This window comes from Aedes albopictus, chromosome 1, assembly GCF_035046485.1.
Source record: "Aedes albopictus strain Foshan chromosome 1, AalbF5, whole genome shotgun sequence".
In the NCBI taxonomy this organism is placed as follows: Eukaryota; Metazoa; Arthropoda; class Insecta; order Diptera; family Culicidae; genus Aedes; species Aedes albopictus.
This window is the reverse complement of record NC_085136.1, coordinates 103,195,582-103,339,760: the sequence shown is the minus strand read 5'-3', so window position 1 is coordinate 103,339,760 and position 144,179 is coordinate 103,195,582. Positions and strand designations below refer to the sequence as shown.

Below are 144,179 nucleotides of genomic sequence, written 5' to 3'. Positions count from 1 at the left end.
TGTGCTCGATGAACAAATTGAGATTTGAAATTATGAAAAGAAATCCACGTACTCCGGTGAGACTCGAACTCACGACTCCCAATTCGCTAGACGGGCGCTTCTATTCCTTCAAGCTACGGAGTCACTCGACTATCTCCGTCGCCAGCAGGCCTAGAACTGAACTCGATTCCACAATCGCACATGGTTATCTTCTTTTCACAATCCAAACCCCCTTCGGATGGGATTAGATGAACATCTAACACATTGTCTGTTGTGCACATGTATGTCAAAGCGGGAGAGGAAGTTATTTTTAATTGTCGAGAGCTTCGGGCACTGCCTTCCAATCACTTATTGGAATGGCAATTAGTGTGCAGTCGGACTCTCGACGGGTCGGTCCTCGGCCGACCGAATACGGTAAGGGTGACCGTAGCACCTTACAAATGTCAATTTCTTGATTTTGCTTTGGCTGACCAAGCCATGTGGGAAATTACACTGTTGAAAATGCTTTGACATCCATGTGCACAACAGAACATGTGCTCGATGAACAAATTGAGATTTGAAATTATGAAAAGAAATCCACGTACTCCGGTGAGACTCGAACTCACGACTCCCAATTCGCTAGACGGGCGCTTCTATTCCTTCAAGCTACGGAGTCACTCGACTATCTCCGTCGCCAGCAGGCCTAGAACTGAACTCGATTCCACAATCGCACATGGTTATCTTCTTTTCACAATCCAAACCCCCTTCGGATGGGATTAGATGAACATCTAACACATTGTCTGTTGTGCACATGTATGTCAAAGCGGGAGAGGAAGTTATTTTCAATTGTCGAGAGCTTCGGGCACTGCCTTCCAATCACTTATTGGAATGGCAATTAGTGTGCAGTCGGACTCTCGACGGGTCGGTCCTCGGCCGACCGAATACGGTAAGGGTGACCGTAGCACCTTACAAATGTCAATTTCTTGATTTTGCTTTGGCTGACCAAGCCATGTGGGAAATTACACTGTTGAAAATGCTTTGACATCCATGTGCACAACAGAACATGTGCTCGATGAACAAATTGAGATTTGAAATTATGAAAAGAAATCCACGTACTCCGGTGAGACTCGAACTCACGACTCCCAATTCGCTAGACGGGCGCTTCTATTCCTTCAAGCTACGGAGTCACTCGACTATCTCCGTCGCCAGCAGGCCTAGAACTGAACTCGATTCCACAATCGCACATGGTTATCTTCTTTTCACAATCCAAACCCCCTTCGGATGGGATTAGATGAACATCTAACACATTGTCTGTTGTGCACATGTATGTCAAAGCGGGAGAGGAAGTTATTTTTAATTGTCGAGAGCTTCGGGCACTGCCTTCCAATCACTTATTGGAATGGCAATTAGTGTGCAGTCGGACTCTCGACGGGTCGGTCCTCGGCCGACCGAATACGGTAAGGGTGACCGTAGCACCTTACAAATGTCAATTTCTTGATTTTGCTTTGGCTGACCAAGCCATGTGGGAAATTACACTGTTGAAAATGCTTTGACATCCATGTGCACAACAGAACATGTGCTCGATGAACAAATTGAGATTTGAAATTATGAAAAGAAATCCACGTACTCCGGTGAGACTCGAACTCACGACTCCCAATTCGCTAGACGGGCGCTTCTATTCCTTCAAGCTACGGAGTCACTCGACTATCTCCGTCGCCAGCAGGCCTAGAACTGAACTCGATTCCACAATCGCACATGGTTATCTTCTTGATGAACATCTACATCTAATCCCATCCGAAGGGGGTTTGGATTGTGAAAAGAAGATAACCATGTGCGATTGTGGAATCGAGTTCAGTTCTAGGCCTGCTGGCGACGGAGATAGTCGAGTGACTCCGTAGCTTGAAGGAATAGAAGCGCCCGTCTAGCGAATTGGGAGTCGTGAGTTCGAGTCTCACCGGAGTACGTGGATTTCTTTTCATAATTTCAAATCTCAATTTGTTCATCGAGCACATGTTCTGTTGTGCACATGGATGTCAAAGCATTTTCAACAGTGTAATTTCCCACATGGCTTGGTCAGCCAAAGCAAAATCAAGAAATTGACAGTTAAAATATATGATTTGTTCCGCATTCATATACGCTCCATATCCATACTGAGTAAACAAGAGCTACTAGTAAAGATTTTATAGATTTATTTGGAATATAAAAAACTTTACGATTTGAGTGGTCCTAAGGCGACTTGAAAATCGATGTTTTCACTAAAAAATTATCATAATTTTATGTTATAATTTTGAGTGTTCATTCCGCTTGATTGAAGTCATTTATGAGATAGTCTTGTAATAAAAAATAAATAACTTTTGAATGCTCCAAAAATACGCTCAAAATTGAAGGTGACCCATCTTGCCCCGCGACCGTTTATATGGAGATTATATGGAATGTATCGCATAAGAAAAATGGCTTAAAACCATTTTATTTTTTATTTCCAATGAACGTGAATAATTTTTCAATCAATGTCCCAAACTTTTGTATATTCATGGTGGTCATCTAACAAAATTATTAATATAAACAAAACATGAGTAATGCGCCCAAAATTGGCACTGACCCATCTTGCCCCGCGACCCATCTTGCCCCGTCCCACCCTACTAATCGAACGGATCGCCATCTGTTGAGAGTTTTAACAGTTTTATTGCGGTAATAATGATTGCCAGAAGGTTTACATATCGGAAAGTTTTGTTTACTCTTAAAATCTGTCTTTATGGATATCTTCAAGTATACTATAAAACATTTTATTAATGGTTTTCATAAAAGCAGTAATAAAACTGTGAGTTTTAATTATTGCTGTAATAAAACATTATTAAAAATCAAACAAAACCAATCAGCGATGGAATTGTTACTTGGGAAACGACGTTTTCGAAACGTAGAAACCAAAGCTTGACGCCAGAAGTAGAAAGCCAGATACCATAACATTTGAAATCCGGAAGCAGAAAACAAACCAATAGCAAGTAGAACATTTTCAACCAGGAGCTGGATACCAGAAGCTAGAAGCCAACATCTAGAAGCAATACGTTAGAAGTTCAAACCCGGAATCTAATAGTTAGTAGCTTGACACCTGAAACCAGAAAATTGAGAGCAAGAAGTTTTGGTTAGAAGCTTGAAGACAGCATCTGAAAGACAAAAACTAGAAGCTTTAAACCAGAAGTTAGCGGCATAAAGTGGAAGCTAGGAGCCAGAAATGGTTTCGAATGGATTACGGGGAGTTTAAAGAGGTTTAGGGATATTTTTGTCAAGGTATCGGGATCCTTTTTAGGTCGTCCCAGTCCAGGTACCATCTTAAAACGTCCCTGATACCCCCTAAAATGAACCTGAGCCCCATTTGAACCTTGAGCCGTCCCTGAGACTCTCCTTAACCCTTCTAGTACCCGCTGAGATTCTCTAAAATGTGTCTTAGGCCTCCAGATACGCCCCTGGGACCCTTTGGAACTTATCTGAGACCCCCTGAAGCGTTCATGATGCCCCTTGGAACCCAATTTAAAATCTCTGGAAGTCCCTGAGATCCCCTATAATGGCCTTGAGACCCCCTGAAACGTTCCTGAAACCCCCTGGGACCCCATGAAACGTCTCTGAGACCTCCAGGTACCCTCTAAGACCCCCTCCCCCTGAAACGCTCCTGATACCTTTTGGTAGTATTGGCCGCCGAATGGGTTTCGCGAAATAAACGGCAGGTCGTGTTCGCCGCTGCCAAAGTCGCACTGAAGACCGAGATAAGGGCAAGCAAAAAGACTTGCTTCGAGGGTCTCTGTCAGAGTGCCAATGTGAATTCGTGGGGTGTTGTTGACAGGATCGTGATGTTCAAGACGAAAGGTGCAATGGCTCCTACGGAGCACTCTCCAGAGATGCTGGAGGGGATCATCGGGAGACTTTTTTCGCGTCATGATCCTAGTCCTTGGCCTCCTTTCGTAGGACAACCGGGGACTGGGGCTGGCGATGAGGAGAGGGTCACCGATGTGGAACTAAGTCCCTTAGCGTAGGAAAGGCCCCAGGTCCGGACGGAGTTCCGAACCTGGCTTTAAAAGTAGCTATTGCAGAGGCTCCCGAGATGTTCAGGTCTGCTATGCAGAAATGCCTGGAAGAGGGAGCTTTCCCAGATGCAAGGAAGTGGCAGAGCCTGGTTCGATTGCCAAAGGCGGGGAAACCACCCGGAGACCCGTCGGCATATAGACCAATATGCTTGATCGACACGGCGGGGAAGGTGCTCGAAAAGATCATCCTCAATAGAATGTTGAGGTACAGGGGATACTCAAAATAACTGGGATAGGTAAAATTTTCACTTTTCAAAATATGTTCAAATCGCTGTAACTTTTTGAAAAATGCATCAAATATTCTCAAATTTTTACTGTAAGCTCATCAACTAGTTTTGTATCAGTTTTCAAAATTTGGAAAAGATCGAGCCATTCTACACGAAGCTATAAAGGTTCTAGAAAAAGGTATAGTTATCCGATAGCCAACTTTGAGCTGTTATATCTCCGGATTCAATGAACCGAATGCAATGAAATTTTGATCATCTATGACTTATATAATGAGCTATTGAAAACTTTTGACTTAACTTAAAATTCTTTACACGAAAGAAAATTATTATGATTGGATTATTTTTCTAATATACCACCAATTTATCCAAAACTTCATCATCGTTTCAAAATTCCAGATAGTAAATACAGTTCATTTAAATTTCCTCTTATTGACTTTAATGTGAAAATGTTTTGAAAGGAAGTAACAATATATCCGGCATTACATTGAAAAAGTAATGGGATGCATATGAAAAATAGATGAATTTACTTAAAAAAACATAGAATAAATGAAACCGTCATAACTTTTTTCTTATTAATAATTTCAAATTAAGTAAACTGTTTTTCAAAGTTCATTATATAAGTCATAAATGATCAAAATTTCATTGCATTCGGTTCATTGAATCCGGAGATATAACAGCTCAAAGTTGGCTATCGGATAATTATACCTTTTTCTAGAACCTTTATAACTTCGTGTAGAATGGCCCGATCTTTTCCAAATTTGAACCACTGATGCACAACTAGTCGATGAACTTACAGTAAAAATTTGAGAATATTTGATGCCTTTTCGAAAAGTTACAGCGAGTTGATCATTTTTTGAAAAGTGAAAATTTTACCTATCCCAGTTATTTTGAGTATCCCCTGTCCATCGAGGGTAAAAATGGTCTTGCGAGTAGTCAGTACGGCTTCCGGAAGAGGAGGTCGACCGTAGACGCTATCCTGTCGATTACAAAAACTGCCAGGAAAGCACTCTAGCGTAAGAGAATGGGGATTCGCCAGTTGGCCAGCTATTGTCGATGCGCTCTTGCGTCTGGAGATACCCGAGTACCCGTACAAGTTTCTCGGAAGCAACTTCCAGAATCGAGTATTATTTTACGACACAGAGACGGGTCGGAAGTGCTTTCACATAACCTCAGGAGCCCCGCAAGGTTCCATCCGGTGGGTCCGGTGTTATGGAATGTCATTGAATGGAATCAATCAATGGAATGTGTTGAGATTAGAGTTCCTGGTGGGAGTAGAGATTGCCGGCTTTGCTGACGACATTACGCTCGAAGTCTACGGTAAGTCGATCGAAGAAGTGGAGCTGACTACCACACACTCGATCTAGGTTGTGGAGGCGTGGATGAGGTCTAGGAAACTGGAGTTGGCTCACCGCAAAACTGATGTGATGGTTGTGAACAACCGGAAGTGGGAGCAGCAAGCAATGATCAGAGCACCGAAGCGCTCCGTCAAACACTTGGGTGTGATGTTCGACGATAAGCTCACCTTCGGTAGCTACGTTGATTATGCCTGTAAATGAGCCTCCACAGCTATTGCGGCACTGTCCCGGATGATGTCCAATAGCTCTGCGGTGTACGCCAGTAAGCGCAAGCTTCTGGCTAGTGTTGCTACGTCCATACTTAGGTATGGCGGCCCGGCGTGAAGCACGTTGCTAAGTACCGAAAGCTACCGTGGTAAGCTAGGAAGTACTTATAGGCAGATGTACCTAAGGGTTGCGAGCGCGTACCGTACCGTGTCACACGACGCTCTCTGCGTCATTACTGGTATGGTGCCTATCAGCATTCTTATCAGTGAGGACATGGAGTGCTTCGAAATGCGCGGCACAAGAGGCATACGCAGGACTGCCAGGATGGCCTCTATGGTCAAATGGCAGCGCGCGTGGGACAGTTCCACCAAAGGAAGGTGGACCCATAGGTTGATACCGAGGGTAGATAGTTTGATTAATAGGCGCCATGGGGAAGTTACTTTCCACCTGACACAGGTCCTTACAGGTCATGGTTGCTTCCGACAGTATCTACACCGTTTCGGGCATGCGGATTCTCCCGAACGCCCAGTGTGCAATGGTTTAGAGGAAACGGCGGAACACATGCGTGATCGCATGCTTGACACATGCGGGGAGGACACAAACCCGGACAACTTGGTCCAGAGGATGTGTAGGGATGAGTTTGGCTGGAACTCCGTTTCAACGGCTATCACTCATATCGTCTGGGAGCTACAGTGGAGGTGGCGCATGGACTCGGAGAATGGCTAGTTCGGATGTGGTACAAGAGGTGGTCCAGGGGTTCGGAGTAGGCTTCGTAGGTCATACCGATGCCCTGCGGTCGAAATCGACCCTTACAGCGATTAAGTGGCCGCGGAGAGGAAGTCCTGGTAGCGTTGCTGTCGTGGCTTCAGTCTACTGGGTTGGATCCGAGCCCGCGGTTGGAAAGGGGTCCCCGGTGAGGGCTGGGTTTGACTCTGCCTGCCTTCCGGAGACAAAGGGAGTGGGGAGGACCACTTGGGGAACTGGGTAAGTGCCAGCATGCTGCCGTAATGGACTCTCCAAAGCAGGTCATCGATGTTCGTTGCTGCAGGCTACGCAGCTAACCTTGAGGGTGCGATGTGCACTAGCCCCTCTTTGAAGCAATGCCTTCTTGGTGGTTTCGGGGAGACGAAGGGTTTGGCGACCATAGGAATGTTGTTTAGTGGTTTGAGGAGAGAGAGTAGTCCTGGCTTTTACTTTTGTTGTAGAAGACGGCCTTAACCTCACACTGACCGGACCTTCCTGTTCGGGTGTCTGTTGAGCAGATTTTCCCCCTATGGTTTAGAGAAGAAACAAAAACGGCTCCTGCAGCGCTACGATGCCGATGGTCTTCCAGTAGATCGGCAAGTATGCGGGTACTCCAGATGAAGTTAGTTGAGAGATGTTGATCAGCAGCCCGTAACATGGGTAACAGACGCTGTTGTGAGTCGCTCCTAACTTGGAGAACAGACTCTCAGACCGGCAGAAACAACAAGCCCCCCCCCTCTGGTTTCCCTGTCTGCCTGCGTCCAAAGGTCCCACCTGGGTTGGCTACACGATCTTCCGTAAGGTTTCTAGCAGCTCGGTCAGTGCCACGAGTAGGCAGGTATTGGAGTAGCTGGGAAGAGGCTAATGACCTCCTAAATGGGGTCTGTATTACGTGTTACCCAGTCTCCATCAACTGCTTCTGTTGATGCTCTTGAATCCCCACATTACCTGTGGCGCATTTTAGCACATTCAGCACATGACGGCGCAACGTGACGAATCCATCATTTGCTTTTCGATTAGCTTAAATATCGGCACAAGCAATTTTATGGATGATTGACTTTGGGGCGTTAGTCATTGTCAACGCCGGTCGATGGCAATCAAAACAGAGCGAGCAAAAAACTAAATCGATTAACCATGTTCCTCCAATGCCGCCGTCGTCACCAACGTATATTTGAGAATCAATTTTCCGTTCGGCGCGCATTGCTTGGGGTTCAATTCCAAGGGTGTTTGTTGGGTTCCGAGAAGGGGGGTTGGTCTTGATGATAATTTCATGCTAACCATCAGCTGACGCGCTGCGGGGGCAAGGTTAATCTGCGAGAAGATTAGTTAACGCTTGACTTGCTACTACTGCATCGGAACGAAAGTGAATCTACCCGTGGAACCAGCCGTGGAACAGTGGTAGCACCTGTCCGTCCGGCAATTAACCGGATTTCCACTCGTTCATGCTTTTTTTTTTTTCGTAAACTCGAGTAGACTCCTTCCAGCAATGCTGCAGTGCAGAGTCTCTAGAGGGGTAGACATACACATTACCGGTTTCCATATTTAGAGTCAATGTTGCTCAAGAGGAGACCGAAGTCCGAAGAGGAGGAAAAAATGCATGCTTTCTGCTGCTGCATCAACCAACAACCTACATTCGAGCCAATTTAACCACTCTCCGATCGATCTGGCCCCGCGTGCAATATGCGTGTTACCCAGTTGATTACGGCGCGCGGCGCGGCGGTGGCTTCAAAACCGGAACCGGCCTAAGATTGCATCTGATGCGAGATGCGTCCGTCCGTCCGTACCAGATATGGGTAGATGACCATGATTAAACGAAATGTGTGTGTGGAAAGTGCGAGACAAATTCGAACCACATATAATGGAGGAGAATACGAGCGAGACTTCATCATGGTACAAAGATATGTGGGTACGGTCGCCGGTCGATGGCCGTTGAATTATTTGTGCGGTTTTTTGGCCAGGTTTTTTTATTATGGAGTGTATAGAAAAGTATTAAAGGAAATAGATTGTATAAAAACACTACGTTGTATATACAGGGGATAGACAAAATGATCGGGACAGGCAAAATTTTTGTTTTTCATAAAATGTTTAACTAGCTGTAACTTTTCAAAAAGTGCATCGAATATTCTCAAATTTTTACCGTAAGTTCATCAACTAGTTATGTATCAGTGGTCCAAATTTGAGAAATATCGGGCCATTTTCCACGAAGTTATAAGGATTCTTGTAAAAGGTAAAATTATCCGATAGCCAACTTTGAGCTGTTATATATCCGGATTTAATGAACCAATTGCAATGAAATTTTGACCATTCATGACTTATATTATGAACTCTAGAAAACATTTGACTTCACTTGAACTTTTCAACATGAGAAAAAGTTATAGCGATTTATTTTTTTTTTTCACGATTTTTTAGCAAATTGGTCTATTTTTAATATGTATTCCATTACTTTTTCAATTTGTTGGCGGCTATGGTGTTACTTTCCTTCAAAACATATTTATATATTGGTCATTTAGAGGGAAATTAAATGAACTATAATTTGCATCTTGAATTTTGAATCGATGTTGAAGTTTTGAATAATTTGGAGTCTTATTAGAAAACTAATCTAATCGTTATATTTTTTTTCCGTGTTAAGAATTTAAAGTTAAGTCAACGGTTTTTCATAACTCAAGAATATTTATAACTTCGTGGAGAATGGCCCGATCTTTTCCAAATTTAGACCACTGATACACAACTAGTTGATGAACTTACAGTAAAAATTTGAGAATATTTGATGCACTTATCGAAAAGTTACAGCTAGTTGAACATTTTTTGAAAAGTGAAAATTTTGCCTGTCCCGATCATTTTGTCTATCCCCTGTACTTTGTAAACGAAAGCAAAAGTGTGAGACCTGTCCTTCGGGTGAACGTAGCGGAGAAGCTGTGGCATTCTAAAGATATACGGGAGTTCTACCAGAAACTCCGTGTTGGAACGTTTCGGAATAATTTTCGGAGTTCTCTGTAGCACGCTGTGTTTGTGGTATTTAATGCGAGCTCAAAGCTGGTTTATTAAAATTTCAACATTAGCTTTTAGTAAATAAAGAAAAAGTGTACAGACTTACATTTGGTCTCCTCGTTTTAATTCAGTGTTAACACTACAGGATGGTTTACCTAGCTATAATTCTGATTTATCTGATAATTCACTTTATATTTCAGACTCTACCTTCTTGTGTTGCTTACAAGGAATGGTTTGAGGAAAAATGATCGGAAATAGTCCATCTTACGAGCCGATTTTATGAATGAAATTTTAACAGGAGGTAGCGTCCTAACCCGTGAAAATCAATATCATCATCAACATTGATGTCACTTCGTAAAATGGCTCATTGCGTCAGCTGCTGTCAGATCAGTGTTTGACAGCTGACCTGTTTGTCTGTGTCGGTGCTGATGATATAACCCTTTGAAGCCGAATTTTTTTCTACGTTTTTCTGTAGTTTCGGTGGTCATTGACCACCACTGGTCAATAGTATGAAAACGGTAGAATATTTTGCAGAATATTTTTTCTGGATATCCTAGGTCATCCAAACTGCAAAACTGTGAGTCGATAAGGAGAGCGTCCAATATAGCTCTGGTCCTCACAAGTTCCTACCTCATGCTTCCACGGGTCAAGCGATGACAAAGACCGCCAGCTAAGAGTTGTGTGCTTAGCTGGTAGTGCAGCCTGGGCACTGTTGTCCTTCTGACTTCAGCTAGATTGAGGAGGTACGATCCGAGTGTCTGTTCACCAAGGAGGTGCGGCTCAAACAGCGTCTGTTCTGGCATCCAGCGGCTGAATAAGAAACGCTGCACCACGCCCAGCTAGATCCAAGGTGGTAGCCCCATCAGCGTGGTCGTCCCAGTGTTGGTTGGGACGTTAAACAGAACTGGCACGATGGCCCTCCGGCGAGACAGGAGTGTTGGCGTAGGCCCAATAAGCCACCCGTAAAAATCCCCATTGCGAATAACATACACACTAAGAATAAATCGCAGAATTCTGTGAAAGAATTCACCGAATCAAAACTGTAAAATATGTTTTCACAGATCTTTCTGTGAAATTTGATGTTTTCCAATCCAACTGTCACAACTTCACATAAAATTCGGTAAATGCAAACAAATTACCAAATTCTGTGAAATTTTTACATTACGGTTCGGTGAACATTAACATTTTCACCGTACGCTGCGATTTTTACCGAACTTCTGTGAAACCAGTAGTCGGTCATATTACCAAGTGCGAGCTGTCAAAAATTAATAGGTTTTTAATTTTTTTGCGTGAGAGTAATAAAGTCATCGGTAAACTAAAGATAGAACAGCAGAACAACAAAAATGAAGATTTTACGATTTTCAACAGAAGTGCGAGATGCTGGTAGCTGGTATTCCCAGTAAGTACTAATTTCTCAACAATAATATATTTTTGTAGTCATTCTGTTGAATTGCAGTTCCCGGATCCGTCATCGCGTTGGGAAGAGCAACATCCCATGAACGATCATACAAGACAACAGGCACTTTCGTCCCGTTAATTTGCGTGTTGCCCTCTCACTGACCAGCGTAATGAATAAATAATAGTATTTCAAATTTAAAAAAAAAACTTGTTTTATTATGGTTTTGATTTGAGGAAGCAGTAAAATTTACCGAACAGTTCCGTGAATCACAAATATTCCAATTGGAACATCGCCGAAAATTTGTAAAAAAAATCACCGAAAGTGCTGTGAAACCTACGTAAATAAAGTACAAATTCACAGAAAAACTGTAAAACAAATCACCGAAATGTTCGGTGAATTTGACAAATGAGCATTTTTATTCTTTACAATATGTTCGGTGAATCAAAAAATCACCGAACAGTTCACCGAAAATTCTGCTGTTGAGATTTCGGTGAAATTTCACCGAATTCGGTGATTTATTCTTAGTGTGTAGGAGAAAATACGACTCGATACAATCGGCAAAGACCTACGCGACGAAATAAGGACTACGATTGGAAACTTGGAACATGGAATTGCAAGTCACTAGGTCTCGCAGGATGTGACAGGATAATCTACGACGAACTACATCCCCGCAACTTCGACATCGTGGCGTTGCAGGAACTTTGTTGGACTGGACAGAAAGTGTGGAAAAGCGGGCATCGAGCGGCTACCTTCTACCAAAGCTGTGGCACCACCAATGAACTGGGAACAGGATTTATAGTGTTGGGCAAGATGCGACAACATGTGATCGGGTGGCAACCGATCAACGCAAGGATGTGCATGTTGAGAGCAGGGATTGGCGGCATGCACCGTGCGGTGCGAAAAAAGCGTGTGCTTCACACAATCGCAAGTGCTCGTCTCCCGTTTTGCCGAGAGACAAGAGACGTATGAGTGAGAGCTTTCGTAATTGTGCGAGAGACAATCGCAGCACTAGCTCTACGGCGCAGGGAGTAATGCACGGTGCTTGGGACTGCGCTTGTCTCCAAACAGAAAAAAATCAATTAATAAATTAATTGAAGAGTTTGTGTTTTCGGCAAAGTTGTTAAGCTTGTCAAGGGTTTACAAGTGATGGGTCGTTTGATTTGAAATTTTTCCAATCGCGCGTAGTATCAAGCCAAGTGCCAAGCACGAAGACAAGCACCGAGAGAGTGCATACGACAGAGCGTGAGAGACAGGAGAGCTCCAGCGCGCGGCAAAGTAAGCGAGCAACACACAACCGATTGCGCGTACTCGTCTCCTTCTAGTTTGTTGTGCTGTCTCGTAGCAGAGTGTGCGGCACGCAAAGAGTTTTGAGTCGCACCCTATCCCTGGACTTGAGAGTCAAGGGCCGTTTCTTCAACTACAGCATCATCAACGTCCACTGCCCACACGAAGGGAGACCCGATGACGAGAAAGAAGCGTTCTACGCGCAGTTAGAGCAAACATGCGATGGTTGCTCACCGCGTAACGTGAAAATCGTTGTCGGCGACATGAACGCGCAGGTAGGAAGGGAGGAAATGTACAGACCGGTAATCGGGCGAAACAGCCTGCACGCCGTATCGAATGATAACGGCCAGCGATGCGTAAACTTTGCAGCCTCCCGTGGTATGGTAGTCCGAAGCACCTTCTTCCCCCGCAAAGATATCCACAAAGCCATCTGGAGATCACCCGACCATCAAACAGAAAACCAAATCGACCACGTTCTAATCGACGGTAAATTCTTCTCAGATATATTATAAGAAACAAAATAAAATCTACTTTGGCGACTACTTTTGGTCGCAGTCAAAGATACTCGCGAGATGGTCGCCTAAGGCAACAGACCTGGTTTTCAAATTTTCCATCATAGTGATCTTTGATATTTCATGAAAAAAGTTCACCACGTGGCCGGGTGATGTGGTGACTGCTGCGACTGCACGTGGTATTTGCACTGCGATTGAATTTCTTCCATCTTTCAAGACCCGGAAAAGTAGTCGCCATAAATGTGTTTTTCATGCAACGCACAATAACTAACGTCCGCACATACCGCAGTGCGAATATAGATTCGGATTACTACTTAGTCGCTGTATGCATGCGCTCAAAGCTTTCGACAGTTATCACCACGCGTCGAAGTCGAACGCCGCGACTCAACATCGAGCAGCTGCGTAACGTAGAAGTGGCTCAAGACTACGCGCAGCAGTTAGCAGTGGCCCTACCAACGGAAGAGCAGCTTGGCGCAGCTACACTTTTTTTTTCCTTCTAAACCATAGGGGGATAAATCTGCTCATCAGACACCCTAACAGGAAGGTTAGGGTAGTGTGGGGTTAAGGCCGTCTTCTACAACGCCAGTAGAAGCCAGGACTACTCTCTCCTCGACCCACTAAAACACATTCGTATGGTCGCCAAACCCTACGTCTCTCCGGAACCACCAAGAAGGTATTGCTTCAGAGAGGGGCTAGTGCATATCGCACCCTCAAGGTTAGCTGCCGTAGCCTAGCAGCAACGAACATCGATGACTCGCTCTGGAGAGTCCATCACGATAGCATGCTGGCGCTTAGCCAGTTTCCCGAGTGGTCCTCGCCACTCCCTTTGTCCTCGGAAGGCGGGCAGGGTCAACCCCGCCCGCTCCCTACTGCTGAGCGGACATCAAGAACAGATGCCCACATGCAACCCGATCTGACCTGCCCGCAAAGGAAGGGTATCACTACAGTTGTCCGGAGTTGTGTCCTCCTCGCATGTGGCAAGCATGCGGTCACGCATTGTGCGAAAACGCGGACACACGAACAAAACGTGTTCCGCCGTTTCCTCTAAACCATTGCACACTGGGCATTCGGGAGAATCCGCATGCCCGAAACGGTGTAGATACTGTCGGAAGCAACCATGACCTGTAAGGACCTGTGTCAGGTGGAATGTAACTTCCCCATGGCGCCTATTAATCCAACTATCTACCCTCGGTATCAACCTATGGGTCCTCCTTCCTTTGGTGGAACTGTCCCACGCGCGCTGCCATTTGACCAAAGAGGCCATCCTGACAGTCTTGCATATGCCTCTTGTGCCGCGCATTTCTAAGCACTCCATGTCCTCACTGATAAGAATGCTGATAGGCACCATACCAGTAATGACGCAGAGAGCGTCGTGTGACACGGTACGGTACGCGCTTGCAACCCTCAGACACATAAGCCTGTAAGTACTTTCCAGCTTCCGTCGGTAGCATTCAGTACTTAGCGCGGTACCCCACGCCGGGCCGCCATACCTAAGTATGGACGTAGCAACACTAGCCAGAAGCTTGCGCTTACTGGCGTACACCGCTGAGCTATTGGACATCATCCGGGACAGTGCCGCAATAGCTGTGGAGGCTCTTTTACAGGCATATTATTATTATTATTATCTTTATTTAAGAGATTTGCAGCCCTAGGCTGGCTCATCTCTGAAATTGACGCGTTTTACAGGCATAATCGACGTGGCTACCGAAGGTAAGCTTATCGTCGATCATCACGCCCAAGTGCTTGACAGAGCGCTTCGACAGGATAGTGCACTCTCCTACACTGATCTCCGTCTGCTGCGCCGACTGCATGTTGTTAACAACCGTCACCTCTGTCTTGTGGTGAGCCAGCTCCAGTTTCCTGGACCGCATCCACGCCTCCACAACCTTGATCGAGTGGTCGGTAGTCAACTTCACCTCCTCAATCGTTTCACCGTAGACTTCGAGCGTAATATCGTCGGCAAATCCGACAATCACCACTCCCACTGGGTACTCTAACCTCAACACCTCGTCGTACATGACATTCCTTAACACCGGACCCAGGATGGAACCTTGCGGGACTCCTGAGGTTATGTGAAAGCACTTCCGACCCACCTCCGTGTCGTAAACTAGTACGCGATTCTGGAAGTAGCTTCCGAGTATCTTGTACAAGTACTCCGGTATCCCCAGACGCAAGAGCGCATCGGCAATAGCAGCCCAACTGGCGCTATTAAATGCATTCCTTACATCCAGAGTCACTACCCCGCAGAAGCGAATTCCCCTCCTCTTAGGCTCGAGTGCTTTCTCGGCGGTTTTTGTAACCGACAAGATAGCGTCTACGGTGGACCTCCCCTTCTGGAAGCCATACTGGTTGCTCGAGAGACCATTTACGCCCTCAGTGAACCTCAACATTCTATTGAGGATGATCTTTTCGACACCTTCCCCGCCGTGTCAATCAAGCATATTGGTCTATATGCCGACGGGTCTCCGGGTGGTTTCCCCGCCTTTGACAATAGTACCAGGCTCTGCCTCTTCCGCAGCTACACTTGAAGATGGCTGAAGGGACATCCGATCCGCCATAGGTAGTACCTCGGCTACAGCACTAGGCTTCGCGTCTCCGAATCACAGAAACGACTGGTACGACGACGAATGTGAACAGTTGAAAAACGAGAAGAATGCAGCATGGGCGAGAATGCTGCAACACCGTACGAGAGCGAATGAGGCACGTTACAAACAGGCGCGAAACAGGCAGAACTCAGTCTTCCGGATGAAGAAGCGCCAGCAGGAAGAACGAGATCGCGAAGCGATGGTAGAGCTGTACCGCGCTAAGGACACACGAAAGTTCTACGAGAAGCTGAACCGCTCGTGCAGACGCTTTGTGCCACAAGCCGACATGTGCCGAGATAATCACGGAAATATTCTCACGAGCGAGCGTGAGGTGGTCGAGAGGTGGCGGCAGCATTACGATGAGCACCTCAATGGCGACGTTACAAGTACCGAAGGTGGCGTGGTAACAGATCTAGGAGTATGTGCACAGGACGAAAGACTTCCGGCCCCTGACCTTCAAGAGATTGAGGAGGAGGTTGACCGGTTGAAAAACAACAAAGCCGCTGGAGCAGATCAACTACCAAGCGAGCTTCTAAAATACGGTGGAGAAGCACTGGTGAGAGCACTACACTGGGTCATTACCAAGATTTGGGAGGAGGAAGTATTACCGGAGGAGTGGATGGAAGGTATCGTGTGTCCCATCTACAAAAAGGGCGACAAGTTGGATTGCGGGAACTATCGCGCGATCACACTACTGAGCGCTGCCTACAAAATACTCTCTCAAATTTTATGCCGCCGTCTATCACCGATTGCAAGAGAGTGCGTGGGGCAATATCAGGCTGGATTCATGGGTGCTACAACGGACCAGGTGTTCGCCATCCGCCAGGTGTTGCAGAAATGCCGCGAATACAACGTGTCCACACATCACTTGTTCATCGATTTCAAATCGGCGTATGATACAATCGATCGAGAACAGCTATGGCAGATTATGCAGGAATACGGATTCCCGGATAAACTGATGCGTTTGATCAAGGCGATGATGGATCGAGTGATGTGCGTAGTTCGAGTATCAGGGACACTCTCGAGTCCCTTCGAATCTCGCAGATGGTTACGGAAAGGTGATGGTCTTTCGTGCTTGCTGTTCAACATTGCTTTAGAAGAGGGAGTAATAAGGAAAGCGCGGATAAAAACGAGTGGAACGATTTTCACGAAGTCCGTTCAGCTGCTTGGTTTCGCTGATAATATTGATATTATTGCTCGTAAATTTGAGACGATGGCGGAAACGTACATCCGACTAAAGAGTGAAGCCAGACGAATCGGATTAGTCATTAATATGTCGAAGACAAAGTGCATGATGGCAAAGGGCTCCAGGGAGGAATCACCGCGCCCGCCACCCCGAACTTATATCGACGGTGATGAAATCGAGGCGGTTGAAGAATTCGTGCACTTGGGCTCACTGGTGACCGCCGACAACGACACCAGCAGAGAAATTCAGAGGCGCATTGTGGCAGGAAATCGTGCTTACTTTGGACTCCGCAGAACTCTACGATCGAATAAAGTTCGCCGTAACACGAAGTTAACTACAGGGTGCGGCAGGAAAAAATGCGTAAATTTCAAGGCACTATTACACCCCAAATATGGGCTATATATGACTTTTTTTTCATGACAGTGTATCAGTCTATGCCTATATTTTAGCACTACAAAATAAAAATGAACATATTTGATTTTTAACATGTGATAATGTACGCCTAGAAAGTGGGTATCAATAAACTGCGCGCCCAATGGTCATAAAACAAAATGGCTAAAACAGTGAACAAAATAGTTTTAATTTGATAAAGAACCAGACCATACTGATCCAAAGCCATGTAGTTTCACATACTAGATAAAATAAGTACATATGTATGATGATATTGTAGAGAAAATTAAAATTTTTGTTTTATCAGATGTGAAATTTAGCGACCCGTGTACTTTTGTGGCGTTTGAAAATTTTGATTGTCTTCAGCTTCAGGTGCCGTACTGCAAAGGTTGGTGACAAAACTGGGAAAATTTTCTATACACTTTTCAGAAAACTAGCCTGTTAGAGATCATGGAATGTTGAAAAATAAATTGATTAACGTCAAGTGAACGAAAATGAGGTTTGAAGTTGAAAAACACTTTCGCATTTTTTCCTGCCGCATACTGTATTTACAAAACGCTGATTAGACCGATAGTTCTCTATGGGCACGAAGCATGGACCCTACTTTCAGAGGACTAACGCGCCCTTGGAGTTTTCGAACGGAACGGAACGGTGCTCCCGGATAAAAACTAACCATAGGGTGTTTGGTGAAAACCATTCCTGCACCATACAGTGTACCAGCTACAATAATGTATATTGTAATGAAATGGTTCACTAAAAGCTTCGCACATTGTAGCTACTATACATTTACATTCGATTTTTATGTAACACTATATTATACTGTTTTTCTTACGTTTGAACCATTCACTTTTCCGAAACATTATTTTTCCGTGCATTTTTAATTATTTATTCAGTTTTAGATTTTTTCCGTGCTTTGTTTTGTTGATCTTTGTGACTTTTATGATGCAAAGGAAAGGAAAGAAAAAAGTGAATAAGTTGAAACATCAATTTAAAGTCAATAAAATGTTTAAATAAGTAGTAAACCAGATGTCTTTGTTGGAGAAATGTAGTGTCAGCCCCCTGGTTTAAGATGTTTGTATGTGTTGTAAAACAGCTGACGAAGCATAACTGCTAATGTGTGTTTTCTTGACAATGTATATTATGTTTGTAAAAATAATCAGTCCGTACTAATCTGTTGCCCCGAATAGATGTAAGTTGAAGAAGCTATACGTGTTGATCTTTCTTCGTCATATCACGAATCTCGCGACGGTCCGGAACCGTGTCTACTGCGCTGAGTATTCCATCAGGTCATGGGCTCAGATTTCGCGAAGAAAGTGCGTTGAAAAGTGTCTGATCGAAGAGACACTTTATGTGTATGTAATGCGTTTGTAAAACGATCCGAATTAAATGCATTGAATTCCGGGCGGGCGCAACAGTTCATTGTTCGTTGTTGGAAGAAAGTGCCGGGATGAGTATCGACTGCGGGAAAGAAGTACGGACAATTGAGACTCAAATGTGTGGCATGCAGAGACAACAGTGACGGCTATAGCGTGCAGTTAATAGTAGAGTGGAAGACTTTTTTTGTTGGTGACGTGATTGTGTGGGACTGTATGGACTGATAGTGCACGTCGAAGCGATAGCCATTGAATTGAACTGAAAATAGCACAGTGGTTCAAAAAGGTGTTTTTGTGCAACGGATTGAAAGCGATTGGAAAAATGAGTGAACCAAAAATTTATTTTGATCGGTTGAACGACTTCAACTGGGCAACGTGGCGATTTAGGATGGAGCTGATGTTGATGAAAGAAGACTTGTGGTCGATAGTGAAGGAGTCCAAACCGGTGTCGGCGGATATCACATCAGCATGGACAAGAAAAGATGAAAAGGCTCGGGCAATGATAGGATTGGCACTTGAGGATGGACAGTTGAGTCACATTATGGATGCTGAGAGCGCTAAAGAGATGTGGGACAGGCTCAAAGCGTACCATGAGCGTGGATCTTTATCGAATAAAATCCATGTTTTGCGGAAACTTTGTTCCTTGCGGCTCGACGAAAGTGGGAGTATGTCCGGACATCTGGTGGAAGCTTCAGAGTTAGTTCATCGTATGGCAAGAATGGGAGAGCCGTTGAAAGAGCATTTGGTTGTAGCGATTTTATTGTCGAGTTTGCCAGAATCCTACAATCCGCTCGTTACCGCTCTGGAAGGCCGCCCGGAAGAGGACCTGAAGTTAGAGTACGTAAAGGGGAAGCTGTTAGATGACTGGCGGAGAAAATGTGAAACTCGGAGTCGGGAAAATGTTTCTGAGAAAGTGTTGAAGTCCACCGTGCAGTTCAGGAACCAGAGTAGTAATGTTTGGACGTGCCATCACTGCGGATTGGAAGGCCATTTGTGGAGGAACTGTCCTGCTTCGCTGGAAGAAAAACATGCCGATGTGAAGAAGCGGAAAGACGATATGAAAGCAAAAGCTGTGCCATTTTTGGATACCAGAAGTAGCGGTAGTAGTAGAGGAGTATGCTTTACGACAACTGCCGGAAGTGACGAGGTGAATAAAGGAAAATGGATCATCGACACCGGATGTACTCAACATATGACTGGTTCATTACGAAACTTTACCGATAGAACACCATGGAGAGAAAAGATTTCGTTGACGGACGGCAGAACAGTAACGGCCAAAAGTACTGGGCAAGGAAGAATTGTTGGACGTGGATCAGAAGGCGAAACGGTGGAAATTAATGTCAAAGGGTTGCTGTATGTGCCAAGTTTGGTCGGAAGTGTCCTCTCTGTTAGCCGAATTACGGACCAAGGATACTCTGTCGTGTTTGGCCCGAGAGATTGTCAGATCCTAAAGAGTGGTGCTGTTGTTGCTGTTGGAACGAAATCGGATGGTTTGTACTATCTGTCACAGTAGGAAAAGTGCATCCGTCCAGGAGGAGTTTTTGTTCCAGGAGGAGTTTTGTTCCAGGAGGAGTTCGGTAAGGTTATGTGGGCTGCACTAAGGAGGAGTGTTGGAGAAATGTAGTGTCAGCCCCCTGGTTTAAGATGTTTGTATGTGTTGTAAAACAGCTGACGAAGCATAACTGCTAATGTGTGTTTTCTTGACAATGTATATTATGTTTGTAAAAATAATCAGTCCGTACTAATCTGTTGCCCCGAATAGATGTAAGTTGAAGAAGCTATACGTGTTGATCTTTCTTCGTCATATCACGAATCTCGCGACGGTCCGGAACCGTGTCTACTGCGCTGAGTATTCCATCAGTCTTAAGAATCGCAGATCCAAAAGATATGGCGGGCTAGGTATGTAGAGTGCGATGAGAGGAATACGATTGACGAACTTTATCTTTGACGTAGAGCCATCTTTAACATAAACTTTAGTCAAACTGGAGCCTCAATATTGCAATAACGGTTAAGCACGCTGTAATGATACTTATGTACCTCGTCACCCACTTCATGCAACTACATTAGTGGTCTAATAATGCTTAGCGCGCTCGGCATAGTTCCATCATGCCGCTCAAAGTGTTGCCACAAATAATGCTTAGTTTGCGAAACCCGGTTATCTGGCTGGTGGGGCATGGGAGCCTAAGCTTCAACTGTTAATGCAATCAGAGACTACTCAGACCTCGACTCAGACTTAGACGTGGGCGATCCAATATATGAAGGGTTATCCAAAACGTTCTGGAAAACGTTGCTGCGTACCATCTACGGCGAAGTGCAGATGGAAGACGGTACTTGGAGAAGGCGAATAAACCACGAGCTGCATCAGCTGCTGAGAGAACCAACCATCGTCCACACCGCGAAAATCGGGCTACGGTGCACGGGTCACGTCATCAGGATGTCGGATAGCAACCCGACTAAAATGGTTCTCGAGAGTCATCCGATCGGTACAAGAAGACGTGGTGCGCAGCGAGCTAGGTGGGTCGATCAGGTGAAGGACGATTTGCGGAATGGAGACGGCTACTATGTACAGCAGAGGCCACCCAGGCAGTAGCCTGATCGGTAAGGTAAGTCAATTATCGCAATCTTTTAATTAAGGTAACGCGAAAAAATTTAACTCGAAAACTTAAAAATAACGACCAGTGATTTAGCAAAGTGCTTCCATTTTCATCCTACCTGAAACAATGCAGTAAGCGCTATTTGTTTTTATTTATTTGTATTTTTTTAGGAGTGAGCACGCATGATAACAAAAAGAACGGAATAAATCGATGCCAATGATGTATTACAAATATGTCAGATTTTTATCTTGAAGTATCATTGGAGGGATTCCCAAAGCCCTGGATCTCCTAACAAGGGTTTCTGATATATATGGAATTGGGAATGTCAAGAGGGTCTCATGGATAAGGTGCATTGAGATGAGAGCATGTCTCTGAAATACCCTTAAATCTGCTTGTGAAATCTCTGTAACTCCCTGAGGCCAGAGACCCTAGAACATTCCTAGAACGCACCTGAAAGCTTTCGGGACCCTTTGGAACACCCCTGGAACTCTTCTGAGGGCGCTTGAAACCCTTTGTATCCTCCTTGACACTTTGAAACTCCCAGAGGTCCCCTGGAGCATTCATAGAACGTCTTGGAACCCCCTGTAACAATCCTGAAATCCATTGCGTACCCCTGAAACCCTCTGGGACACCCCTGACGTCACTGAAATCACCTGGAATGCTCCTGAAGTCCTTGTAACACCACCGAATGCTTCTAGAACACTCCTGAAACCCCTATAAAAAAACCTAAAATCTTCTGCAATGCCCCTAAAATTCCTTTGATGATCCCTGGTACATCCCTGAACCAGTCTGGAACACCCTTGAAATCCATGGAACGCTATTTTGCTACTCACATGTAATGCCCCTGAAAAACCCATGAACAATGAACATCCCTGAAGCCTCAAAAACGCCGCTGAAATCCCTTGGAACGACACTGAAACTTTTTTAAAAACCACTGGAACGCCACTAAAACCCCATGTTATGCCCTTGAAATACGCTGGAACATTCCTGAAACTCTTCGAAAATCTGTGGAACCCTTAGAACACCCCTAAAACACATTGGGAACCTCTGGAATACCTTCGAAAACCCTTTGAACGCTCCGGAATAATCTCAAAACACCTTGAAACTCCCCAGAACGCCCAAGAACAGCACTGAAGCACCCGGAACACCGCTGAAATCCCCAGGAACGTCCCTCAACTCAGGAGCGTTTCATCTTGAAACTCAATTAAACCCCTAAAATGCCCCTAAAATCTCCTGGAATACCCTTCAAACCCAAAAAACCGATGAAATCACTCAGTTTCCAACAGCTTTGCATGGTTCAAGGACATTTTGGTAATTGATTTTGTGAAAAATTGCGACAGGAATTATTGAAAGGTTTTCTGTAGAGCTTCTTTGGGAAACTTCTCGAGCGAATTTCTGTATCAAACAATGTAGAAATTTATAAACTATTCTTCAGAAGTGTTTGTCGAGGAATTGTTTATCCACCACAGCAAGCTACGGCAGCACGAAGAGAGTGTAAGTGCGCTTTAGCGCATAAAAACTTGAATCGGAACGACATGCGGAAGTTTTATGCAACTGTGGATGGTTGGTATTGTGCAGTCTTGTAATATGGCAAATATGTGGAAAAAGAAAATGCTGATTGCACCCTGGGGATCACTCCTGGGGAAATTCGTAGAAGAACTTCCGAAGGGATGCCCGTTGGAAACTGCTAGAGGGATTTCCGAAAGAGCTCTTGAAAGGATTCCCGGAGGAGCTCCTTAAAAGATTTCCGGAAGTACTCCTCATGAAGTTCTCGGAGGAATTTCTGAAATACTTCCCAGAAGAACTCCTGCGAGTTTTCGCGGAGGAACTCCTGAAGGGATTCCAGAGAAACTACTGAAGGCATTCCCGGGAGAACTCAATGACCAACTCACGGAGGAACTCCTGAAGGGATTTCCAGAGGAACTCCTGAAAAAATTCCCCTGAAGTACTCCGGAACGAATTCTCTGAGAAATTCCTCAAGGAATTTCCGGAGGAACTACTGAAGGGATTCCCAGAAAAACTCCTGAGAGGTTTCCCGAAGGAACTTCTTAAGGGATCCCAGAGAAACTCCTGAAGGCATTCCCGGGGGAACTCCATGAGTAACTCACGGAGGAACTCCTGAAGCAACTCACGGAGGAACTCCTAAAGAAATTCCCGGAGAAACTCACGACAACTCACGGAGGATTGCTGGAGCAAATTTCTGTAGAACCCCTGATGTAATTTCCTTGTGAACTCCAGGAGCAATTCCAGGAAGAACTAGTGGAGCAATACCCGGAGGAACTCCTGGAGGAATTTCCAAAGGAACTCTTAGAGAAATTCGCGGAAGAACTCCTGAAGTATTCTGCGAAGGATTTTTCTTAAAGAATTGTCCGAAAGATTTATCAATGGAAATCAAAAAAAGAATTCTTGATAACTAGTAGATAAAAATCTGGAGGAATTCCCAGAGGCGCTTCCGGAGAACTCCTAGAGATATTCACTGTGGAATTCCCGGAGGAACTCTTGGAACAACTCACGGAGGAAGTTTTGCAACAATTCCCGGAAGCACACCTGAAGCAATTTGTGGAGGAATTTCATAGGAATTAATCTCCATAGAAATCCCTGTAGCATTTCCTGGAGAAACTCCTGGAGCAATTCCGAGAAGAACTCCTGAAGAAATTTCCGGACCATCTTCTGAAGCAAATCCAACAGGATTTCCTGGAGCAATTTCCGGAGAAAATCTTGAAGCAATTGCTGGAGAAACTCTTAGATCAATTCCCCAAGGACACTTGGAGTGATTCCCGGAGGAACTATTGAAACAAATCCCGGAGGAACTCCTGAAGCGATTTCCGGAAGAACGGCTGGAGAAATTCCTCGAGGAGCTCCTGGAGCAATTATCAAAGGAACTGTTGGAGAAATTCCCAGAAGAAATTTTGGAGCCATTCCTGGAAGAACTCTTGGAGCAATTCTCGGAGAAACTCCTGAAGCAATTTCCGGAGGAGCTCCTGAAGCAATTCCCAGGGGAACTCCTGGAACAACTCACGGAGGGTTTCCTGGAGCAAATTTTAGTGGAACCCCTGATGTAATTTCCGTGTGAACTCCAGGAGAAATTCCAGGAAGAACCCCTGGAGGAATTTCCACAGGAACTCCTAGACAAATTCGCGGAGAAACTCCTGGAGTATTAAGCGAAGGAACTTCTCGAGGAATTCCCCGAACTTCAAGAATAATTCTCGAAAACTAGTAGATTTAAACCTGGAGGAATTCCCAGAGGAGCTTCCAGAAGCACTCCTAGAGATTATTATTCTTAATCACTTAACCTAATTTACAGCTCTTTTGTCCACTTGGGCACTACGTGAGCAATTCCAATTGGACGCTGCACTTACACTTTTTGTACAGCGCCTACATGTATTCTATTCTAATTCAACTGTATCGAACTGGTGCCTTGTGCTGCTTCAACTTTTCTACCCTGTCCACGGTAGAATGATGAGCACGATGATGCTGCTGGTTGGCTGCTGTTCCTTTTCCAGTCCAATTGGGGGTCGTCCATTATGAGTTGCGGTTCGTCGATATCCAAATTCCGGGTCCGTTAGAGCTATATGCTCCGAAGAGGGTCAGGTGCCAGCTGCTCTCGGGGGGAAGAGCAACTGACGAAAAATTGCAAGTGCCGGGGCTGGGTTCGAACCCATGACCATCCGCTTATGAAGCGAACGTGTGGACCACTGCGCCACGGGCCCCAACTACTCCTAGAGATATTCACTGTGGAATTCCCGGAGGGACTCTTGGAACAACTCACGGAGGACCACCTGGAATAACTCACAGAGGAACTCCTGGATCGATTCCCGGAGGAACTCCTGCAGAAAACCACGGAAGACCTCCTGAAGCAATTTCCCGAAGAACTTCTGGAACAACGTAGGAAGTAACTCCTGGAGCAATTTCCGGATAAACTCCTGGAGCATTACTCGGAGGATCCTCTGAAGCAATTTCCGGAGGAGCTCCTGGAACAATTCCCGAAGGAACCCCTGGAGCAATTATCAGATAAACTTCTATAGCACTTCCCGGTAGTACTCTTGGAGCAACTCATGGAGGACTTTTGCAACAGTTCTCGGAAGATCTGCTGAATCAATTTCCGGAGGAATCAAGGGAGGAACTCTTAGAGCAATTTCCGGATGAACACCTGAAGCAATTTGTGGAGGAATTCCGGGAAAAATCCCGGAACTATTCCTTCGACAATTTCCAGAGGAACTCCCGAAGCATTTCCCAGAGGAACTCGTGGAGAGATTCCTAGAGGAACTCCTATAGCAATTCCAAGAGGATTTCCTGGATTTGATTGAATTATTTCTATTATAGAGACTTTCAGCACTTGGCTGGTTCGTCTCTTACTTTCTCTTATTAGATTTGCTGGAGCAATCCCCGGAGGAACTCCTAGCATTAGCATTAAGCGAGTCACACAAATTCGTAGGTTGTACATTCCTAGACCGCTGCTGTAAGGGTTGCCTCCTTCCTGGAGGAATTCCTGGACCAATTATCGGAGGAACTCGAACTCCTGGGACAATCCTCGGAGGAACTTCTGGAGCAATTCCCGGAGAAACTCCTGGAGGAATTGCTGAAGAAACTTTCAAAGTTACTTCTCGAGGGATTGCCCAAAGAAACTCCAAAGGAACTCCGGGAAGATCTGGAAGGAGTTCTTGGAGGACCTTCCTAGAAAAGTTTTTAGTAAAATTCCTAGAGAAATTCCCGTCGGAGATTTTGGAGGCATTTGCTACGAAGCTTCTGGATGAATTCTCAGTGAAACATCTGGAAGAATATTCAGCGGAATTCCTGGAGCACGCAAACCGAAAGCTTTCGTTGTGTTTAGAGGAATTTTGCGAAAACTTTTCGTAAAGCTTACTGACCTACATACTATATAACTGTAATGTAGTCGGATTCAAAAAGACACAAAACAAAGCATTTCAGTGAAACAGTGAAAAGAGGTACAACTACGAAACGATGAATGAAGAAAGTAAGGCGTATAAAAATATTTCACAGTAAAAAAAAAACAATAAAATGTGAAACAAACAGAAACCGAAAAACAACAAACTTAGACGGAAAGAAGCCGCTGAAAACAAAATCAACAGATTAGTTGCAAAAGAGAACATAATGGCTAAAAAAGTATAACAGTAGAGATAAAAGAAACATATACTGAAAAAAAGGAGGAAAGAGAAACGGAAGAAAAAAACAGTAAAAAGAATGAAAAGAAGATTATTAGAAAGGAAGATGATAACACAGAAAGAAAAAAAAAACGAAGGTTGTTGATAATTGATTGATCGTCACGCCTATTTGTCTGCTGCTTCTGCGCATCCACTATACATGAACGCGACGCATCAAAGTCGCGCATCAATTTGAATTTTCCACCGTCCGCCCCTCTCGTGTAGGACGACTTTCCTTGTACGGGTTCGTCGCTTTTATTACTTGGCTAATTTGAATGAACGGACGTGTGTTCTATTGCTCTTTCGCTATTTATCGTATGGTCGTCGTCGTCGTCGTTGCCGTCGTCGTTTTGTTCACCAACCAAAGTGATGGTTAACAACTTTTATGGGCGTTTGGCAGAAAGTTGCTACTGGAACTAAATGCCGGCTTAGCCACACAACCACGAGCGAGCGCGCACGGTAATCAAGTGCGGTTTGGCTCATTTTCTATCTCAATCAATCGCTATAGCCAGCAACCGTGCTTGTTGCTTGATGATTTATCGCCGCGATAGTGAACATTGTATAAAGCATTGTCCAGTTAGAATCCGGACGCAAAGAATAATTTATTGTGACGCTCTCAATGATCATAATCATATTTTTTTTACAGCAGTCTGATCATAAACAAGTCCTCTATTGATGGTGAAAATTTCATCGATTTTCTTGCTACGAGTGAAAAGTTATTTCAGATTGAAGACAAGTGAAGGAAAAAAATCTTGCACAAACACGCTGAAAATTAAGCGTGGTCAGGTACGACAGTCGCGAAAAATGTTAATGTCTCCATAACCATTATGTGTGATGTGCACAGATGTTGTTAACCATGCCATGAGGAAGTGCCCAAGGAAGATTGAAGTTTATGTTCATGGATAAATCTGCTTGGAATTCCAAGATTTGCCAGGAAGTTCGAGCTCTGGACATCGTTTTCTCACATCACGATTTTGACACCAAATGTGTACAAAGATGATAACCTCAAGAATCGCGTGCTGCTTTTCAAAAAAGCACACAAGGGATCTGTAGAGGTTTGAGCTAATTTGGTGAGCTATCACGACAGCCTGAGATGTGTAGTGGTGTCATCACTGTTGGATAGTGTTTATTAACGAAAAAAACACTCAAATTTCGCTTCTTTGGAATTCACTGAATAGCCCTTAATTTCGCAAGAAGAGAAATATTTGGCAAAGTTTCTTTGGAATCCTAATCAGATTGGTAGAGGGTCTCAGGACACTACAGAGATGACCTGATTGTTAAACAAATCCGCTGAAGGGGTTGATGTTTAAATTTACTACCATTGTGCAGATTTTTAAGGAAGTAATCAAGGAAAAAATGAGAAAATGTATTAAAAATTAAATTAAATAATTTTAATGATATTTTTCCATGAAACTACAGTAAATTATCTTTGTTTTGAGGGCTTCACCTTTTCTGTTTGTTATTCCACCTCTGAGATATAAGTGATTATCTGCGTCCGGATTCTAACTGGACAATGCTTTAATCGACACTTTTATGGACAATTAGGAGGTTTATTTGTGCTGGGCAGCAAAAAAAAACCTACTCAACCGCGAATACTAAGGAGAGCTTCTTTGTGAAATCTCAAGTACTATTTTGCATCGATCTGTTGAGCTTAAGGACCGTCAGAACTTCAGAAGCTCGCCGATCTAATCAACACGTTACACTAGATGTATTGCTGAGCTCATCAGCATCTTATTTCACACATATTACGACTCGGATGATCTTGAACCTGGATATTATGCAACAGAATGATTTCATCGCAAAGTTATTTGCCAAAATTGCTGAGCAATCGAGCAATTAGCGTTTTGCAAAGTCACCGGTTCCGAATGAATTCCCATTAGTATCAGTTTACAACTAATACGTAAGTACCAAAACAAAAGTTTGGAGATTGAATTTGAAATTCAATTATTCATGGGGTTACTCGACAAATTTGTCAGGGTTTCCTACTGGAATTTTTTAGGTATCTAGGAAATTGTCAAAAGATAGCTTCTGGAATTCCAAGGATTTCTTCATAATCTACGGAGATCTTGGACGTTCCTGTGCAGTTGGGGCTATTTACTGAGTGATTCAACACGAAATTATTTGCAAAAAAATGATGAGCAATCAGCAATTAGCGTTTTGCAAAATCGCCAGTTCCGAATGAATTCCCATTAGTATCAGTTTACATCCAATACGTATGGACGACAAACAAAAGCACCGAATAATGAATTTTAAATTGTGAATTTTCAGTCGAGAATAATATCTGTCGCATCCTGAATCGAAGGCCAGGCCAAAGGCATGTAGTCTTAAGTGTAGATTAAAACTTCGTCGAGTCAGGATGGTTCTTTAGTCCATGGTTTTCCTAAAAGTTTGATCAATGTTTGGTCTTGGAATTTTGTATGAGTCCTCTTACAATCTATCTACAGAATGCCTTATGGGCTCATGGTCCAATTCAATGAGTCATCCTAGAGTTTTGTCTGTGTTATCTCAACCAACGTACCCCAGCGACGAAACAGGACTTGCGATTGGAAACTCCCCAACAAAAATTATTGCTGTACAATAGAGGAATAAACCGTTCTTAAGCTCGATTTTGAAAATTTTAGCTGAATAAGCTGCTATACAGCTATCATTGCTACTTGGGTCGCCATCCCTTTTTTATAGAATGAGAAAATCTGCAACAGATACCCAATAGGTCGTTCCTCGGGTGATGTGGGGATCGACCCACTAAAACTCATTCTCTCTCTTCCTTACCTTCGCGGTACGCCCGTTAGGGATGACTTCGAGAAGAATCCTTTTAACAATGTTGTCAGGCGTGATATCACTACCGCATACCTCCTGCATACTCCTGCATACCTTTGCTCCACGAAAAGTGGACATTCAAAGAGCACGCATGCTCCGCGGTCTCGTCGCAGTCTGCACACTCCGGTCATGCGGGGGAGCCTGCGTGTCCGAATCTGTGCAGATAACACCTGAAGCACCCAGAGCCTGACAGAAATTGTGTCAAGTGAAAGTTCACCTCTCCATGGAGCCTGCGCGTCCACTTGGACACGCTCGGTATGAGTCTGTGTGTCCATCTATTCTTGTTGGAGGAATCCCAATCTATCTGGCATTTCAACATCGACGATGTTCTGGCGATCCATCTCGTGTCTCTTCTACCGCGTCTCTCGAAGCACTCCTCGCCCTCTGCGCCACCACTAAAGCTATGGGCATCATGCCCTCTGGCGCACATACCGCGTCCGTTGAGACCGTGTGGTATGCGCTCGTGGGTACTCTCAAGTCGCTTCACGTTTCGTTTAACCACTAGTGCCTTCAACCATGCAGCGGCGCCATACCGTAGTATGGAGGCCGCTACTGCCGCGAGCAGCTTACGCTTACTCGAGACTATTGCCGAGCTATTTGACATTATCTTTGACAATGCCATTATCGCCATGCTTGTCCTTTTGCAGGCATATTCTACGTGGCTTCCGAAGAGCAAAGTGCTGCGGATGCGAGCAGGGAAGAGCGGTCCACCCAAACGGACAGCTTCCTCCTTGCTGAGCCTGCTGAACCTGCTGAGGAGACGCGGCCAAAGAAGCGTCCGGCAGAGTCGGGTGCAAAGCCGAAGAAAGAGAAGGTGAAGACCAGCGTAGGTAACCAGGCTGCCAAGCCGGTTGCGAAGTGCACAAGGAGCAGGGAAACCAAGCCCCAGCAATCCAACCAGAGGAACAACGGAGGCCAACCGGACCAAGGGAAGGAAAACCCTTGGATTACGGTAGGAAAAAAGAAGAAGATGAGAACTACGAAACCAGCCCGAAAACGAGCGAGAAGTGACGCGCTGGTCTTCAAAACCGAGGCAGACACATACGCCGAGGTGCTGAAGGCCATGCGAGGCGAGAATCGTCTCTCACCGTTGGGCGCGGATGTAAAAACCATCCGGCGCACCAGGACTGAAGAGATGATGCTAGTGCTGAAGAAGGAAGCAGCTAATAAAGGTACTTCCTACAAAGCACTAGCCCAAGAGGTACTTGGCAGGTAAGAGCCCTAACGGCGGAGGCAACTCTCCAGTGTAAAAACCTGGACGAGATTACCGACGCAGAGAAGCTCGCAGCCGCACTCAAACAGCAGTGTGAGATAGATGTACCAAGTGCATCGATCCGCCTGCGTGAGGGTCCGGCTGGCACGCAGATTGCCGCGTTCAAACTCCCCGTTGGGGAGGCGAACAAGGCGATTGCAGTCGGCAAGATCAAGGTAGCTTGGTCAGTGTGCCCGCTCAGCATATACGAGCCGCCAGTGACGTGCTTCAAGTGCTTTGAGTAAGGGCATAAGTCCTGGGCATGCAAAGGCCCAGATCGGAGTAAGCTCTGCAGGAAGTGCGGAGCAGAAGGCCATATCGCCAGGGAGTGCAACTCTGCACCAAAATGCCTGATTTGCACGGCGAACAAGGGCCACACGACGGGCGGGCCTAAATGTCCAGGTACGCGAGGAGGTCGTAGTTCCAAACGATAATGCAGGTTACACAACTAAATCTGAACCACTGTGAAGCCGCACAACAGTTGCTGTGGCAGTCAGTCTTGGAGTCAAGTACAGACATCGCACTACTATGGGACCCATACCACATTCCTCCCGATAACGGAAACTGGGTAGCGGATAAGGCCAAGCTAGCGGCGATCTGTACAACCGGTCGTTTTCCGGTCCAGGAAATAATTTCCACGTCGCACGAGGGCTTCGCAATAGCGAAGATCAACGGGGTGTACTACTGCAGTTGTTATGCCCCTCCCAGGTGGACGATAGACCAGTTCTCGTCTATGCTGGAATCGTTAACAAGCGCAATAGTGGGATTGAGTCCCGTGGTCATCGGTGGAGACTTCAACGCCTGGGCGATTGAGTGGGGTAGCCGCTTGATTAACGCCAGAGGTTGGGCCTTACTCGAAGCTATGGTGAGACTGAACGTGGATGTCGCGAACGTAGGCGACAAAAAAACCTACAGTAGGAATGGTGCAGAGTCCATCATTGATGTGACCTTCTGGAGCCCGGGTCTAAACCCTAGCTCGGACTGGAGGGTCGACGATGGATACACGCATAGTGACCATCTGGCGATTCGATACAGAGTGGAACACGGAGGAAGACGGCCACAGCCGAAGGTCATCGACCGTCATCGGGGATGGCTGACTTCGCGATTCGATAAGCCGGCATTTGTGGAGCGATTGTTCATGGAGAGTAACACCGACGATCTATCCAGCGATGATCTAGTCGGAACCCTAAGCCGTGCATGTGACGCCGCTATGCCAAGGCGATCCCTACCCAGAAATGGACGCAAACCGGTGTACTGGTGGTGTCCAGAAATCGCAGAACTCCGCGCATCCTGTTTAAGAGCTAGAAGGAGGATGCAAAGGGCTCGTACTGATGAGGATAGAATTGAACGAAGCGAGGCCTACAGGGCGGCTAAACTGGCACTGAACAAAGAGATTAAGGCACGTAAGCGGGCGTGCTTCGAAAATCTCTGCCAGGCAGCCAACACGACCCCATGGGGTGATGCCTACAGAGTAGTCATGGCCAAAACGAAGGGCGCGTCAGCACCCCCACAACGCTCCCCAGAGATGCTGCAAAAGATCGTGGAAACGCTGTTCCCGCGCCACGATACAAGGCCATGGGCCCCCGTTCCCTATAGCCAAACCGGCCATAGCGAGGTAGCCCCGGTGACGAACGACGAACTCATTACAATAGCGAAGTCGCTTAAGTTGAACAAGGCTCCGGGTCCGGATGGTATCCCGACATTAGCCATCAAGACGGCCATCGAGGCTAAGCCTGACATGTTCAGAATGGCTATGCAGATGTGCCTAGACAGAGGCGAATTTCCGGAGAGGTGGAAAAGGCAAAGATTGGTTCTACTGCCCAAACCCGGGAAGCCACCTGGCGACCCGTCGGCATACAGACCTATCTGCCTGCTGGACACCGCCGGAAAACTGTTGGAACGGATCATTCTGTCGAGGCTGATGGTCTATACCGAGAAACCCGATGACTCTGGTCTCTCGGATAACCAGTTCGGCTTCCGGAAGGGTCGATCGACGGTGGACGCTATTAGGGCTGTAACCAAAACGGCCGAGATAGCGCTCCAAAAGAAGCGAACAGGAATCCGCTATTGCGCGGTCGTCACGCTGGACGTTAAGAATGCGTTCAACAGCGTCAGCTGGGCCGCAATTGAGTGCGCTATACACCACCTAGGAGTCCCGGTTAGCCTATGCCGGATACTGGAGAGCTACTTCCAGAATAGGGTGCTAATCTATGACACCTAGGAAGGCGAGAGGGCTACAACATCACCGCAGGGATACCGCAGGGGTCCATCCTGGGCCCGGTACTATGGAACGTGGCATACGATGGCGTATTGAGGCTCAAACTTCCACCGGGCGTAAAGCTGGTCGGCTTCGCCGATGATATTACCCTTGTGGTATACGGCGAGTCGATAGAGGAAGTGGAACTGACAGCAGCTCATGCAATTGACATAGTGGAGGAGTGGATGAGGTCGAGACATTTGGCACTCGCGCACCACAAAACGGAGGTGGTGGTGGTAAACAACCGCAAGTCTGAACAGCAGGCAGTGGTCACCACAGGTGGATGCACGATCAACTCTAAGCGCTCACTGAAGCAATTGGGGGTCATGATCGACGATAAGCTGAAATTCGGAAGTTTGAACATCTAACTTTGTGGCAAGTGTTGGAAGCTGTTGTAAACAAAACAAACAGCGTTGCCGAATCGACATATGTAACTTCCGCTCATCTCTATGTAGAGGATTTCTAAGCATAACCAGCCATTTCTCAATAGGGCACTGCACTGTTTTGGTTTTGTATGGCATTTTGACGTTTCTTGGCCTTGTTGTTTACGAAATTTCTGTAGGAGTGAACGAGAAGGAGAGAATTTTATGTAGTGCCCTATACCGCCGACCATATTCAAAACAACGCGGAGTAAAGAAAATGCGTGACAGTTTTGAAAACGCAGTCGTTCGCGCGCACAGCCTGCTCCGATCCAGGAAAGCAATCGAAAAATAGTATAATAGTAGGTGACAGTATCTTCTAGTAAACTTATCTGTGTACATAATTCAATTATTTCATTCACAACACCTCATGTCTGTAATGTGGCGGGATCCGAGATGAAAATCAAATGTGTATGTTGTTGCTGGTTCTCATATGCATTGGCGGTGGCGAAGGGGGGCAAGGGGGCACTTAACCCAAAGATACATACTTGCTTAACCCCCCTAACTCTAAATTTCCGTTTAAATACGCCAAAAAATGTTTCAGAAAAATTAATTAAATATAAAGAATCAATTTAGCGCCAGCAAATTTCACTAGATACGCCAAAAAATGTTTCAGAAAAACTATTAAAATAAATAGAATCAATTTGGCGCCAGCAAATTTCACTAGATACGCCAAAAAATGTTTCAGAAAAATTTATAAAATAAATAGAATCAATTTGGCGCCAGCAAATTTCACTAGATACGCCAAAAAATGTTTCAGAAAAATTAATAAGATAGATAGAATCACTTGGGCGTCTACAAGTTAAACTAGATTTGCCAAAGTAGTTTTTCCAACTTAAAGAAAATAGTTGCTTTTTGGTCGGCTCACGCCTTTTCAATTCGTTCAAACTGCACAAGTAATGACTTATGCCAATAACTTTCCATGGCGATCAATGGCATAATCCATAGGTTAATAAATATAGTGTCGCCAATCAATATAACGTCGTTTCGCAAATCGGACTGGTTCTCTCTCCTGTTTGTCTGCAGCCTCACGTTTTCGAAACACTTTGCAGTGATCGACGTCGTCGTAGTAGGTAGATCGTCGTCATAGATCGCTTTTTATCTTGTCAAACAACTCCGGTATAGGTTCCCAGGTTGGTACGTATTGGTATGGTAGTAGGCTGAGGAGGCGCGATCGTGATCGACCACGATCATCATCCAGCGCTGCTAATGGGACAAAATCAGTGAAAGTATATTGCTTGTTTTCTTTCTTCTGGTGCTGATTGATCGCGTCCGCCGCGATCTGTGCTTGAGGGGAGAAGCTGAGCCGGACAAGATGCGCTGCGCACCAGTTAACACCGGCGGCAGCGTGGTGTGGATCTCTCGACGATCTCTGATGGGGAAACTGTCGATCGGTGGGGTCTATGTATAAATAGCGGTTCCCAGCACTCAGTAGACCCCATGCCAAACGTGAACCAATTCTTCGAATGTTTTGATTATTATAACGCGGTGAAAAGATACCTATCTACTCGCAATATCTAAATCTGGAGCACGCGGTCTCTCGGATGATCTCTGGAGGCCTGTGTGTAGTGTATAGAACTGTTGTAACACTTCTCTCCAGTTGAAGCCTAGCGCACGGATATTTCTGTAGAAAGTGAAATCTTCAAAATAGCTAAAAACAGTTCGACTCCATCGGTTCTGACGATCGATCGCAGAGGCTTCACAACAGTAGCACTAAGTAGTGTTCATTTCAAGTCACCTCAGTCTGCGCTGGTAGACGACACCTAATTAATTCCTCTCACGATTTTTACATTCAGCATTCTCTTGAAGCAAGTACCTATTGCGAAAAAAATGAGCATCGATCACATCTTTGCGCCTTCGTCGCCAATCACTCACCAACTATGGATGGATGGATGGATAGATAGGGTGTGTGCTCGGTGCTTCTATTGGACTGATGACGCCCAATCAACTCCACGTTTGGATCATTCATCCGTTTCCAACTGAGTCGGACTTGGCTATCGTCATAGCTGAGCAGAGTGAGTTTGCTTCCATAATTACCAATAGCTACTAGTTAGGTATCCATCCACCAACACGCTCGTTTGTCATTTTTGAAAACGGGAGGAAATTAACAATGATGCAAATTATCACCTCACTAGTGCTCATCACAACTCATCAACTGTATATTTATCGCGTGCGATTGAGCTGTGCACTGATCAGCGATGACCAGCAGCAAAGAGGTGGCAAAACGAACATGATGTAAATCACAAACGATTTTGCACACATCTGACTGTGCCGCCACTCGCTCGCCCGAACAGCCAAACCATACCGAATAGGTTGGTTTGCGATGCTACGGCACGAACGCTCGACACGCACACAGAAGCAACATTCGCATGTACCGATACCATACTAATAAAGCTTCCAGCCAACGATGCTTCGCGATAAGCTGTCGAAAAGCATCGAAAGCGATGAAAAGAGATGCTTGGCTAGAACGCAACGGCTCAACGGCGAAAAGAAAGAGTCAACTATGCTGATCAGTGTTGAGTCCGTTCGTGTGCTACTCGTATGGGAGGTTGATTGAATAAAGCGAGGATGGGTGAAAACGTATTCGTTGTCGAAAGCAAATCGCATCATTTCGCGAATGTTTTCATCAAATAGCAAGCTTGGAAATTAATGGTCGTTCGGATGGGGCGACCAAGCCCTATCTTCCCAATCCATCAATGGGTTGTAATGAAGCAACGAATCAATAATGCTGCTTTAATATTAGCAACGAACGGGAAGCGCTATGTCCAACGACTAACTAGTGACCATTGTGATTTATTCAGACACGATCGATTGATTACATTGTTAAACTGTACCTGCATTACCTCTGAGCATTAAAATTATAGCTCCGGAGAGGTTTTCAACGGTAAAATGTCAGACAGAAGTTTGCAGTTTAACCCCTTTGATCCCACGGGGTATTGTTCCTATTTTCCTTCTTCTTCTTCTTATTCTGTATAACTCTACGTTTCCACTGGAACTTCATTCTACATAATGTTCTTCGATTGAACACTTTAACATTTATTAATCGAAGGACTTTCTTTGCCTGCCATGGCTCATCGTTCATGTATCCTGCCTGAGCACCCCTCATAGTACATGGGGTCAACGTAACAGATCTGCTCGGCTGCTCGCTTGCTATGGATTTTATTTTTTGCAATTTCTCATCGTAATAGGCTGTTCTACCTCACGCAAATCTGACAGGAAAAGGGCTACTTTCCCACACCAAATTATCAGTGCTGTAATGGTTCATTACAGCACTGATTTGCGTTGCGTAATGAACCATTACAGCACTGTTTTCAGTTTTGATCAACTTCTTGATGCTTTCTGGACGCAGGTTTGAAAAATTGTGACAACTGCATAGTATAACCTGCTATGATCAGACTTTCTTAAGCATGGCTATGAACATCGGTGTGCAGTTTGATGTAAAAGTTTTGTTAAAAACTATCCTCAAGTGGTAATTTATGAAATTGCAAAAAACGTTGTACGCATCTCGGTGCAGAACTCGATTTTTACAGCACTCGTCGTACTTATCCAACTCGGCAAGCCTCGTTGGATAAGTGTACAACTCGTGCTGTAAAAATCTTCATTCTGCACCTTGTTGCGTAAACTACTATTAATTATTTGAGGTTATGTTATAAAGAAGAGAAATGTACGAAAATATCTGGTTATACATGTTCTAGTAGATGCATCCCTGTTCGTCATTTATAGTGCTCCGGAATAAAATAAGCTCGATAAATGTAGACACAATTTGATTGCCTAATTTCAGGCCAATGAGCAATGTTCAACTAAAAGTGAAGCAAACCGTTCCCTAACAGGGACATCTCAGTGTATACGGCTTATATGAGATCTCGATTCGGGGGCTCAATAAGGATTAGTATTCTTAAACAAAAACAAACTATGAAAGCAGTAACAGATGCAGCGAACTAATAGGCGAACTGTCAAACAAAACACAATCTCAGGTTGACTGTTGAACCAAGAACAGCTTGAAACCTCGTCATCCTATGAGCGGAATTTGTTACCCATTGGCGTAGCAGGGGAAATGTATCTTCAGTGTTGTATTGTATCATATTTATGTTAGGCGTTGTATGTGGTTAATTTGTGATGTTGTCATATTGTGCATTTGTAGTGTTCTGTTTTATTTTTCGCGGCATTTGTTGGCTTCCATATTATCAACGTAATGCGCTTTAGCCTTGACCTGGGTCCAGGTCAGATTCTTATCGACTTCCTTAACCCGGAGACACCTCGGTCTCAAAATTTTAATCTACTTAAAAATTTCCAATAAAATAACACGAAAAAAAATAGAAGTCTATGGTGTAGTTAAAACAAATCTTCAATGTGAGCCCGGTGAGTCCTTAACATCTGATTATTTTTTCAAGCTCTACTTTAGCACAACTTTTATACCATCGTTGTATTCCGATCCGTATTGATAATACAATGCATCTATTGTAGCATGGCCACTTTGTTGTAAATATTATTTTAAGATTTATTCGATAAATTATATAAAATGTATATGAATTGTAGCATAAATTAAATATATTTATATAAAAATTAAAACGATTTTTTGTTTGTTTGTTTATGGAACTGGCATAGAAAGGCTACACAACTACTATCGTGCTTGATAATTGTTTGGAATAAGAATCAAATAAGAAGAGCAAAATTTGAGATGACACGCTAAGGGGCCTTAAACTCGCATACAACTTGCATGCAAGTCGCCATCACTCAAGTCCAATACATGTAAATAAAATTCCTGCCGTTCTATCCACTACACCACGAAACCTGAACAATCTCGAGGTTCAATGTTCAAGCCTGAACTCTCTCGTCAAAAATATGTAGATCGAGCATTTAAAAATAGATAGAGCGACACAGATCACTCATGATGGTATGGAAACGAAAGAGATAGCGATCCTATCGGCTTTCATTCGTGGTTTATTCGTGGTTTAGTTTAGAATTATCGTTTGAAAAGATCGTAAAATTACTTCGGTAATTTTACACGAAGTCTTGGGATCCGACCTTATCTGAGGACTTAGAGAACTTTTACTCATCCATTTTGACCTGGACCGTGGAAGAGGCGGGAGTGCGTGTTCTAAGTTTAGTGTCGCGGTGTGTTTAATTTGGTAATAGTTGAAATGTGAGAAGTCTTTTAGATTGAATTAATGTTACTTTTCGTTCCTTTCCGTTAGTTAGCCAGTTCAATAACCTAAGCCAAAAGGTTACGTGCGGTCAAGTAGATTGTGTGTACGTGTTTGTGAATAGATAAAGGTAATTGACATGTTTTGTTGTGTGGAGTAAACTTTTTGTTAGAAGTGTCGAACAGCCGGTCGACGGCTTTTTATTTAGAATTTAATCTAGCTATCCACGGCCGACAGCTCGGCACACCGCACCTTTTTCGCCAAACGCGCTCTCGACCCCAAGCTTCAGCGTTCAAAAGTCCCGGTTTGAGGGGAAAGCCGGAAGGGAACAACCGTTCCGACAGAGCGGCCGAAAACCACGATTTTTCTTCGGCGTTTATGTGGTAGCCACCATACCGATCAAGCCATCGACGACCCCCATCGTCAGAACCGCCACCAACCAACTTTTTCGGTGATCGGAACATTCACCACCGTAGGCAGCCGGAATCCCACGTTTCTACGTCGGACATATGGTAGTCGCTATACCCACCGAGCCATCGAAGAACCTTATCGACATCAACGCCAACGAACAACTGCGCCGGTGTTTCGGTTCGTTTAGCAACCGGCAGCGAAAAAGACGCACTTTCCGAACCACCGCGCGCATTTGGCGCAATCCTCGCAATACCACCATCGAGGATGCGCTAGAAATAGCGTGCTGCTTTGCCAAGCCGTCCGTCGACCGCCACATCGTCGCTTCTGTTTTGCCGGCGGCATTCATCAGCAGCTAAAAGGGTACCGTGAGTAGAAACCAATCCTATTAACCATGCGCATGTGTTGAAACCTCCACACAACTAACTTGCTCGGAGAAGAAGTGATGGTTCTTGTTCGATTAATGTCGACAGAACTAGAATTAGATTAGGAAGCAATTTAAACCGCACACATAGGGAAAGCTAGGAAGAAAGAGAAGTGAATAGCATGGAAAGGAACAAGGTAGGGTAAAAGCTAGGGTAAAAGGGTATAATGCGCCCCACCGGGGCAAAACGCCCCCCTTCATTTTCTAGCGATTCAAGCGCTTTTCCCATGCGTGATCGATTAGAAATCTTGAATATTGAAGATTAATTGCCATCAAGCTGATCCGTTAGTTAATTGGTGCAGAAAAGCAACACAAATATCAAAAAGTCTGAAATCGAGGCTTTTGGCGTAATATTTTACCTCTTGTAAACTGACATCATTGTAAACGATACTACTATGATACAGTTAAACACTTGTTAAAAGGCCCTCCTAGGATAAACATGTAGTGGAATTATTCCCTGGAACAGTTTTATCACGGGGCTGGAGGTTTTTCTTTTGATGGGGCGTATTGCCCCGTTTGTTTTGATAAGGCAAATTTTGGAACGTTTTCGAAAAACGTTTCAAAGCTTCCATAGCTGCTCCTCCAAAGGCAAAGTTTGCATGCAACACTTCACTAACTTTAGGAACAACGATTTGCAGTGGACAATAGATGGAATAAGGCGCAAGTTTTAGATATATTGCCATTTCTGCTTAGGGGGGGCATATTATACCTGTTTACCCTAAGTACGTTGAAATATTACCTATTTACATATTCTAAGGTAGTCTTAGATGTCAAAACTGACTGAGCGGCCATTATTTTTTCACCGTGAGAAATTCTGAAAACAAAAACCCCCCTTCAGCAAATTCCTTTGAAATTTGGCTTCCTCTGCTTTTCTCCACAAACTAAACGTCCTGCTTAACCTTCCATTATATAAAAACCTTGGAAAGGAACATGCATGAATAAAAACCTAGGTTATCAAATTGAATAAATGTTTCGTTGATTTTCGTAGTTACCTCAAAATGCTGTATTTTTGTGAAATGTTAGTGCTCTCCCTGTAACAGCTTTTTTGGTCTTCGAGATTTCTCACGTTCGCGTCGTTCTACCTGTTTTAGTTATTTTTGTACGCCAGGGTAGACTGCCTGGGAAATCAGTTTCTCTACTCACGTGTCCGAAGCGAACGGGAAAATTTGAATTAGTGAGTTCTTCCAGTGATGATACTCGTGAGTGGTGTCTTTGTGAGTTGGTAGAACGACGCGACGGTTAGCATCAACCATATTTTGAGAATCGCTTAAGGCGACCTCTATAAGTGAGATATCTCGATCCACCGTACTTTTGAGTTTTCTGTATCGTCCCTAAATCACTATTTGGTTTCTTATAAAACAAACCCGCCCTGAGGTTGGGTTTCTTGCCGGGCAAACATAACTCGACAGACGGTCCTCTTCGAAGGTGGGGCTTAAGCCGTCTGTTTTCGGAGCCAGGGAACAAAGCAGAAGACGGGAAAACTCTTAGCCGAAATTTGCGTGCTACAACAGGGAAAGGGGGGGGGGTGGTTTGCTTCGCCAAACCTAAGCGTCTGTTCTCCAAGAGGAGTGGCTCACAACAGCGTCTGATCCCAGGGGAATGACGAAGGGCCAGAATCAGCAACCCAGTATCCGATTCAACATGGCGTTAATATTTTTGTTTTGATTGCTTCATAGACTGCCCCAATTACAAAAATGTCGAAAAATTCCACGGGGCACCCTCTAGAATCGTGCTTTTCGATGAGAAGAACACTCTGTGAGAATTTCAGCTCAATCGATTACAAAATGAGCTGGCGCAAATGAGTTGAAGGTTTGTATGGGATTCTAAGCCCAAATATATGGGAAATTGGATGACCTCCAGTCTCTCATTCAGTACGCCGGTTTGGCGTTTTCGATTTGGCTCAAAATTGAAAAAGTAGTAGTTGATACCCTAAGGAACATCTTTGTAGAAGACCATATCATGATAAAACCTGTTGCCATGATAGATTTAGTTGCTGTTTTAGCTAACGAAAGCTGGATGAGGACTTCTGTTTCCGTTTACTCTCGGCTGTAACATGGAGCACGTGTTTGCCGTTCGAAACTAGCGTGCTACATCCTAGGTGGCTATGTAGGCCTTGATTTCGATTGTTCACGCACGTAGACGCACGGTGCTCCATTTACCGTTATTATAAAATAAAATATACCATCAAAACCTGAAACGCCATTCTCTTTATTTATCTATCCCACACCTCTGGGAAATTTTTTAAAATCATCGTTGGGCGAAATTTTGAGTTACGCCCTTTTAAAGGGCCTAACCTCTAAAAAATCGTGTTTTCTATAGAATAACACCACTTTTCATAACAGAATCATGAATTAAGGGCATCAATAACATAAATTATCATGAATAATATTGAAATTTGGTAGTATGCATTCATATAAATATTAGTGGAGTGTATTTTCGATCAAAATTGGTCATTACGTCAATATACGGTAGGTTTACTTAGGGCCTATAGAAAACAAACATTTCATCGGTGTAACAATTCAATTAAAAGTAGGTATATTGTATTGTGATTCCATATGTCTATAGATATTCATATTACTCTCAGTCAAGGCGATAGTATTCACATGCATCTAGCTCCAACATTTCAAAAGAACGTAACAGATCTTCAACACAATATCTTCCCCCATAGCTTTAGATCGTATCTCATCTTTCCCAGGACACCGACAACCACTATCGGAACGAATTGCATTTTCCCCGTCCAGTAGTAGTTGTACATTGCGTCGGAGAGGTAAAGGTTTGGTTTCGGCAAGCAGTTTCGCCTTTTTGAAATGTTATCACCGATTGAGTTTAAATAAGAGCGAAAGTAACATGATTGATTTCTCTTCATCGACTCTCTCTTCTGCAAATTAAAGTGACAAGATGCAAATTCAATCGATTTTTATCACACTTCGACGCTAGATTGCATCGCAATCTAGCGATCTATGACCAAAAAGTGCAACCATACTTGCATCTTGTCACTTTAATTTTAAGAAGAGAGAGTCAATCTAGATTATACTAAAATTTGAAAAGTGCGTAACAACCATTGCAAATTTCTGCTTCTTCAGATCCTCCTGAGCGTATTTCCCATTATTCACGTAAACTCTAACCAGTAACAGGAGGAGCAGTCTCCCCTCTATCTGATAACAGGATAAATTTGCATGAATGAATTGAAACACGCCTAGGAGCGACGGAAGAAGTTGAGGCGTTCAACGGTTGTTCCGCTTTTTTCACATGTTGGTCTAGAGAGCGTACACTCTCTGCATGCTGCAGCAAATCTGCTTTAAAAACAATAGTCAAATATGGGCAACCATAAATTAAACAAAAGGAAATATGTCTGTGTGCCAAATAACTTAAAAATATAAAACCAAAAGCATTACAAGGCTTAAAGACAAAAATTCGAAACAGGCTTCAAATAATCGAACACCTTACCTACATATTAATAATATTGTATGAAAATTGCATGAAAATTCTCTTTTTTTAATATGTAGGTAAGACCTTTTGTTCCTACTAATTTTACTTTTATCGACCTATTATACATTGCAAGAAAAAAATCGCGCAAAGTTTTGCAAAAATGTAAGTAGATATGCGCGGTTGCATTTAACTGTTTTGGTGTCTTCTGCGCGGTCAATCCTTACACGAAAAGAAAAGTAATTATTTTAATTATAAGAATAAGGTCATGCATTTCATTCCATACTTGGTAATAAATTTCATTTCGCCACTTTATTCACTTCAAAACAAAACATCATGAACTGTGTAACACGTCCTAATGAAGAGTATAAGTTTTACCTAATGGCAAAATTATATTAGGCAAAACACATACTTTCAATAATGTTTTGGATTGAAAAATTCTAACATGGCAGACGACTCAAGGAGGCAACTCGCGCACACGACGCCGAAGAATTTAAGAAACAAAGTTCGTTTCATTTCTAGTTTTATCCTGTTTCATCTAGTTTTTGAAAGCTTAGGGGTAATTTTAGGTAAGATACAATGAAATTCTTCATTTGCAGCACTTGTTAATCTATGTGTGATTCCAGGTAAATGTGTTTTTCGTCAAATTTTGCATTCATGCGTGCGACAAATCTGGCTACAGTCCCGATTCGTTCGTTGGCGGCTCGTTAGATGGGCTGTCTCGATGGTTGGATGTTCGCTGGTTGGGGCAAAACCCAACTAAAAAGCACTGTCAATGTCAAAATCGATGTCAAAACGAGTTTGACGTCTGACCGTCGTCACATCGCAGCTCCTGTATACATACCGTTTGCGCAAGTATGTGAGTGTTTCGTGACGTATTTCTCATCACTTGCGTGTGTCTAGGGCATTTTGATCAGTTGTCAGTTGCCCCAACGAACGAACACGATTCGCTAATCGGGGCGCAGTCGTGACCCAACGAGCGAATCCCCACTGTACTGCATATTCTCGCTGGTCGGCTGCGCATAATGGTGGCGGTTCACCGATGTTCCGTGGAGGCTTGCACGTACAAGCGCACCATCGAGGAAATGACCATCATTAACGCATCACAAATTCCTACCAACTCCCTACGCAACAGGTTTCGTGACACCGCTCAAAGGTCCAACGTTCCTTTAGCTGCAAGAGGAGGAGGAGGAAGAAGAAAGTGAGCCGGATGTGTCAATTCTGAGCAGGATGTTGTCGAGGTCGATCCGTAGACAAAAAAGAACAGCTGGACTCCAACAACTTCGCCATCCTGGTAGTCAACCCGTCGGTACTGAGCTAAACTCGCTGCAACTAAGCCCGGCAATTGAACGATGAACGGTCCTGGGTGCGCTTTGGGATGCCATTTTAAGCGATGAAATCTCGAATGACACACGAAAATCTTTTGGAAATAAACGTTTAAGTCTCATTATGCTTTATTTCTCAATTAAATTTAACTTTAAATTGATATTTTAGTGAAAAGTATGGATTGTTATTCAAAACAAATCATAGTATATTGTATAAGTTTTCTCGCATATCTTATATAAGGTGTGTAATAATCTTTATTAGAAAAACAATATGAAATGTATAAGGCAAAATTATACTGTTCATTACGTTTTTTCTAATATTATTCAAAATCATTCTGCATACTTTCCATTGGGTAAACAAAATGGCAAAAATGTATAACATTTTCTTATGAATTTATTAGGGATATTTTTTTACGTGTAGTTATTTTCCGCACTTATCGTAGAGGACACGAACACGATATGATGTACTGGCGACGATCTATGAGCGATTTTGAACATTTTTACGCGATAATCTACGGTTAAACGCGCAATATTGCCTTTCGATTAAAAACGAAACGAATGCTCCTCTTTTGATGGCTTACATTAGAGGGGTGACATGCAATCTACATCCATATAAGAAGGTGCCGTATCGAAAAGCAGTTACGCCCTTCTGAAATGCTGAAGCTGATGAAGACAAAAAGTACAAATGAAAAAAAAAATGAAAGACAAAAGGTCAAATAAAAGTAAAATTAGTAGGGATAAAAGGTCTTACCTACATACTTTGAAAGAAGAAAAAAAAATCACCCTGTAAATTATGCTTGATTATTTGTTGCTTATTCCGACTTTTTGTCTTTTGGCCTTTCTATATTTTGGTTTTCTATTCTTATAACTTAAGATATTTGGCACACAGACATATTTCTTTTTGTTTAATTTATGGTTGCCCATATTTTTGACTATTGTTTTTAAAGCAAATTTGCTGTATAGAGAGTGTACGCTCTTATCGGTGCTAACATTACAAAAAGGCGAAACTTCTTGCCGAAACCAAACCTTTATTGAAATGTTGGTGCTGTATGCATGTGAATACTATCGCCTTGACTGAGAGTAATATGAACATCTATAGACATATGGAATCACAATACAATATACCTACTTTTAATTGAATTGTTACACCGATGAAATGTTTGTTTTCTACAGGCCCTAAGAACACCTACCGTATGTTGGCGTAAGGACTAATTTTGATAGAAAATGCACTCCATCGATATTTATATGGATGCATACTACCAAATTTCAATATTATTCATGATAATTTATGTTATTGATGCTTTTAGTTCATGATTCTGTTATGAAATGTGGTGTTATTCTATAGAAAACACGATTTTTTTAGAGGTTAGGCCCTTCAAAAGGGCGTAACTCAAAATTTCGCCCAACGATGATTTTAAAAATTTGCCCAGAGGTGTGGGATAGATAAATAAAGAGAATGGCGTTTCAGGTTTTGATGGTATATTTTATTTTATAATAACGGTAAATGGAGCACCGTGAGACGGGTATCGAGATAATGGAGAATTACATAGCTTCCTATGATGTGGGGCGCAAGTTTCGAAAGGCAAACACGTGCTCCATGTTACAGCCGAGAGTAAACGGGAACAGAAGTCCTCATCCAGCTTCGTTAGCTTAAACAGCAACTAAATTAGGTTTTATCATGATATAGTCCTCTACAAAGTTGTTCCTTAGAGTATCAACTACTACTTTTTCAATTCTGAGCCAACTTTCACAGATTGTTCTTATTATCCCAATGCACGATTCTAGAGGGTGCCCCGTGAATTTCGACAGCTTTTTTTTTTCACCATACAAATGTGGGCCGGTCTATTGCTTAATTCATGGTAAAAATGCACTTGAAACATCGACACTGCTTTGCTGCGACATATAATATCGTACAAAGTGATAAAGAAAGATAAACAATAAAAAACAACAATTTCGTTTGAAATGTGTAATTTCCGAAATAAGCACTAGCAACACACGAGCCGCACACCCGAAAATCAGGAGCAAGTTAGGGTAAACCGACCGGAAAGTGGGTACCAATACGCTCCGTACCAAAAACGATGATGGTGAGAGCGGCGATGTACCAAAGACAAAATAAAGACCTCCTACTTCCATACAACACCTGGAAATTTCATGACTCAAGAAGTACTAGGGTTGAAACATATAATACCTTCAATCGATAAAACCTTGCAACACCCCAAAAATTAAAACTCTAGTACTCCCTGATTGTTGCTAACAGTAACCAGATCGATGTTTATGCCAGTAAAAACATGAAAAAACATGGCGTTGGCAACTCAAGTTTGATACTTATTATTCATTTTATTACGATTGTTTCCTTTATTTTAGGATGCTAAGTGATTCGGTTATGGAATGTTTGGATAGCCAATATTGGAATTCGTTAGTTGTGCCACACCGAATCGATTAAAACGGAGAGTATGACCCGATATTAAGTTATAACATTTACTAGGCTCGTATAGAGCTAGCCCAAATAGAATGTAGGAAGGCAAACAACCCCGACCGCAGCCAGGACCTATCGACTGATCCAATTCCCGGCTTGGAGTAGAAATTATAATCCAATATTATACAGAATTTTTTAAAAAGGAATACGAAAAACCGATGATCATTCGACATGAGTCTCAGTGGAGTATGCTGACAATCACGTCAGAGATCATTTTTAGGCTCGAATTTCGGCTACAATTCAGAGCTATCCCGACTCATTCGCCCTCCCCATCATCCTCTCCCTTTCTCTGGCAACAATAATCAATTTCATAAAAAAAAATTAAGGTGATTTTTTTTTTAAATACTTAGACAGAAAAAAAGGGTAAATCAGTGTAATGTAGTCCATAATACTTTCCATCCGATAGGAGTAGTTTCAATGTAGGTTACAATAGTTATCCGGACGGATTGGAAAGGCCATTCCTGAAAGCATTCTCAGCTGGGTTCTTGAGCCGGTAATGTTTCAAGCTAGCCTCAGAGCCTATAGACACACGATCTCATTCTAGGCTAGATAGAGGAAACGCCATTGTGCGTGCCCTCGGTTTTAGATTCGGTTCAAGGAAAAGCACCTTAAAATCTTTTTTACTAAAAAAAGGAATATAATTATCAGCAGGCAGATAATGTTTAGATATGAAAGTTACCATAAGAGTTTTTCTAATAGCTGATTGAGGTCCGTAAACGTCTTCAATGAGATGTTTTTTTTTCTTTTGAATTGACATTTTGAAATCAGTTTGTTGTCCTAAGCTACTACCTCGTCGTGGGCAACTGTGTCACAAAGTATTAAAAAATGAGGTATGCAGCCACATGTCAAACTTGGGTACCGGGGACCAAATGTAGTACTAGAAGTGGTACCCGGTTTGAGCCCGAGTGCGACGACTTAATTTGGACTTTGGATGTACCGCGTTTGACAGCTGTGTCACCCCACTGACTGTCTGATCCCCATGTAAGGGGCGGGTGATCAATGTCCGAGTGCCAGGGAAGGACTCTAAGTTCAACTGTGCACTATGGTAGGGAGTTGGTGTCAGGTCCTACGAGCCAGCCGTAAAAAACATTGTAACGACCCCAACGGCAACGACCCCAGCGAACAAAAAGGACTTGCTATTGGAAACTCGGTACGTGGAACTGCCGATCTCTCAACTTCATTGGAAGCACCCGCATACTCGCCGATCTACTGAAGGACCGCGGGTTCGACATCGTAGCGCTGCAGGAGGTGTTGGACAGGATCCATGGTGCGAACGTTTAGAGGTAATCATACCATCTACCAGAGCTGCGGCAACACACGCGAACTGGGAACAGCTTTTATACTGATGGGCGACATGCAGAGGCGCGTGATCGGTTGGTGGCCGATCAACGAAAGAATGTGCAGGTTGAGGATCAACGGCCGATTCTTCAACTTCAGTATAATAAACGTGCACAGCCCACACTCCGGAAGCACTGATGATGACAAGGACGCATTTTACGCGCAGCTCAAACGCGAGTACCATCGCTGCCCAAGCCACGACGTCAAGATCATCATAGGAGATTTAAACGCTCAGGTAGGCCAGGAGGAGGCATTCAGATCGACGATTTGTAAGTTCAGCGCCCACCATCAGACGAACGAAAACGGCCTACGGCTCATTGATTTCGCCGCCACCAAAAATACGGCCATACGTAGCACCTTTTTCCAACACAGCCTCCCTTATCGTTACACCTGGAGATCATCACAGCAGACGGAATCTCAAATCGACGGAACGAATGGTTCGACGAAAAGTGCAGAACGGTTTTGGAGGAGAAGAACGCAGCGAGGGCGGTCATGCTGCAGCACGGGACCCGACAGAAGGTGGAACGTTACAAACAGAAGCGGAAACAGCAGACCTGCCTCTTTCGGGAGAAAAAGTGCCGCCTGGAAGTAGCGGAGTGCGAAGAAATGGAACTGCTGTGCCGTTCCCAAGAAACACGGAAGTGCCATCAAAAGCTCAACGCATCCCGCAACGGCTTCCTGCCACGAGCCGAAATATACAGGGATAAAGATGGAGGCCTCTTGACGGACGGACGTGAAGTGATCGAAAGAAGGAAGCAGCACTTCGATCAGCACCTGAATGGCGTGGAGAACGAAGGCACGGGAGACCACGGCAACGGAGGAAACGACGACGCCAGTGCAGCGGAAGACGGAAATGAACCAACTCCCACGCTGAGGGAAGTTAAGCATGCACATTCACCAGCTCAAATCTAACAAAGCAGGTAAGGATGGTATCGCAGCTGAACTCATCAAGATGGGTCCAGAAAAGTTGGCCACCTGTTTGCATCGGCTGATAGTCAGGATCTGGGAAACCGAACAGCTACCGGAGGAGTGGAAAGAAGGGGTAATCTGCCCCATTCACAAGAAAGGCGACCATTTGGAATGTGAGAACTTCAGGGCGATCACTATTTTGAATGCTGCCTACAAAGTGCTATCCCAGATCATCTTCCGTCGTCTGTCACCTAAAACAAATGAGTTCGTGGGAAGTTATCAAGCCGGCTTCATCGACGGCCGGTCGACAACGGACCAGATCTTTACCGTACGGCAAATCCTCCAGAAATGCCGTGAATACCAGGTCCCAACGCATCACCTGTTCATCGACTTCAAAGCGGCATACGACAGTATCGACCGCGCAGAGCTATGGAGTATCATGGACGAAAACGGCTTTCCTGGGAAGCTGACTAGACTGATTAAAGCAACGATGGACGGTGTGCAAAACTGCGTAAGGGTTTCGGGTGAACTATCTAGTTCATTCGAATCTCGCCGCGGACTGCGACAAGGTGATGGACTCTCATGCCTACTCTTCAACATCGCTCTGGAAGGTGTGATGCGACGAGCCGGGCTCAACAGCCGGGGAACGATTTTCACAAAATCCGGTCAATTTGTGTGCTTTGCGGACGACATGGACATTATCGCTAGAACATTTGGAACGGTGGCAGAGCTGTACACCCACCTGAAACGCGAAGCAGCAAAGGTCGGACTGGTGGTGAATGCCTCAAAAACAAAGTACATGCTGATAGGCGGAACCGAAAACGACCGGATCCGTCTGGGTAGTAATGTTACGATAGACGGGGATACTTTCGAGGTGGTGGAGGAATTCGTCTACCTCGGATCCTTACTGACGGCTGACAACAACGTGAGCCGTGAAATTCGGAGGCGCATCATCAGCGGAAGTCGGGCCTACTACGGGCTCCAGAAGAAACTGCGGTCGAAAAAGATTCACCCACGCATCAATTGCACCATGTACAAAACGCTAATAAGACCGGTGGTCCTCGACCGGTGGTGGACACGAAACATGGACCATGCTCGGGGAGGACCAGTTTTCGAGCGACGCGTGCTAAGGCCGATCTTCGGCGGTGTATGGCGGCGAAGGATGAACCACGAGCTCGCTGCACTTTACGGCGAACCCAGCATCCACAAGGTGGCCAAAGCCGGAAGGATACGGTAGGCAGGGTATGTTGTAAGAATGCCGGACCACAACCCTGCAAAGCTGGTGTTTGCTACTGATCCGGTTGGCACAAGAAGGCGTGGAGCGCATAGAGCACGATGGGCGGACCAGGTGGAGCGTGACCTTGCGAGCATTGGGCGCGACCGAGGATGGAGAGCGGCAGCAACAAACCGAGTATTGTGGCGTACCGTGATTTCGGGTGAAATTCATCAGTGGGGTGAAATTGATCGACGTGAGGGCAATTTTTACTTGTCAAAAATAAAGCTTTGAACTTAAAACAATTTATAGAGAAAGGCCATCATCTGGCTCAAGGGTTATTGAATGATAAGTTTACATGTTTTACAGCTAATTAGTCACATATTTCTGTATTAAATTTAATATTTTCCGAAACTGCGTGTTTGGCGAATTTCAAAGACACATTCAAACTATTGTTGCCGTAGCTGTATCGCACATGGAATAAATATTCGAATGAGTGTTTATAACTGTCAAATGTTCGCTAAACCCGATTTCGTCATCAAAAGTTCTATAAATATTGATATTTATGCAAAAAATTGTACTTTTGATAAAGTAAAGACTTGTTTACTATAAAATTTGCATACTTTTAGGCGTTTTCTTTAGATTTATTAAACTTTAAATTTAAATAATTAAGAATTTACTAAACTTGTATAAGTTTTACAAAGCTTTTCGCATTCTGGGGTGGTTAGTTCAGATGGAAAATTTGTTTTCAGCACTTATAAAGACATTTTACTAACTGATCAATTTCACCCCGAAACTAAAATTTCTAATTTTTTATTTTAAATGATATTTATTGCAATAAAATGGTTTGCAGTAAAAGTTTCAACCTCGTTGACTGATGAAACCCGTGATCGTACTTGTTTTAAAGTATTGAGTTTAACCATATCGATAACTATTCAAAAATTAGAAGCCAAAAACTGTGAAAAGTGATCAATTTCACCCGAAATCACGGTACTATTGTTGATTACGTCTTGTCTTGAATGTGATGTTGAACAAATAAATGTATGTAAATACCGTTAAGCGACCGTTCAAGATACATCATTCTGAGCTGTTTGAGCGTTATATCAGAAATATTTACTTCTGCGATTCATTCAGGCACTCCTCCAAGAGTTCCAAGAGTACCTCTGTCGATTCTTCCAGTGATTTGTCTATAGGTATTCCTTTATGGATGCCTCGATATATTTCTTCAATGAACCTCTCTCAGGACTTCTCCAGGCAGTCCTGATGGGGTTTTACTAGAAATTTTTTCAGAGATTCTTTCACCAATCCCTCCTAGGATTTTCCTAGAAAATCTTACTTTGATACTTCTCGGAGTTCTTCTGATGATTTATCTAAAGATTTTTATTGGGATTTCTTAAGGAATTCATGTTGGGATTAATCAAGACAATCTTCCTGGGATTCTTGCAAAAGTTTCTCCGGTGATTCCCAGGAATTCCATCAGAGAAATTCCTCATTGAATGCCTCCAGGAACTCGTTTTGGCCTACTTCCTGAAATTCCAGCTGGGATTCCTCATTCCTTCTTTAAACAATTCCTCCTAGGACTCCTCCAGCAATTCCAACTGGTATACCTCCATGAAACCTTCGAGGGATTTCTTTTGTGGTTTCTCTTGACATTCTTATTGTATTTTTTTTTGGATTCCTCCTACGATTCCATGAAGGGCTCCTCGATGGATTTTTCGAAAATACCTCTACTGATTCTTCCAAGGAGAACTGTTGGTATTCCTCCAGGTATTTATTCAAGTAACTTCTTGTAGGACTCCCCTGGTATCCCTGATATCCAGAATATCTTTAGCGATTCTTCCAGTGATTTTTGTAGGCATTCCTTCTGGTATATATTCAAGGAACTTCTTTAAGGATTCCTCCAAGCATTTCTGATGGGATTTCACTAAAGATTTTTCTAGTATTAATACCATCTAGGACTTTTCGCTGGGGATTTCTATTGGGATTCCTTTAGCTGGAATCAATGGAAGATGGCCAGGAGGAGAAATTTCATGAAAATAATCTAGAGTAATCCATGGATAAAATCTCTGGAGGCATTCCTTGATGAGACTTTAGAAAATCCCTGGAAGAATCACTTAAGACTTTTCTGGAAGTATCCTAGGAAGACTGCCCGGATGCCCGTGTAGCTGCCGGCTTAGAATAGCACTACGGACCACCTGTTCCGGGGGTAAAAGTCCACCAAACAGGTAACCCCAATCCAAGGTGTCAGGCGACCCGTGCTGAGGGATGAATGGTTGAGGGGGTTTAAAAGATGCTCGATCTTTAACGGAGCCCGTAGCGTGGGTAGATCGCCTTTTTTGGGTTGCGTTGCGGTGATAGATCTACCAAACCGAAATCTAGTGTCGTCCTATTTTTTAATTTTGGAATATGTGTTCTTGTAATTCAAGGAGTTATAGCATTTAGTCCTACTACTGGTGATTTGGTGACTTCCAGTTTTTGAATAAAACTGAGTTTACCAACTTTATTTTGCATATAGTTAAAAACCTCACCATCTGAGGCTAAACTCAATGCAAAGGAAATCAAATTGGGTTAGGTATCCATGTATGTACTAACTCTTCGAAAACTGGAAAGTGCTAGTACGCAAGGAACATACTAGAATCCTTATTACTGAACACATGTTCCATTATTGGAATGATATTGCTGCTAATGTTAAAACCCGGGTCCTAAACTTCCTACTGGGGAGAATTTAGCAGTAAAACAAGGGTGATGCTAGGTTTCCGATGCATGGCCAATATCAGTACTCTTGTTTTGTTTTCTAAGAAAACAAAACAAAAACTGTATCAAAATCGATACTTTATTGCCCCTCAATGGCAATTGAGTAATGCGACATGCACTACACTAAGGATACGGGTAATGTCACAATAGATCTAAAAACTGGTCGCAGTGACAAACCCGAACAGGAAAAAAAAGACTGCCCGGAAGAATACAAGCAAGAATGCCAGGATAAATCTCAAGAGGAATTCCTTTAGGTGTCATAGTAAGAATTTACGGAGGAGCCCTAGGCGAAACTGCCGAAAGAATCATCTTGGGTAATAATTCTTGGAGGAATCACCGAAGGAACTACCCAGCAAACACGAAGTCTTATATGATGTTGTATAGGATGCTAAAGTGGAGGCCATATGCGTACATGCTTCCATTTAACCGTGTGTAAACTGTACGCATATCGCCTCCACTTTTGTACATAATCATATGTTGCCGGGGCCCGTGGCGTAGTTGGTCACACGTTCGCTTCATATGCGGATGGTCATGGGTTTGATTCCCAGCCCCGGCACTTGCAATTTTTCGTCAGTTGCTTTTCCCCCGAGAGCAACTGACACTGGCCCTCTTCTGAGCCCCATGGCTCAAACGGACCCGGATACCTGGACATCGGCGAACTGCTACTCATAATGGACCCCCAATCGGACTGGAAAGGAACAACGGCCATCCATCATCATCCTTGTGCTCATCATTCTACTAGGTATAACGTAGAAAAAGTGAAAGCAGCAGAAAGGCAACCAGTTCGATAAAGTAGAATAGCATCTAGGCGCTGTACAAAAATGTAAGTGCAACTGTCAATCGAAATTGCTCACGTAGTGCCCCAGTGGACAATAGAGCTGTAAATTAGATTAAGTGATTAAGAATAAAAAATAATCATATGTTGACTGGGTACTGGAAGTATCTTAGGAAAAATCTCTGGAGGAAAGCATAGAAGGATTCTGCGATGTATCATTGTAGAAATTTCAGTAGCAACCCTAAGAGGAATTGCTGGAGGAAACTTTACAGGAATTTCTAGAGAAACCCCATTAGGAATTTTTGGGGGAATCAAAAGAGAAATTTCTTGAAGAAACGCCAGGAGGAATACCTGGAGAAGTCCCAGGAAGAACCGGTAGTTAGAGGATGAATTCTGAAGGAATCCATAGAGAAGGCCCTGAAGCAATCGCAGGTGGAATATCTGAAGGATCCACAGGTAGATTTCCCGGAAGAATTCCAGCAAGAAGGTGTTCCTGAGGAGAAATTGCTAGGAACCACAGTTACAATGTCTTGAGGGATTCCAGCTAGAATGTCTGGATCTCTGAAGATATTCCTGGAGGATTCACCGGAGATATTTATGGAATAATCCCAGGAAAATTGTTTTGAATGATCTTACCAAGAATACTTGATGAAATTTCTAGAAAAATCCTAGTAGGAATTGCTGGAATATCTCAACACCGGTCTTATCAGGGTTTTGTATATACATAGTACATTTGGTGTGAGAGTGAATCTTTTTCGACCGCGGATTCTTGAGAAGCCCATAGTAGGCCTGACTTCTACTGATGATGCGCTCGATGCGCTCTCCGTATTTCGCGGCTAACGTTGTTGTCTGCCGTTAATAAGGATCCGAAGTAGACAAAACCTTCCACCACCTCGAACGTGTCCATCCCTGTTTATCGTAATACTGCTGCATAGGCTTGCCCTGTCGTTCGCTGTTCCACTTGCCAGCATGTACTTCGCAATGCTAAATCAGCAGACATGAGAGTTCTTGTCGCAGTCCCCGGCGAGATTCAAACGAACTAGACAGATCACCTAAAACCATTACACAGCTTCTTACACCGTCCATGGTCGCTTTGATCAATCTAATGAGCTTCCCGGAGAAGCCGTTCACGTCCAACACACCTTCTACAGCGCTACAATGCCGAACCCGCGGTCCTTCAGTATAACTGCAAGTTGCGAGTACTCCCGATGAAACGGAAGGATCTGTAGTTCCACGTACCGAGCTTCCAATCACAAGTCCTCTTCATTCACTGGGGTCGTCGCCGTTGGTTCTTATTATCTTGTTGAGTTTCATGGCAGGAAGCTGAGGGACCTTCCAACAGGTCTGATTCGCTGGTGTAAACCTTTACCGTGCCATAAAGGAGGCAGTGATGGATGAAGGCGAGGCGGTGAAATCGATGAGTCGTAGACCGTTTCCGTTCTTCTGGTGACGGAAGCTGCTCTTTCCTCTCGTCGGTCTGAATTCTTCGTCCTCGCCTACTTGAGCGTTGAGGTCTCCAATGAAGATCTTGACGTCATCCGATATTAAAATACCTGAGATAAATACTCACTTGGGTCAGGGTGGATCGATTATTATTAATATTATTATTTTCTTTATTGGGAAAATATTCAGCCCGAGGCTGATTCACCTCCAATTGGATCGATAGTCCCAAGTACATATTCATGAAAAATAAATTACGAAAGTCGATGAACGTAGAGGTAACCTGCTCTTTGTTTGTTTTGTCGCAAGATCAACAACATGCACGTCGGCTCTGAATGCAGTATGCACCAGCACCAACCACATCGAGAAAATCTCCGATGCATCTTGCTGAAGTGGCTTGGCAAGGTCTTCTTTGCATGTGACCGTGGCTGTGGCGCGTAGCTTTGCCTTGCGTAGAAACGCAGAACGCAAGAGAAATCAACAAAACAAAAAAAAAGCACTCCAATCCAATTCAATCCAAGCAAGCATATGCAGACGACGGCCGCGACAGCGTCGCTTGCTGCGATGCGAACGAAAATCAGCATCGGTATTCGGAACATGTGAGCAACAAAGCACACGCGTGCTTTCCGATGCGATGATGGGTGGTTGGTGGCGGTGGGTGGCTGGAAAAGGCCGCTCAGCTGAGCTCGAGCCGATGATGCGGCGCGGTGCCGTCGCGACGGCGGCGGCTTCGGTCGGTCGCCGAGGCGCGCGAGGTGAGAGAGAGAGCTTGGAAAACAGCAACACCCTCCCCTTCTGCTGGTCGTCGCCGTCGGTCGGACACCAATCGCCAGCCAGTCCAGACTGTAGTAGACGCAGTCGTCAGTCAGTCAGTCGATTGGGAGCTTTTGTGCGGGAAACAGTGCAAACGGAACGGAATCGCTTTTGTCGCGCGTCGTCTACGTTGTCGACAGTTCGATTTTTGATTTTTTTTTTCTGCAGTGCAGTGCGTACGACCAATTTTGTGTGACAACGATCAGCGTGGATCAGCGGTCGGTGATTTAATCCGGAATACAGCGGGAACGGGAATCGCTGGTTGCACCTCCGGAAAGGTCAATTTATATGGGAGAAGCCGGCAGTGACGAGTTCGGCCAGTTTGAGCAAAAGGTGTGTGTGTCTGTGTTTGTTGGGGTGGGATGTAATCAAGAATGTAATTTGGATTCGCGACGCATCGTCTGGGCCCATAATCGTTGCGATGAAATTACATATCAATGGTGATATGTAAGTTTAATGGCGTTCACAACACAGTTTACAAACAGTGCATCGAGGAGCCTAAATGGTTGTGAAGTAAAGTGAATAAAGTTATCCGTGCGAGAATATTGTCACCGAATAATAGAATAAGTTTGGTTGAAATGTCAATTATCTCCCTGGTTATCTAGCTCTAATCTGCCTAATTCATAGACTAAATTGATGTAAATTTTAACAAAACTTCAAGTCAAGCCCTAATTCATCAAATTAACCTGCCCACTTATTTGTTTTTAACACGAGAGATTGCATATCTCAGAGAGAATAACAATTAAGAGTTCTACCAAAAATCGTATTTTAGTACAGTTTCGTTTATTAATAGTTTAAGAATTCAGGAATTATCAAACATCTCGAAAGCTAGCGAAGAATTTCTCTATGAGCTCCACATAAATCTGCTCATACAAGCGACTCAAGATTTAATCAAATGTTCTTGCATGAGTAATAACAAGAAATCTTCAACAAGTGCTATAAGTAAATGAAAAAATCAAAACTTATTCTATCAAAGATTTTTTTCCCCAGGTGCCTCCATGAATTTTGCATGGACTCGGTCAGGTTCTTCTGCAAGATTTATTTAACTGTGGATTTTGAAAGATTTTTTTTTGAGAATTCTTCATGATTTTACTTCTAGAAATTGTTTTACTTACTGATATGTTCCGTTTTTTGTCAACATGGTCCGCGATTTTATAAAAAAATTGAATATTTACAAACTTCTTCAGGGTTTTCACCAGGAAGTGGAATTTATTCTGAGGTCTCAAGAGTCGCCAAGATGTTCCTTTGGAAATTTATCCAGGAGTTCTTACGTAGTATTCTTTGTAATTTCTTACGAAAACTCTTCCATGATTATTCTCTGAAATGGCTCCAGAAATTCCTTCTAATATTCTTTCAGTAGATCCTTATGGAATTTCCCTTACATATTCTTCCCAGGACTACTACATAAGTTTTTCGGTGATTCTATCAGGGGTAAATCCGGCATTTTTTTCTAAGATTTTTTAGAAGTATTCTGGGAGCCCTCCTGGCTGTTTCTTATGGAAATCTTCCAGGAGTTATTTCTACGAATTCTCCAAAAGTTTCTTCGGAAAATCATCCCGGAGTTCCTTGTGGCAATGCTTCAGAAATTCCTTCTGGAAATCTGGCAGCCCAACTAACAATTGCAAGTCACAAATAAGCAAGCTTGTTGAATTGTTGCTCAATAATGGTAATGATAGCTGAACAAAAATTATGCTCTACACATTACCGTTTAAATGATTTTTAAATTGAAAAAATAGTCAATGTTCGACTTTCCTAATCGGTATTAACAATGATAAATTGAATCACTTTTTAAAAGTTTAATAAGAATTTTATTCGACAAGGATTGATTCCTTTACAAAACAGTTTAACAAAACATTGGTCTGCTTCTTATTAAGCTGATGTATCAACAAGCATACTTTACTGCACAATGTGCTTTTCACTTGTCGAATAAACGTTTTCAGTCCGTCATACTTCGACTCGCAACTTTGTTCGGATAATGGGATGGATGAACCTTGGCTAAAACTGTTTAGTTATAAAAAAAACCAACATTAAAAAATACTCAAAATAAAATAGATGAAAATTATGTAGCTCAACATTAGGTGGCAAGAGACATAATCGACGTAATTATGAGGCATTTATGTCTGTAACTAGATAAACTGTACCTTGATTATTATCTTTTTTATCCTTAACCCTAAAAGGGATACCTTCATGGCCTCAGTTTCGTCACCTCTCTGAGTGTGTTCCATCAAAGACGAGCTCTGAAAGGCGCCTGGGGTCCAATGGACCCCAGGTATCCCTTTTAGGGTTAAGCACTTCTTGTTAAACATGATATCAATATTCTCTGACAAAAACATGAATCAAAAATTTGTTTCACGGAATTCCAACAGAGTATAAGTAGATTACCTCAAGATTTTGTGAATGCATTATGCTGCATTACATATTGCCATACATGCCATAAAGATCGATATTAAATCGTATATTGTGGATTTTGCACTAAATTGGTGTCGGAAGTAACTTCATTGACTTCCGCTGCCTTTCCTATGCGTTAAACATAACGTCGGGAGTAGTGCGCTGTATAGAGCATCAGATTTACTATACTTCCGACACCAATTTAGTGTTAAATCCACAATATTAAATAATAAAAGTAAAAAAATTTTCATTTTGTAATTTGTACATCAGCCCCAAAGTGTGAAAACAATATTTTCAATTAATATCAAAACTTTTTTTTTGGCCGAATTTAATACAAGTTTTCTCACCGTGTGATTAAAATACTGACAGCGAAAGTACGTGTTTTGGGTTGAACAGCTGCTGAAGTATAAGGCGTTGTTCAGTTGATTATCACGTGCTGTGTTAGTTCACCACTGCTGAATAGAAGTTCAGGAGTGATCATTATTGAGTCATGGGAAGTTTATGTTTTGTTTTGGGTGCTTGAACTTACCATCTCTAGGATGGCGCAGAAAGGAAGGCATGCGGCTGGCAATCGGCAGGTCTCAAGTTCTAATCTGGATTTAGGTAATTTTGTATGCAATTCTTATTTCATAATAGGTGTTCTCAACATGAGAGCAAATAATTACTCTAGTGAGAGTTAAACATTTTTTTCATTTTATTTATTCTCAGTCATTTTTGCCAAAGCCTAATAAAAGCTTTCCTGTATGTTTGTTAAACGCTTTTAACAACAACAAAAATAAGTTGGTGCACAACATGATGCTTTATAACTACTCCAAACATAGGTTGTACGTGAACATAATTCAAACGTTATTCAACATTATGCTGACTTAATTCGTCATAATGGTGCCGGTTAAATCCAGAAGTTGCTTCTAGAAGTCCTGCAGAAGCTCCTTCTCAGAGTCTTCCAAAAGTTCTCCAAGAGTTCCTTCGGGGCATTTCTGAGGCTTCTCTCTGAGAATGCTCCAAGGATTCCTTATAGGAACCCTCCAGGACTGCCATTTACAAATACTGCAGATGTTTTTTCTGAAACTCTTCTTTTTGGAAACCCTTATGGTGTTCCATATGGAAAAGTTACTTCTGCAAATCATCCAGGAGCCCCTAATGGCAATCCTTCAGGAATTTCTCTGGGAATGTTGCAGGGGTTCTTTTTAGAAATCCTACAGAAGTACCTAGTGGAAATCCTTCAGAAACTCTTGTTGGAATTCTTTAGGAGAGTGTCTTCTAGGAATACTCCAGAAGTTCCTTCTGAGAATTCTTCAGCAATTCCTGGATAAATTCCTAGATCGAATCCTGGATCCCAGACTATACTCCAGTTAGCATCCATTGAACAGCTTCTGAAGCATTTTCTAGACTAATAAAGACCGCCCCAAAAATTATATTGGAAGGGGAATGGCGTTCAGTCTATGGAGGAATAACTCAAAAACGGATTCTTAAGCTTTCATGGATGAAAGCTTAAGAATCCGTTTTTGAGTTATTCCTCCAAAGACTGAACGCCATTCCCCTTCCAACATAATCACCAACAGTCGAAATTCGAAGAAACCAAAAATTATAGACGCAGTAAGAAAATACTGGCAATTTACAAATATTGATCACGAGTTTTTTTTACGGCTACATCCTGATGATCAACCTATTCTTTCAGCACTAGTATTCTTCATTACACCAACAAAGCTAGCCATGAAAATGTTTGATACTTCACAGGTCATTTTGACAGACTACACACATGCACGAAGAAGACGGATCATATATTCTACGTTATCGATCTTGTTGCCGTCCTTTTCGTGTTCATGTAACATAGATGTAGATCTGTCAAAATGACCTGAGAATTGTCAGTCATTTTGAGGTTAGGTTCGTAGGTGTAATGAAGAATAGCGGTTTATTTGATTCCATCAGTTTGTTTCAAAATACATGGACTTTCAGTGGAACACCGTCAAAAAATTGTGCACAAATGATGTATGGCGCTTGAAATGTCACTTAGGAAATCATAAAAATATGGAGGGAGTTCAGGAGTAATCACAAAGGAATGTTAGGACGAATCCTCGAAAGAATTCCAGAAAGAATCCTCGAAGGAATTTCACGAGAAAGCTTCGAAAGAATTCCAGCAGGAATCCCCAAAGGAAATCCAGCAGGAATCTCCAAAAAAATTCCAGCTGAAATCCTCAGAGGAATTCCTGCGGGAATTTCTGAACGAATTCAGGGAGAAATCCCCGAAGGAATCCCAGGAGGAATAGCCGAAGGATATCTAGGAGGAAGCCCTGAAAATTTTTAGGAGTAGTCCCCGAAGGAATTCCAGAAATAGTCCCTAAACTTCTGGAGAAATGTTTGATGTAACTCCTGAAAGCATCCGTGAATCCTCCAGAAAAAAAATCTCCGAGAGAACTCCTGTAGCGATGCCTGGAACTCCTGGAGGAATCTTAGAAGAAGCTTCTGGACTAAGAGATTTCAGAAGGAACTTCTGATAGAATCCCTGAATGAATTCCAGGACGAATCCTGGACTAATCCCTGTAGAAACTTATGTAGGAATTCCTGAAGGAACTTCTGAAGCAATCCCTGGAGGAAAGTCTAGATTAATCTGGTGTATCTCCTGGAGACATCCCTGAATTATCTCTGAAGGAACTTCCGGAGTATTACCTGACGAAACTCCTGCTGGAATAGCTGAATAGGGAACTTCTGAAAGATTCCCTGATGAAACACCTGGAGACATCAATGAATACTTATGGAACTACTGGACCCTGAACTCATGGTTTAATCCCCGGAGGAACTTCGCAGGAACTCATAAAGAATTTCTTTAATGAACTTCTGAAAGAATCTCTGAAAAATCCCCATGGGTATTCTGAAGGAATTCCAAGAGAAATCTCCGAAGGAATTTCAGAAGGAATCCTTGCACAAGCAACAATTTGATACCTTATTTGCTTTCAAGAGGTATTGAGAATCGCCGTTAAACAACGATGATTTTATATTAGCTTTATAATGGTGTTTATAACCTCTAGCACTCTACTAGACCTGAAAACGATACAGGAACTCCTGTAGGAAACATTGACGAAACTCCTGGAGCGATCCTTGAAGGAACTCCTTGAGAGATCACAGAAGGAACGTCAGGAGAAATTCCTGATTGGAATTCACGGGGAATTCACTCCTGGGGGAATCTCTAAAGGAGCTCCTGGACTAACCTGATGCTCTCGAAGTGTTTCCATAGGTTTTTCAAAGAGGTGTTGAGACGTTTCAATGTATTTCAGGGCATTCCAAAACATTTCAGGGGGACGTCGGAAGGTTTTTCCAGGCAAAGTCGTTGTAGGGAATTGATGGTGCATTCAGAGCATTTCAGGGGGGTTTGTAAGTGGTTTCCGAAGAGTTCAAGAAGTTTTCATAGAGTTGTCAGAGATGCTCCTGTGGGGGTTGAAGGAAATTTTCTGAAACCCTCTGAAATCCCTTGTAACCCCCCTGGAATACCCTTAACGCCACGAAAACCCCTTAAAACCCATGTAATTTTCCATGACACCCTATAACGCCCCTGAAATTACTTTGTACGCCCTTTGATACCCTTTTGAAATAGCATGGAACGCCCCTTAAAACCGCTAAAAATCTGTGGAATCTAATGGAACTCTCCTGAAACTCCTTAAATACTTCTGGAATACCCCCGGAACACAATTGGCTTTAACGACAACCCACTTAAACGCCCCTAAACCTTCTGAACCCCCCTAGAGCGCTTCCAACCCCCTTGAAATCACTAGAACACTCTTGGAACGCCTTTACGAGCTCATTGATATTCCAAGAAACCGTCTGAAATATCTTGGAACGGCCCTGCGTCCCACAGAAATGCGATGGAACACTCTTGCTACCCTCTGGAACACCCCGGAACGCTCCTGGAGCTCATTTGAAACCCCTTGAAACTCTCTGAAACATCCCTGACACATCCTAAAACTGCACGAAACCCCCCACGGAGCAGCCCTGAAACCATTTGGAACACCCTTGGAACTCCCCGAAACCTCTTGGAACGCCGCTGATATGCTCCTGTAATCTTTCACTCCATCGCAGATCTTTTTTCCGTAAAGTCCACCTGCCTTACCTTACCGGTCAGACTAAGGCCTGAGTGACCTCTGCTGTACATAGGAGTCGTCTCCATTCTGCTCGGTCCATGGCTGTGTGCCTCCAGTTCCGCACTCTGCGTAGGGTCCGCAGATCGTCCTCCACTTGATCGACCCATCTAGCTCGCTGCGCACCACGTTTCCTTGTACCGGTCGGATGACTCTCGAGAACCGTTTTAGTCGGGTTGCTATTCGACATCCTGATGACGTGACCCGCCCACCGTAGCCTCCCGATTTTCACGGTGTGGACGATGATGGTTGGTTCTCTCAGCAGCTGATGCAGCTCGTGGTTCATTCGCCTTCTCCAAGTCCCGTCTTCCATCTGCACTCCGCCGTAGATGGTACGCAACACCTTCCGTTCGAAAACTCCAAGAACGCGTTGGTCCTCTGCACGTAGGGTCCATGTTTCGTGCCCATAGAGGATGACCGGTCTAATCAGCGTTTTGTAGATAGGTAGCTTCGTATGAAGGCGAACTTCATTCGATCGTAGAGTTCTGCGGAGTCCAAAGAAAGAACGATTTCCTGCCACAATGCGCCTCTGAATTTCTCTGCTGGTGTCATTGTCGGCGGTAATCAGTGAGCCCCAAGAACACAAATTCTTCAACTGCCTCGATTTCATCACCGTCGATAGAAATTCGGGGTGGCGGGCGCGATGATTCCTCCATGGAGCCCTTTTCCATCATGTACTTTGTCTTCGACACATTACTGACTAATCCGATTCGTCTGGCTTCACTCTTTAGTCGGATATACGTTTCCGCCATCGTCTCAAATTTACGGGATACAATATCGTTATCATCGGCGATACCAAGCAGCTGAACGGACTTCGTGAAAATCGTTCCACTCGTGTTTATCACCGCTCTCCTTATTACACCTTCTAAGGCGATGTTAAACAGCAAGCACGAAAGACCATAACCTTGCCGTACCCTCTGCGACATTCGAAGGGACTCGAGAGTGTCCCTGATACTCGAATTACGCACATTACGCGATTCATCGGCGCCTTGATGAATCGTATCAGTTTATTCGGGAATCCGTATGCGTGCATAATCGGAATCGGTCATAGCTGGTCTCGATCGATTGTACCCTATCATACACCGATTTAAAATCGATGAACAAGTGATATGTGGGCACGTTGTATTCGCAGCATTTCTGCAACATCTGGCGGGTGGCGAACATCTGGTCCGTTGTGGCGTGTTCACCCTTGAATCCAGCCTGATATTGTCCCACAAACTCTCTTGCTATCGGTGAGATACGGCGGCATAAAATTTGATAGAGTATCAGCGCTCAGTAGTGTGATCGTGCAAAATAAATGCATGTATGTAATTTATGAAACTTCACCTCAAACTCTGCATTTTCTACATTTTGGACAATATGTCTGATTCTCCACCAAGGTTAAGTAATTGATGTTCGCCTACTTTTCGAGTTTAACCAAACGTTCCAAAAGCATGGCATGCTTTTCACATTTGACATCTCTGCTACTTAGTCAGACAGGCAGTCAGTCTCATTCGGATGCCATAGGTGTCGTCTAGTCGATGAATCTCGCTCGCTGGCTAGATTGCCATTCTCTTGCTTTGCTGTAGAAAGAAATACGTAACCGTAACCGCGCGCGCTCTCGCGCTGTTTGTTGCTTGTTACATATGCAAATCGTGACTGCGCAGCACCGTCGTCGCGTCGTCACTCCACCACCCATCGTCATCGCAACCGGGCTGGCTAATCTCACCACGCAGATCGCTTGCACACCACGCGAAGGAAACTGGTTTTGTGAAAGTTTTGTTTTCGTTTTTCGCCACCACCACCAACATCACCGGTGGCCCGGCTGGGGCTGGTGGCGGCGATCGATGCGAAAGAAGACGATTCCAATACTCTTTCCAAACACGCGGCGGTTCATTAGCCATTCACTCTCGTCGTTGTCGTCGTCGTAACGTTTCATGGATGAGTCCAGTCTCGACCACCACAGTAGTCCACATTCGAAGAATATTACACAGGACAGGTGGTTGCTTTGATATGGCATGGGGGGAATTCTCGCTCATCATCATCATCAGTATATCGATTTTGACGTAGGACTACGTCTCTGTTTTCTATACCCGGTGTCATTTCAAAATTTATGAACCCAAGAGCGTTACGTTTGAGTGAAAGATTTTAAACGCTCACTGTATCTTTCCCACTGAACGAAATGATAAACAAATCCCGTTATCCGAGAGATGAAACTCCCGCGTTCAATTTGTAATATTCGGTGAACCTAAAAATCATTGATAAATAGTTGAAAAGTTGTTTTAAAGTCAGACATTGAAATCGCTGAAATCTATAAATATGGGTAGCGGACAAATTTTCTCGTTCAGTCTACCAACGCTCTCTGATTGGTGCACATCGTGCGGTGGAGCTACGACGCAGGAAGGAATGCGATCATGCGAGAGCTGATTGTCAGTTCCATTTCGACCACCGTCGAGGAGAGAGCAGTTCGCAGTTCGTTGATTTCGTTGGAACAACCAACAAAGGTGAATGTCACCTCCAGCTGAGCAGCGGCACATCAACCCAGCGACGACGCTCGACTATCGAAAGCACCAGGAATCGCATCCAGGGCAACAAGCGGCGGGCCAGTTTTCGACGGCATCCAGCATTCAGCGCGGAGAATACCGCGCGTGGCATGGTGAATTCATTTCATTTCCTTCCTAAAATCGTCCATTATTCAAACGGTTCTTTTCAGGACCATCGAAAATGATTCCTAGAGAGTTAATTAGATAAATTTCCTCCAGTGAAAGTGAAAGCAAATAGTGATAAATTGAATGCTTGGTGGTTGTTCAGCTACGGTGAAGCCGGTCATAAATCTCAGCTACGGCAGCAAGCGGCGGGCCTATTCGCGACGGCGTCTAGCATTCAGCGCAGATAAATCCCACAAGCATTGCGTGGCGGAGTGAAATAATGCAAATTATTTGCCCATCATACGTCCCGGTCCTTTTCAGGATTTTCGAAACTATTTCCATAAGAGTTATGATTCGGATAATTTTCCTCCATCGATCGAGAAAAGTGTGGTGCAACCAAAAAGTGAAAGATTGAATGCTTCATGGCTCAGCAACAGTTACGAAGCCGGTCACTAATGATTCCACCTGGAATTTAGCAACGCATTTTCCTATTAAGACCATTTTGAGTGCAACATTGTTTAATTCTAACATTTTTCGAATTCATATTTTGGTAACTTCATCCGTTCAAAGAAAATTTACTCATTTCTGGGTTGATTAATCGTTTGGTGCGTCTGAGTGCGTGCAGGCGGGGCATGCAAACGAAATAAACTGGAGAGCCAGCCAAATGGGAGGAGCTTCATCTGCTAATCTAGGGGTATAAAAGCTTTGTCCTCTGTTTTCTTTCGTCAGTTTCGTTGGATCAATCAAGGAGGATGGAGGTGGATGTCACTTCCACAGCTGGCAGCTGCACATCAACTGCGTCGAATCTCGGCTGTTAGTACCAGGAATCTCATCCACTGAGCACAGCAGCAAGCGGCAGACCAGTTTTCGGAGGCACCTAGCATTGAGCGCGGAGAAAACCAACACCAATCGGTCCTTTTCAGGACCATCGAAAATGATTCCTCAAGAGTTAATTGGATAATTCCCACATCGATGGAGATGTAGTGCAACCAAAAGGCAAAAGACAGAGCATCGTTGCCAGCAATAGTGAAACTGGTCATTATTCTAATCCACGGCAGCAAGCGGCGGTCCAGTTTTCGGTGGCGTTTATCATTCAGCACGGAGAAAACCAACACGCATTGCGTGACATGGTGAATTCATGCCATTTCGGTTCTAAAGTCGTCAATTAATCAAACGGGCTTGCTCAGGACCACTGTAAATTATTTCTTAAGAGTTTGTGAATCAGCTAATTTAATTCCATTGAACGAGAAAAGTGTGGTGCAATTAAAAAGTGAAAGATTGAATACTTGGTGGCCCAGCAATAATGATGTAGCCGGTCACTAATGGCCTAATGGTTCCACCCAGAATTTAACAACGCATTATTCTATCCGGACTAAAATTAGGTTTAAACATTTTTGGAATTAAACTGATCGAAATTATCCAATATTTTGGTTACTCTATCCGTTCAATGGCAATTTTCTCATTTCTCGGTTGATTAGTTGATGGATGCATCTGGAGCATTCGGGGCGGGTCATGCAAATGAAATAACCTGGAAAGCCAGCCAAATGGGAGGAGCCTAATCTGCTAATCTTGGGGAATAAAAGCAGTGACCACTGTTTTCTTCCGTCATTTTCATTGGTTCAGTGACACAAATGGAGTGGATGTCACCTCCGCAGCTGCGCACCTATCCTGCGACGACTCTCGGCTATTTAGCTGATAGAACCAGGAATCTCATTCACGGCAGTAAGCGGTCACCGTTTTCAATGGCTTCCAGCATTCAGTGTGGATAATTTTCAATTATCTTGCCGAAATCTTCTGTTATTTAAAAGTTTCTTTCAGGATCAGTGAAAATTATTCAAATTATTGCCAAATCTAGAATATTTCACGAAATTCCAATCAAAATTATCTAAAATTTCGTTAACAGCAATTGAGTTGTGTCAAATAGACATGGCTACGGTGGCGCTATCTGTTCATTTCATAGCGGCAATTTTAGTTATTTTAATGATTGTTGCGATCGCAATATGATGTTTGGGAAGCTATGGCTTAACGCCTTTCTATATTATAATCATTTTATCCTTTCGACGAAAATTCTTTCAAACAACGGTTGAACATTTATCTTCAAAATGAAATAATGCTCAACTCTCAAGTGATGGCCGCGCGAGTCACGGAAGGTTAAACTAATTAACATCTTATGAATGCGTTCAGTGAAATGGATCACATAACAACTTTAATCAACACATCACTCCGCCGATTTGAATTTTGCCAGCATACATTGTATAGGCCTTTTATTTGATAGGTCCGTTATGCATTTATTTACAATGAACCGAAAAATCAGCTGATTTAAGACTTCAAATCGTCCCCTTAATGCTAGAACTAGGTAACTGGTTTTGCGAAATCGCAAGAAATTTGTTTATATCTGAACGTATACCACAATAAACACAAGTTTGTCAATTGAAAATCCGAAAACACATATTAATTCAACATTTTAGACCAACAAAGAGTTTGTTTTATACCAGGATGAGTTTTACCAGCCATTTTTATCCGCACTTTCCAAAACGAGTTACCTAGCTCTAGCATTAAGGGCGCGAAATGAAAGGGCACATTTAAATATATAAAAGTCGGAACCTCATTCCCGCCTTTGTCCTACGTCAACATTGCGGTTATGTCTCAGACATTACCCACCCCTAGTTTTCAATAAACAAAGTATGCGGTTCCTCGATTACTCTTCAATAATTCATTCACTGCCTCCCTAATTGTCACGGTCACGCCACTTGCTGCTCCGGATGCCACGGCGACCGGCGGTCAGCTTTTCCTTTTTTTCCCAGGCGTAATTATTAATGGCCAATCCATTTCGATTGACTTATCATCATCAGCATTACAAAGACCCATTCCTCCGGTGCTTACAGAAACCTTTAGAGAGGGGCACAAATGCAGGAAACAAAACTAAGGATTTGGTCAACGTTTTAGGGACAGAAATAAACTCACCAAATTTTACAAATCCTAGTACTCTGGAGACGAAATTGTTGACTTCCATTTGCGTCTCTCGGACATCCAGCAGCAATATCACCAAAAATTACATGGAAATCACGCGAAAATGAAAACAAGCTCCGGAGCCCCTATGGGAATAAGACAAACTCTCACAGCAATCGCGAATTATTCTACTAAGCACTTCGTGATCCGCTAAATCGTCAGGTAAGAGAAATAGGTTGAACACCGAAGATCAATTTCATATTCAAAACAACGTGAAGCAAAGAAAACACGTGACAGTTTTGAAAACGCAGCCGTTCGCGCGCACAGCTTGCTACGTAGCTCAGATTTTTAGAACTCTATTATGATTCCTAATAAAATCAATTGCAAAGAGATGATTTGATATTACCTTTTGACAGCTATGGACAACTGTAGACGAGTCCCAAATCTCTGTGCTTTGGTAATTACCCGGAACGAAGCAGTCCTCATAACAGCGATCTAGGACTGTACCACCTACGAACTTGTACGACTTGCTTAATGCTAAAGTCATAAGTCTAGGACATTCTAGCAAACAGTTTATCATGCTTTACTTTGAGGCGATTGCGAGGGAAAACTCATTTCCAACAGCACTTCAGCCGTCGTCGTGAGACTGTCAAACGACCGTACTAGTTTTACGATAATTTGAAAATAATTGCTTCGACCTAGCGGACATAGGTATTTTCGCATCTGAAGTCACTGTTGATGCATCAGTGCTCAGACTCAGAGTGACTCATCGTAAAAATCCAGAATCCGTTTACGCATGTACCTGGTGCATTCAACGCGCCGAACCTAGCTTTCGTCGTCAGACAGTTTACGTTGTGGTAATAGCAGTGAAGTAGAGTCTGGTTCTATTACCACATACGTAGGAGAGGATTCTCTCCTATGTAATTACCCTGGAAAACCACTTTGCTTTGCCGGACAACAACAACTAACGGTGCGCAATTTCTATTTGACGTCACTAATGCGTGTTTACAATGTTCCTTGTGCTTAATAATAATAGTACATAGATATCATCAGTTGTAGATTTATGCATTGTTCTCCAAACTCTCAGCTGAATACCATTATTGTCGCGCTGATGTTGATAAGTCAGTCAGTGCTATCGAAGCTGTGTTAAAGCTTGCTAATGGTTTCCCAGCTCATCGCAAATCCCTAATCACATTTTGCAAATAGAAATGGCTGATATATAAGCTAATACAAAGTTATGAATATTTTCCATTAAACAATTTGATTGAAAATACCGTTGATGACACGAAAATGGCACGATTCTTAAAATTTTATTTAAGAAATTGCAATTATTTTTTCATTGTTTCTTATGCATCCATGATCAAACTGTTGAAAACGGTCGTATTGTTAGCTGATCGTCATATTTTTTACAATTTGCCTAATCATGAATTCCAAGGTGTTTTCCAAGGCAATCTAGGAGTTTCCCAGAGGGTTTCAGGGGCGTTGCAAAGGGTTAGGTGGATCCCAGGGGTGTTCCACGAGGTTTCAGGGGGTTTCCAAGGCGTTAAAGGGATGTTCCAGGGGATTTCTGGGGGTTTCAGAAGCGTTTGAAGGGTTTTAAAGAAGATTCACGGGCGTTTTTGGGGTGTTTCAGGCGATTTCAGAGGTTCCATGGGGCTTTAGGGATTCTCCGGGGTTCATGGCCTTTCCGGAGCGTTCCTTAGGGTTTCAGGAGATCCCAGGGTCGTTCCAGAAGTGTTTCAAGGGATTTCAGGGGCGTTACATGCAGTTTCAGGATGTCCCAGTTACGTTCCGAGAGTATTGCAGGGAGTCTCAGGGAGTTTTCGGGGAATTTCACGGGTTTTCAGGGACTTTAAGGGAGTTCTAGGGTTGTTCCAGTGGTGTTCCATGGGATTTCAGATGGTCAAGGGGACCCCAGGGACGTTCTAGGGGTGATCCAGAGAGTTTCAAGGGAGTGCATGTGGTTTCAGGGTCCTCTGGTGGACCTAGGGTGTTTCAAGGGATTTCAGTGGGGTTCCATTGGGATTCAGGGTGTTTCAAAGGTGTTTAAGGGCGCTTCATGAGTGTTCCAAGGATTTTCACGAGCTTTCAGGGGCGTTCCAGGGGTTTACATGAAGTCATGAGCATTCTAAGCTTGTAATTGGCTTTTTAAGAGATGTTGAGATAATTCCATATTCTGAATCTGCACGCCAAACTGAGCAGAAATCCAAATTTTCATGAATTTTGGAGCCCGGGAACCTATTTAAAAATCAATTTGAAGTTTGTATGGGAGCGATTTGCCGAATCACCCCTCGTCGGATTTTGTACTGGATGGAGCTGTCAAGCAGTTGCCCAGCTGTCAAAAGGTGATTTGAATAAATCTTTTTGAAATTGATTTTTATTTGTAACAACTATTTCTAAATTTAGACAACCGGAGTGAGCTATACCACAATGGATCAATGGAGCAAACTTTTTTTTGCATTCTTCGCATGTAAACAAGGTGCCACCGTATATGGACACAAGCTGTTCATTTCATAGATTGTTATGAACAATTGCGATGCATTTTTTTAACCGTTATGTGGCCGGCAAACTTTTTGCTTTTTTCTACACCGTGTATTTTAAATGGGTGCTGGGTACCCGGGTACCCTGCCGGCCACATAAGGGTTAAAGAGTTCATGTTCCATTCAAATTCAAATTCAATGGGAACTATGAGAAACGAATGGATCTAGACGTTCACTTGATACCGTATGCGTGATAATGTTTCGAAGGAAACACTTACATTTTGAAGGCTTGTAAACATTCGACACTTTTCACTACCTTCGTTTCGTTGCCGCGGTCGGATGTCAGCTTGCTTTGTTGTACATTCGTGCGCTACCGCTACCTCTTACACACAACACGAACGGCAGAACGAAGATCAATAAACATAAAAGTGGATCAAATCAACGTCGTCTGACACGATGACATTTGTCTAATTTCAGCTTTTCACATGATTTCAGCCAATTTTAATAATGATTGGTACCGTCGTTCGGGGTGACATTGGGCCTGGAGGGTAACATTGGTCCATCGACCCCACGGTTTCAATATAAGTCAGAGAATGCGACGGTGGATGCAAAGTATCTTAGAATTATGTATTCTAGTAATCTAGCACACATTATGCATTCTCGTCGTATTCTAAACGTGCGGAATAGTGGCCCAATGTCACCCCGCTTTGGCCCAATGACACCCCGCACGACGGTATAATATTAGTTTATTCGTGCATGATAAATCGATTATGACACATACTTATAGCCAAAACAGCTCCCTTTATGGGAAAGACAGGAATAACAAAAACCGAACCATCTCCCGAAGACGCTATCGTGGTCAAGCGCATTCGTTTGACATTTTTATTGCGTACAGTAGTTTGATCGCTTGTGTTGCGAATGTTGAAGACAAAGGCAGCCGAATACCGACGAAAATGTGTCAAAGACTGTGATCGCTAACAAGACTGCATTTTGTAAGTTTGTTGAAGGTGGGATTCGATCTCAGTTCGTCGCCGTGATGGTCACGTGCTATAACCATCACACCGGTTCTAGACGAACATTTGAAAAGGGCCTATCTGCTTTTTGTAAACAAACTTGTTTCTGTCTCTGTAGGGTCCATCTGCATCTACCCACGCACATCAACACCCTTATCGGAAATAGTGTTCTTCAAGCTATCCGTTAAAGGTGTTGATGTGCTGGGTGGATGCAGATGGGCCCTACAGAGACAGAAACATGTTTGTTTACAAAAAGCAGATAGGCCCTTTTCAAATGTTCGTCTAGAGTTCCGCTCTTTCACATTTTCCATTTTAAGTAATGATTGCTCTATATACAATGTATATTATAGACCGCAAATATGCATGCAATATGGCTTCAGTTCCGTGATTATTTGAGCAATTTTTTTTTAAGGAAAACACGTGTGGCTGCAACGGAATGACAAACTAGAATGATTTATTAAAACTTAAATAATTCAAGGGTTACTATGACCAACAATTTTATATGTTGACAAATAGCGATACCGTCTACCCCCGTTGGTATGAACGACACCTCATGCAAACCAACGGGGTTCATTTTTAATTTGAACGTCTAGCAACTCTGTTAGCACAGACAAACAGACGTAACACTTCGAACATTTTTCGATTCAAATCATAGTCACGGAAACATATTCGCCCAATGCTAAAATGACTATGTTTGGCCGACCACCAACTAGGTGGCGGTAGTGAGCAAACGTCAAACTCGAACAAAAACGATGCGAGCGCCACGGTTGGGCAGTTGGCCAACTATCAAATTTTGAAAAAGACCGTTAAATCGGTGTACGATGGGAATTATCAAAGTGTTACGTCTGTTTGTCTGTGCTGTTAGCATCGAAAAACACACTACTGGCAACCTGATATGGTGTTTTGTTTTGGTTCTGCGTTCCATTTCACATCGTTCCATTAGCAGAATGACGTTTGAACTATTTTTAGTTTGAACTATGTGCAGATTAGAGGGGGTCAAACTAAAAAGTGTTCACATTACATGTGATCAAACCAACGAGGGTAAACGGTATGGCCAATTCTTCGTTTGAAAGTTTCATGACAATCGGTTGAAAAACGAAGTCTTGATGATAAATATTTATTTCTAAACAAGTAAGAGGTAGTAGCCTGGGTAGAACAGAAGCCAAACAATAGAATCCTAAAATAAAACTAAACGCAATATTCATACTTATGACACTAAGGACCAAGATTTGGTTGAAAGACACCAACACTGCCAGGTGGATTAATAAGGGTTTTTCATACAGCGAAGTTAAGAGGAAACAAACCATCATCGTTTAGCAAAAATTCAAAAGCAGTTTTCTCGCTGAAATCCTAACCAATGTTAATAAAAATTTATCACTGCACTCTGGTCACCTTCTGAATAACAGTGAAATAATTTCCAATGACGGTTTTCTGACTTAGAGAAAGAAAACTGCTTTTGAATAATTGATGATTGCTGATGACTGAATGATGGTTATTTGAGTCTTAATGACCAACAAAGGTTTTTCAAATGAGAAATCAATCACCGCCGTTAGGTGGCTGACGAACCAGTCAGTGGCGGAGCACAAACGCCTAGTAGGTATTCATCTCGTCATCGTCTTAGTTCGTCACAGTAGGCGACCGTCGGGGTCGGGGTCACAACAAAAAAAAACGTTAGAGCTGCCGAGCCCGCCGCCCAATAAATTATGAAACAGTTCGATGAATGAAAGCTCCCTCCCGTAGCTTCGTCGCCTACTGTGTTATTGGGTATTGTGCAATTATTCATGACGAAGGCGGTGAATCTTCGAGCGTAAGTACAAGCGCCGCATGCTATTTGTATATGTACTGTCGTCATTGTGATTCATGCGCATCGATCGGTCGATCGACTGACTGACTGGTGGTCGTGAATCGGAATAAGTCCACGTTGTTGGCGGGAGGGAACGAACGGGTTTGGCATCATCCGCCATCAGGTAATCGGTTACGTATGTGCCGCCCGCCTATGAGGGTCAATTTCTCGAACGGGGTGCTGCACTTGAGGAGGTTCGCGAGAAAATTAGCTAAAGTAGGGTTTATTTCTGAAGTAGCTTTTGAGTCTTCACCATCGTTCCACAGACATACAGACGTAACTCTTAGAGGAAATTCATCAAAAACTTTTGACCGGTGTAATTTTTATGAGCACACTGCCACCTGTGGGTAGAACCGTGCGCGACACTGTCGGCCATGATGGATTTCGATTTGACGTTTTGCTGACACGCACACTACTACACGAATTGCCTGTAACTTTCGTTTGCATCATTCAGCAACGTGTACACTGGCAAACGTCAAAGCGATCGAGCACTAGCGCATCTGCTGGAATTGATCGTTAAATGCATGCGCCAAGCCGTTTTGAAGAGTGTTGCGTCTGTTTGTCTGTGATCGTACCAAAAAGATGGTGTCGGCGAAAGGAAACGAAAAAGGGTGAAAGAAAAGTATTACGGAAAATGAACTACCTTCAATTGTATTGTGTCTCTCGGGTGTGTTATGATGGGTGCAGCGCAGCGCAATCAGTGCGAGCAAATAGCGTGTAATTTGAGCGATTCCAGAGGTTTCGGTTATGCGGTTGTGCGCCAAAAACGTACCTGATTATTATCGGTTATGTCAATATCCGCAAGGTTGTGTTCACTATTCAAATGGAGATGTTTAATGTTATCAGATGTTGTTGAATAGGGGCTATCTGACGAATCTGCACGCTTATTTCAGAGTCCCTTGTTCGGCTGTTCTTTTTTCGTCAAAAGTTATGATTACCGAAGTTCAGCACAGTTTTACCGAACGTTACCGATGATTCGGTTATATTGTGAGGCAAGCACAATGATACATATGCCCAGGGAAATCGAGAAAAATTCTTTACCAAGAACTGGAATTCAACCCACAAGGTTAAGTGGAGACCTCCATTTTATTGTATACACCTTCAGAGTATGTACCATAAAAATAAGAACTACCCTTGGAATTACCATAGTACACTTAAATATGTGTTATTTAAGACATAAACAACATAAATTTTATCTATAGAAAAGTTGGAAAGTTGAAGTTTATTCAGCTACCTCGGTGTCTTGGAAATTCTCTATTCACAAGAAAAGTGAAACCGGTCTTAAATCAATATTCTGTGATTCGCAATCTAGTAGGTATGCTTGCAAAGCAAGCATAACGCTTAACAGAAATCAGTTGGCAGCGTCGATTACTTACTTATGCATCTCCACCGTCGACGCCTACTTTGTGTAATAAGAGAACAATATTTTGCAATGCTGTTGTAGCCAGCTCCGGCACAACAACTTGAGTCGGATCATCTTTTCGTTCTCTTTGCCTTTAAACCTATATGGAAGCGATGTCAGCAAAGCAGGGGGTGGAAAACGAATTGCAAACCACGTGAAAGGTCATGATGCGATGAGCTGGGAAACCATTAGCAAGCTCTCTAAGTACCTATTAGCCGGCACAACTTCGATTAAGCTGACTGACTTATCAACATCAGCGCGACAATAATGGTTTTTCTGCTGAGAATGTGGAGAACAATGCATAAATTTACAACTGATGATATTTGTCTAGATAGGTATGTAGTATTATTTATTATTAAGCACAAGGAACTTTGCAAACACGAATTAGTGACGTCGACTAGAAATAGGAAGCAATCAGTGAAGTACTAGATTGAAAGTAGTGAGCTGGATTTTTGTATGGTGAGATGATCAATTCTCCGTTTCTGCAAAGAAATGCTGCAAACAGCGTGGGTTATATGATTTCTTGCCTAATTTGATGCTGTTTGAGCAAAACTTTGGGTAACTGTGTTGTTGAAGTTGCAAGAAATAAATAATACAACAACACAGTTACCCAAACTTTTGCTCAAACAGCATCAAATTAGGCAAGAAATCAAATAACCCAAGCTGTTTGCACCATTTCATTGCAGAAACGGAGAATTGATCATCTCACCATACAAAAATCCAGCTCACTACTTTCAATCTAGTACTTCACTGATTGCTTCCTATTGCGCCGCGTTGTTGTCCGGCAAAGTGGATTTCCAGGGTAATTATATAGGAGAGAATCCTCTCCTACGTAAACTGTCTGACTGACGAAGACTGTTAAAGCTACGAGCGGCGGTGAGTTAAGTGCGCCCAAGTGCATGCGTAAACGGATTCTGGAATTTTGCGATGAGTCACTTTGAGCGGTGCATCAACAGCGACTTCGGATGCGACAATATCGCTACTGCTAGGTCGAAGCAATAGGACAGATCGACGAAGTACTAGATTTGTAGTAATGAGCTGAATTTTAGTATGGTGAGAAGGTCAATTCTCCGTTTCTGCAATGAAATGGTGCAAAAAGCGTGGGTATTATGATTCCTTGCTTAATTTGATACTGTTTGAGCAAAACTTTGGGCAACAGTGTTGTTGTTTTCTCCATTTCTTGCAACATAAACAACATAATTATCCAAAGTTTTGCTCAAACAGCATCAAATTAGGCAAGGAATCATAATACCCTAGGTGCTGCGGATAGGAACGGTTTTATTTCTCAAGCTAGCCAATACACACCAACACACTTCCGTCACACAGCTTGTAAACACGCACGAGCGTTCAATTTTCTTGCAAACACCTCTCTGAGCGCAGTTGTCAAACATGCCGTCGCGACGCTGTTCGGAAATGGTAAACATGATCAATCCACCATTATTCCAATTTTGTTGTCGTGTTCAAAGTTTATTATTTTCCATTCGCGATGGAAATTTGGAAGGATAGTTGTTACAAAATTAGCTAAAATGGGCTCAAAACAATGTTTATTCTTCTCCTCGCTTTCCGACGGATTGATAGCGGCAAATGGAGATATCGTGACAACAGTTTTGATTATATCCGCAGCACCTAGATAACAATACTCTTCAATCAAGCACACAGGTACAACAAGGTTTAACATAACCTCTATCTCCAATGTTTGGCTCCCAATGTTTGGCTCCAGCTGAGAGAGCATATTGAGTCAGTCCGCGACACTCAGATAATACCCACGCTTTTTGCACCATTTCTTTGCAGAAACGGAGAACTAACCTTCTCACCATACAAAAAATCAGCTCATTACTACAAATCTACTACTACACTGAACGTGCCCCATTATTTTCAAATTAGGGTATCGGGATGCTTCGTTGGCATAGTCCCCTCGTTCGGCCTATCTCAACGTAAACCAAAAACCCAAACAAACACGCATATTGAGGACATTTTTTTTCACTATGTACCCAAATCTTGGCCCATCAGTAAAGTGACGTCTACAACACCGATAAAATGACGTCAACAACATTGCTTGCGTAAGAACCAGAAAGAACGAACAGGAAGAAAGATTTTGTGTGCGGTGACTGTAAAAATATAACACAATAATTGGGTTGCGTTGTTTTCGTTACTAAGTTGAGAAGGAACTTTTGTTTAAGTGCTTCATTTATAGTTTTTTGAAAATTTGGCTCCGAAAATGTAATTTAAAAGTAAGATTGGTGAACAAACAGAGATAATACTTCAGCAGAAATATTGAAAAAAATGAGATAATAAGTGGTTCTAGTGCATAGAAAGCAATAGGCCAACGTTGTATCCAATAATAGGCCAATTTTTGTACCACAGTCCAACGTTGCATACCATCGCATCGAATCTTTTTAACTTAATTAAGTAAATTCTTAAATATTTACGTTAGTTTACTTCCAATTGGTGAAACATGCATTGCCTAGAGTGTGCAAAAGGGTCAACATATTATTTCTAGTGGTATTAATTCACGAGTTATGGTCAAAATTGCCAAAGTGGCTTGCAAATTAGGCCAAGGAATGGAACATATACCCTATTTTAAAACTACAGTACACTGTAGTACACTGTCGTTTGAAAGAAACTCGGCTCATGTGGTACTGAAAATGAGTTTTGCATCGTAATTACCGGATCCTCAAGTCAGTCATAATCGGTTTTGCTAAGCAACTTCCACTCAATAGTGATTGGAAATATACTGATTGGCTCAACGATTCATTCGGCCTAATGGCAGGAACAACAGCCTGAGCTAAAAATCTAGTCTAATCTAGCACATACGCAACCAGTACAAGAAACCATTCTGGAATTTAATAGGTTTAGATTACGCCCAATTATTTGTCTTGTCAATATTGATACTTGCAGCATATTGCTAATTTAGAGAAAACTTTCCGTTTTACGGTAGAACAAAAAGATACCGCACTGTCAGATTACTGATTCTCACTAAGGTATCATCGAGCTACCCTAGCGATGCCCTGGATAGCCTTGGATACGACGCCGATGATCATTGTTTGTTGTTGGTTTTCAGTGCAATTCACCTTGCAAGCATGCTTTGATTTGGCCTTCAGTTTCAATGATAGGATAATTTTCAAGCCTGCGGTAGAACTCGGCGACTACCACAGAGTGGAAATATTTCTAAAAATCCTTAATATTAAAGATATTATACAAGGATACAAGCGTCATAGTGGCCAGGCCTACTGCGTAGCGTTTACCGCAGAGATGATCCTTTGTAATTAGTCGACTTTTGTTTAAAAATCGATTCACTTCTCGAATTTATAAGGAACAAAGGATGTATAGACATTAGCGTGGGACACAAAAAGACATTTCACTCCTGTACACTTTTTGAGTTCCATTTTGGCCCCATATCAACTGTGCAAAATTTCAACTCGATCGGAGAAACTATATTTTAGCGCCAGCCATTTTAAGTTTTCATACGATTTACTATGTGGAAAAGCACTTTTTCAAAGAAAAATCGCCACAGGTTGCCCCTTAACCCCTAAAAATAAATCGATGAATGATTTCTGTTGGAAATTTTACGAGGAACAAACCCTGTGAAGACCGCATAGCGATCTAAGGCATGTGGAAAAAGTTATTGACTAAAAACCGAATGGCATGCCAACGCTGTTTAACATGTAAGGAATAACAATAAATAATAAAATCTCGTCATTTTATCGATCAGGTAAGGCTTAATAACTTTTACCACGAATGTCGCATCGCTTTGCAGTCTTTGAAGGTCTGATTCCTCATGAAGTTGTCTACAGTAATCATTCAACGATTTATTTTTAGGGATCAATGGGTGACCTCAAACGATTTTTCTTTGAAGAAGTAAATTTTCCCCATAGTAAATCGTATGAAAAACTAAGAATGGCGGGCGCTAAAATATAGTTTCTCCGATCGAGTTGAAATTTTGTACAGTTGATATGGGGCCAAAATGGAACTCAAAAAGTGTACAGGAGTTGGAGTTTTCTATTTTTTTTCCCATTGTTCGGATGATCAAACCAAATTTTTGTAGTAGCCGTTAATTCGTGTAGCGTTGTGCCGTGCCGTCGTGCTGTCCAGCGTTGTCGTAACACCCATATAAACCGTGTACCAGGCTAATAGACATACCGTACCAAACGCTCCGAAATTTGTGAAAAATATGGTTGAATAAAGTAAAATGAGGGGGTTAGAAGCAAAGGGGTGTAAGTGACAAAAACCCACTTTCGAGTAAATGAGGTTTAAAGCTTTGGACCAATTTTTCATCCCATACAAAATGTATGGAGCTTCAAAATCAACCTAGTTTTCTCTGTTTTATTGTAATTTTTCCAAACAATCTTAAAAAAGTTCCTGAAAGCTTGAAATCTGAAGAATTTTATGATGTCCTCAGCTCAAAATCGACAAAATAATCACTTACACCCCTATGATTCTGGGCCCCTCAAATGTTGATAACTGCTTCAACAAGTCTCTCTCTCTCTCTCTCTCTTCTTGGCGTAACGTCCTCATTGGGGCAAAGCCTGCTTCTCAGCTTAGTGTTCTATGAGCACTTCCACAGTTATTAACTGAGAGCTTCCTCTGCCAATGACCATTTTGCATGCGTATATCGTGTGGCAGGCACGAAGATACTCTATGCCCAAGGAAGTCAAGGAAATTTCCTTTACGAAAAGATCCTGGACCGACCGGGAATCGAACCCGTCACCCTCAGCATGGTCGTGCTGAATACCCGTGCGTTTACCGCCTCGGCTATATGGGCCCTATATGCTTCAACAAGTACAACACCTTGAACTTGTGCGCTTTTTTCTGCATATTCACTCTCAATATTTTCTTGATTTCTTAACCATTTTACAAGGAAGTCACAAGCTGAATCAATATGCTTTCTTTTTGATACTTTTTCCGATGAAAACACTACACAGAATACTAAAAACTCCACCGGATGACGTGGCATCATGAGCCGCACCACGACTCCGTCTGCTAAATGAAAAAGTGGAACTTTGACAACTTTGGAAATGTGACAGCGATTTAAAACGCATCCGCTCGCGCGCACAGTTTGCTAGGATCTCTCAAACAACAGCCTGAGCCTGAAAGAAGGAAAATTTTCAGTTTCTGTGAATTCTCCGTTTCTGAAATAACATGGAGCAAACAGCACGGGCATCGACAAACCGACGAGACATCTAGAATAAAAAAAAAAACAAATTTGTTGTCCAGAATGAAAAAATGCGAACACTAAACAGCTCACCACATCTACAAAGGTAGCGTGGCCCCAAACACCCGTGTATTCACATAAGAGAAGATTCGCGTCTGCGCTGATTTGACAGAAGCGATTGGTTGTTAAATCTTTTGTCTCATCCCTAGCTTATAACAGTATAACACATACTTTAAGTGATTTGTTTCCACTAAAGACGCTATAATGTGTCTTTAGTTTCCACCATGTATGTCAGATAAGAACATTTTTGTGAGATGTGCAGTGCGAAAAATGGCGAGTTCTATCACGTCAATAGAAATACACTAGAACTCCAATGGCGCTGTAGTCACTTTTCTCATTTAATTATTTTAATAACTTCAATTGCAATAACTTACTACTTTTAAGTGGCCATCTTGTAGAGGACCTTTTGTTTTGGTAAACAAACTCAACTTGACACTTCAAGTACCGCTGCTGACGCTGTAAGGGCGTGGCAAACTAGATGTTAGTCACATGAACAGTCGCGACATTGGACTTCTGTAGTTAGTTATTCTACTATCACATCAAAGTCGACCTGTCGACCTCAAATGTCAAACTAGACCTTTTTTCCATTTTACTTATTTCGAATTTTCTTATTATTCCTTCATTTTTCGAGTTCGAGTAAAGTACAATTGGGTTCTTTAGCGGTATCCTGATTATTTCATAATAGGATTCTCCGCCCAAAAATTGGCCGAAATCCAAAATTTCATATTTTTGGTGTCCGGGAACTATTTTTGAAATGCATTTAAAGTATGTATGAGGATTTTTTTTTTGTTCGGGCCGAAATGTCATTTTATCGATTAAACTGTCATTCTATCCACGAAAATTTAAAACTGTTTTGTTAATTTAACCATCAAAACAAAGGTACTGGAATCCAATAAAACCACGTTATACTCAGAAAAATGAGCTCTTTCGATTAGGCTCATTTCGATTAGAAAATAGTAAAATTTTATTCAATAAATAACCCAATTTCGATTAGAATACCGTGCTTGATGATATTATTCAATGAATGCGATATTTCCAGCGGCGTCATGGTCGCGATTTTTTCCGCAGTCAAGTTCTCAGATTGCGAACAATCCTCGGTACCCAATTACGTAATTTATTTTTGGTCCTTTTGTCAGATCGGTGTAACACGCTAAATATAATGTACACAAAATGCAATTTACACGGAAAAAATACACGGTAATGTAAATTATTGGGTACCGGACTGGACACACAAATTTTAACGGGTTTCTTTGGTACATCGAGGTTTTGAAATTCTAGATTCAGTTTAAATAAGGGAGAAAGTAACATGATCGATTTCTCCTCATCGACTCTCTTCGGCAAAATAAAGTGATAAGATGCAAATTCAATCGAACTTTTTTACACTTAGACGTTAGATTGCATCGCTACCTAGCGATTTATGACCAAAAAGTTCAACCATACTTACATCTTGTCACTTTAATTTGAAGAAGAGAGAGTCGATGAAGAGAACTCGCTCATATTACTTTCGCCCTTATTTAAACTTAATCTAGAATTAGTCTATAATATTTCGTCTTTAATTTTAGGACCCTATTGACAGGGGACAATTCTGAAACACCACTGTCATATAGGTTATCGCGGAAGAAACCTTCTCATAACGAGTTTTGCAAGTTTCTTCTTAACATTTCTAGAAAATTGTCCAGGATTAACTCCAGGGACACCACCAGAAATTCTTTTGGGGATTCTGTGACGGATGTATGAAAAACAGTTCTGGAAGGTTTACAAAAAGAATATTCTTGCAGGATATCTAAGAATAATTTTAGCAAGAATTAGAATCCCTTCAAAATGCATCGCTGTCCAGTGTCCATGGATTTCTTTGAAAATTTCTTCAGGATTCCTCCAGATATTCTTTAAGGAATTCCAACAGGAATTTTCCTTGGCACTTCTTCAGGAGTTTCTAAAGCAATTTCTCAAAAAAGTGATACTATTCCAGGGGTTTTCTCGAAATTCCTCCTGGAATTCCTTACGGGATTCTTTGCGATTTATCCGAAAATTTTCAAGAAATTCTTCTACGAATTTCTCCAAGAATTCCTCAAACTATTTCTTCAAAAGATGCAATTTGGAGATTCTAGGGTTTTTCTTTAGGAATTCAATTCCCAATTACCCAAACTTTTCCAGAAATAATTGTTCGAATTTCTCCAGCATTTATTAGGAAACTCCTGTAGAAAATTCTCAAGAGATTCTTCTGGAAGTTCCTCAAAAGGTTTTACCAATAATTTCCTTCAGGTAATGCACGCTGGATTTGTTCAGACGTTCCTTCGGCAATTCGTTCAGATTTTAGGATTTTCACATTCAAAATGATTCCCTCAACAAATCCTGCAGTGATTACTCTAGAATCTATTCGTATTTTCCATGAAATTTTAAAAAATATTCTTTTACGAACAAAGAGTCCTCCAGATCCTCCAGGTATTATTTCAAAAATTCCTTCAAAAAGTTATTTTTTTATGCCTTCAGTGATTCTCTACAGAATATCTCCAAGATTTTTATTGTTGTTTCTGCAAGTTTTCTTTCAAAAACTTCTCCAGATAATAGTTCAAGAATTTTTTGTGTACAAATCACTTCAGAGATTGTATAAGAAATTCCTTCAGAGGTATCTCCAGGAGTTCTTCCAAGGATTCCTCAGAAATTTTTCGAAGGATTGTTTTAAGAATTCCACCAGTATCTTTGTCTACGATTTCTACAGACATATGTATAGAGATCCCTTCAAAAATTCATGTAAGAATTTTGCGAGTAACCATCCAAGATGTTTTTCTTGGCATTACTTTCAGAGTTTCTCTATAAGTTTCTAAGGATTTTTTGTAGTTTCTTCTGGTATTATCCTAGGCATTCATTCAAGAATTGCTTCAGGACTTTTGTCCAGAAATTACCCAAAAAAGAAATCAAGAATTGGCTTTAGGAGTTTCCAAAGGTATCTTCAGGAGTTTTCTAAGCAATTTCTTGAGACAATCCTGCAAGAATTATTCAGAAATTTCTTCAGTTATTCCGTAAAGCAGTCTTCTGTATTTTCTGAGAAAGTTTCTGAAAACCCCTGGAGGAATTTCTGAACAAATTCTGCAGGGGTCACTACAGACATCATTTCTTATGAAACCATAAAGCAATTTAAAAAAAAATCTAATTAGGAATTTCTACAGAAACTATGGGAAAGATTTCCAAAACAATTCCCGTAGGATTTGAGAAGCATTTTTTAGAAGAATTTCTTAAAATCTCCTTGGATAATTTTTGAAGGAATCCCTCAAAGGAATTTCCATTGGCGAAGCTAGCCTTTTCTTTTTCCTCGCTCATTCTTCTTAAAAAGAGAAAAAGCGGAAGGAACGGTGGACCTATATCCCCAGTTGTTTAGGAGAGTGAGTAAGAAAAAGCTAGCTACGCCAATGGGAATATCTAAAGGAATCCTGCCAGGAATTCCTGGAAAAAAAACCCTGAGGAGTTCCCTAAATGAGGAAGGCGGACCCTCCCCCAAAGTGTCAGCTTGAACCTCAAATATGAATGTATGAGTACACAGAATCCCAGGAGGAATTTCTTAAAAAAATGCTGGCAAAACTCTCGGTAAATGCTTGGTGGAATTTCTGGCAAAAGATACTAAGGAATTTGTAGGGAAATTCCCGGAGAAATCCTTTGGTAAAATTATTGGAGGATTTTCTGACAGAATTCTTGAATACCTGGGAAGATCCCTAGAAAAAAAAACTCTTGATATGTTTCTAAAGGAATTCCTAAGAAATATGTTTCATTTCTCAAAGAATTCATGGAGAAATTATTGGAGATAATTTTAGAGGAAATGTCGGATAAATTTCTGGGGTAATACATCCAAAAACATATGAATCTCTGAATGAACTTCTAGACACAATAATGTGGGAATTCTCAATGGAATCCCTGAAACGATTCCTGAATCTCTGTTGGAATTCCTGAAGAAATACATGAATTTTCTGATGAAACAAATGGAAGAATTTATTAAAGAATCTTTTAAACAGGAATCCTTGTAGAACGTTTCGAATGAATCCCTGGAGAAATTCTTAGAGAGGGAATATCAGAAGGAGAACCTGTAGAAATTTCTTATAGAATTCCTGGAAGAATGTCTAAAAAATAGCTAAAAGAAAAAAAAAGAAGGTTTCTCTTAGAAAACTTGGTAGATGTTAAGACCGTATACCAGAAGTTATTTTTAAAGGAATCCATGTATTAATTTTGGAAGACATTTTGTAACCGTTCGTCCAATTCGCTCGAGAGATTATTAAACGCGGCGGATTTTGCACCACCTTGGATATGGAGCTCTTGGACTTGGACGAATGTACGGATGAATCTCATAGGGAATTTTTGAAAAAAATCTCTAAGGAAACTTCTAAATAATGTGGGCTTCGTGGCCGTGCGGTTAGCGGCGGCAGTCGTCTAGCCGTATCGTAAGCCAGGGAGTGTGGGTTCGATTCCCGCTCCAGTCGGTGGAAACTTTTCGTCAAACGAAAAATTCACCACTGGGCCACTGGGTGTTCTGTGTTGTCCGTTGTCTAGTGTAAGTAATGTGTTCAGTCTGTGCAGCCTCTGGCTGAAGACGGTGTGAATTGTATTTTAATTGTCTTTTAATAAATCCCTGGCGGAATTTCTGAAGTAATCTTTGTAAGAATTTCTGAAGGAGTCTGTGAAAGATTTTCTAAACAAATCTTTGGAGGAATTTCTGGAGGAACCTTTGATTTCCCTTGACTTGCTGAATGCATTTCTGAAGGAATCCTTGGATGATTTCCTAAAAAAATCTCGTACGGATTCCTGACAAAACCTATAGAGGATTTTTTAATGAAACCCATAAAAGCTTTTCTACAGGAATTTTTGGAGAATCATCAAACAAAAATTCCGATGGCAATTCTAGAAGAAATTCTGTAGTGATGCATAGTAGATGTTCTAAAGAACTTTCAAAAGATATCCGCGGAAAACTTTCCGAAGGGAATTCCTGGAGGATTTTCTAAAGAAATCCATGGAGCAAAATTCAGAAAAGAATCCCGGGCAGGTTTTATGAAAAAAAAAACAAATTAATTTCTGGGATAATCTCTAGAAAACTTTTGCAGAAATTACTACAGAATACTGAAGATTTTCTAAAGTATTTAATGAGAGAATTTCTTAAAAATGGAAGATTTCTTGATGGAACTACTGGAGGAATTTTTAAAGACATGAAAATTTTAAGAAAGAAACATTGGTAGATTTTAAAGAACTCTTAGAGGAATTTTTGGGACAATTCTTCAATAAATTTCTGAAGAAGTACCGTGACACAGCTGGAAAAAAAACTAAAATTGCCGGAGTTCCTCATATATGGTTCCAGAGCTTCCTGCAGATTTTTTTTTAATGAATTCCTGCTGGAGTTTCTTTGGAAGTTTCCTACTACATTTTTTTAAGACATTTTGGAGAAATTTTTCTAAACCTTAGAGATTATTGCCGGATTTTTGAAAGCAACTTTGGATGATTTCTCAAACAATATCCAAAAGAAACTCCCTCTTACTTTGAGTAGTATTGATGTCACCGAAAAAAAACAATTAAAGTTTATAATGACAGAATTTTGGGAGGAATTCCTGAAAAAGTTTCTAAAGAAACTCCTGAAGGAGTACTTAAGAAAATGTTGGAACAATTTTTAGAAATAGTCCTGTAGGAGAGATCTTTACAGAGAATTTCTTTGGAGTTCCCGAATTTCAAGAAATTCAAGAAATGAGTATTCTTGAAAAAAAATCTACATTATCTCCTTGTTTTACCAGCGATGAAATTTTTCAAGAAATACTCGGTAGAATTCATACATGAGCTTTTTGTGGAATTCGTGAAATAAAGGGTGAGTCGTTAATTATTGTGCCACCCTACCTTCAACTGATTCGCAAATTGTCTACAGTTAACGAAATGACACCAAATTTTTACAGTAGTTTAGCATATGTATGTATTTCAACTTTTTGGTATAGGTTCAAATTTAGGATACCTTTTAGTGAAATTTACGACATTTTCAATTAACGCCCTCCATGTGGACATGTTCAGGCTCCACTTGAAACAAATAATTAAAGTTCTCTGGTTTGCAGTGGCGTCGCGTAACCTCACTTTTTACCTGTGCACCAATTATAAATTCTTGAATTTTTTGAACAAATTTGCTTGTAATAATTAGAAAATGACGATAATAGCTGCTTTCACTCATTTCTATTGCGATTTGAATCATAAATCCTCTGCAATTACAAGTTTTAGGGTCGGTGCACAGGTAAAAAGTGAGGTTACGCGACGCCACTGCTGGTTTGTTTATGCGCATCGTGCCTGGTTTTCACCCAGCTCCAAGCTTATGTTTCACTGACAACCGTTCCTGAAACCTATTGACGAACGTTAAGATGATCCGATTGTGTATAATCATTAATTCTCCCAAGGCGTGATACCATGATTTTTGGTTTTAGCATGTGATTGTACAACATCTTTTTTAGAACTGTTAACTAAATGTATTCTATATCGATCGGAATCTCACTGATAACAGCTCAATTCAATATATGTAAACAATAGACTATAAGGAGAAACTGTGCAAAATTTGGTTGATTTTGGTGAAGTAGGAAAAAAGTTACGTTAGTTTGAAAATGGCACAATAATTATCGACTCACCCTTTAAGAGATGAAATTTCCTTGAGAAAATTTTAGTTGAACATCTTGCGGAGTTTTCAAAAAAAATATTGAGAAAATTGTAATCTGGCGGAAGTCCTTGAGAGACATATGTAAAATTAAAAAAAAAAAATATAATATAAAATATGTAGAGATCCTTTGCCTTGCTTAGAAAGTTTTGAATATCTGTAGGAAAAAAATCTATCGGAAATGATTCTTGAAGGAACTTCTTGAGGTTCTTCCTTGCAAGGTTGCGACCATTCATTTGCAAAGATTTACATTCATTTGCTTTTATCTCAGTTCAGAAGCATGCTATCGAAAAACAATGTATGGATGAATTTAACCTTGTAGTTTTATCTGAAAGTTTGTCAAATAACATTGGGGTCGCAAACGTATACCAAAGTCGTGAGCGAGCTGTGAAGGCAACTCTCAACGCGGTGAATGTAAATTTCATTCAACTCCTCAGCAAATTTCTAATAATCCCTCTGAAAATTCCTCACGGAATTCTGTCTGTTATTACTTTTAATTTAAGTTCTATTAGATACTCTCGTGCGGATTAAAAAAAAAAGAATTTACAACGGAGTGGGCAAACAAATCTCAAAAGAATTAAGTCAGGAATTAAAAAAAACAAGGATTAGCAAGAGGTTGTCAAATTTTTGGGAATAGGCACGTTTGCATAGAAATAACTGAAGGCACCTTAAAGGAACAACCGAAGAACTTTCCAAATAAAATGCCAAAAAATTATCCAAGGGAATCCCGAAGAAACTGCCGAAGGATGCCACAAAGTCATTTCCGAATATGTATCCAAACGAGTTGCTGAAAGAAATCAGAAAAATGCTCAAAGAATCTCCAAAAGTATTTCCGAATAAAACCCCAAAAATTGGCCAAGGAATTTCCAAAGAAATTTCCGATGAAATTCTATAAACTGCCAAAGAAATTTTAAAAGAAATATCCAAAGAATTTTCCAAAGTAATTTTTCAAAATACTTGCCGATGAAATAGAAATCAAATTAACAAAATTTAGCCTTCCAAATAAACGAATAAGTAAAAAAAAACAAAATTGGCTGAGTTCTCAAAAGAATTGCTGGAAAATCTCTCAAGGAATTCATGAAGGAGTTCCTACTGAAATCCAGAAATCCTGGAAGAATTCCTGGAGAAATCCCTGAAGGAATTGCTGTAGGAATCCCTGATGAAATTCTTACAGGAAACCCTGTAGAAACTCCTAAAGAAACTTCTTGATTATTTCCTGAAAAATCGTCGAGAGACCTCTGAAAAAATTCTGGAGAAACCCCTAAAGTAGTTTGTAAATAAAATTTCTGACAGGAGTTCCTGGAGAAATCTATGAAGATATTCATGGAGAAATCCCTGAAGGAATTCAAGAAAAAATCTCTAAACGAGCTCCTGGAGGCATCTTTGAAGGAGTTCCTATTGAAATCCCCGAATAAGTTCCTTGAGAAATCTCTGGAGAAGTTCCTCCAGGAGTTCTTAAGGCTCAGATAACCATCATTCAATCATCAGCAATCATTAATAAATCTTGCTTCAAATCACAAAACCTTCATTGAAAATGGTTTCCCTATTATCCATACGGTGACTAGACTGCAGTGATAAATTTGTATTAACATTGATTGAGATTTGAGTGAGAAAACTGGTTTTGAGTTTTTGATAAACGATGATGGTTTCTTTCCTCTTGAAAAAAAACCTTCCAGCAATTCAGGAGAAAGTTCTTCAAGAGTTCTAGGAAAAAAGTATTTCTGGAGAAATTCACGAAGGAGATCATGAAGAAATTCCTCTAGAAATTCCAGGAAAAATACCACAGAATTCTGGGATAAATCCCTGCAGGAGTCCCTGGAGAAATCTATTAAGAAGTTTCTAGAGTAATTCCTGGATAAATTCCTCAAGGAATTCCAGGAGAAATTCATCAAGGCATTCTAGGACAAATCCTTGAACAAATTTCTGGAGGAACCCCAGAAGGAGTCCCAAGGAATCCCTGAAGGGATGCCTGGGAAATATCTCAAGGAACTTTAAGAGAAATTATTCATAGACTCCTGGAGTAATCTCTGAAGGAATTCCTAGAAAAATCCTGGTGGGATCCTTGAACAAAAACATTCTGGAAGAATCCCTTATTTCAAGAGGAATCCTTAAATACATTCCAACTGGAAACGTCTAGCAAAACTTCTAGAGGATTTTTTTAAGGAATCCCTGAATGAATTCTTGGATGGATTTTTGGAGGAACCCCTGATGGAATTCTTGGAGTTATCATGGAAGAACTGAGAAACCCCTGAAGAATTTTCCTCAAGTTGCTATCGAGAGAACCATCGAATTATTAGCAATAGGTCATATGAATTAATCTCCGTAAACATTCTGTATTCATATCTCTGTGAAGATTCACAGAGATTTGCTGTACGGCTTCTCATACATTTGGAAAAGAGTATTTACTCAGCTTTATTCATAAGTGATATATAGGCCATATATGCATTCATATCGAATAACAGATTCACCGTCTTCAATCAAATGTTGAAAAGGAACAAATACTAGCATTAGACAACGAACAACACGAAACATCCAGCGGACTAGTAGAGAATTTCTCGTTTGCCAAAAAGTTTCCCTTGACTAGAGCGAGAATCGAACCCTCACTCCATGGCACTCACAATACGCCTAAGCTACAGATAATTTTTAGAAATTGGTAGGTAAGAAGACATTAATCGTAATCGCCAGAAATTAAGAGTTAGCCTGTGTTCATTGTTTTTTTTTTCGATAACAATCATAAGTTGAAGCACCGTGGCATCATCGCGGACGCTTGGGAAACCGGATAAACGAAAAAATGCTCATTTCGGATGGAATGATGGATAAAGTGCGGTGGTGTACGCGAAGCAACGGAGGTGTTACGCACGCTCCGTCCTTGAAATACTGGGCCAACAAAAGCAGGCGTGGAGGACCATAAAGCAACACGGACTGTGATAAACGCACAATGCTTCATCAGACATCGCATCGCATCGCATCATGAGATATTTATGGAAGTTGCAATACTTGAAATTTCATGGTCAACCGCGATACTCATCTTGTGGCACAGAGACACAAAAAGTGAAAGAAGAGATTGTAGTTTCCGTTCAAAGCGCCTACTGTGATAATCGTTGTGTGCATATAAATAATTGGTGGTAATGTTTCCGTATCTGTTTTGATTTCCATGTGGTTGCTGTGATCTAATCGGGCGCGCGCGTGCTTGCTGTGATGATGATGATAGGGTTTACGAAGCACGAGCAAATCTTGACGGCGGCGGCAGCAGCGGCCACGAGGGAGCACCCGAAAGAGAAGAAGAAAGCCGAAGAAGGCGGAAGAACAGCAGCAGCTACTACTAGCAGCGGCCATCAGCATGCCTCTGTTGTTGCGGTGGGGTACTTCCAAAAATTTGACCCGCTTTTTGCTGATCCTGCTGAGTGGGGTGCTGACGCTGCTCACGACGGCCAAGGCGAAACCCACGCTCAGCTTTGAGCTGTCGAAGATTCCGGGCTTTACGCAGATCGTGGAGCGACGGCTGCAGGATGCGATGAAAAGCTACAGGTGAGTTGATTTTATATTATTTTTATTTCACCAGATTTTTTTCAGGAAATATTTCTTCAAGTAAATCGTCTTATTATGTTTTCAAATGTTATTTCAGTAATTTTTTATAGATAGATAGATGTCTTTATTACAAAAATTTCCAGCCCGAAACTGACTATCTCTAGTGGGATTTCTCAAAAAAAAAAAATGTACATATATCTGCAGAATGCACCAAAGTGCATTAAATGAGTCCGTGTCTTTTTTAAGAGAACCAGACAAGAACTGAATGCTAATAATATATGACTGTTCTCTTGTATTCAACTAGTATTCGAGTATTCAACAGAATAAGGTGCAGAGTTTCGTGCAGCTGTTCACTACCGTGTTCAAAAAGTTCAACCGGGAGTTCCCCTCAACCCTTACTCTGGAGCGCTATCTCGGTGGTCTTTGTAACCGACAAGATAGCGACCTCTTTTTCCAGACTGGTTGCTCTAGATACCATTTACCCCCGCCGTGTCGATCGAGCATACTGGTCTATATGCCGACGGATCTCCGGGTGGTTTCTCCGCCTTTGGCAATAGAACCAGGCACTCTCTCTTCCGAACTTCTGGGAAAACTGCCTCACTCAGGCACTTCTGCATAGCAAACCTAAACATCTCGGGAGCCTCTACAGACCTAAACATCTCGGGAGCCTAACAATACGGAACTCCGTCCAGACCTGGGGCCTTATTTACGCTAAGGGACTTTGCTATCCCCGCAAGTTCCACATCGGTGACCCTCTCCTCATCCCCAGTCCCCGGCTGTCCAACGAAAGGAGGCCAAGGACTAAGATTATGACGCGGAAAGAGCCTCTCGATGATCCTCTCCAACATCTATAGAAACTGCTCGATACGAACCATTACACTTCTTGTCTTGGCCAGCACGATCCTGAAGGCATCACCCCACGGATTCGCATTGGTACTCTGACCGAGACCCTCAAAGCAGGCCTTTTACCCTTCCCATATCTCGGACTTCACCGCGACTTGGGCAGTAGCGAACACCACTCGCCGTTCGTTTCGCTCTTCCTCTGATCGTGCTCGCTGCATCCGCCGCCTAGCCCGTAGGCAAGCGCGGCGCAGGTCCGCAATCGCGTCGGTCCACCAGTAAGCCGGTGGCCTCCCATTTCTAGGGTGGACTCGCCTAGGCATGGCTGCATCACACGCATGTGAGAGCACCGCTACCAGCTCGTCGCCGTCTAAACCGATTAAGTTTCGCTCACGGCGGAGCGCTTCCCTAAATACCTCTTCGTCGAAGTATGATGTCTTCCACCTGCGAGGGCTTGGCCTTGGCCTAGCCGCCTCTTCTTCTATCCGCTGCCTGCTGTTGTTTTAGTCGATACTGTAGCGAACCACCAGGTGGTCGCTGTGATTGTAGCCATCATCTACTCTCCAGTTTGAACTACTTGTTGAACCAGGACTACAAAAGGTCACGTTAATAATTTACTCCACTCCGTTTCGACTATAGGTACTCTTGGTACCGACATTAGTCAAGTCGACATCTAAGATGACCAGTGTTTCTAGCAGGATCTGACCCCGCTGGTTCGTGAAACGGCTTCCCCATTCCACGGCCCAGGCATTAAAATCGCCCGCTATTACCACCGGCCTTCGCCCTGTTAGCACGGTCGTTATGCGGTCCAGCATCTGCGAGAACTGCTCGATCGGCCACCGTGGAGGCGCATAACAGCTACAAAAGAAGACTCCGTTTACTTTGGCGACCACGAAGCCCTCATAGGTAGTAGACATCAACTCCTGGACGAGGTATTTGTCGCTGCCGGCGGGTACTCGGTATGGGTCTGCTATGATGGCGATATCCGTCTCACACTCAGAAACCGCCTGACAAAGCAGTTGCTGAGCCGCATCACAGTGGTTCAGGTTCAGCTGCGTTACCTGCACTGTGATTTGTTGTTCACTGCGGCTTTCTTGAAGGCCGGGCACCTTGGAACACCCATCGGATGTCTGTTGTTCGAGGATTTCCCGGTACAGATCATACAGATGAGCGGACGCGTACAGCTTTGGGCCTTATGATCTTCAGCGCCGCATCGCCTGCACAGTTTGCGCCTGTCAGGGCATTTGCAGTCCCACGACTTGTGGCCTGGTTCCATACACCTGAAGCAAACCTCTGGTGGCTCGTGGAATGTCAGATGACATACGCACCAACCCACCTTTATGTTCCCTATCTTAACGGACTTGTTGACGTCCGCTACAGGTAGCTGAACCAAAGCTATCTGTGTCCCTGCTGGCCCCTTCCGTAGCCTAACGGCTGCGTCAGCCACCTCCACATCGCACTGTTGCCGCAGTGCCGTGACGAGCTCTTCCACTTCGGTGATCTCATCAATGTGTAAGATCTCAATCTCAATCTCGCCTCATGTGTAAGATCCCTCACCTCAACGCCCTCACCAAGGACCTCTTCTGCCAGCCTCTTGTAGGCGGCGCCCTTGTACTCCTTCTCGCGCTTCAGCTCCAGGATCATCTCGCCCGTACGAGTACGTTTATTACTGCGTACGTCGGCTCCAAGACCCTCAAGCTTGGCGTCGCTTCGCATCGTCTTCAAGACGTCCGAGTACTTGGACTGTTCCGTCTTGATGACGAGCGCGTCGCCTTTCTCACGCTTTGCACGTACCTTCCTATGCCTTGGCTCGGCGTCCTGAGCTACTACCGACGGATTCGTCTTCTTCTTTTTCCGCTCTACCTTCGTTAAGGGACGGTCCAGCCTTTTCAGGCCCATCCTTCTCAGCTTTCCGGGAACCCTGGCTGGGGTCCGACCTTCCGGCATTGTTACCGACTTTCGGGGTAATTATTCGCCTGACTTTTCGGGCACCGCCAGACAGCTCCTCGCCCGACGGCTGCCTCGCCCGCTTCTGCGTGTGCTTTCCCCGTTTGTCGCGAGCAGTCGCTTCCACTTGTTTCGGACTTCCTGCGAAGGAGAAGGCCTCCGTTTGAGTAAACTTCGGCTGTTCGGACACGGAATAGACGTACTAATTTTTGGAGCAGCGCGGGCTCAGTAATCAGCTCAAACTAGAAGAAAAATGTATTTCAGTGGGGTTTCATGGTACATAGTAATTCAATCTTACAGATTAAATATCTTCCCGTATTTGCTACTTGTGAAGTACAACTGGGGATCTCGCAACCTTACCTAGAAATCTATTAATTTTGCCGGTTAAGATTGCTAAGTGCTTTATAATCATCATTCTAACTTACGTAGGAGTAACTATTTGCGATAGGAGTAAGAATTCGTCATAGGACGTTCTGAAGCGGACAAATGATAATATAACCTAAAATGTTCACCGTATTATGGAATTATGGCAATTAGTTTTAATTTACGTCACTCTTTTTTTTTTTTTTTTTTTTTTTTTGTAAAATTGCGTTTATTGTCGAATTTGTTTAAATTAAATTACATCTATAATTGATTAAACATTGACTTCAAAAGCAAATTCTAACTCCTCTAAATCAATTCTATCATTGCTACTTTCAATGAAAGTGATATAGACTACTAATAACTTCACTGTAGTTTACAGGCATTTAAAGGCGCACAAATTCAATAAATATTCGCCTAACGATTTTCCCGAAACCACGTTTGCGATATCGACCAGCTGCTATCATGGATTCTTTGATTCTGCTCACAATAGTAGCCTTATAATAGATGTCAAAAAAGACTCAACGTAGCCTAGACCGCAGGTACGCGTCCATCGACGATCGATGGTAGTGGTTGTAACATCGGCACTTTCTCCTTTGCAAGCTCCGCTGCTGCAGCAGTCAGTCGAAGCAAGGCCGTTTTCAGGTCCTTGCTTATATTCGACTTAGTGGACGCAAAGTCGATGATTTTGCCAAGCTGCTGCTCAGCCACCTCTGTTGCGGACCGTCCTTTATTTTCTTGGCTGACGGCCCTCAGCAGCCACGCTCCGTCCATAACCTCCACCGGCTAGCTTGCTGGAAAGTGGACTGGAGCTCCCACGCTTGAGCTGCGTACGTAGCTCCCAGTGCCTACCTCCTCGCTTCTCCTTGTCGGAGACCTCATCGACCCGCTTTTTGCGAAGGGATTGATCGCACCACTACTTCCACCAATGTTCTGATTTCTTGAATTTTTGCTCATTGTTAATCCCACGAGCCGCACGGGAAATAAGGTCCACCACGTCAGAGTCCTGCATTAACGCGGTAAGGGACAGCTTACTGTGGGGGCTGCCCAGGTAAGCTGCCCCAAAGGCTCCGCTAAAGATCGAGAATCTTTTTCACCCCCTCGACCACTCATTCCTCGGGGGTTCGTCGGGCCCCGGGACTGTAAATCCCTGCTGCCCTAGCAACCGCCGTATGCACTGCCCTATTTGGCACTGCATTGTTTTGATTTTGTATGGGATTTTGACGTTTCTTGGCCTTGTTGTTTGCAAAATTTTTGTTAGATTAAAAGAGAAGGAGAGAATTACATGCAGTGCCCTATGAGCCTTTGCACGAATCTAGCCTACTGCTCACCCCCACAGAAAAGTTAAATACAGCGCACACAGTAAAAGTCAAATTTGACTTTTACTGTGCGCGCTGTTTTTAAATGTTCTGTGGGAGTGAGCAAGACAGGGCAAATTCGTACCGAGGATAGGATAATTTAAAAAAAAAAATCGCAATAAAACAACTTGCTTGTTTGAACCAAATGGACATTTTACACTTAGCAAACTAATTCCGGAAAAAAAATGTAAAATAAGCCTCATTCTAGTATGGGCCGTAGACCGGCCCACATTTGTATAATGCGAAAAAAAAGTTTTCAAAATTCACGGGAAACCCTCTAGAATCATGCCTTTGGATGAGAAGAACAATCTGTGAAAGATTCAGCCCAATCGGTTGAAAACTGAGCTGGCGACATTGTTCTATTTTTCAAAAGTACCATTAATGTTCCTCCAAAATAATTGAAATATCATTGAAATTGAAATATGTTTTTCATATAGTGAAATTCTTATAATTTCGAAACAACGGCAGATAAAGTATTACGAGTGTTTGAGTGTGTCTACCAGAAAAAAAAGGGTATTGTTACATTATCTACATGTATACGGAGATTAAGCAATGGATGAAGTATTTTATTTTTGATCAGAATTTACTTAAAATAGCAATTTTAAGTCGAATCGGGGCGACATGAACACTGGCAATTACGAATGGATGTACGCGCATTGCATACTGTTAGGCGTTTTCGAGAGTTTGGAAAAAAATCAATTCAATTGGCTTCTTTAGCGGTGTTGAGATAGTTCCATATTCTGAATCTGCATGCCAAACTGAGCCGAAATCCAAATTTTCATGAATTTTGGTGCCCGGGAACCTATTTAAAAATCGATTTAAAGTTTGTATGGGAGTGATTTGTCGAATCACCCCTCATCGCATTTTGTACTGGGCGGAGCTGTCAAACAGTTGCCCAGCTGTCAAAAGGTGATTTCAAAAAATCTCTTTGTAATTGAATTTAGATATCAAAATAAAGTTCTAAAAATCTGAAAAAAGTCATACTGGCTTAGAAAAAGGTGTTCTTTCGTATAAAATCAAAAAATCAATACATTGTTCTAAATTTAAAAACCCAATTATGTTAGCCTAAAGCAGTGAAGAGAATTGTCAGACAAAAGAGACACAAAAAAAGTAACAAAGAAGGCGCAGCGATTACTCTTCATCCCAACTGGTAACAGATAATGACATGATCCCGAAAAATTTTGTTGCAGACAAAACTGTGAGATATATGTAAGATGTACTGAATAAAGCTGTGATAAAGATAATGATCACAGCAGGCGATATAGCGCATTTGAATGTGATGCGAACTGTCAAGCAGACAATGTTAGCATCCCTGCTTGCGCAGCAACAATTCCAGGCGTCACCCAACCGCGTTCACTCTTGCCACTTGCGAACCAACGTCAGCCTGGGTAAGTTGTGTGTGCTGCACGTGAGGGGTGATTCCTTCCCAGAGAAATCCTGGGAGGAATCACTCTTCAATTTGCATGCGAAAGTGAGAAAATTACGACAACACAAAAAAAAAAGTGAAAAATGTGGTGTGATATTCATCGTGGGCTCCGGATGGTGCATGCTTCCGGATGATTTTTTGTGCTTGGACAATTATTAAGGAAGAAATAAAACACGAGCAAAATAAACCAGCAGCAGTAACTGGTAAGGAAAAGCTATAGTGATTCTGTTATTTTGTGCTTACAGCGTGTTGTTTGCCGTGGGGGAAAACCTCCGGCAATGTCCGCTGCCGAAAAGCAAGGTTATAAAGATCCTGTTGTTTTGCATCGTGCAAATGTCGGATCGAATGCTTACAGGGTGTTGTTTGCCGTGGGGGAAAACCCCCGGCAATGTCCGCTGCCGAAAAGCAAGGTTATAAAGATCCTGTTGTTTTGCATCGTGCAAATGTCGGATCGAATGCTTACAGCGTGTTGTTTGCCGTGGAAGAAGAATGCCGACAATGTCCGCTGACGAAAAGCTAGGTTAGAAAAATCCCGTTGTTTTGCTTCGCGCAAATGTCGAATCTGAAGCTTACATCGTGTTGTTTGTCGTGGCCGATAAATCTTAGCAATGTACGGAAAAAAATATTAGAAAAATCCCGTAGTTTTGATTCGTGCAAATGTGGGATCGAATGGTTACAATCTGAGACGAGACTCGCGAAGAGGAAAAAAAGCAACGTCAAGTGCAGCCCAACTGAGCTGTCAGTTGTAGCCCGTTTGATTACGTTACCTAAAACGAGTAAAGTATTGCTATCCGAGATAAATTCTGAAGCCAAAATTCACTCCGAGCAGCATTTTCTTCTCCTGTACTGTCAAAAATAAATTGAAAACAAAATATTCCAATGATTACTTTGCTTGGCGTTTGTTGGCGATGCAAAATTTCACCTCAACATGATTTTGTGCGTGAATGGGATTCAGTCACACTGCATGTGAGGTGATGCGGTCACGTACGTGTTTGAACCACCAGCCCAAAACATAATGTCAACACAGATAGGAAGAAGAAAAAAATAGCAAAGTGGAGAAAAAGAAGACCGTCTTCGCGAGTCTTGTCTCAGGTTACAATATATCGTTTATCAAAAGGTGTCGTCAATGTCGGCTAGCCAAAAGAAGGATTATGTTGATGCAGTTTGTTTTCTGTGGCTAGTGTTTCAATGAATGACAATGCTTTATTCTCTTTATCTATAGATAGATGTATAGATTATATATGATGTATTTTATCAGATATCTCGAATTTAAACGACGGAGAAATGGGATAAATTCGGGTATAAGATTGAATAAAGACTCAAAGAGCCAGATTTTTTTTTCAGTATCGCCAAAGCGGTAATTATTTTAAATATTACAAGTATAGAGGCTTGCATTACAAAAAAAACTTCAACAAAATCACATATGATTTTTAAGCATTGCCCTCAAAACTATTTTGAGAGCAAGAACGGCTGTATCAAGCGACCCCGAACGAGAGAGAAAAAAAGAGAGATAATGATGACGTCATTGTGCAAGCTACCATTACACAATGGGTCCAGAGCCGTATTTACGAAGACAAAAATGTTTGTGCCTTAACCATAAGTTTTAGGTACATGGTGTCTTTGGGAAAGTTTCTTCTTATTTTTCAACTTTTTTTCTCATTATTGTAAAATTAGGGTGGTCCCTCTAGTTTCGCTGATCCAAACATCTGCCTCTTAATAGTTTTATGTACGTTCACAAAATGTTCTGCAAAGTTGTAAAAGAACTTATTTGGAGCAAGTTTGCCGAAGAAACCATTATTCCATCTCTTATGGTTCCTAACTTCTATTTTTTAAAAAGATTCATGTTAGGGTGATCCATGAATTTCAGTTTTCCTGAAATAACTTTTAATTCGTTCGTTTCTCGTAAATACTTTGTTCCGAGCACTTTGAGAACTATCAGCGACGCATATTTTTTCCAAAGAGCTCAAAGTTCTAACTCGCGTAGTTAAAAAGATATTGGCATTTTTCTTCGAAAAATAACTTTTTTTTAAAAAGCCATCTCTCAGAAAGGAGCAAATGGATTTTCAATCTCCCGGTTGCATTGGAAAGATCGTACTCTGTTCTATTTATGGTGCAAAAACTGCAGGTACCTTTTTTGTTTAAAGCTTTTTATTGAATTTGGAAAATACGATTTTTTTTATGGAAAAGCAGTTGTAATTTTGAAAATCGATGAGATACAAACTTGGCGTCTTCGACAAAATTGTGAGTTTTTGGCTGCTATAAAAAGGCCCAGAACAAAGTGTTGCGAAAAAATCAACACATAAAATTATATTGAGTAAAAACAGATTTTCATATGAAAAAATGACACATTTCAAGCAAATTCAACTCGTCTTTGTTAGATAGATCTAAGTAGCTTGGTAAATGGTCATCCATTTCATTATAGAACCAATGTTTATTTATACTGTCATTACCATTTAGGCTCAATGTTGATAAGATATTGTAAATCATATAACTTTGATAGGCTTTTACGTTAACATGAAAACGTTGCTGAAATTGTTCCGCTTTCCATATGAAAATCGGTTTTTATTCAATATAATTTTATGTGTTGATTTTTTCGCAATACTTTGTTCTGGGCACTTTTAGAGCAGCCAATAACTCACAATTTTGTCGAAGACGCCAAGTTTGTATCTCATCGATTTTCAAAGTTACAACTGCATTACCATGAAAAAAATCGTATTTTCAAAATTCAATAAAAAGCTTTAAACAAAAAAGGTACCTGCAGTTTTTTCACCATAAATAGAACAGAGTACGATCTTTCCAATGCAACCGGGAGATTGAAAATCCATTTGCTCCTTTTTGAGATATGACATTTTGAAAAAAAAGTAATTTTTCGAAGAAAAATGCCAATATCTTTTTAACTATGAGAGTTAGAACTTTGGGCTCTTTGGAAAAAATATGCGTCGTTGATAGTTCTAAAAGTGCTCGGAACAAAATATTTACTAAAAACGAACGAATTAAAAGTTATTTCAGGAAAACTGAAATTCATGGATCACCCTAACATGAATCTTTCAAAAAATTATAAGTTAGGAATCATAAGAGATAGAGTAATGGTTTCTTCGGCAAACTTGCTCCAAATAAGTTCTTTTACAACTTTGTAGAACATTTTTTGAACGTACATAAAACTATTAAAAAGCAGATGTTTGGATCAGCGAAACCAGAGGGACCATTCTAATTTTACAATAATGAGAAAGAAGGTCGAAAAATAAGAAGAAACTTTCCCAAAGACACCATGTATCTAAAGCTTAAGGTTTAGGCACAAACATTTTTGTCTTCGTAAACACGGCTCTGGACCCATTGTGCATTGCTCGTCGGAAAACATCATTCCTACAATTAAGTACTAAAATGTTCGATCTTTTTGGAAAACAAAGTAGCAGCAGCATAGTCAGAATGGTACCTCACAATGAAGACTGTATTCGGCAGCCATGGAAGCTGCAACGTATGTGACGAGGTAATATAACAGCTAATTATGTGGTTGTAAGTAAATACTCCAAATTGAGATACGGAAATTCAATTTTATGTTAAAAATGTGTAAAACTTCTTTAGAGTAGAAGAAGGATGTGAGATATAAGATGTACTGAATAAAGCTGTGATAAAGATAATGATCACAGCAGGCGATATAGCGCATTTGAATGTGATGCGAACTGTCAAGCAGACAATGTTAGCATCCCTGCTTGCGCAGCAACAATTCCAGGCGTCACCCAACCGCGTTCACTCTTGCCACTTGCGAACCAACGTCAGCCTGGGTAAGTTGTGTGTGCTGCACGTGAGGGGTGATTCCTTCCCAGAGAAATCCTAAACTCCACAAAAACGGAAGCTGAATTTGTTGCGTACCTTTCAACTCGTGAATAGTCAATTATTACCAATCCAAAATCGAAACTTTTTGATGATACATATCCAGCAACGTTGCAGTGTTTACCGACTCGAAGTTACCGCTCGAAAATTACAATGCAAGGCTTAAAAATCTCTAAACTCGTGCTGTATGATCTTTATCCCATTTTTTTCAACTTGGGACAAACCTATGTCGCATTGGGTAGAATGTCGCAAAAAATTCAGGTTGCGACATTGTCGTTATTGTTGCGCGATGGTTGAATTTTGATTCACTGGCCTAAAGTTTATTTAATTTACTTTTTTGTTATGTAAACTCGTCTGAGATGAAGCATTATATCTGTGGTACTGATCTCCGTAGGCAAATTGCTTAACTGCTAGAGAATTAGCCTAAAATTTGATGTTGCATGAAGAAGAAGAAGAAGAACGATGGTGTTTTGAAAAATCCTATCCCTACAACACAGGGGAAGATTTTAAAATGCCTCTATAAAATCTAAAACAAAATCTAATTAAAAACGGTTTGATGTACGGTATTAGACTTTGGACGGACTACATATTGAACGTATAAATTTAAATTTAACTTTTTTTCTTGATGAGATACTTAATTTGTAGTCCGTTCAAAGTCTAACACCGTACATCAAACCGTTTTCAATTAGATTTTGTTTTAGATTTTATAGAGGCATTTTAAAAACTTCCCCTGTGTTATAGGATAGGATTTTTTCAAAACACCATCGTTCTTCTTCTTCTTCTTCTTCTTCTTCATGCAACATCAAATCACCAATCGCGAACCACAGCAGCACGAACCGTTCGTTCCGCAGTGGATAGCGATGCGATGGCATTTTTGTGTGTCTTCTGACTCGATTTTCCTCACGGTTTTCCAGCACTGATCATAGGCGGCTATGTTGTCCCTTATTTCCATTGCTCACGCACGTGGATGGGTATCGAGACAATGGAGAATTGCATAGCTGCCTATGATGTAGCGCGCAAGCTACGACCGACAAACACGTGCTGCCAGTGAATCAAAATTCAAACATCGCGCAACAATAATGACAATGTCGCAACCTGTATTTGTTGCGACAATCCACCCAATGCGACATAAGTTTGTCCCAACTTGAAAATAACAGGATAAACATCGTACACCACGAGTTTAGAGATTTTTAAGCCTTGCATTGCGATTTCTGAACGGTAACTTTCGAGTCGGTATGCAGTGTTTCTCTGCTGAAGATCTATCTTTAAACAGTTTCGACTTTGGGTTAGTAATAATTGATTATTCAGGAGTTGAAAAGTACGCAACAAATTCAGCTTCCGTTTTGTCTGCAACAATTTTCGAGATCATGTCGTTATCTGTTACCAGTAGGAATAAAGAGTAATCGTTGCGCCTTCTTTGTTGCTTGTTTTGTGCCTCTTTTGTCTGACAATTTTCTTCACTGCGTGCTGCATATAACAACCGAGAGTAAACGGGGAAAGATGTCCTCACTCTGCTTTTGCTGGCTGAAACCGCAACTAAATTAAGTTTAATCATGATATGGTCTTCTACAATGTTGTTCCCTAGACTATCAACTACTATTCTTTCAATTCTGAGCCAAATCGAACTCGCCAAACCAGAGTGCTGTATGAGAGACTGGAGGTCATCCAATTTCCCAAATATTTGGACTGAATGTCCCATACAAATCTTCAACTTTTTGCGCTAGCTCAGTTTTCAACCGATTGAGCTGAATCATTCACAGATTGTTCTTCTCATCCAAAAGCACGATTCTAGAGGGTGCCCGTTGATTTTTTTTGACATTTTTGTAATCGGGTCAGTCTAATGGACCGTACTGCAATCAACCAAAGAAATTGGCTGAAATAGGAAGTATGTAACAGAGTTCAGACAGTTGCAGTTGGGACCACAAATTAGCAAAAAAACCACCTTCAACACTGCACTAGCTGGCGGCAAGAAGCCGCATTTGGCAGTGCGCGAAGCTGAGGGTGAAAGCTCAACTGCACTACGTGTGTCGAGGTTCATTGATCACGCGAGTAGCTTTTTTATACCCACTCACTCTCGTAACTTCGAGGTAACCGCGCTAACTTCTTCGCCTCTCCACTCCAACCACCATCATGCTCAACATTAGAAAAAAAAAGTGTAAATGTCGAGGAGAAAAGATCAATTAGTGACAGGTCATTATCAAGCAGAGTCAAATCCGAACTCGATCACGCTGCTCGGGTAACAATCAATATGCGTGCGGACTTTAGCGATATAGGCGGTCTACGGTTTACCCCCCTTGGCACCCTGTGATGTGATTAAAACTACTTAATTAATTAATGGGTAAAGCGACGAACCCATGGCATGCAGTCTCTTGAACTTGTATGTACCTATGATATTATTGCAACTCTGTACTTGCTGTAATAATAGTTCGACAATGATTTTTCTTTAGGGCCTGATTTGGTCGATTTCTCTTCGTAGAATCTGTCATTCGCTTGATAAGTTTATGAAAACCAACTACACAATTACGTTTCGTGTTACTGGAACGAGATGTAGTCGTCCCCTACGGATCGTGACCAAAAAATCGTTGGAAAACTTAATACACTGTGGTGTATTGGCACCACTGCCTGCAGCATGGCACACACCGCGATTTGACCTGACGACGATTGCCATGTAATAAAACTTCAATCGCAGCAATCGCTGGTGAGAAACTGAAAATGTTAAAGTTAGTTTATAAGTGACATTAGAATAAAACAGAAATAAAATTGAAAATCTCTTTGATTATTCAAGACGTCACATACACTTTGTGTAATAACACAAAGAGAGGATCAACGAAGAGAAATGAATCAATCCATTTTCCGATCAATTGGATTGGAAAGCAACGGAATAAACATCCGACGACATCAACCTACATCATCGTCATCAACGCGTCCATTTATCAAACATGAGTTGCAATAGCAGGGCCATAAAACGTTTATAAACAGACCACCGCAGGGCATTGCAGCAATTGCCATCAGGGAGCTTCGCTTCCTGAAACACACTGCACTGCAGCAACCAAAGTTCAACCATCGCATAAAAGCACCGCTTAATGGACGACGAGCACTGTTTTTGCTTGTAAGATCGTGGTCGATCTCACCACGCCAGAGCGCAGCCTACCTGATGGCTGATGGGTGTTTTACAAAAAGATCGCGATCTTATCCACTCGCCGCCGCGCCGTGGCCTGCTGGTTGTTCACGGTCCCCTCGAACGGCTTGGCTTGCTTGGATGGATGGACCCCATGATGCTCATTAAAGAGATACGAATGGGGGAAAAAAGTGGCGGCATAAAACCGAAAGTGATGGCGGCGGGTGGCAAACGCGGTAATTGCAAAAGCCATCACAACAAATGCAGTTTGTGGAGATGCTGCGGCTGTTGAAAGGGGTCATTCAAATATGACGTCCATCATTTAGGGGGGAGGGGGGATCTGAGAAAGTGTGACACTCCATATGTTAGGTATACGAAAAAGCGTGACAGAGGGGGGAGGGGGGTCTAAAATCCCCGAAAAATGATGGACGTCATATTTGAATCGTCCCAAAGAGCATTTGCAAACTGCAAAACAATCGAGGTAAATTGAGTGTGAAAAAAACATTACTCTCTGAAGGGGATTTCCCAGTGGCTGCTTCAGTTTTCTTTGACGGAGATTTGCAATTTTTACCACCAGAAGCATAGACGATTTCCATCGTCTTCATCAACAGCCCAGGGCGCTCACTGTAAGATCAAAGTACTCTTTAAAGGGTGAAAAAGTACCCATTTCGAGAGTAACTAGGTGAACTCATAAAAAGAGTAAACGACCTTTACTCTTTAAAGAGTAAAGCCCTCGTACGTCAGTTCACCGTTAAAATTTTACCCATTATTCTGAATTAATTCGGCTGGGAAAAAAGAGTAAATTTTACTCTGTTTTAATTTTTTTTCGGAGAGATTTTGCAGGTTTTTAATTTTAAGGAAATTTTGAATAACCGAATGAACAATTTACAGTGATGCATGCGAGAATACTTTATTTGCTTTAAATATAACAGAGAATCATCATAAATGCCATACATAACTTAACATTACATGTAAACGCGAAGAAAATGTGTGTTCCTTCATTCTTCGTTGTGAGGCCGAGATCAACATTACTTAGCTTGGCTATGTTTTGGCCAAACTGCAATATTTGTTTTCGGGATATGTGCTTCATTCGCTTGCTGAGATGTTCCGTGGATTTTCCGTATGGTGGGGGAATTAAAAGTTGTACCATCTTTTAGGAGTTCTGGTGGGATTTTGGTGCTTCGAACAAAACCTGCAAAAATAAAAGAGATACTTTCTCGACGTTTAGAACTAGTTGCAAATATATATAAAACGCACTTACCAGCACTTCTACGATCAGTTTTCTATTTGAAATCTGCAAAACTTTATCAAAATTTAATTTAAGATCTGTTCTTAGTTTATCAATAGAAAAGAGAACAGAGGAAAAAGTCCAAGATTATTTTCACCCACAAATGGGTAAGAGCTCCGTTCAACAAAAAGGGCAAAATTTGCTCTTTTCCCAAAATTTCAAATTACTCTGTTTTTTGACAGCTCCATACATTTGCAAAAAGTGGGTACTTTTTGCACTTTAAAGGGTAATGCCGAGTTCGCAGTGCTGGTTACTTTCCGAGTCAACGAGAGTCTAATAGAGGTGGGGAAGACGATACTTCGTGTACGTGAGATCCGTGCCTGGTGCAAAACATGTCACTACTACAAGCAAAGCGAGCTCCCATAAGAACGCGTGTCAAATAGTGACGTCACTATTTGTGTTTACATTTTTCTTTGCTTACTAATACATAGCCATCTCTTCTTCTTCCCCACCTGTAATATACTCTCATTGCTATACTATATCTACTAATAATAATGTGTTTAAGAACAGACTTGTTAGGATCCAAAAATGGCCGCCACAATAGCCGACTTTGGCACCTACTCACGATTTCGAGCGCACAAATCTCTTTGTAAACAAAATCAGCGGACCTGATCTTCTTATTTTAAGCTTATTACAAGTGAGCAAGAACAGAATAATAAAATGCACTGAAGTTTAAAGCTTCCCGAATAAAAAATACACAAGAAAAACCGAACGTTGTATTGTAACAGTACTATTTAGAACCATATTTTTACAATAGACACCACTGTGAAAATAAAAAATACAAAAACAATAAGATGTAATGTAGACACCATACCGTGAATTGTAAAAAAAGATTTTTACAATATATTATACAGGTTGTTAAGTACCGTAACAATATAAAAAATATTTTTCTCCATATATATTTTTTGCAAAACCATACATTTTATCTATATATATAAAAATGAGTTTGTAGTCCCTTTGAGGCAACAAAACTCACGAACGGCCGAACCGATCAGCATGACCCTTGCACGTTTCGATTCGTATTCATGGTGGCTGTGTTTATATGTATAAAAAGTTTCAAAAATGAACTGAAAAATGTAAGAAAATTGATAAAGTACTGATTTTTTGTGAGTTGGGAAGGAATTCAACACGATCGAAATGAAACCAATCTAGAGTGCGGTGCTATTTTGAGCTCAACAGTTGTCAAACCACCCCAAGACGGCAAGACAAAGTTTGCCGGGACAGCTAGTTGTTAATAAATTGTTCAAAATACTGATACGTGGGTTTAAATATACCGTACATTGTATGGTACATGAATGGTTTCAAACAATAAAATGTACCGTAAATAAATTGTTTTTAATTGTTTTTTCACTATACTGGTTATACATTTAATGAAATGGTTTTGGAATGGTTCTCTTTTGTTATGTTGTTGATTGATTTGTCTTTATTAAAGAAACCTTTAGCCCTTGGCTGGTTCGTCTCTCCAAGTTATGTTGTATTGTTTTACATTACATAAACCATATCAGAAACGAATTTTGAAAACGACGTATAATCAATGCTACTCCATTGATAATACGTCGTTTTCAAAATTTGTTACTGATATATTGTCATATTATCATGTCATTTTCCTCCTGTTAATGGCATCTTAGGCTTACTAGATTGCGTGCGTTGGGATTTCTCCAGAGCGTTGGGAATTGTCCAGAGCGTTTTGGATAATCCTTCATACACTGAAAAAATATTTTGTTGCATTATACGAAATCGCTCGTCCGGTTTACGAATGCCATTCGTTGTTTTCTGCAACGAAAAGATTTGTAGTGTGCCTGAGTTCGTTTCGTAAAAAAGAACACTCCGACGCAATAACACAGATTTTTTCTGTCTCTTTTTTTGTCGGACCGACATAAATCATGTTGAAAAAAAAATAGCACTCGTATATCAGCTTGGTTTTCACAGGCTCCGAAACACGTATCTTCTGATTGATACCTACCAGTGCTAGACATACATCTGTAGGCACTTGTTGAAACCGTTCGGAAACAACCAGAACGCTTTCTACTCTGATTCAATTTATAAATAACTTTTACTTCCAACTGAGAGCATGCTTCCTTTCCTCTTCTCGCACACGCACCGTCATATGCACATGGAAACATGTTGCTTTGTTGTCTCTGCGCTCCACTCAAACATCAATGATGACTACAAAGCATGCTACAAAGCTTTGTTGCATTCTACGAAGCGAAATTTTATTTCCACGCATGGTTAGTAAAAAACGTTTGACATTTGTTTGTTTTGTGGCATTCTACAAAGCGGGAGCTAAAATCTACGAATGAGCAAGCTTAGCGTCTGTCGGATTCGTGATTTCGTACATGATACAACTCCATTTGTTCTGTTTCAGCGTGGTGGTACGATTGGACCGTACATTTTATGCAAATTGCTTTCAATTTACGAAAACTTTTTTTAGTCGTTCTCCTCTCCATCCACTTACCGACGGTCTAAAAATAGATTTCCGAGCTGCCGCAGTTGCTGCCGTCACCAACACAATCACATTCCGGGTTTGTTAGTGGCAAAAGTGCAGTCGTTTGAATCAATCCATTATTTTATGTTGAAAATACCATATCTCTGTTTGTTTTAACAAACTGTCAAAAATTTCGACAAATGAAAATATTTGTATTATCAAACAATAGAACAGTTCAGTTTAAACTAGAAATCAGTTTGTCGCTATAATAAACTGAAAAATCGGTTGATTTGAACTAGAATTTAATTGTGTTTACAGTTTATTTTTCTGTGTGTAGAAGTCATTTCAGTGTTCAGTCCAGTTCATATGTTAAAGATGGCTCTACGTCAAAGATAAAGTTTGTCAATCGCATTTGATTCAATTGCGGTCGAAGGCAAGTTCACATGAGAGAAGAGGTGAAAACTCCCCTAAATGCAAATACAGAAGAAAATAGTGTTGAACTCATCCACTGATTTACGATAATCTGACCTGCATCTTTCCGGGTTGGCCTACATTCGTATTTCTCTCATCACACTCTACAACACACCTAGCCCGCCATATCTCTTGGACCCCTGCTTGGACCTGCAGTTCTTAGTACATCTGGTATACCACTGCTTTCAACATGTTATTGACTTTAAATTGATGTTTCAACTTATTAACTTTTTTCTCTTTCCTTTCCTTGGCATCAAAAAAGTCTCAAACATCAACAAAACAAAGCACGGACAAAATCTTAAACTGAATAAATAATTAAAAATTCACGGAAAAATAATGTTTCGGAAAAGTGAATGGTTCAAACGTAAGAAAAACAGTATAATATATTGTTACATAAAATTCTAATGTAAATGTATAGTATAGCGAACCATTTCATTGCAATACTCTTTATTGTAGCTGGTACACTGTATGGTGCAGGAATGGTTTTCACCAAACACCCTATGGATAGTTTTTATCCGGGTTGCTTCTTGAGATTTGTGCGTTTGAAGTTCTGATGCACTGTTGAAGCGGGATTTTAAGACGTTTATCCTTAAGGTAACGTAACTCACGGTCGGATGAAACGATCAGCATGATTTTTACACGGTTCAATTCGTCTTCATGACGACTGTGCTAATATGCTCTATCGTTCTTAATAAGGTCAACAGTTGTCAAAAATCAAATGGCAATCACGGAGACAAATTCTGGCGTTCGATTTGAATAGGTCGTAAGTTTGCTGTGATCCCTGTGCAAATTCGAGAAACAAGCCCGATCACGTATTGGTTTCTACAATACCCCTTGAAGAGTCCCCGTTCCAACGTTAATAGAATAAAAAAAAGTTTGTATTTTGCGGAGTAGAAATACTATTTCATACAAGTTCAAGCGACTGCGCATTAGTATGGGACACGCTTGTATGGAAAAAATAAATCCTCGCTCCAGTCGACTTTCTAGATCCTATTTAGATCCCATATGAACTGTACAAAATTTCAGCGCAATCGGTGAAACTATAATTTAGCGCAAGCGGTTCAAAGTTTGCTTAGGATTTACTATGGGAAAAGTTACACTTTCAGATAAAAAATCCCAGAGGTCGTCCTTTGTCTCTTTAATTCAAATCGATCAATGCTTCTTGTAGAATTATCATTTATGAAACTTTCCTTCGAAGACCGCAAAACAATTGGATGCTTGTGGAAAAAGTTATTGATTTATTACCGATTAGTGATCCAACGAACGGCTTTTTATTTTGTTTTATCAGCAGCACTGCTGCTGCCGTTGTTGCATGGGGTGGCGGGAGGCATCACCACCCCCAGAAACAGCAGCAGCCAAGGCAGCAGCTACAGTGCTGCTAATAAAATAAAACAAAAAGCCGTTCGTTGGATCACTAATCGGTAATAAATAAATAACTTTTTTCACAAGCATCCAATTGTTTCGCGATCTTCGAAGGAAAGTTTCATAAATGATTTTTATACAAGAAACGTTGATCGATTTGAATTAAAGAGACAAGGGGCGACCTCTGGGATTTTTTATCTGAAAGTGTCACTTTTCCCATAGTAAATCCTATGAAAACTTTGAACCGCTTGCGCTAAATTATAGTTTCACCGATTGCGCTGAAATTTTGCACAGTTCATATGGGACCTAAATGGAATCAAAAAAGTCGACTGGAGTGAGAATTTGATGTGTGTCCCTGTCCCATACTACGATACTACTGCGCATGCTATAGGTTCGTCGCTTTACCCACTACTCGTGTCACTCGTTGCCTGTAGTGCCTACGTCGCGACTCGCCGCGATCTTCAAACGTAAAGGAAAGGAGAAAAGCTTCAGCTCCCACATGTAGCGCATGCTGCGACTGTTATTCAAACGACCAGCGGAATTAAGTAATCACATGACAGGGTGCCAAAGGGGGTAAACCGTGGACCGCCTATTTCGTTAAAGCCCGCACGCATATTGATTGTTAACCGAGCAGCGTGGTCGAGTTAGGATTTGACTCTGCTTGATAATGACCTGTCACTAATTGATCTTTTCTCCTCGACATTTACACTTTTTTTTCTAATGGTGAGCATGAATGTGCTGGAAGTGGAGAGGCAAAGACGTTTGGGGCTGTCCATTTATAACGTAAGGCAATTTTTACGATTTTTTGACACCCCCACCCTCCCTTGTAAGATTTTTTGTATGAAAGTCCAAATATTTTTGTATGGCGCGTAAGATTTCTCAAACCCCCCCTCCCCCCATAAACTCTTACGTAATTAATGAACGGCCCCTTTAGCGCGGTTAGCTCGAAGTTACGAGTGAGTGAGTGGGTATAAAAAAGCTACTCGCGTGATCAATGAACCTCGACACACGTGGTGCAGTTGAGCTTTCACCCTCCTCAGCTTTTTTTTTTTTTTTAAGTTTATGTGTATTTGTCAATTTGTTCTATAGCTATTTACAATTTCAAAAATCCAGATCTAAATGAAAGCTTAAGGCATTAATATCAATCCTATCGTTATTTTCATTAACATGGCAGATATATTTCACCAACAACTTCAAAATCTTCACTCGGTTCACTTTTTGTATTCCTCCCAATGATGGTTTAATGAGGTCATCGAATGTCAGCCGTCTCCATCCATTCGTTATGCCAGTCAATCTTCGCTGCAGGACCGTCCACGCCGGGCCTACACGAGCGCATTCGCAAAACTTGTGCTGGAGTGTTTCGATGTGGGTTCCGCAGTGTGAACAATTTTCGTCTGCCACTCGCTTCATTACGAAGAGCAATTTTCGGTGCTCGACCTTCTCATTGATGAGCAGATAGAGTTGTGTTCGTTCCGCCGAGGAAAGCTGTCTGTTGTGAATGTTCAGCCATGCACGTGGCCAGTCGGTCGCCGGACTGTTTCGTTCCACCTTGGGTACCTCGGTTTGCTCCACAAAAAACTGGTGAATTCGATCGGCGGAGGGGTTTTCTTGGAATTGGAGGGGAATGTGGGATAATTTAGAAAGGATTAGTTTAATATCAGGATGATCTATTGGAGTTGCCGGACGGGGATTTGCATGGAAAAGAAGGGATCTATAAAAAGGAAGGGAATCGATCTCACGAATGTGCCTGTTGATCGCCAGGGATGGGCACTTCAACGCAGGCAGGTGCAGGTTTAAACCTCCATGTTCCCTCTTGCGCGCCAGCTGCATCATCGGAACGCGAGCAGCTATTCCTCTCCAGAGAAATTTGCCCATCGTCGCTGTGATTTTTGCCGTGTGTATTGCGGCGCTCATAATAAATCCACATTGGGCGGCGGCGATATGCCCGCGAGGAGATGCCCGCGATACAGACGCAATGTCAAAATCGAACAGATAGTGTCACCCACCCAGCAGCATCGCAGCAGCCTTCAGACCGTTCATATCAAAACAAAAGTTAACACAATGGCAACTCAGTTGGCCAGAAATCGTTATAATATTTATCGCGACATTGATTCACTTATATGCATGCATACGCATCACCTCGGCGGCTTTGTGTTTAATTATCGGAATATTATTTAGTGATGCTGCTGGGGGATACGGCTTCATCTTTTCCATTTCCACATTGCGTCTGTATCGCGTGCATCTCCTTGCGGCCATATCACCGCAGCCTCATGTGGATTTGATATAAGCGCCGCAAGTAGAATTTCTGACCATCAGGTCGCTCATAGTGGTGCGGACATATTTTTGCAACTTGATGGAAAAGAAGAAGACAAACGCGTTTCGCGGATTTATCTTGCAAGGCACAATATACCGAGGGGTGGTATCACCGACGAAAGGTACCATAGTTTGGCAGTGCCGAAAGTATTCAACATGATTACCTTCTGATGAAGTGTCAAGGAACGCATAGATTGAAGCCACATTTGTTGGGCAAACTTTCCCACCAACGCATTCCAGTTCAAAGTCGTCATGAGCCGTATCGAGCAGGGGACCCGCATGCGGCAAGGTAGGCCTACTGCTCATCTTTTGCGAGTGTGTTAGTGTGACTGGCAACGTGACCAGAAGCCTAGTCGAATCCTGCTTGGAAATCGGTTTGTTTTGTCGATGGGGGTGGCCCGCGAAATCGCATTGTGTTGTTTGGGAAGGCCCGCTCGATGCATGTTAGGTAGGCGTAGTTTGTTCGAGTTTGACGTGCCTGCACCCTCCCTGGTATCGAGTTTGCAAAGGGAACGTTCAAAAATTACGTCCAACATTTGGGGGAGGGGGGGGGTCTACAAAAGTGTGACACTACGTGTATTAGGTATAGGGAAAATGCGTGACAGAGGGGGGAGGGGGGGGTCTAGAAATCCCAAAAAATTATGGACGTAATATTTGAATCTTCCCAAAGACGACGCCCAAAATTTTGACTGTATCGGCAGTCTGCAGCCACGGGGCGATGATTGCATTGCCTTCGCAAAAACCAACGTTGATCGCAACCGTTTTCTGCAAATTCAATTTTGCACCGGCGGCTGTACCGAAACGGGTGAACACGTCATTAATCTCCTCGATTTGCGCAGGGGACTGTTATGGTCTTCTTGTTTTCTTACCCAGCATTAAAACTATGTTGCTGTGTTGAAAGATGGGTTGTCAGCTTGAGCCCTACGCTTGAGCCGCTGTTATGCTGGCTACGAAAACATTGCATTGGTGGGATAGGGATGCCAATTCCTTGGATTTGCGCCGTCGACGTTACGATGACGCTGATGTCGTCCGCATACGCAACCAGAAGATCGTTTCCACATGCTTGCTCGAGCCGACGCACCAGGGGGTGGAGGTAGAGCACGAAGAGGTGCATGGACAACGGGTCCCCTTGTCGGACGGAGCGTTTGATTTCAAACGACCGAGAGAGGTGCCCATAGTGGTTTCTGCTTTTAGTGGTGTTGCGTGTACGTACACGTTGCATTACACGTACACTACCTGAGTTACTGGTTGAAAATAGTAAACAAAAATCAGCTGTTCCCGGCAAAATCAAATGGGCATATTTTCAACCAGTAGATTTGCATAAGTGTTCGTGACGCCGCGCTGCGAAACCACTATTGATGAGCAAGCTTCGCAATGCCAATTTCAGATGCCTGCTGCTAGTGCAGTTGAGCTAGCATTTCGAAGGTGGGTTCCGTACTTTTTTCACCACTCTCGTAATCCGTTAATTTGTGGCCCAAACTACCATTTGCATTGGCTAAACTATGTTACGTAGGTACTTGGTACTTCCTTGTGCAAGCAATCCCTTTGGTTGTTTTGCAGTACATCGTGCGGTTTTGCCTACCCCCTAAACCATTTTTTTCATTTATTTGACATTTGTGAATCCATGTTCTTGCGTTCTATGGTTTCCAACGATTTTTTAAATGATTTTTTATGTTTGTTTGTCAATAACCTTTACAATACTGTACCTGAAGCTGTTCTGGTGATCTGTTCATCAGTTCCGGGTCATTTGGCTCAACAACCCATTCGGCCAGATGGCATTCGGCCAAATGGCCGGACACCCTGTTCATCTACCTATTATTGGGTTTCTCATTATAGTTTAGACTTCTATGATAATTTGAAAATCCACTGAATTACCAGCGACATTTCACAATATTATTTAATCAAAGCTATTTCGTTTACCTGTTGGGCATCCGACGACCCTGTCATGAATTCCAGCAAACTTGTGTACGTTAGCTACTGTGAAGTCGTGTGCGAGATCAACTGTGATGATAATGAATTCGGGTTGAATCTAAATGGGTACATATGTCGTAATATCTAGCCTCACCTCGTTTACTTAGGGTCTATTACATGCCCAGACGCCAAATATTAAATTTTGACCACTTTTGACAGATAAATTTTGGCAGGTTGTTTGTCCCTATTCGTTTTTCGAGAGTGACAAATATTTTTGTTTGCCAGGTACACCTTGGTCAAAATTTAACTGTCAAAAGTGGTCAAATATTTGACATTGGTCAAAGAGTGTCAAACTAGCTTTACTCATGATTTAGTTTCCATTTCCCGAGTATGAACTGTGCTAAAGGATAGGACATGTAATGGTCGAATAATGATTCCACTTCAGAATTACTTGAGGAATTCGCAGAATTAAGGAAAAAAGGGTAACAGAAGCACTAGCATACACAGAGCTATGGAAAATTATGGACGAAAACGTTTTTTCTGGGAAGATGACTAGACTGATTGAAGCAACGATGGACGGTATGCAAAACTGCATAAATGTTTCGGGACAGCTATCCAGTTCATTCGAACCTCGCCGAGGACTTGTGATCTGAGACAAGGTGATGGACTCTCATGCTCACTCTTCAAAATCACTCTGGAAGGTGTAATGTGACGAACCGGGCTCAACAGCTAGGGTACGATTATCACAAAATCCGGTCAATTTGTGCGCTCTTCGAGGTGTGTAGTAATAAAGTAGAGTATATCACTACACCTCCCACATCACACCAACATACTTAACATAGTAGTCATTGACATCAGAAAGTAGACTGACATATGAATCATTACGATCATTCTGTAATAAATCATTAACCTTATAATACGTGTTGTCACTTCCGCACTATAAGATGGTGGAGGAATTTGTCTATCTTGGATCCTCGGTCGTGAAATTAGATGACGGATGATCAGTGGAAGTCGTGGCTAAATACTACCAAATGCAATATGTACAAATCACTAATAAGACCGGTGGATCTCTACGGACACGAGACATGAACTATGCTCGAGGAGAACCTGCAAGCACTCGGAACTCGGAGTTTTTGAGCGATGCGTGCTAAAGACGATACTCGGCGGCGTGCAGCTCGCTGCACTTTACGGCGAACCCAACATCCAGAATGTGGCCAAAGTCGGAAGGATACGATGGGCAGGGCATGTTGCAAGAATGCCGGACAACAACCCTGCAAAGCGCTAGTTAGTAGCGGTCTCTATTCTCGGTCACGCCCAATGCTCGCCAGGTCACGCTTCACCTGGTCCATCCATCGTGCTCTCTTTTCTCCACGTCTTCTTGTGCCAATTGGCACAAGAAGACGTGGAGAAAAGAGTGCACGATGGATGGACCAGGTGAAGCGTGACCTGGCGAGCATTGGGCGTGACCGAGAATAGAGACCGGCTAGCCAACTCTTACAAACGTCTCTGAAACGCCATGAAATGCCCTTGAAACTCTTGCAACGCCCGTGGAACCCCCTAAAAACCCGCTAGAACATCTCGGAACATCCCTGAAACCCCATGGAACGCCCCAAAGCCCTCTGAAACCCCCATACTCGCGCCTTTACCGCTTCTGCTATATGGGCCCTTGTGTAAAATAGATTATAAGGCTTCGTAGAGTTCTAACCGTTTAGTTACAATTATCCCAATATTATTTTTAATTTGTGCATTTGATAAGGAACTGTAGTGTTTTTATAGATTGTGTTTCATGTTGGGTTTGTAGGATTAGATAGATATTGTATAGTTTGTGTTAAAAGTATTAGATCAACGGGCTTAAAAGGGCAGAATAAATCAACTGTGGTAATAAGGAAAAAGGATTGAAAATGGATGGGTGGTGATATTCAACAAGGAAGGAAAATGAAGGGAGGATGGAACAAATGGAAAATGAATGGATTGGCTAGATTGAATTTTGGGGAGTCGGCCATTGTTAAATATTGTACATTTTTCCCAACATTCGTTTTAGTTTACCCCACTCTGCAACGATCATCAGCTTAACCGATGATCGCGAGATGGTCACCCACTCTCGCAGCATTCAACCAGCAGAGATAGTATTTCATTATCACTCTCAGCCCATCTCTTCGGTTGATCGAAGAGGGGAGACAGATAGCCTGTACGTAGCTAAGGTCAGTCTGCATACGGTGCGCGAATAAATCACTTGTACTCGATCCACGTTCGTCATTTCAATAAACGTTTGTGTCCGTCACAGTTATTGACCGGGGTTCGTTAGTGCAGTGGAAGAAATTACCATCAGTGCGGGACAGTTAAGAACAAGTGTGATCACCGTGCTTATCGTTCTGGGCCGCGGATTCCCCCCAGAGGCGCGATTCGAGATAAGTAACTATTGAGAATAGTAGTTTCGATCGTGATTGACCATCTCGCAAGGTCGAAGACGGAACATTTATTGGTCCTTCGAGCCGGATTCGATCGAAGCGACGAAGACAAAGTGCGGTGGTGATTGTTCTGTGCGGCGTGGTTTTGCTATACCATTGTGCGGTCGCCTGTGAAAGGCGACATTGTTGCTGATTGCTGGCTAAATCGGTGTTGCGGTGACTGTGGCCACGCGGGGTTGAACATCAACGGCTGCTATCCAGGACGGATTCCAATGCGGAAAACGTAGAGCGGAGCACTTCAGCTAAGTACCTAGCTATAAGGAGATTGTCGATGGTGGCGTTAAGAGAACATTTATGATCTTACGCTAGCCAGTTACATGCGTTGAAATCGCAACCAATAAAGCGATCATTTATTGCTGATTGTGACTTGGTTTGGGGGTGTGAATTGGTTTGCTACGTTGAGCACAGTGGGGAATTTTCATCAATTTCTTGGATTTAATTCTGATCTCTGTCAATCTGTGGGTTCTGTCAAAGCGCGAAAACGTTCGATATCGCGGCGCGGTCGGATTAGCTTGTGAAGTGTAATAGTGAAAGTGATCAAGATGGCGCACTCTGACCTGCGAAAGCTGACAAAGAAGGAGCGACAACTGCGAGACTTGGTAGAGTCCATTGAGGAGTTTGTGCACAACTACCAGGAGGCACGCGACAAAGGCTCGGTTGCAGCAAGGCTCAAGAAGTTGGACGAGGTCTACGATTCGTTCTGCGATGTGCGCGCTGATATCGAGGTACTTCTCGAAGAATGCGATACCGATGACGAAGCTGGTGAAGATGTTACTGCAGCCGATAGGAAGCAGACCCTGGCGGCAAAGGTGAAGCTAAGGAGTGAAGCGAATTCGAAGATTTTGAAGACCTTCATCCAGCAGTACTTCCGTCTAAAGCAATCACTTGAAGCTTTCATGACCGGCCCCGGCTCAAGCAGCCAGCTGACTCTACCACCAAACAATCCGCCGGCGGCGACGTCTCCAATGCGTGTAAAGCTACCAGAGCTAAAGATTCCGACGTTTCGAGGATCTCTAATGGAGTGGGTCACTTTTAGGGATACTTTCAAAACCCTAATTGTCGACAACCCACATTTGACCGATATCGACCGGTTCACTTACCTCCGAACTTCGCTGGCAGGAGAAGCGCTGCAGCAAATTGCATCGATCAATCTCTCAGCGGACAACTACTCCGTTGCGTGGCGTTCACTGGAGTCACGCTATGAAAACAAAAAGCTTCTGGTGAAATCCCACATAGATGCCCTGTTTGCTGTCAACCCGATGAAGAAGGAATCGTTCGAAGCACTGAACCACGTCATCGGCGAGTTTGAAAAACATCTTCAGATGCTGACGAAGCTCGGGGAGCAGACTCAGGATTGGAGTACACTTCTAGCTCACATGCTGGCTAGCAAGTTAGATCCCACTACTCTTCACCTGTGGGAAACGGAACATCGCTCAACAGATGTTCCCAAGTATGACGACATGTTAGATTTCCTTTCGATCCATAGGACAGTTTTGCGTTCTATCTCTGGTGAGACGCATGCACCAGTGGAGTCAAGGAAACACCCGAAGGTCACCAGTAGCAGCTATTCGGTCCAACATCAATCGTGCCCATTCTGCGACGATGGACAACACTGGGCGTATCAATGCAAGCGACTCAAGGGAATGAGAGTCGACGAAAGGAGGAACGCTGTGAAAAATAGTGATTTGTGCTTCAACTGTCTCGCTCGCGGTCACACTTCCAAGGGTTGTTCGCGAGGCTCGTGTCGTGTTTGTGGACAACGCCATCACTCATTGCTGCACATCAACAGCAGTGAGCAACAAGCACCGCAATCGAACAAGCGCTCGCAACAACATACACAGAACCCACAGTCGAATCAGACAAATTCAACCTCACACAAGAAACCAACACAAACCGTTCCTCAGCAATCTCTCAACCATTCACCCAAAACCCCCATTCCTATTGCCAGTCCAAGCATGCTAACGCCACCCACACAAGACACTCCTAACGTTGTACTTTCCGCTCAAGAAGCCAAGGTGTCACGATCGGTTCTGCTAGCAACTGCGATCGTGATCCTTGAAGATCCTTTTGGAAACACCATGCAAGCTAGAGCATTGCTTGACAGCGGCTCTCAGCTCTGCTTCATTTCCGAACGCGCATCGCAGCGTCTGAAATTCAAGCGCTCTCGTGAGACACTTTCAATTAGTGGCATCGGACAAGCCGCTAAGAAGTGCAAGCAGTCCATTTTCGCTCGGGTTCGGTCTCGTATTTCGTCGTACACTGGGGAGGAGGTTTTCTACGTGCTACCACAAGTAACCTTGAACCTTCCCATCCGGAGGATTGATTCCACCAGTCTGCGACTTCCGGACGACATCGCACTCGCCGATCCCCTCTTCACTGAACCCGGAAGCGTAGATGTGATCATCGGGGCAGGGTTATTCTTCGACCTGCATCAAAAGGAGAAGTTCAAGCTAGGAGATGATGGACCGATCGCCCAAAACACATTATTGGGCTGGATTGTATGTGGAAACCTGTCAGCTGAGTCAGACGTGCCAAGGCCGCACGTTGCCAACACTTGTACCGAAAGGCTAGATGATCTTCTCACGCGATTCTGGGAGCTGGAGTCGTGTAAAACGAACAGTGTGTTGTCACTGGAAGAATATGCCTGCGAAAAGTTCTTCGACCGCACAACAGTGCGGGATGAAAGTGGGCGATTCATTGTTACACTTCCCAAGAAGGATTTCCTGATTCGCCAACTTGGAGATTCGAGATCAACAGCGATGCGACGGTTTCTGTCTCTGGAACGCCGACTAGACCAGAATCCCCAACTCAAGCAGATGTACTGTGAGTTTATTCACGAGTATCTCAGCATGGGCCACATGGAGGAGGTTATCGGGGATGAAGAAGATGCTGCTCTGCCCCAGTACTTCATTCCCCATCACTGTGTCATCAAGCCTGATAGTACGACCACGAAGCTGCGGGTGGTGTTTGATGCATCGTGCGCCACGTCGACCGGAGTCTCACTCAACAATGCCTTAATGGTGGGGCCAACGGTACAGGACGACATAATCTCTATCGTTCTTCGTTTCCGATTCCATCGGATTGCCATCGTAGCGGACGCCGAGAAAATGTACCGCATGGTACAGCAACATTGGGCGGACCGCAAACTGCACAAGATCTTCTGGCGGGATAACCGGAATGAGGACGTACGGATATTCCAGTTGAACACCGTAACATACGGGACGGCATCGGCGCCGTATTTAGCAACGAAGTGCCTCAAGCGGCTCGCAGAACTAGATGGACATAAATACCCTGAAGCAGCAAGAATTCTCAGCAAGGACTTCTATGTTGACGACATGATGACAGGCGTTGACAGCGAGGAAGATGGAGTCAGGCTGTGCAGCGACATGCAGCAGTTGTTGAAAGGCGGAGGATTCAATCTGCGAAAGTGGAGTAGTAACTCTCCAACCGTTCTGGAGAAAATACCCGCTGAACTCAAGGACGACCGTACATCGTTCGAGCTCGATGACTCAAGCGCCACCATTAAAACTCGGGCTAATCTGGGAGCCCAGGGTAGATGTGTTCCGCTTCAAAGTTCCGGAGTGGTCTTCTTCGGTTGTCTGCAAACGGTGGGTAATTTCCGATCTAGCAAGAATCTTCGATCCCATCGGGCTACTTGGTGCTGTGATCGTCTCTGCCAAAATATTCGTCCAGACCCTCTGGAAGCAGAAGGTTTCCTGGGACCAGCCTCTGCAAGATGATCTCCGAGCACAATGGATCGATTTTCGGACTAGCCTATCGAGGCTTGAAACTCTGCAGATTCCGAGGTGGGTCGCGTTCCGGAAGGATTGTGTCTCATTAGAACTCCATGGCTTTTGTGATGCTTCTACAAAGGCCTATGGAGCCTGCATGTACGTGCGATGTACACACTTCGACGGGACAATCACTTCCAACCTATTGGTAGCCAAGTCACGAGTCGCACCGCTATCCGAGCTGGGAAAGAAAAGAAAGCAGCTCACAATCCCGCGACTAGAGTTGTCCTCCGCAGTACTGCTAGCTCATCTCTACGAAAAAACTTCCGCTAGTCTTCCAGTATCTGCGCAGTCGTACTTCCACACCGACTCAATGATTGTTCGATACTGGCTGTCTTCAAATCCGTCACGGTATCAAATGTTCGTGGCAAACAGGATATCCGAGGTGCAGCATCTGACGAAAAATGGAACGTGGAGACACGTTGCAGGTGTTGAAAACCCCGCGGATGCCTTATCTCGCGGAATTCCACCTGCGGATCTGCAGCAGAACTCGTTGTGGTGGGAAGGGCCCACCTGGCTGCGTCTAGAGAAGAATCGCTGGCCCGAAGCTGCAGAAGTAGTGCTGGAAGAACTGGATCATTCGCATTTGGAGGAGAGTACGGCGATAGCGTCTGTAGCTACGATCGGCCCACCGAGCAATATCTTTGGTTTGCGATCCACATTACACCGGTTAGAAAAACTGGTTGCCATGTTGCTGCGCTTCAAACACAACGCTCTTCATGCACGTGGATCGATTCCCAAGAAGTACGGTCCGGTATCACTTGCAGAACGAGAGGACGCTCTACTGCATCTAGTGAAGCTGTCACAGAAGGAGTGCTTCGCTCAAGAAATCGCCGATCTTGAAAGAAAGGGAGAAGTCAAGCCAACTTCTCGAATCAACACCCTCCATCCACGGCTGGTCGAAGGCGTACTTCGGGTTGGCGGCCGGCTGGAAAATGCTCCAGTTTCAGCAGACCGGAAGCATCCGATGCTATTGGACAAGAACCATCCGCTAACGTTCATGATTATGCGTCGTTTCCACTTCGAACATCTTCACGCTGGACCACAACTATTGGTAGCCAGTGTCCGTGAACGTTTCTGGCCGCTCAGCGCACGCAGTCTTGCTAGGACAATTGTGCACAGATGCATTACCTGCTTTCGGAATAAGCCGACTGTCCAGGACCAGCTGATGGCCGATCTTCCCGCGGAACGGGTCACCCCAGCGCCACCATTCTTTCGGGTTGGCGTCGACTACTGCGGGCCCTTTCTGATCAATTACCCCAACAGAAAAAGGATCTCCGTCAAGCACTACGCTGCAATTTTTGTGTGCTTGGTAACAAAAGCAGTCCATATTGAGATGGTTGCCGACCTCACAACCCAAGGCTTCATGGCTGCATTGAAACGGTTCGTAGCCAGACGGGGTAAACCAGCTCTTATCATGTGCGACAACGGCTCCAATTTCGTCGGAGCAAGGCGGCAGTTGGACGAACTTGCCACTCTCTTCAGAAGTCAGCAATCCCAGCAGTCAATCGCAACTGGTGCGGCGGATGTTGGGATAGATTTCAAATTCATTCCTGCCAAGTCCCCAAACTTCGGCGGTTTGTGGGAAGCGGCTGTCAAGTCTATGAAACAGCATTTGAAGAAGGCGATTGGACTACGAACGATCACTCCCGACGAACTCAACACGGTTCTAACCCAGATCGAAGCGTGTCTCAACTCTAGACCGCTGACTCAGATCAGCAACGATCCGAGTGACCTCGGTGTGCTGACTCCAGGTCATTTTCTCATCCAACGCCCCCTGACGGCAGTAGCGGAACCGTGGCTTCAAGAAGTTCCTGAGAATCGACTGTCCAGGTGGCAGAAGGTTGAAGATTTTGTCCAGCGTGTGTGGTCCAGATGGTCCACGCAATATCTGTCCGACCTACACAATAGGACAAAGTGGACCCGACAGAAAAACAACCTATTCGTTGGCACAATGGTGCTGATCAAGGAGGATAACCTCCCTCCTCTCAAATGGCTCCTCGGAAGGGTGACGCAAATCCATCCGGGCGCTGATGGTAACATCAGGGTCGTTACTGTCCGGACCAAGGACGGGAACGTCATCCGTGCTATCTCAAAGATATGCATCCTGCCCATCAGCGATAACGACCAACAATCAAGCGATCGGGAGAGCTAGCTCCTCCACCGGAGGCGCAGGTGCGCCTGCGGGAGCCACCTGGCTCCCGCACTCCAGTTAAGTGTTTGTATTATATAGAATTTCAAAAAAGCTCAAGGAATGTTTTGTCTACGTAGCCACCCCCTCCAACGGCCCGGAGGCCGATCAGCGAAGCCACCCACGAAAGACGCCGAAGCTCTTGCCACCTCTTCAACGTCCCCGATTGCTCTGATGACCGAACAACCAGCGTAGAAGTACCGAAGTTTTCCATCCGAAGACTCATGGATCGGTTCCGTGAGCAGCTGTCTGTGTCACGGGATCAGGCACACGATGTGTCTATGTTTGCTCGTTTGATACTTCACGCTTCTACCAAGTGCTACCGTCAGTCTGAAGGCAATCCAGGGCAACACAACACTCGCAGGCGAACGCATCGTCATCGGCGTAGGGGCGCCCGCGGAGGCGCGCAAGCCTCCGCGACAGGGAAGTCGTTTGTAAACTGTTCTTGACTCGTAAAAAATCGCCTCTCATATTTTCCAGTCTATCTCATCGGTGCCGGCAGCCGGCGCAACCGCGCGTGGCCAGAGACCCGTTCATGCCTCGGCGATCCCGATGTGACAGAGCCGTCCATCCCTATCCGAAGATGCCGAAGTCCAAGGTCGTCAAAGAAGATCAACGACGGTGGTGTACCACTGTCAACCATCGATGCACCAGAAGAATTCCCCGCCGCTACGAGAATGATGTTTCTTCTTGTTACCAGAAAGATGTTTCGACATGTTTTGTATTCCGTTTTGATCCTAGAACCACGTTTGATTTGTATCCGTTAAGTTTGTAGCTATTAAGGCTGTATATATGATGAGCTGTAGCACTGTAGTTAATTTGAAATACCGCGTATTCCAAGGCGGCCGGTATGTTAAATATTGTACATTTTTCCCAACATTCGTTTTAGTTTACCCCACTCTGCAACGATCATCAGCTTAACCGATGATCGCGAGATGGTCACCCACTCTCGCAGCATTCAACCAGCAGAGATAGTATTTCATTATCACTCTCAGCCCATCTCTTCGGTTGATCGAAGAGGGGAGACAGATAGCCTGTACGTAGCTAAGGTCAGTCTGCATACGGTGCGCGAATAAATCACTTGTACTCGATCCACGTTCGTCATTTCAATAAACGTTTGTGTCCGTCACAGTTATTGACCGGGGTTCGTTAGTGCAGTGGAAGAAATTACCATCAGTGCGGGACAGTTAAGAACAAGTGTGATCACCGTGCTTATCGTTCTGGGCCGCGGATTCCCCCCAGAGGCGCGATTCGAGATAAGTAACTATTGAGAATAGTAGTTTCGATCGTGATTGACCATCTCGCAAGGTCGAAGACGGAACAGCCATTTATCAGAAGTAAATCGGCGTTTGTGCAAGACAGTTGAGCCAAGTTCAAATTGTGCCTATAGTGCCTAAAGTGCCATGTGCAATCCTGAAGCGAACCACAGTGCGAGGCCAATAGTTCAGCCAGGTAACAGATTGTGGATGCTATTTCGGAAGGCCGTTAGTTAAACATGCCTTGGTCCTCAGGACCTTTGTTTGGATTCTATAATCCTTAGATTGCCCCAGCCAACTGTGCACATTCGGCCAAACCAACGATTTCGTTGGTATTGGTCTAACCGTCAAGGACCTCCTCTCAGGCTCCGTAACCGCCGTAGTGAGAGAAATCTCGGACCGTGAAGTCCTAAAAGTCCAGGAGAACCCTTCTCGGCGTGGCCAATACGGTCTCGTCCGTGGCCCGTCGATTGCGTCAACGAAGGGAACGCCGTAGACCCCCAGGCTACCTCCGTAGCCATCCGCCATTGCCTTTGACCCAATCAAGAGGCGCCGCCGCCATTCAGGTGCGCGAAGACCAAGCCACCAAGTCGCCATCTTCCGACTCACCACCGCCGAAGCAAACCTCACCTGCAGCAGCGAGCGCTCGCCAACGTCCAGCAACGCCCCGGTACGTACCAGAACAACTATCCTTACCACAAACTAGCCCATATTAGTAGCAATAGTCCAATAAAGTTCAAACACCCAACCTCAATATTAAATACAATAAATCCCACATAGACTTTGTAAAACACTCTTTCAATCCACCAATCATTAAGAATTCCACAGTTTCAGCACCCGTTGTTCCGCGTAGCCCCTCCGAATTACCCAGTAGCATGCCGACCCTGTAGACCCAGCTCTAGGGGTCTCATGCTGCTGAGCTAGTTATCCGGGAGTCTTGGTTTAGCCACTGGGTCGATTGAGCAATTTGTAAGTCTCAGTGAGTCTCAGAGTATTCACTATTCAGAGATCCATCATTCCGCAGAACGTGATTCAGGCTTTGAACTTTCAGAAACTTCTTGAAAAAGAACGGCACGGTGCTAGAGACTCCTGTTAGCAGAGTTTGAAATAAAACGAGAAAAAAAACAAAGTGGTTAAAGTCCCATTACATATGACAAATATTTGGCCAAACAATCTCGTCAAAAGGCCAACATAACGTGAATCATGGCAACCTTGGATGTCCTAGCCTTGGATGAATGTCGGACTACAATTACAAATATTTGGCGTTACAACAAACAGTCTAATGGCCCCTTTACTCAAATAGTAAACAGTGAATGGAAATTTTTATTGGTACAGGCTGCTGTGATCAATCGACTTATAAATGGGTCACTAAAATAACTTAAACCTGGATTAAGTTTAAATAAGGGCTAAAGTATGTTACCTCTGTGATAGGTCCCAATCCCAATTTTGCATTTTTCTTTTTGTTTTCTTCTTCGTTTTCTTGTTTGTTTTCATTTGTAAATAATTATGCTTAAGTACTAGAATAAATAAACCAAACCTGTAAATATGTAAATAAATTCCCATAATCTTTTCCAACGATACCATTCACACTAAAATTAAATGTATATAATAAATAAGCTGAATTAGATAAAAATATAAATGAATTAAATTTGAATTTGAATTTTCCATACCCTATTATCCCCCTGGTATCTCAACGTTAAACCATTTCCTATCCTATGTACATATTCATCATGGCGCGCGGTACCAACTTTGCGGAGACAAACCCTCCCGGGAAATGTTCTCCTATGCTTGGGAATTGCGGAGTCATGGAATGCCTTATAAGCCTAAGCAGGCTCAAGCTAGGTCTCTTTTCGGAACGAAATCCTAATTAGTGCCGTAGTGAAAGTATCGGCGGTGATTTCTTTTTTTCCATTTTCCTATCGGGGGTGAAGAAGTGCTCCAGCCAGTGAAGCTACTGTGAAGTCTGGTGCAACGGACGATTTCCCACCAGCCCCGAGTGGTCGAACTGGACAAACAGACCCAACCAGGAACGCTAGAAGAAGTTTTGCCGACGGGTATCCAGCACCCCAACCCGATCGTCGACGAAGGCGTCGGTGAGTAAGCCGACTCGGTCGCCGCCATCTGGCCGAAAGGTACCCGGCCCGAAAGATCAACCTCCACGACAGTATCGACAGGTGAAGTTGAATAGTGCATTTCCTTCTTTTCCCATTGAATTCCCTCCCCAAAATTAATAAATCAAAATTGTAAATATTTAATTTCTTAGTGTTAAAGCATAATTATTTCGCGCGCAATTCCCTTTCCTCCCTCTTTCGTGCATGAAATTGAATTCGCGGTGCCAGATTGGGAAGTGAGTCCGCCCAACAATTCTAACGATTCTCCCGGATAGACCCTGAGAGGGCTAAGTGTAAATAGTTATTTAATTTTTTTATTGTAAATATTTTTTTGATGATAGTGAATTTTTAATTTGAATTAGTTTTTTGCTCTTTTCCTTAGTGTTAGTGTTTTTCTTTACCTTTTTCTTAAATATACTGAATTAAATAGTATGGAGTATCAAGTAACATAATCGATTCCCTTCATCGACCCCCTCTTCTTCAAATTAATGTGACAAGATGCAAGTATACAGTGACCCCACACCGATGAATCACCTTAATTTTGTACACTATTTATGAATCACCATGTTGATCAAATGAGTGATTCATAAACTGTGGTCATTTTTGCCGATTCATAAATTGTGGGGTCACTGTAGTTGCACTTGTTGGCCATAAAACGCCAGATTTGGATGCGATCTTGCGTCCAAACGTAACAAAGTTTAATCGAACTTGCATCTTGTCAGTTTAATTTGAAGAGGAGAGAGTCGAGGAAGAGAAATCGATCATGTTACATGCGCCCTTTTTTAAACTCAATATATGAAATGAACAGATAGCGCCACAGTGTCTGTTTGACATAACTCGGCTGCTATCACGATGTTAAAGTCCATATGGCGCCTTTGTTTTGATGCGGCGAAACCTAACAAACTTTGCTTCATTGATCCATTTAAAGTTCAATCGATTACTTCGATATAGCTGTTTAGGTAGTACAACAGTCAGAAACGCTATCAGAACATAGGTTATCCGGCGAAACTAATTAGTCTCATATGTGCAACGATTGATGCACCCAAGAAACAATTATTCATTTAAGAAATATTTCTCAAAGCAGTGTTATTAAACCATAAGTTATATTATATTTGGTTTATTTTAAATCAAACCGTTGTTAAACTCTTGTTAGCCCAGAAATGGAGAATCTGTTCAATTACTACCGTTCTATTGGCATTGTGAAATTTATGTGTATTCAATGATCGTACCTCGGTTATGCAGCTGTTGTTCAACATGCAAACCAATAATTCGACAATGATTTTTCATAAGGGCCTAACTGACTTGATCGATTTCTCTTCGTCGACTCTCTCTTTCGCTAATAACTTGATCAAAACAAACAAAATCATTATTCTTTTTGTTTCTATAGCAACATGTAGTCGTCCTCTTTGCATTTCAACAAAAAAAAACTTTGGAAAACGCAATGAGCCTCTGCACGAATTTGCCCTGTCCTGCTCACTCCCACAGAAAATTTGAAAACAGCGCGCACAGTAAAAGTCACATTTGACTTTTACGGTGCGAACTGTTTTTAAGTTTTCTGTGGGAGTGAGCAGTACGCCAGATTCGTGCAGAGGCTCATACACATTCTGTGATAACACAAAGAGAGGATCGATGAAGAGATCTCGAAAATGTCAGTTAGGCCCAAATTAAAAATCAGTGTCGAATTGTTTACAAATATGTCAGGAACTTTACTTCAACGTTTATTAAACAATGATATGTGATGCTTTTTTGTACAATCGTCTAATACAATGCAGGGTTATTAGGCCGAAAGTCATTAGGCCGAAAGTCATTAGGCCGAAGGCCATTAGGCCAAAGGCCATTAGGCCGAATGGTCATTAGGCCGAATGGTCACTAGGCCGAATGGGGCACGTTCGGTGTAGTACTAGATTTGTAGTAATGAGCTGAATTTTTGTATGGTGAGAAGGTCAATTCTCCGTTTCTGCAATAAAACGGTGCAAAAAGCGTGGGTATTATGATTCCTTGCCTGAATTGATGCTGTTTGAGCAAAACTTTGGATAACTATGTTGTTTGTGTTGCAAGAAATAGAAAAAACAACAACACTGTTACCCAAAGTTTTGCTCAAACAGCATAAAATTAGGCAAGGAATCATAATACCCACACTTTTTGCGCCATTTCATTGCAGAAACTGAGAATTGACCTTCTCACCATACTAAAATTCAGCTCATTACTACAAATCTAGTACTTCACCAATCTGTCCTATTGTCATCAGGATGAATTGCAATTCAGCAGGAAACTGGAAACGGATCTGTGGTTTTTATCTTTTTTAACAGTTATTGTCAAAAACTATTTTAATAATAAAACTAGAAAGAATAGCCTATGTATAAAAGAAGGAAAAATTTGTGATTTAAATATCAGCAATTTCAGTGCCAAAAACTATTTTGGCAATAATACTAGAAAGAACGATATGTGTTTAAAAGAAGGAAAAAATCATGCTGAGGGTGGGCACTGGGTTCCATTTTCCGGTCCAGTAACTTTCCGTAAAGGAAATTCCCTTGACTTGTTTGGTTATAGTTTATCTTCGTGCCTGCCGTACGATATACACATACAACATGGTCATTTTTCAGCGGAAGCTCTCAGCTTATAACTGTGGACGTAACGGCCAAAAATAAGAGTCAATGGACCTTTCGGCCTAGTGACCATTTGGCCTAATGGTCATTCGCCCTAATGACCTTGGCCGAATGGCCTGACACCGTCTAATGCAGGTCGTAGACACTCGTCGTGCAACTAGCTGCTTAGGTCATAATAAAAAGCTTTCTACGGCAACTATTCCACTACAATACATAAGGAACCATTTCTATTTATAGGTTTGATGAATTAATGCTACAAAAACGTTTCTTAAACGTTTGTTCATTATTTCTAGACCAATAAATTAGTTCATTTTTACAACTCACAACAATGACAAGACTTGAACCTGGGACCTACTTGTCACTGACAAATGAGGGTTTCTATAACACTACTAATCAGCAGCTGAACAATTATTGAAATATTGAAGCTACTGTTGTTAAGCTACGCTTCAGCTACTTATTCCACCGTGAATCATATATGGAATAACGGCTTCTAATGTATTGGAAGTAGCTCGTTTTCAAGCATTATTGCAACGCTATTAAGCAATGAACAGAAATACTTAAACAACTTTCTTTGAACTTTTGAACTGTTCGACTAGTTATTCAATTACCAGTTACATGTTGAACAATAGTGTTGTTTTTACTGATTGAAATGTTTATTCGTCACTTTGATAAACACATAATCTTGTTCAACTATCGGCACTATTGTAGAACATTTGTTAAAATGGCATGCAATGGTTCTGAATTGTTACTTTGGTACTTTTTCTTCTTTTAATCGGAAGAGATATTACTAGATCTAAACATAAGAAAAGGTTCAATATAACGATAAAACATAAGTACGTATTGATTGATCAATCTGCTTTTTACTATGTGTTCCTTATTACCAAACCCGTATTACAAAACCATCAATGAACAACTCAATCCACGCAGCCTTGCAAAATCCAATCTCTTAATTATTCCACACTGGACGACCTGTACCTACTTACCGTTCAACGGACCGAACGTACATACGTACGTACGACGCCCCAGCTAACCATAATTGGCATTCATGTCATCGTGGAGAACGAGTTTTCAAAATTACTATCAATATCCATATCGACGAGACGAGGACCGAACCGAATAGCCGCCACTCATTGCCATCTACCTCCATTTTTAACTGGGTACCACTTGACTTGCATCGACAGGCCAGGCCATTCAGGTCTTCGACGGATAATTACCTCCTGCAGCAGTAAGCAGCAACCACAACCACACCCCCGTCGAAATGGATTCGTGTCAAAGTGACCACACACGCCGTTCACCTCAGATGCCCCATACGATTGCAAGGTGGTAAGGTGAATTGGTCTTATCGACTGACATTTGGTCACTTATTCAGCTTGTTTGTGAGTGCGTTCAACGACTTACTTGAGGTAGCCCCCATGGCTTTGAATGCAGCAACGAAACGCAGCAAGCGGCTAAACCTTATCACCTACGCGACGCGCGAACTTGCAGTTAACAATAGACAAGCTGCTAGCTATAGCCATGGATCGAAGCAGGCGGAACAATGTGAAAATTCGCCGTCGTTTAGCAAAATTTCCTATGTTTACATGTGTGTTCAACCTTCTAAACGATTATCGAACCAGTGTGTTGAATCCAATCCACTAATCAGGCATCTTTTTCGCGAATCACTGCCGGTTTGCACACTTGAAACAATGTAGCGCAGTAATTTGAATGCCGCATTCCCCATTAAAACTCGTCGTTACACTCCGAACAAAACAAAAATAAACAATAATTGGCACGTGGTGAAAAAGAAAAACAGCTCTGGCCTTTTCTATTTTCTTCCTCCTCCCAGTTTTCTTCGGTTCGGTGCGTTTTTTTTTCTTTTTTTCTTTCGCCGATCTAAGTAAATAGGCGAAACCGATTGATTAATTTCGCTGACCTTGCCCACTCAAATCTTCGGAATCGTAATGAGATGATTGGCTGGCTTTTGTTTTTGTTACTATTACACACTTTCCTGCTCCATGGCTGTTAATTTCCGCAATTTGTTTTATGAATTAATAATTTATTTTTTCTTTTGTTTCTTTTCTCTTCGTTTTAGTGAACGACGTCTCGATGTGGCGTCTTTGCGGATGGTCTACTTCCACGATCAGACGGTGGCCGTCGTCGAGCTCGGGCCGGAGAAGAAACTTATCGGGTGCGAGCTGATTGAAATCTAGTAAGTACCGTGGGCGCGCTGTGGGAGTACAATAGGCCATATCAACAAAGCTGAGTGCACTAAGGTCTTTTTTACACTTTTTTTACACGGCTTTTTTTACACGGACTCGTGAATTAACACGGTATTTCAACCATGATTTCAACTTTCTCGCGCACTAAGTGTCCAGAAGGGAACTCTTCCAAAAAGGACTTCCTAAAAGGGGACTTTCGAAGTTTTCGAAGGGTTGGAGAAGAGGGGGCCATAAATGGTTCAAGGTGGCTGATGGGCGGATACTCATGGTAATGCATGGGGGGTTAGCAGGGGTTAAATGGGGCTCCGGTGGTTCTTGGAGCATGGACCTGTGGAGAACTAATTTCTAAAGCTTATTAGGGTAACCAAAAACTTCCGTGAATAAAGACTTGAAGATCTACATGCAAGGTTCTGTACAGAACTAATTTCCAAAGATGTCCTTCTAGGTTATCCAAGAACTTTTGCGAGTAAGTGCCTTGAGATTTACAAGCGTAATCAATTGATTGTTGTTATATTGCTGATATGGTGTAATATCCTACAGGTCCATGGAGCATGGTTTTGTAGAGGAGTAGTTTTCAAAGATGTTGTAGGTATTCCAAGAGCTTCCGCGAGTAAGGCCTGAGGTTCTACAAGCGAAATCAATTAATGGTTGTTGCATTACTGATGTGGTGTAACATCCTACAGATCCATAGAGCATGGTTTTGTAGAGGAGTAGTTTTCAAAGATGTTGTAGGTATTCCAAGAACTTCCGCGAGTAAGGCCTGAGGTTCTACAAGCGAAATCAATTAATGGTTGTTGCATTACTGATGTGGTGTAACATCCTACAGATCCATGGAGCATGGTTTTGTAGAGGAGTAGTTTTCAAAGATGTTGTAGGTATTCCAAGAACTTCCGCGAGTAAGGCCTGAGGTTCTACAAGCGAAATCAATTAATGGTTGTTGCATTACTGATGTGGTGTAACATCCTACAGGTCCATGGAACATGGTTCTGTAGAGAAATAGTTTTCAATGATGTTCTAGGTCCTTCAAGAACTTCGGTGAGTAAAGGCCTGAAGATCAACAAGCGAAATTAATGAACTGTTGTTGCATAACTGATGCGGTGTAACATCCTACAGGTCCATGAAGCCTAATTCTGTAGAGGAGTAGTTTTCAAAGGTGTTGTAGGTCCTCCAAGAACTTCGCGAGTAAAGGCCTGATGTTCTACAAGCGAAATCAATGAATGGTTGTAGCATTACTGATGCGGCGTAACATCCCACAGTTCCACGGAGCATAGTTCTGTAGAGAAGTAGTTTTCAATGATGTTCTAGGTCCTTCAAGAACTTCCGTGAGTAAAGGCCTGAAGATTTACAAGCGAAATCAATGAATGGTTGTTGCATTACTGATGCGGTGTAACATCCTACAGGTCCACGGAGCATAGTTCTGTAGTGGAGTAGTTTTTAATGATGTTCTATAGGACTTCCAAGAACTCCCGTGAGCAAAAGCCTGATGATGATGATGATGATGATATGAGTGATTTCGTAGTTTATCTGAGGGTTATTCGTGGGAAAAAATAAAAATTTTAATGTTTTACGTTATATCGAAGCAAAATGTACGTTATATCGAATTCGCTATATCGAGGGCACGCTATGTCGAGGGTACGTTATATCGAAGAACACCTGTATTACAGATGCTCTGTAACACCCTACAGGTCCATGGAGAATGGTTCTGTAGAGAACAACTTTCCAAAGATGTTCCAGGAAATCCAAGAACTTCCGCGGGTAAAGTCGTTAAGATCTACAAGCGTAATCAGTGGACTGGTATGGCTTATCATCCTACAAGTCCTTGAAGCAAATCAGCCCTAGGTCACCCAAGAACTTTCGCGTGTAAAAGCCTTAGATCTGCAAGCATAATCAGTGGATTGTTACCACATTACTGATACGGTGCAAAATCCTACTGGTCTTACTGGTATAAAGGCCTTAAGATATATAAACGTAATCAATAGATTGTCATTACTTATGTGGTGTAACATCCTACAGGTCAATGGAAAATGGAAGTTTTGTAGAGTAATAATATCCAATGATGTCCTAGGTCATCCAAGAACTCTCGTGAATCTAGGCCTTAAGTGTGATTAATGGGTTGTTATTACATTACTGATGCGGTGCTACATCCTACAGGTCCATGAAAAATTGTTCCAAAGATGCTTTAGGTCATCCAAGAACTTCCGCGAGTACACGCCTTGGGATCTACAAGCGTAATTAATGGGTTGTATTCACTATAGTTTGTTACGCGGTTCAAAGAGCTAGCCTGAATAAATAATTGACTATGTCGATTGTAGGCCAAGAACAGGCTATAGAGTGAACTTAAGGCCTTTAAGCGTTATCACCATCCCTATTCCCTCCTAATGGGATTGTTTGCAGCCAACATCTATCGGGTTCCCCATTAACAATGCATTTGGGTTCCCTAAACATTGCGTGATTAAAGTGCTCCAAACATTATCATCATAGTAAACAAATGAACCGCAATTCCACATATAGTATAGCATTTATGCATTTGGAGATGTCCACTCTTTAAACCCTCTGAGTTGTAGGCTAGAGAAAGGCTCTAACACCGAATTAGTAGGATAAAAAAAGCCATTGGTTACCCTTGTAGATCAGACCACCTTCAGTCGCGGGAGTTCTTGAAGGACCTAGAACATCTTTGGAAATTAGTTCTTTGACAAACAATACTTCACGGACATGTAGGATGTTAATGTAACAACAATCCATCTATTAAGATTGCAGACCTTAAGGTATTCACTCGCGGAAGTTCTTCAAGGACCTAGAACATCTGTGGAATTTTGTGTTCAAATAATAATGCCTCATGGACCAGTATGCACCGCATCAATAATGCAACAAAAATCCATCGATTACCCTTGTAGATCTTAGGACCTTCACTCGTAGACGTTTTTGGAGGACCTACAACATCTTAGGAAAAAAGTTCTTTGCCGAACAATACTCCATGGACCTGTAGGATGTTACACCGTATCAATAATGTAACAACTATCCATCGATTAGGCTTGCAGATCTTAAGGTATTTACTCGCGTGAGTTCTTGAAGGACCTAGAACATCTTTGGAAATTAGTTTTTTACAGAATAATGCTTTATGGACATGTATGATGTTGCACCGTGTCAGTAATGTAACAACAATCCATTCATTACGCTTATAGATCTTAAGACCTTACTCGCGGAGGGCCTATTACCATGGAGGGCCTTGAATATCTTTGGAAATTTGTTCGTTACAGAACAATGCTCAATGGACCAGTAATGTTACAACAATCCAGTGATTACGCTTGTAGATCTTAAGGTCTTTATTCACGGAAGTTCTTGGGGGACCTAGAACATCTTTGGAAACTTGTTCTTTACAGAAAATGCTTTATGGACATGTGGGATGTTGTATCGTATCAGTAATGTAACAACAACCTATTGATTATGCTTGTAGATCTTATGGCCTTTACTCACAGAAGCTCTTGGAGGACCTAGAACATCTTCTGGAACTATTTCTTTACAGAACAACAATCCATAGACGTTGCATCGTTACATTTATTTGTTCAACATCATTAAGACAAGACATAATCAACAATAGTACGCCACAATACTCGGTTTGTGGCTGCCGCTCTCCATCCTCGATCGCGCCCAATGCTCGCCAAGTCACGCTCCACCTGCCCACATGCCCTGCCCAACGTATCCTTTCGGCTTTGGCCACCTTCTGGATGCTGGGTTCGCCGTAGAGTGTGGCGAGCTCGTGGTTCATCCTCCTCCGCCACAGACAATTCTCCTGAACACCGCCGAAGATCGTCCGTAGCATGTGTCGCTCGAAAATTCCGAGTGCTTGCAGGTCCTCCTCGAGCATGATCTATGTCTCGTGCCCGTAGAGGACCACTGGTCTTATTATCGTTTTGTATATGATAAACTTGGTGCGTGTGTGAATCTTCTTAGACCGCAGCTTCTTCTGGAGCCCGCTGTACCTAGGCACGACTTCCACTGATGATGCGGCTTCGTATTTTACGGCTAGCATTGTTGTCAGCCGTCGGTAAAGATACGGGGTAGACGAATCCCTCCACCACCTCGAAGGTATCTCCGTCTATCTAGTCTAGTCTACACATACACAGCCATTCATTGAAAGAATCCTGGAAAATGATAGAATCGACTACTTCTATCATTTTTCTTGTCATTATCAATGCTTGCAGCACATCGGAGATGTAGTACAAGAATTGAAGCGGCCAGGCCTACTGTGCAGCGTCTTGATGTTGACATTGATGTCACAATAAAGCTATAGAACGGGGACATCTCGTACCAACCGCTCAGCATAGTATGTAGTATGAATGTTAATTAAATTCGTTGGGAGTGACTTTGCTAAGAAGGTTAATGTCACTCCGTCGGTGGTCTTCTTCCTGGGATGGGACATAGGAATTTGAGCCTCATGTCCAAGCTCGAAAGCCTAGGCTTAAGAGCCATTACTCGCTCTCTGAAACGAGAAAAAAGTATGATGACCCACTCCCCAATTATGGTACAGAATGAAATATGCCACATTATAAGAAACAGAAAAGTAATACAGCAATTACTACAGAAAAGTTGAAAAAAAGGTTAAAACACTATAATAAATTAAAAAAAAACATCTCCGTCTATCGTCACTTTACTACCTAGACGGACCCGGTCGTATTCGGTTCCGCCTGCCAGCATGTGCTTTGTCTTAGCCGCATTCACCACCAGTCTGACCTTTGCTGCTTCGCGTTTCAGGTGGGTGTACAGCTCTGCCACCGTTCCAAATGTTCTTGCAATAATGTCCAAGTCGTCCGCAAAGCACACAAATTGACCGGATTTTGTGAAAATCGTTTCCTGGCTGTTGAGCCCGGCTCGTCGCATCACACCTTCCAGAGCGATGTTGAAGAGTAGGCATGACAGTCCGTCACCTTGTCGCAGTCCCCGGCGAGATTCGAATGAACTGGATAGTTCACCCGAAACCCTTACGCAGTTTTGCACACCGTCCATCGTTGCTTTAATCAGTCTAGTCAGCTTCCCAGGAATGCTGTTTTCGTCCGTGATTCTCCATAGCTCTGCGCGGTCGATACTGTCGTATGCCGCTTTGAAGTCGATGAACAGGTGGTGCGTTGGGACCTGGTATTCACGGCATTTGTGGAGGATTTGCCGTACGGTAAAGATCTGGTCCGTTGTCGACCGGTCGTCGATGAAGCCGGCTTGATAACTTCCCACGAACTCATTCGTTTTAGGTGACAGACAACGGAAGATGATCTGGGATAGCACTTTGTAGGCAGCATTCAAAATAGTGATCACCCTGAAGTTCGCACATTCCAAATGGTTGCTTTTCTTGTGAATGGGGCAGATTACCCCTTCCTTCCACTCCTCCGGTAGCTGTTCGGTTTCCCAGATCCTGACTATCAGCCGATGCAGACAGGTGGCCAACTTTTCTGGGCCCATTTTGATGAGTTCAGCTGCGATACCATCCTTACCGGCTGCTTTGCTGGTTTTGAGCTGGTGAATGGCATCCTTAACATCCCTCAGCGTGGGAGTTGGTTCATTTCCGTCCTCCGCTGCACTGGCGTCGTCGTTTCCTCCGCTGCCGTGGGCTCCCGTGCCTACGTTCTCTACGCCATCCAGGTGCTGATAGAACTGCTGCTTCCACCTTTCGATCACCTCACGTCCGTCCGTCAAGAGGCCTCCGTCTTTATCCCTGCAAATTTCGGCTCGCAGCACGGAGCCGTTGCGAAATGCGTTGAGCTTCTGATAGCACTTCCGTGTTTCTTGGGACCGGCGCAGCAGTTCCATTTCTTCACATTCCGCTTCTTCCAGACGGCGCTTTTTCTTCCGAAAAAGGCGGGTCTGCTGTTTCCGCTTCTGTTTGTAACGTTCCACGTTCTGTCGGGTCCCTTGCTGCAGCCTTACCGCCCGCGCTGCGTTCTTCTCCTTCAAAACCGTTCTGCACTCTTCGTCGAACCATTCGTTCCGTCGATTCCGCTCCACGTACCCGATGGTGCTCGCGGCTGCGTCGTTGATGGCTGCTTTCACTGTACTCCAGCAGTCCTCTAGAGGGGCCTCATCGAGCTCGCCCTCGTCTGGCAACGCGGCCTCGAGATTCTGCGCGTATGCTGAGGCGACATCCGGTTGTTTCAGTCGCTCTAGGTTGTACCGTGGCGGTCGCCGGTACCGTACATTGTTGATGACGGAGAGTTTTGGGCGCTGTTTTACCATCACCAGATTGTGGTCGGAGTCGATGTTGGCGCCATGATAGGTCGTGACGTCGATAATGTCGGAGAAGTGCCGTCCGTCAATCAGAACGTGGTCGATTTGAGATTCTGTCTGCTGTGGTGATCTCCAGGTATAACCTAGGATAGGTATAACGATAAGGGAGGCTGTGTTGAAAAAAGGTACTACGTATGGCCATGTTTTTGGAGGTGGCGAAATCAATGAGTCGTAGGCCGTTTTCGTTCGTCTGCTGGTGGGCGCCGAACTTTCCAATCGTCGATCTGAATTCCTCCACCTGGCCTACCTGAGCGTTCAAATCTCCTATGATGATCTTGACGTCGTGGCTTGGGCAGCGATCGTACTCGCGTTCGAGCTGCGCGTAAAATGCGTCCTTGTCATCATCAGTACTTCCGGAGTGTGGGCTGTGCACGTTTATTATGCTGAAGTTGAAGAATCAGCCCTTGATCCTCAACCTGCACATTCTTTCGTCGATCGGCCACCAACCGATCACGCGCCTCTGCATGTCGCCCATCAGTATAAAAGCTGTTCCCAGCTCGCGGGTTTTGCCGCAGCTCTGGTAGATGGTATGATTACCTCTAAACGTTCGCACCATGGATCCTGTCCAACAAACCTCCTGCAGCGCTACGATGCCGAACCCGCGGTCCATCAGTAGATCGGCAAGTATGCGGGTGCTCCCAATGAAGTTGAGAGATCGGAAGTTCCACGTACCGAGTCTCCAATCGCAAGTCCTTTTTGTTCGCTGGGGTCGTTGCCGTTGGTCTCGTTTCGTATTATTCTGTTGCTGATTTTCCGTTACAATGCTTTTTTTACGACTGGTTCGTAGGGCCTGACACCAACCCCCTACTTTCCGGAGGACCATAGTGCACAGTTGAGCTTAGAGTCCTTCCCTGGCACTCGGACGTAGATCAGCCGCCCCTAACATGGGGATCACACGCTGTTGTGAGCCGCTCCTCCTGGAGAACAGACGCTCAGGTTTACCGAAGCAAACCCCCCTTCCCTGTCAGCCTACGACCAAAGTTCCCACCGGGGTTGGATACCCGATCTTCCCTAAGGTTGCTCGTAGTTTCCGGCCGGTACCACGAGGAGGTAGAAATAGGAGTTGCTGGGCAGATGCTAGTGGATCACAATGGGATCTGAATTACGCAGCATACCCAGCCTTTACCGTGCCACCATCCTTGTCCTATGTAACGCTAACCTCAAGGAAATGGGATACTTCCCCGAGAGACGACATTTTAATCCGCTTCTTCAGCAGCTTCTCAACTTTGTCAACTTCCGCTTTCGAGACACTCGCAACAATCATATCGTCAGCATAGATTAAGATGTGGACCAGCTCATCGTTCTGCAACTGCTTGGTAAACAGACATGAATCCGATCTGCCTTGCCTGAAACCCAGTTCTCCAAGTATTACGCAAATCGTGTCATTCCAGACTTTGGCTCCAAGCAACGTTGAAGGCTGCAGACGAGATGCTCCTTGCCACAAACCGTGAAACCTCTGGGCTGCTGCATATATATTTCTTCGTATAGTTGTCGTGCAGGTAGGCATTCTTGACGTTTAGATGCCGCACAGTCATCCGCTTGTGGCCCGCCACTACTGTTAGAAGGATCCTGAAGGTTGCCTGGGTAACCACAGGCGCGAATACGGCATCCTAATCTACGCCAGCCTGCTGAGAGAAGCCTTATGCGACAAGGTGTGCTTTGAACTTTGCCACATTGCCAGAAACGTATTCTTTTCACTTGTACACCCATTTACAGCCGCTGGGTAACTGGGCGATTCTCCTGCTCAACTACCTTCGCAATGTCCACAACGTAGTCTCGTAGTCTGGCAAGTAGGTTACCCCTGGTACTCCTCTGCTGCCTAGGAACATCTGGTTCCGGTGCCTCTGCTTGCTCGACATCCTCCTCTTCAGCTTCCACAAGTCGTTGCGTACTTTCACAAATCCGTAGTACTCGTAGTCGGAATCTACGACTCCACCTAATGGCTCCTCTGGTTTCGCCCCGGCTGGAATGTTGTTCTCTTCCTGAGCTGCAACTCAATCTTCGCTAGTTTTGAACCAGGTATCATCCCGACACTTTCAACGGTATAACCTTCGGCAGATGTTTCCATCAGCGAACCATTACTTAACTCGATGAATCGAGCATTTCTGCTGATAAGAACAGTGTTCTTTATCGGATGGAGGAAGCGATATGCCTTGCGATCCTCGCAATAGTCCACAAATACCAGCTTCTCTGCCTTGTTATCTAACTTTGTTAGTCAACGAATCGTTCCGCTTGACCAATGGGCTGCGGATGGTAGTGAACAGTACGGAAGTGTGATACCATTACCACGGCAATACTTTTGAAACTGCACGGTGAATTGCGTGCCGTTTTCGAAGACCAGACTATCAGGGTTGCCGAGCAGAGAAACTTCTCACGAAGCAGATCCAGGGTCGCGGTTGTAGCACCGACAAACTGACGTGACAGCTAGAACAAATAAATTCAAATTTGTTGTACCCGACGCCATGATGAAAAATAGCCGAACACTACCGCCTCCTCTATAACGGTTCGCGTTTTTTTTTGATAGCTTGACTTCGAACCCCCGTGTATACATATATGAAAAGGTTCGCGTCTGCGCTGATTTGACATAAGCGTTCGCTCGCTTCGCTGGTCGACGGTTTTGAAACCCCACTGTCACGTCGGTTCGTCGGTGGTTGTAGTGATGGAACAATTGCGAACAATTTCGGGCCACTTGGAGCAGGCATCCACGATGACGAAACAGTAATACCCATCGATTGGGCCAGAGAAATCAATGTAGACACGTTGCCACGGCTTCACTGCAAGCTTGCTTTTGCCGGAGACTTCGCTGTATGTATACTGTCGAACGAATTGCGTCACGTCATCATCCACATTCGGCCAGTTGATGTAGCTGCGGGTCAGAGACTTCATCCGGTCTATTCGTAGGTGTCCTGTCCACGGTGTACAATTGTCGAACAATCTGCTTGTGAAACTTGAGAGGAACGACAATTCAGTTGCCGAACATGATGCAGTCGTTGACAACTTGAAGTCCATCTGGTGCGTGACTGGAAGGTTGCTGATGATGTCTTCGAGAATCGCTTTTGCTTCAGATTCGACGTATACGGCGGCTATCACGTGATCTTCATCCAACCTGCGTTGCGACGAAATCTCCTTGGTTGGGTCATAGTGGGTGAGCAGCAAATCGGAGAATAGAATGGTTTGGAACTGCTCGTAGGATTGCTGGAATTCGTCGGTCCAATTCCAGTGGGCATCTTCCTTGAGCAGGTTGTCCAGAGAAGGGAAGCGGAGCTTCATCATCTGCTTCACGAATCGACCATAGTAGTTCACAGCACCGAGGTAGAAACGAAGCTGCTGAACGTCTTTCGGAGGTTAACCTTCAGAAAGGCACCGGATTTGGAAGGATCCGGGCGGATTCCATCTGTGTCAACGATATGTTCGAGAAACTCGATCTGGGAGAGTGCGAAACAACACTTTTCGAGACGTGAGTGGAAACCGTACGCATGAGGACGGCGTAGAGATTGCGGTCGTGCCCAGTCCGAGAATCGAATCGGAGAAATAATACCGTTGTTCTGGAGCTTTTCGGGTTCTCCATCTACCATGGGGAGCGCAGCGTACGCTACGGGACACTTCGGGCAATGGGAAGTACGTGCATCAGGCTTCAGATACAGCTACACTTGCGTGAAGGTTTACATCGGGTTGTTGATCAGGACGTTGGTGTAAGACTTTGAGTGGGTGGCTGTCCAATACAGATCCAAGTACATATGTTCACAGATTATGGTGATGTCGGACGCCGAGTCGTGCTGAAGACTGTTGTAGCATTGAGCTCGACTGGGATAAACTTAAGCTTGCTTCCGACGCTCCGCACGCTGTGGATGCTCCACTTCTTCACGTTTTCTCTGAATTTCATCTACTTGAATGACTTCGAGAGTTATCGGGACTTCTTCAGAGTTTCACCAACTAAAGTTTCATACATTTTTTTGTATTGATAATGCGGTTTCGTACATTGATAGCCTCATGCCTCACATTTGTGCTTATTGTTACTTACAAAGCTACTAACCGTATTCCCAATGGAATCCCTTATTTTTCTTTTCCACAGCAAAGACTCCGAAGGCCACGAGCTGCTGCGGAATCTTTCCTCCATCAACCGCCCGTTGGAGATCTCGTTCCGGGACATGATCAAACTGATGGACCAGTGCGAACAGGTAGATCGAATCTACGCCAAGCACAGCCATCGAGCCAAAACCTCGCCTGCGCAGTCCAAAACGCTGGATAACGTCGGCTACCGGTTGAACGACGGCGCCGATGACGATGACGGAGGAGACACGGTGGAAAGCACCACCGCTTCGGTGAGCATTTTCCAGCTGTTCACCAACGGAGGCAGTTCGGGTTCGGGATCGGGCCAGGGCATCAGCAAGCGGGGAATTTTCAACACCAGCCCGTTCTCGCTGTTCAGCGGGATAATCCCTGGGACGAAGTGGTGCGGAACGGGCGACATTGCCGACACCTATCACGATCTGGGCGAGGACGCCACCATGGACCGGTGCTGCCGGACGCACGATCTCTGCCCGATGAAGGTCCGGGCGTACCAGAAGCGGTACAACCTGAGCAACAATTCGATCTATACGAAGTAAGTGACAGGTGTTTCTTGGGTATACATCTAGATATCGTTCACACCCTGTATATGGCTTCATTCAACTCATGTAGATTCTCGGGAATGTCGCCAGTCACTTTCACCAGATTTGGACCATGCACCTAACAATTTTCTGCGATTCACGAGCCAAAAAGCTCACTCGTCGAATTTATAAAAGATCCTGACGTTCCTCTCGTGTCCGGACGGACATCGTGGCATTCCGGGCCAACCAATTCCAGGAATTCGCGACTACGAAGTTGTCGAATGTTCGTGAAGGTTTACGTGAGAAAAAACGGTAGAAAAATATGCGTTGCTTCTTTTTCACGCACATTCTGACAGTTCCTTACGAGGTATTTCATTAATGTGACAAAGAGTTAGAATCTCTTTCAACTTCGTAGTCGCGAATTGCAAGTAATGCAGTCTATTCGTGCGAAATACTTTACAAGACTGACGTTCCGTTTCATGTTGATCGCTTACTTTGTTTGCTTTGTTTTCCGTCGGCGCATTACATGCTTACTTTTGTTTCAGGTCCCACTGCAAGTGCGACGACATGCTGTTCGAGTGTCTCAAGAAGACCAATACTTCGGCGGCGCAGGTGATGGGTATGTGTAGCTGGAAACATCGTTGACACCCAACCGATCCACTCGCTAATCCTTGTCGTTTTCCTCGCACTTCTTCCCAAACAGGTTCCATCTACTTCAACCTGGTTCAGGTGCCCTGCGTTGAGGAAACCCCCAAAGGAATGTCATTCCGGAAGGCGCGCGAAGGCTTCTAATGTGCAGCGCATCGAAGCAACCCGAAACTCAAGTGCCTACTAGATGGACAAGGTTGGCGGCAGCCCTGTCCGCGTCGAAAGCCGAAATCAAAACACTAAACTGTACTTAAATTGTCGACCAAAACAAGCCGAGCAACCGCCGCGCCGTTGTGATTAATGTGATCGTTTAGCAATTCTCTAATTTCTTATACTCTTAATACCTAGTTGTTGTATGTAGTAGGGCAAATAACACGAATCTTCTCGTACACACATATACGTAAAAATAGTGAAGGAAAACGGAGGACCCACCATCGGACGCATAGGAAATTGTACTTCCGCTCCAGAAAGGCGCCATGTCCAACCTTTAATCGGAAATGTGGTTCAGCTGAACAAGCTCAACCAACCAACACGCACGTGTTTCTTGGGTCGTGTGAATCGAATGAGATGGATTTTACACTTCTACTTAGCTATACCTACTAGTACACCCCCACGCTACACCTCGCATGCGTTTAATCGATCGGCTACTTTCCCTCGCGTAGACCACGTGGTCACGTTGGAAATCCACAATCAAACGAAAAAAGCTTCGCAGAAGTACTATAAACTGTATTGTAACATTGTCATTTTTATTGTAGGGAAGGGATCGAACGATTTGACATATGGCTAACAGTTTGACAGTTGATCTACAAAACTTAACTAGCCGAATGTCGGATCGTTTAACTCTGTCAGAAATCGAACAGGCAGCAGCCATTGTCGCTTAAAAATTGATGTCAAATCAAAAATCGTTACAAGCTGTACTTTATGGTTGTTTTATCAAAAAGAAATGGAAATGGACCCATCAGAGGAGAGAGAAAAAGTTCTCACCCATAAAGGCGAAAGTGTATATGTAAGATGTCGGGCACTCAACAAAAGAGCGAACTCAAAAGCATAGTATTAGTCGTTGATTTTTCGTGTCAGACGAAACGAAAAAGTACATAACGCCAGCCAGCAGTTTGATGAATGGTGCCTGCAATATAATAACGAGGGACGATACGTAAAACAAACTGCTCATGGTTGTAAAACGTCTAGTTGTTAAGTTTAAGTATTTATTAAATATTACACGTTGTGATCGTTTATAGTGCAGTGGTGTGTTTGAAAGAAATCCTTCATGTTCTTTTGTATTTTCTTACAGCTGGTATTATATACTGCAGTCTTATCTGGTTAACGCACTATGGGGCGGCTCCAAGCTACACACCAAATTTATTAAAACGCTTCCAGCACGAAAAAAATCAGCAAAATCAATAAATTGCTGAATTTCAGCAAATTTTTTGCTGAATTTCAGCACAACGTTGCTGATCAACTGTCAAAAATGCTGGATGATTCAGCAAGTTTAAAATTAATTGCTGATATTCAGTGAAAAAAATCAGCAAAGTTTGCTGAATACCAGCAAACAAAATTTGCAGTGTAAATAAATAAATAATAATGGATTCCAGGCTGCCAACATGTCATCAAACAAGTCATTCAAAATTGCGTCAAATGTTACCGACAGAAAGCCAAGACAGCACAGCAGCTAATGGGCAATCTTCCAGCGGCGCGCGTGACCGCATGTCGACCCTTCAGCCATGTCGGAGTTGACTATGCCGGTCCCATTCTAGTGCGATGCAGCAATCCCAACTAACAATCACTCATTTTACAAGCACCTTTAGGACGAATTGATTCAGCATGATGCTGAATAACATTTAGATAATTTTCAGGCACAACCTTAGTTCGGGTTTTGTTCACACATATTTGGAGAAACTATAAAGCATAGTGTTGTGTACCAACTGAACTGTGTGTTGTTAAATCGTTTTACAACTACAGGGGATGGCCAAAATGTTTGGGATAGGCAACTTTTTTTCTCCCACAAAAAAATTCAACATGCTGTAACTTTTCATAGAGTGCATCAAAAAATCTCAAATTTTGACTGTTTGTCAACCTATTATATGTGCATCATTGGTACAAATTTGGGCTCGATTGATTAATTTTTCGCAAAGTTAGAACCGTTCGGGTAAAACACTATTTTTTAGGAAACCAATTTTTGAACTATCATATCTCGGAAACCAGTGAACCGAATTGAATGAATTTTTTAACGTTTATCAACAATATATTGATACTTAATACGACGTTATAAAATGTAATATTTTCTCACGACGAATTAAGTTATACCGGGTTGAAGTTTTTACCCATATAGAGGAAAATAAGTCAAATTTACAATACTACACAAAAATTATTAAATGTGTTCTTTCTTTTTTTTTTTTTTTTTTTTGAAGAGTGACCAGGTGGAGCTGCAGGACAGCTGATAGCAAAGCCTGGACCCTTTCCCAACTTTCCCCCTACTAGGACCAATACTCACGATGGACTAGACGATGTCGTCAACTTGAGCAAAGTGTGTAGTAATTAGCATTGGGTCGTAGTAGTTTTGAAAAATACTGTTTTTAACTTTTCACATCGCACTAGTGTTTTGATCGAATGGAAGCTCCAAAGATGATTTGATAATTGAACAATATTCCAATAATCGAAAATCTCCGAGGTCACTGGACAACATTCAGAGATAAAAAAAGGGTGTCTATGTCTATGTTAACGCCTTCAGAGTACTATTCTTAAGAAATATACAAAGAGCAAAAAGAAAAAAAAAATGTGTCGTAGCTAATTTTTAAAGATTTGATATTTCTGAAAATTATTCGAAGACAGCTACCAGAGCTAGCGTTTTTAGCCGATATGGGCAACTAGTTTTTCTGACAACTTCCCCAAACAATAATCAGATAATATCCTCAGTTATTTTATAATACATTCCGAAAATTATTTCAAGCTGATTACCAATGGTGTCAATAACCGATGTTAGTCATTGACAGCACCAGCATCATCCCCAAATAACTCTCATATTAGTGTTAGATAACACTTTTTGAGCTTCCATTCGATATTGTAAAGAAATTTGTCAAACCCTATTTGTCAAAATATAGTCAATAATGTATCAAATTGTGTTTCTAATTTCGCTAGCCGTCTTCTGCATATCTGTGATCATCTCAGTCCAAAGTAATATTATATCCATCGTAACCCTTTACAATGTCAACCGTCCTAAGTCCTTACTAAATTCCTGCTTTTTTTGATCAGTGAAATACTACCGTCTAAGATATAAAAACAAAAAAGTTTAGTCAACTGATTTTTGTCAAAAATAAAAATGATAATGATTATTTGTCAACCTTTATAAATTCACAAAACCCATAAAAATAAGAAATACAAATATAAACTCCTATAATCAACAGTTGTATCTTTACCTAATCAGTCCATAATTTTCTAATTGTAATGAATCTAATCTGTAAGGCTGTAAGTCAACTTATCCTAGCGTCCCCTGTTCTGTGTACTAACGAATTCAAGTAACGAATGATGAGTGTAACGCAGAGACCTCCTCTACCCACTCTTGCGTTACGTTAAATTTAACAATTATTGTTAAATTTGAGAAAATTCAAAGAATGCAAAGATTAGGTCTATGCAAGCTGAATTATAGGTAATTTGTTTTGACTTGTGATAAATGCACGACGGATACTCCTTTGGTTCCCATTAGCACTTACGGCGATTCCTTCACTTGCGGTCAGCTCGTAAACTAGATATATCTAGCTCAAAGTCCAAGCGGTGGTGAATGAACTGGCGCTAAAGTGCTAATGGGTTAAGCCCTCCCATCGCGTCAAGATCGAATATCCAGGGGGAGGGAAAAATTATTAAATGTGTTCTTTCTTCAATCTAAATAGGCTCCAATATATCTGATTAGGGATAATTTGAGAACAGAAGTGGAAAATCTTTGGATA

At 42.9% G+C, this 144,179-nt stretch overlaps 1 protein-coding gene and 1 long non-coding RNA gene across 2 annotated transcripts; both read left to right on the top strand.

The window, feature by feature from the left end:
* The first annotated feature begins 55,278 nt into the window (after positions 1-55,278).
* LOC109409452 (uncharacterized) lies at positions 55,279-141,471 on the top strand. Its single transcript, XM_062845135.1, has 6 exons — positions 55,279-55,563; positions 89,141-89,457; positions 128,602-128,718; positions 139,074-139,604; positions 140,136-140,209; positions 140,294-141,471. Exons 2-6 carry the CDS (start codon positions 89,270-89,272, stop codon positions 140,380-140,382), a joined length of 999 nt encoding a protein of 332 aa, XP_062701119.1. The 5' UTR covers positions 55,279-55,563; positions 89,141-89,269; the 3' UTR covers positions 140,383-141,471.
* On the top strand, positions 94,057-98,232 carry LOC134285091 (uncharacterized). The gene is made up of 2 exons (XR_009996137.1): positions 94,057-96,060; positions 96,481-98,232. It is a non-coding gene; the product is annotated as an uncharacterized LOC134285091 (long non-coding RNA).
* Positions 141,472-144,179: the final 2,708 nt, after the last annotated feature.

What these genes read in the sequence shown, in the direction of transcription:
- LOC109409452 (XM_062845135.1), top strand. Translation starts at nt 89,270, where the DNA reads ATGCCTCTGTTGTTGCGGTGGGGTACTTCCAAAAATTTGACCCGCTTT. An exon ending in GATGCGATGAAAAGCTACAG is followed by an intron (nt 89,458 to 128,601) that starts GTGAGTTGATTT and finishes TCTTCGTTTTAG; the next exon opens with TGAACGACGTCTCGATGTGG. An exon ending in TTCGGCGGCGCAGGTGATGG is followed by an intron (nt 140,210 to 140,293) that starts GTATGTGTAGCT and finishes CTTCCCAAACAG; the next exon opens with GTTCCATCTACTTCAACCTG.